This window comes from Doryrhamphus excisus, linkage group LG12 (assembly GCF_037039965.1).
Source record: "Doryrhamphus excisus strain RoL-2023G ecotype Guam linkage group LG12, RoL_Dexc_Guam_v1.1, whole genome shotgun sequence".
In the NCBI taxonomy this organism is placed as follows: Eukaryota; Metazoa; Chordata; class Actinopteri; order Syngnathiformes; family Syngnathidae; genus Doryrhamphus; species Doryrhamphus excisus.
Window position 1 is genome coordinate 13,273,530 of NC_136368.1, and position 101,846 is coordinate 13,375,375.

Here is a 101,846-nt window from a genome sequence, read left to right on the forward strand (position 1 = left end):
TCTTTTGAGTGGCGTTTTATTCCTTTTTAGAACTGTTTCAGAAAACCATATGTTTTATTTGTATTTTTGTGGGAAAGCGACTCAATAGAAAATCTCCCACTATTGCTTTATTAATTAATAACTTCAAGCCATCATTAATAAATCTTGTGTGGCTGTGTACTTTTGCTTTTCTTGGCTTTTGTACAACACTTTTGGAGCTTAAAAAGCAGCTTTTTGAGTGTTGCAGTGATCATTAATTAGTCGCGTATAGTATGATTTGGAGTTGCAAATCACGAACATGCACACTCCACACAGGAATGACTAAGTGGAGATTCGAACGCAGATTTTGACTGGTCTTCTCTTGACTGTGTGGTCAACATGCTAACCACTCGGCCTTCTTTTTGATTCATTTTTGTTATCATAAATTGATGTAGGGCAGCACGGCGGTCTAGTGGTTAGTGCACAGACCTCACAACTAGGAGGACCAGGGTTCAATTCCACCCTCGGCCATCTCTGTGTGGGGTTTGCATGTTCTCCCCGTGCATGCGTGGTTTCCTCCCACATTCCAAAAACATGCTAGGTTAATTGGCGACTCCAAATTGTCCATAGGTATGAATGTGAGTGTGAATGGTTGTTTGTCTATATGTGCCCTGTGATTGGCTGGCGACCAGTCCAGGGTGTACCCCGCCTCTCGCCCGAAGACAGGATAAGCAACCCTCGTGAGGATAAGCAGTAGAAAATGAATGAATGAATGAATAAATTGATGTTGTGTCTGTTTTGAATTAGTGTATGTGCAGTATGTCAGTGTAGACAAATATATTCCATATTTCAATCATGTTTAGGGGTCCTGTAGGCACCGCATTTCTAAAATAGGATACGTAGGTCTTGAGCAGAAAAAAAACCTGTGATGGCCGGATGTACAGTACATTTGTCCATAGATGCCTGATCTCTTTATGTACTGGTAAGATATTATTGTATTGTTTGGAAAAGCTGAAGAGGTAAATTGTAAAAAAAAAAAAAAGACATGTTCGTGTTTGTACACTGGATGAATCCAAGTTGTTTTGCAGCAAGTATGCAGAGATGCTTCTATTTTCTTGGGGCGGGGGAAGCATACATTACATATCAGTGGATCCCAGCAGGTGTAATCACGCCATTGTGACGGAATCACAGCATGGGCTGATTGTCTTCCTTATTCTAACATCCAGATCATCACCAACCCTTAGGGGCTATTGTTTGCAGATGCACCCAGGTTAAGCGCCATGATTGTTCCTCTCCTGCCGCGTTTTGAAAGTAATCCGAGTGCAATTGTGTCACCCGTTTTTAGATGATTTTGCTCACCTTACTGCAAAAAAAAAAAAAACACCACAAGTTAACTTTATGCCTGTAAAATGGCCCTTGATTGACAGGTCCAAGTGGGATTTGCTTCCTTTGTCCTCAAATGTGAACCACAGCCCATCTTGAGTCAGTTTAGCTAAGGTAGTTTGGCCCATTTCACAGAAACCTCCGTGACCCATCCATCTCCACCACAAAGCCACAGACTCCACTTGGAGCCAAAGTGACTATCTTGACGACAAGAGGCAATAAGTAGGTTTGAAAGTTCATATATTCAGGATGTGAACTGATACTATTCCCCTCAACTGTTGCTGAACTCTTGCATAAGAAGCAAATATGTCACAAGGCCTGTGAAGTAGGACAGCGGTGACAATGCAACCTCACTGTTATTCCATTTATGTACCATTTCCATGGCTTCATATTTGTTGAATCTCTGGTTTCTCCTAACGGTTAATGAATTGCCCTCCTAAAGATACGCCACTCCTAGCTTTAAATCATAGAGCTGCTACTATGTAACGTTTTGTAAAATCTTGGGGCAAACAACCAGAGTTGAGGGTTCAGGATTTCATTAGAGACACTTTTTATGACCTCCTTAGTGTAATACGTTTTCAATGACAGAACAATCCTTTTTGTATTCTTACTATAAATAGCTATAAGTATTTTCTTTTAGCAAACAAGATTGATTCTCAGAACTTTGGAGTGCATCAGGGTTCTATTATTGGCAACCTGTTTTTTTTCATTATACTACTTGTCCCCATAATATCAATCAATTTAATTGTGTTTGACATGATGAAAACTCAATTTGTGCTCAAAAACCAATTAAATTAATCGGTTAAAAATCTGATCTTTAACACCTTGTCTGATGTAAGTTTTGATATTTAATACGTATTTTGTAATTTACTAAGATACAGTGTCCTGATTGGAACTTGTTATGGGGGCTCAAACATCTCTTCTTAATATGTTTTGATGCCACTTAAATGTAATCCATTAATATTGATGGATTTTTCTGTGACTTCTTTTATTTTTGAAATGTTGTAATTATTTGCTACAACTCGCTATATTTTTTTATTTTTTATTCAACAAGCTTTTGGTGTTCCTCAGGGCTCGGTTATTGGAACTCGGTTATTGGCCTTGTTTTTGTATGTTTTGGTTTTCGAAAAAACAACATTTTTCTTCGGTTTCTGTGCAACATTGCACATGATAAAGTGTTCCAAAGTAGAAAGTAAAGTAAAAGAAGGTGAAAGTGACTGTAAATGTTCATAATTTGACATTGTTTCTCCATGTTTTTTGTTAATATTTTTGGTTGTCAGGAACAGATTCATTTAACATTTCCTCAAGACAAAATTGCTTCGGTTTTTGTACGTTTTGATTTTTGTTTGACCTTCTGGAACAAATTAAGAACAAAAACCCAGGTATCACTTATTTTGCATGAATCACCTTCCTATGATCATCAATTAGAATCAAACGCACTTAACTCTTAAGATCAAAAATTGAAATTGATGAAATTTTTGGTATCATAACCTTGCATATTATGAATTTTGTCATTTCTCTGTCATCCTGTCATCCTTCCCATCTTGACAAAAAAAAAGACACTTTTTTTTTTAAATTCACAAATTTTATTCACTTCAACACTGAATGAACTATTTCATCGGAACTGTATTTAACCCTGATTCCTGTCTTACAGAAAAGCAACAATATCTGATCTGTGTGTTGATGTGATAATTAGAAGGCAGGTCATCCGTTGGAGTTTAGCAGCCGACTTAGACGCTCATGAGAAAAAAAACTATCCATTCTCACAATATTCTCAACATGTGTGTACACCACTGCACCAGACGATGAACACAAAACAAGTTTTCACTTCTTCTCCTCCTTCTTAAATACTCCAAACGATGGCATTTGCCTGACACAACTAAACTGATGTCAGGAAAGAGGAAAACTGCCTCTGCAAACTGGCTCAAACACTTATTTTGCAAAATAAAAAATATACATACACCGATAACAATTTATCCCGCTTTTGGGGTATATACAGACATTAAAAGTGAAGGATAGGAATAGAATAGCCACAGTTTGTTTTCCTGTCATGGCTCAAAATAGTCGATTGTCATCCACTGCAGCAAAGTAAAGCACGAGTTCCATTTTTTATTTTGTTTCTTTTTTGGATGCTGCTTTTACAAAATAATAACACAAAACAGCATTTTATTTTTATTTTTTTTACCACTCAGTAACTGCTTCTTTTTTCATATTCTCCCTTCTTGTTATCAAAATAACTTCCGTTGTCGGAAAGAAAACATGGAAATACAAATTAAAAATAGCATTTATCAATCCTCACCATAATAACAATAATAACAATAATGATAATAATAATAATAACCATGGATAAAGATAGCAATAAATAGGGATGGTGAAGTTTAAGTGCGGGTAGGCGTGGTTAGACACAACACCATGGGCATCAATTGCAGAGGAAAAAAAATGGGCGGGGTTAGATTGTGAGGAAGCATGGAAGGGGTAGACTCGTAAAGTGACTGATTGCTTGGCTGCTGAGTCTTCGCACGAGTCTCTCTGTTTTTTGGGCGTTTTTGCCACACGTGGGTGGCGCCAGGGAGGAAGAGTGTCCCTCACGCTACAGTATATCCTCTTGACTTTGGTCCCCTTGCAAAAACAGTCCATCATGTGATTCATTTATTAACCTCACAATTTTGTGAGTCTCAGCAAGGGAATATGGAGCTTAAGGGGTTTAGGGTATGAGGGTTGGCAAGGGTACATCACATCTACAAAGTAGTCCTAAGTGCTAGATAGGATCGGTAGTGATTCTCCAGGGGTAGGGACGATGCGAGGTTCGTCTTCTCAGGCAAGGAACAGCATTAGCAACACAAGCGTGTGTCCTGAGGTTTTTATAAGAGGTCTCCGAGGGTCCTAAAACCAAGTCCATGAGGATCCAAAGTGACTGTGCTGCTCAGAGTTAATATGGGAACAGAATTGTCTTTGGCTAGAGCTAATCTTACCCTGGCAGCCCATTTCTCTGGATCTTCAGTGGTTCTTCGGTTGTTCTACCTTGAAAAGTTAAGAGATGTTTCACATTTACACAGAGGGCCAAAGTCGAAAGTTCGATTGTCAACATGAAATGTTTCTGGCCAGTGGTTTGTGATTCGTGTGCCTACATAAACTGTACAATGTCTGAGACTTTTTCCTAGTCCCCTCGCTGTTTCTCCGTTATTCTGTTTAGCCGTCTCTACCTCTGGTAGTCCGGTTGCTCTCTGGGACTAGATGAGGAGCTTCCTGGACCTAGGGAGCCACCTGGCCGGGCATGCCCTTTGTCCTTGCCTTCCTCCTGAACCAAGTTGTTCCCAGAGGACGCCTGGCTTGAGTTGGAGGAAGTGGGAGGTTGGCTCAGCCCTCCAGTGCTCCCACTACTACCGCTCCCCTCTGAATGGTAGATTTCCTCTGCCCCGTCCTCGCTGGACTCTGGATCCTCCGAGCCTGAGAGCAACTCCTCCTCACGATATTCGCTGACATCTACACCTCCGCTGGCAGCAGCTCCATCGCTCAGTTCCTTGAGGCGCCCGTGGTGCTTGACATGGTAGCGCTGGTTCTGGAAGAACTTGATGATAGTGTGCTTGGGTAGGTCGAGTTGTGCTGACAGGGTTTGGATGGCCTCCTGGTCTGGGTACAGGCCGACATCCTGGATGAAGCTCTGGAGGATGCCTAAGGCTTCCAGTGAAATCTAAAATGCGTAGATCGGTAGAGAATATTTATTCTAGCTGGATTCACTACTGAATTTTATGTTTCTAGATATAAAGTCGACTGTACCTTTGTGCGCAATCTTGGCTTCTTGGTGCTACCAGCAGGACCAGTACTACTAGGTGGACCACCAGCTCCTGTCATCGCAGTCTGAGAAGCCTCCTCGGTAGTGGGGACAGATAACAGCTCCTCTCGCATCGGGGACAAGCGGTGCTCCTTCATTTGGGTTGGAGGCGGTCTGTGAAGCGCCTGGCGAGACAGACAAAAAAGCTAATTAATGGGGTGCAATGACCCCTGATCAAGACTTTTGGGATTCACATTATCTTTTCTAAATGCTCTGATGTAAAATGTTCTTGTCTTTCTGGTGTACACAGTAGCCAGTGCCGCACTGTTACACCAGGGTGAGAGTGTTCACAGTCCACAGAGTGTCATGGTCTATTAACCAGCCTGACGGATTGACACTCTAACTACTATGTGTTCATGTACCTTTGACCTAATGTGAAGCTGAAGTCAACTGAACTTTACACACCTCTCCATTTTAAAAAGACACCCCATTACTTTTTAACCTTAGAGTGTATCTTCCACTGGAGATTAGATGACATCCTTACCAGTGAACCTGAGAGCGGTGTATGCTACATAAGCTACATACACACATGATTTTTTTTAGCGCAGTACTGCGTGACAAAATATGACATGTTAGTGTGTTGATTCCAAAACCCACAATAGTTTCCTTATATGCATTGTTCTGTCCACAGCAACATAACATAGAAATAGCGGTGACATTTTTAGCATGAATACAGCAAACATAATGTGGGTACAGATATGTTTTTTTTACTGGGATGTACGTATTTTCTTGCCGGAAAATGATCGCAAGTGGAGACAATGCGGAAAAAGAAGGTGAAAGTGACTGTAAATGTTCATAATTTGACATTGTTTTTTGTTAATATTTTTGGTTGTCAGGAACAGATTCATTTAACATTTCCTCAAGAAAAAATTGCTTCGTTTTTTGTACGTTTTGATTTTTGTTTGACCTTCTGGAACAAATTAAGAACAAAAACCCAGGTATCACTTATTTTGCATGAATGACCTTCCTATGATCATCAATTAGAATCAAACGCACTTAACTCTTAAGATCAAAAATTGAAATTATGGTTATGGTATCATAACCTTGCATATTATAAATTTTGTCATTCCTCTGTCATCCTGTCATCCTTCCCATCTTGACAAAAAAAAGACACTTTTTTAAAAATTCACAAATTTGATTCACTTCAACACTGAATGAACTATTTTAAAAAGACACCCCATTACTTTTTAACCTTAGAGTGTATCTTCCACTGGAGATTAGATGACATCCTCACCAGTGAACCTGAGAGCGGTTTATGCTACATAAGCTATATACACACTTATGTTTTTTTGTAGTGCAGTACTGCGTGACAAAATATGACATGTTAGCGTGTTAATTCCAAAACCCACAATGGCTTCCTTATATGCAATGTTCTGTCCACAGCAACATAACATAGAAATAGCAGTGACATTTTTAGCATGAATACAGCAAACATAATGTGGGTACAGATATGCTTTTTTTACTGGGATGTACGTACTTTCTTGACTGAAAATGATTGCAAGTGGAGACAATGCGGGTGGCATCAGGAATGTGCCTGTCAGAGTGCGCTGGGATCAAACGGTGAATTTTGCTTGTTTGTCAGGAGGTGGTGGCGTGTTGAGAGAGTGTTGTGGTGGTGTCCTGCCCCGCTTGCTTTAAGAGCAGGGAGGGGCCTTCCCCACTGGAATGTCCAGCTATAAATCTGTGGCGCATAAAAATTAAAGGAGCCACGTAAAGATAATAGTAATTCTCTCTTCAATAATAACAGGGTATTACTTAAATAATGGCTAGGGCAGGCGCCTATTTCATCGCAGAGGGGGGGGGAATGGTCAACTAAGAGGAATTTGATATGTTTTGCTTGTCCCTCCCTACCTCGTCCTTGCCCCCTTTAATGGAAAGTGACATATTTAGACATTTAGATGTAGAGAAATTCCTTTTAAAACTATTTTTTTTTTTTACTCACCCCCTCCCCCCCATTCCTCGCAGCTCAGGTCTAATGCATCATGAATGATTAGATGAAGAAGGCTTCTGTCAAGCTCAGCCAATTCAAACTCAAAGGATGCCAGGAACACCTCGCTTCCACCTCCTCCTAGTTCATTCCCACTTTTTGCACCGCGAGTTCCAGGAAAATTAGGTTCTGAAAATAAATCCTTCATACAATTTGCTCTGAGAAGATCGGCATCTTCTTAAAGAGAAATTCAGTTGAAGGCTTACCGGAATTTATTTATATTCAGAAGAATTTCCCTTATTTTGTTTATTAGATCTGTGCGAGATCACTACCAGCATAAAATGCTATCTATTTAGTTTAGTTTAGTTTAGTTTTTGTAATTTTATTCATTACTTGCTTCTCCAGTGGTCCGAGAGGACTGAAATTTCATGTATGCTGTATATCGACCATGTATAGCATAACTGACAATAAAGTTGACTTTGACTTGACTTTGACTTATGGCATTCCCTAACACACAGACCATGCCGCCTCTGTTACGGCTCTAATACAACCCTTGTAAAGGTGGAATATTTCCAGGACAACTTTGTCCTAGCTATCCTATTTTCTGTTTTGTGCAAAGCTCCTTTCAAAGTTTTTTTTTTTTTTTTGTGACAATACAGCCTTGAAATCCTTGAACAACTCATACTGAATTGACTGGTCTATAGTCGTTATGATGGCGTGATCATGTCAAGGTACACTAATTCTCATCACATCAGGTTTTTCTGCATTTGAGGCAAATTACGGCACAGAACGATAAAAGAATTATACAACATCAAATATTTATCTTCTCCTTAATGAGCACTTGTCCTTCCTTCCTTTTTGCAGTGTGAGGTGGGGGCTAGCTGCACACGTGTGACCACCACAGACGCCATTAACACAGCGATAAATAGATAATGAAGAGAAAAAACACTTTTCTGTTAGTTTTTTTGCGTGACATAACCTGTGCTCTTAATCTCAGAGTATTATTTTGTGTGTGTGTTTGTCTGGTTGGATTTCATGGGGAGTGGATGAGTCAGTGCACTTTTCTCTGTTGTTGTGAAATAATATTTTCATGAAAAAACGAGATGTTCGCGAGACAAGCTGACATTGGTGCTGTGTGCAGGTCTGCTCAGAGTTGTTTTTTTTTAGTTCAGTGTGTGGTATTTCTTCCATGTATCTGCAATTAAACGGTTACATTAATTGTGAGTAAAAGAAAAAAAAAATAGGCAGGCTGTACCCTACAGAAGACTAAAAGAGGCCACCAGGACAGTGGAGGGGAAATTTTTAGCTTAGTGAAGCAATCATTTTTGTGATGTGCTCCAATTATCGGGTTGTAATTTGGAATCTGTAACTCTGTTTACACAAGATGACATTGACATGAACTAATAGCGATGCAAAAAAGCTTCAAACCAATCATAAAGCACACTTGAAACCAGAAGGGGCCATCATGACAGGCATAGTTTGCAATACCTTTTGTCTACAACTAAAGACCAGTATGTTTCTCAGTGAGAAAGTGTTATCTTCATGTACTATGATCCTAAAAACATTCCATTTAAAGCATTTCCATTTTAAAGGTTCTTAAAACATCTGCCCAAACTGTCCAACTTTCAAAATTCAAATTCTTAACATCTAAACAACATTCTGAGGCTCTAGCGGGACTCCAAAGGAGTATAAATTGATACACTGATTAATGCATAAATTTTTGCTTCAAAACACCCACTAGAAATGTAAGCCTGAGTCGAACCGAACTGCTTGGTGAATACATCGCTTTCGAGTCCAATCATTGGCACTACAACTTGTATATTTAACTTGCTAACTAACCAAGAAATACCAACATAAACGACTCCCGTGACAAAACCACCGACAAGCATCATTTTGTGTGTGACGTCCATTTTGCATCTTTTCTACAGTAAATTTAGTAAGTACTGTGAATAGTTTTTTTTCTTCTTGTAGTGCTGGACTCTTGGGGTCCATGCTGCCTCGACACACACACAGAGCCTTGCAGCAGAAATCAATTTAGCATAAACAATAAAGAAATAATTTATAAGGGCAGGCTGTGCCAAATTAGCTGTGGGACGCACTTAACTGCAAACGCCATATGAATAAGAGCTGTGGAGCGAGCAGCGCGGCCATGTCAGTCAGGAAGAATTGTGATGCTGCTTTGGTGGAGGTTGGGGTGGGGGGGTGCACGCACACACACATATTTAACACACCTGCACAGCTAATAGACACACAGTCGGAGATGTCCCAAAGCCCCTTCACGAAGAAGAAAAAAATGTACTGCACATGCTGTCCAAACGTAAACAATCATCTCTGTGTGACTCCACTGAACTCTACATCCATTTTTAATTTCTATTGTGCCGTCTCTTGTTATAAAGTTGCCTACTATTGTCCAGAAGACAAAGTAGCGCTCACGTTACCAACTTTGAGTGTGAGACAGATGGGACACATGTGTGGTGTATATGGTTGCAGACTAGCTGAAGCAGACAAATATATATATATTTTTGTCTTTTATATTGTATATAATTATTTAGATACATTAAACATATACTACACCTCCTTTGCCATTAATAAACCAGAAGCTTTTCACCACATGCGGTAAAAGGGACAATTTTGTGCCAGTAGAGCAGGGGAATGTCGTCGTGCCACCACAGCTTCCTTCCTGTCTTTTTAATACAAAGCCCGCACGTGGTTTACTACTATGCGTGGTACTTCAAGAGGGGAGGGTCTTGTGGTTTGGGAAGACCTGTCGGGTCTGGATTGCATTAACGACACTGTGACGTTTGACCCTTTGCCGCCGTTGTTGTTGTTGTTGGCTGTTTGGAAGATGAATCAAATCTTGGTTGTGGAACCTCAGAAATCATAAAGCTGATTGACATCCAATTTGTACAGATTTCTAAACAGTTTTCCTCATAGGTAACCAATGGAAATAGAGAGAATGTGTTCCTGGGTCATATTGCAACCATCACAATACATTACATTACATTACATTACCATTCTAAATTGTAATGCAAGTGTAATCATATGAAATGTTAAAAAATATAATCGCTCAGTCTTGAGTGATAAATATAAAGTATATACGATACATGTTTTTGCCTCATGCTTCACTGATATTTTTTCTCACATCCTTGAACACACCATTGTTGGTGTGAGACACGCTAGCCTGTGATTCTGATTCGTCTGTTCTATCACTCATTATCATTCATCAGTGGTGAATACATATACATTGTAAAATTAAAAACTTGTTTCATAAGTATGTGAGGCATATTTACAGCTCAAAGAGGACCCTTTATGCTTTTTCCACTTTTCTGACCTATAAAAGTTGTTAGAATGTTATATTTTCGTGTTAAATGATGCCAGAGTTTCAGATAATTAGGTTCGCCATTTGGAAGTGAGCCCAAAAAGAAGTTTGGGATGGCTCTAAACGCTCGATTTCAGAGAGGTTGTTCTAACACCGACTCCCAGTGAGCCGGACTTTCTTACGTGGGCGTGCCTGGCTACAAGCTGTACAAGTTGTTAGCTGTACAATCCGAGTGGAACCAATCACAGCAGAGTGGACGTGCAGGTGGAATAAATTCCAAGGAAATACAGACGGAATAGGTACAGATTATGGAAGCTTTCCGTGCGGGTTATCATGTGTAGCTGCTTTTAAGTATGTGGCAAAGAAATTAAAGAAAAAGCAAAAGTTATTTACAAAGTCAAACCTTACTGAGCTGAAAAATGAATTCAAAACCTCAGGGGCGTTCCATTGTAACGGTACTACTGTATTTATTCCAGAAGCGGAGTTGAGTTTAGGACACGGGTCTTCAATTAAAACTGAGTTTCTCACAGCAGACCTTATTTTGCGTTAAACAGTCTAGCTAATATGAATATCAAATGTAATGAAATTCTGCACATCACCATACAACACAATTATTCTGGGACCTAAATTGCATTTAAAAGAAAACTGGACCAAATTTCCCTTAAATAATAAAACAATGACTATATAGACAGTGAATGCTGTGCTATAAAATCATGTATACTGGCTTCTCAGCGCCATTATTTATTCAGACTTCGGTGACTTATCTGTGTTTCGTCAGATTTCTGCTTTTGACCAACACTACAGTTTCAGAACACTGGATTCAGAATGAATGAACATGTATTGGTCTGTCTTTTCACGATCAATAGTTCTTACTTTTGAGCGCGCCATGATTTTTTATTCGCTTGGCAAGTAAACCAGCAATTTCATTGGCTCTTTTTGAGTGACGTCACTGCATTTGCTGTCACGTAACTGTAATAACATAAGTATTTAAACCCACAAACTGTCGCTGTGATCAGTCCACAAGCATGATTATATGTTATAGTTGACATTCACTTGAATTGATCACGGGTCCGTAAAGAGCCATCACTGGGTCCAGATCTGGACCGAGGTTCGCGATGAACCTCCGACTGGCTTCGGAGATCAAAGCTTTGGGATGGACTAGTTTTGATTTGGTTCTTGAGGACAAACGTTGAGTGTAAATAACGTGGCATTTCCTGTTGTGCCACCCAGGCACAGCGTTTACTCTTTTTGTACCTGTGTGTCTTGCGGTAGGTGGAGCACGGTGTGGAGCCTCTCGCTGTGATGATGTCGCGACTCCTCCTCGTACGCCATGTCCCTGTCGGTTTGCGGTAGTGCCAGGAACCGCCGGATGGTGCACAGGTTCTCCCAAAGGGTGCGGTTCTCCGGACTGGGGTTTTCCTTCCAGCGGAGAAGCTCGCACAGCCAACCCTGTGAGCAGACAGATGGACCATAGGTAAAGTGGAGTCTGAAGGAAACTACCGTAGTTTTATTAGTCTAAGCACCATATTTGGTACCTTTTAGTCATGGGAGAGCTATGTGATTTCATCTGACCAATTAGGGATAATTAATGTGCTTGAATATGGCCTATTATTAACAAACAAATGCATATTTAGGCAAATATTTAATATAGTTTGCCTAAACTAAACATTTTCAAGCATAAAAATGTCTAAGTGAACACAGAAGACAATTATTGCAACACACAGCCTTATTTATGTCTTCAACAGCTTAGTTAGACTTAGCTAACTTAGACTAACTTTGTTACTATATTGGGTAATGTGAGTGTAAAGGAGGGCTACAGGGCTCTAATGTTAAAAATAGTATTTAGAAGGTCATAAACAGGTTGTGCTGTTACTAAAATATTTGCTTTATAAATAAGGAATCCTACTTTGCATAAATTCATTATTGTTGCGTCTGGAACCAATTAACTGCGATAAATGAGGGATAACGTTAATTGAGAACCACTGGTTCAATGCCTCTACAAGTTCCAGTTTGTGTTGAAGTTGAGAGTAGGAACGCCATTGTGAGGTTAGAAATGTCAGATTTTTCTGGAACATAGCATCAGAGTTGCCAATAGGGTATTGAATGCCCCAAATTTTGAGTTCAACCACAATTTTCTGGAAAATATGCTTTTAAAAGTCAAAACATTTTTATTTCAGCAACCCCTGTAAAATGCCGCTACCTGACCTTGTATCGCTCATCAAAGATTAAGAGTCTGTCAGGCATCTTCATCGAGTGAGAGGTTTTGTACTTTTAGTTTTGTTGTACAGTGCTTAACTTCACTTTACACTTGAGTTCAGAATGATAAAATGTGACTTTAAAACCTTGCCTGTATTGGTAATCAAGGTTTTATGATGGCAACAGTTTGAGCCTAGAAGATATACCGACATTACTTATTATGTAGAGAAATTATTTTCAAATTTGAATATAGATTAGAATATTAAACAGTTTAAAATATGCACTAGTGCAGAGAAGTTAGTACTTTGTACAATCACTTTCCCTCCATCTTTGGTCTTTGCTGTTTAAGATAAGCGGAGCTCATGTGAGAGCGTCAGATTATATGCAGGGAGGATGCAATGACGGGAAACCAGCAAAGAATAAGTTTCCAATGCATGTTGTGTGAGGTAAATGTTGAGCCAGGATGGGTGGTGGTGATGATGATGCTGCTGCTTTGGGGTGGTAGAAAAGCTGGAGAAGATTCAATTATGTCTGCTAGACTGGCTCTGTTTGTGACACCAGCTGTTGTGTTCAAGCAGCCACCTCAGGCAGCGTGCGACGCTAATAGCCTGATCAGCGCTCGCTCCCTCCGTCCTTGTGGCCAGCTGCAGCAGATGGGTGCACCGAACTGTGACACCTCCCCACCCCCTCAAGCTCAGGGACCCTCACTAACTGTGCACACACACACACACAAGCATGCAATACTGTAAAGAAAATGTATATGGCCCCTTGTCACGCTTACACCCGGCTGGCCTGATACATATAAGCTGTCGACAAAATAGCATCATTCCTCACACGCATGTTATTTGGCATTCACCTCTGTCTTATCAATTTATTATTCCCAGCATGTCCCCTTTTTATGTTGCCCCCCCTCCCAAAAAAAAAACTTGCATGCATTGTCTGTTTCCTGACCTGACTTTTGTTGGCTGCCACCTTGGCAAACAGAGCCTGGGACACCTTGGCTCTCTTCATCTCCTGCTGAATTTCGTCATAGATGCCTGACGTGATGTTGACCAGCGATTCCAGCTTGATGGGGAGGTCAGGGGCGGGGCCTGATGGCTTTGGCTGCGAACATGTCATGTACACAGTACAGTGCTTGTCAGTCCCCTGAATGTGTGATATGGCTTTGTTTGTTTGTTTGTTTCTGCTTTTTCCTGATTACGGAGTCGCTAAACATCCTAAAGTTACAGTTTTGTGGTATGCATGTGAGCTGTGTGATAAAATTCAAGTGGGTCCAACTTACGAAGTTTAGTAACAGATTTGTGAGAAAAATAACACAGGCAGCACAGTACGGGTGCATGTTTTGACAAATGTCCACTCTTTTGTATGCATCAATTCAGGCCTAGAATAGTGAGTTCACATAAACTGATAAATTCTATACATTCAATGACTTAGAAGCCAGGATAACAATTGTTGAACTGTCCTTGTGTGGTTTTATTTGGATCACGTTATCACGTTTCCCCTCACTTTGTATCTTTCCTGTTCCTATATTCCCTTAGTCCGTTGTTGTCTTGACCGCTTTGCTTCAGAGTTCAACATTGGCCAAATGTGGTTACTCCATCAGGTTTGATGACATTTTTTCTGATGTCATTTGAGCTTAAGTTCTCTGAACCATATAAGTTTTGGATGATGCCTGAAATACGCTGTGATTGTCTAACATCATGCAGTTGAATTCTTGAAAAGTCAAGTATGCGGATCAAACTCAATTTGTCGCCTCTCATCCTTCTATTGCGTTGTAGCTGTTTGCAATATGTGCGTTCACCTTGGAGCGCTTGCATTGTTTTGATGTCGTCTCCCAGACGTGCACAGACTGGCTAGCTTACATTCCCGACGCCTAAACGATGCTGAGATAATCTGATGTAGCCATAATAAATAATATCCCACACGTTCACCCCGAGCCATGAATGAATGGCCATTTGCCCTAACATCAGAGGGGGTGAAAAATCTTTATCACTCACTTTGCTGTAAATGCTGTATTACGTCATTATGTTTACAGTGATTTGGCTTTGAAGTTGTTGTTCCATTATACAGGGAATTTGTTTAAAAGATGAAAAAGGCAGACATTATTCACTTAAGCGTATACAATGTGCTGATGGCGGAGAGCTCACCGAGTTGGTTATCTTATTCTTGTTCTTCCAAATGGAGGCCCAGGTATCAGGCGTTATCTGCTCTTCCAAGCTTCTCTCCCACACTTTCTATGCACACACACAAAGGAAACGCAGCATATGGAAATAAAGCATCTACAGTATGTCATACAACCCCAAATCAGCCTTATGAGGCAGGTTTTACCTGCGAGAGGCGAGGAGCGCTGGGGTTAGACGAGTTGGAGGCGGGTAGGCCCACCGAAGGGTTCATGGTGCGCTCCCGTTCTTCCTGGTAGATCCGGTCCCGCTCGCCCTCGGGCAGATTGAGGAAGTTCTGCATGGCTTTCAGGTTGACCAGCAGTGACTGCGAGGCTGTACGAGGGTCCTCCTCCTTCCGCAGGATCTCTGACAGCAGACCCTGAGCGAACAAGAGCTTTTTACCACAATGTCCAACCTCTTGGCAAAAGTAAATGTTTCATGTTGTCTCGAAGGTGAGGGATCTCTCAGGGTACAATATTGCTACATAAGCATCAATTATTGATTTGACCTATTTAATACTTTACCACCAGATTGCGTCATCAACATATATTTAAAATATCTATCGTAGACCCAATTTATATTGTCTATTATATGTATATATTGCATATTATCACATACTACAGTGTTACTTGGTCCTGTACCCTAGAAACCGCCCATGAATGATATGGGAAAAGGCCGAAATGATACTGTGTCAAAGCCCAGGGCAGTGATACTGATAAAATATAGAGTTTAACCATGTCCAGTATCAGCCCCCGTAGCTGTCCACTCAGAGCGCGCTGCTCTGGTATCGTGCCCGTGAAACAACCAGAACAGCGCACGAGCGTGAACACACAGCGTTTGTTTTGCTGCCGTCTGTGCTCTGTCAACATGTCAGCGGTTAAATAGTAAATAGTATAGTAAATATTAGCATAATAGTAAATATTAAATAATATGTGATAATAAGCTCATGATTAAATAGTATGTGATAATAAGATCATCACACCATGTGATAACCTGTAATTATATCACCCATTTTACTTCTGGCACATTCTGAAGTCCTTAAGTTAGCATCACTCTACCGTCACGATTAGCGTAAGCAAAATATTGTCAAAGATACCCGAGCATGAGCACTGATTGTAAAAAAATATTACATTATTGCTCAAACATACTTAACTAGATTAATTAGATATCGTTTAGTTTGGTCTGGACAGACACTTCCCCCCCATGTTGAAAAGAGCAGCTAACCACAGGTTAGGAACTTCCCGTTCCTTCTCCATTTTATGGCCAGCTCTACAAATAGTGGGCATTGTATTGAAAGTCTTCCTGGGATTGTCAGCGTTGAAAGTGGAGTTGCCACCTGCAGGTCTATGAGCCCTCATTACATTGCTCTAATGGGGTGTGCAGTAAATAGGTTAGCGCAGCCTTGAATACATCAGGTGTTGGCGCCCCTGCAGGAAATAGAGGCCTAATGACCCGGCAAGCTATCCCACCATGCATTCTGCTAATCCTGCTGAAAATACCTCCATGTGGGTGTCCGCAAATGAGCCCCACGTCTCTGACAGTGAGTGGAGCTCAATCAATTCAAGTAATTATCTTTCCTTGCCTGTTCTCAGTGGAATCAACAGCTTAGCTAAACATGCCTTCAGAGGCTAGATGATCAACTTTGTTCTGGTTTCGTCTCCCTCCATGTTGACCACACTGTCCTAACATACCTGTGTGCGGTTGAAGGCCACACGGGCAAACACGGCCTGAGAGACGCTGGCTCTTTTCAGCTCGTCTCGGACCTGCTGGTAGATTTCCGACGACACTTCAGCGGCTGAAGGGTTGGTCACAGGGTGGTCGCCACCGACTTTAGTCGAGCCCCGTGGTATGGGCGGATGGTTGAGGAACTGCTGGTTGAGGGCTTGCGGGTGCTGGTGGGCCAGCAGGCGGCTGACGGCTATCTGCTGGTTGATGAGGTGGGCCATCGCGATCTGCTGACGCACGAGCTGTGGGGAGAGTTGAGGTGAGAGCAGCCCACCTGGGCCCAGCAGGGGCTGGAGGGCGCCGGGTGGGTGGGGAGGTGGCGGAGCGGGCACCTGGCCCGCGTGGAGTGGGGGGCTGTGGTGGAGGGGACCATGGGGCGAGGGCTGCTGCTGGGGAGGAGGAGGCTGCTGGGGAGGCTGAGAGGGTGCCTGTGGATCTCCAGAACCCGCCTTTAGGAGGGGACTGCCACCTCCTAGGTGGCCTAGCTGAGCCAGGCCAGCCAAGTGAGGAGGAGGTCTTTGGCCCAGCATACAGAAGTCGGCCATATTGTCTCGTTCGACTGTCAATAAGACAAGTTCATCAGTTTGCTAACCAAGCACTAGACAAAATGATTAGATTGCTTACTTTTGATGTCAGTGGGATCTCGGCCAGACCACATCTTCTCCAAATAATCCACTGCACAAAGTAAACACACAAAGTGACGTTTACTAGTTTGTTGTACAAAATTTTTTTTAAAAATAGTTAACATACTCAGACATACAGAAAGGGTACGTTTCATATATAAACACTCATTTAAAAAGATTTGTAGCAATGTGGGCATAGCTTAACTCAAGGTACCACTGCCAAGCCTATGGAAAGCTACACCGTAAAACATGGAATGGTTGGGAAAAATACGACAATATGCTGTGAGACTACAAAAAACCCCAGAATCGAACATTTAAAAAAGTAGTAATCAGGTAATCTACCTCACTCCATTGCCTCTTTGATTGTATTTTTCTTTGGCTTTTTAATTTTGGTAAGGGTGGCCCAAATAGTGCAAAACAACAATAAGCTAAATGATGAGCTACAAAAACAATCATGAAAAAAGTCACTTATCAAAAGCAGTACTCAACAGCACAGGTTGCTCCACGTTTATTCAACAGTTACAGTGGAACTCTGGTTAGTGTTATCAATTTGTTCTAGAAGGTCCAACTCTAGCCGAAAAGGAGGATTAACCCAATCCTCAATTATTACACAAAACACGGGATTATACGTAGTTCTAGTATTCAAATTATCATCCAATTATAGCTTGACATTCTGAAAACTATTCAAAATGTATAGAAATAATACATATAAATGATGGGATAAATTAACATATAAGGTTACTTTTACCTTCATTGAAGGCGTGATTCTTGATGTGACAGAAAACGGAATTGATCTTGCTGCCACATTGTGTCTTTGGAAACAGTCACGTTGTCAATGAGGGCAAGACTGATCTTAAACGTTCAATATGCATGCATAACTATAAAAACGTGTTTTGTGTTAACATTTTTGGAAGTCAACTGCTGATGACATAAACGGCGACGTAATGTCCAGTTCTGGCTGCCATTTTGTTCGGTATGATGCTAATAAGGAAGGGCATTTTGTGATTTAAAAAAATATATTAAGAACACAGTTGGACTCACACAGTGATTTAATAACATACGTAAGACACGAGCCATATTGTATGCTAACTGGAGAATGCACTCAAACCGAAGCAAAGTTGTGGCGTACATTTTCAACTGTGGCAAAAGGCTAAGCAAGGTTCTACTGTACTTTATACGGTATATTCTTTTTGCACCAATGAATTATGCTACTTAAAAAGTTTAATGATGCGGAAACATAAAATCTTGGAACAAACGTAATGGTGTGGGACAGTCCCGTGATGTTACCTTTGATTTTCTTGTACTTCTTGTACCAACGACCAAACTCCTGGCATTTGGCAGTGGAGACATTGGCGTAGTAGGAGCTGTTCACAATGGACGAGATCATACTCTGAGGGACAGAGACACGGGAGAGTTAATTAATAGCCGGCATGATATGAAATGTTTACAGTTGCACATAAGAAAAGCCATGTGACACACACACACACACACACACAAAATCTGTCAGTAATCACGACTGGAAGCCACCCATGGAAACTTCCCCCAGTATAGAGCAGCGAGGGAATCTCCAACCTCTTTCTCTCACACACACATATGCTTGCAATTGATATGCTTGCTGCCATCAACACCCCCACCAGAGCTCCATTTAAGCACATAAATCTCCCACAGCAGCCATTATGATGCGGCCAGCGCGCTAAACATGCAGCTGGGGAGTTAAAACACGCCAGAGTTTGATTAAAATGTAGCAATAGTTATTAATCACAAGATGTTTTATTTTCTGCTAGCTTGTGTCGCATACACGTCGACCTAAGACAGGGTGACGTGACATGATTTTTTTTTTTTTTCCCTCCCTCACCTGCGACAGAGGACACTCTTTGGCCAAAGTGCTTTGGTTCATTTCCTTCAGGAGCTCCTTGAGAGCGTTCCTGACGGTCGCATGGTTCCACTGCTCGCAGGGCAGGTCCTCCAGCTTGGAAAAACTACAAAAAAAAGTCATTTACATTAGTAGATGGTACGTTTTAAGGTTATTTTTATTTTCAATAACACCAGTGGTGAACTTATTTTAACACTTGTATGAATATGTGGGGGGCAGCACGGTGGTCGAGTGGTTAACACGCAGACCTCACAGCTAGGAGACCAGGGTTCAATTCCACCTTCGGCCATCTCTGTGTGGAGTTTGCATGTTCTCCCCGTGCATGCGTGGGTTTTCTCCGGGTATTCCGGTTTCCTCCCACATTCCAAAAACATGCTAGGTTAATTGGCGACTCCAAATTGTCCATAGGTATGAATGTGAGTGTGAATGGTTGTTTGTCTATATGTGCCCTGTGATTGGCTGGCGACCGGTCCAGGGTGTACCCCCGCCTCTCGCCCGAAGACAGCTGGGATAGGCTCCAGCATGTGTGGGGTAGCTTTAGTCTGGAATGGAATATTTATATTATTTCCTATCTGTAATTTTTTTAAAGCTAATTTGAATGTGGTTTAACATAATAAACAAGATCCTGTGTTATTGTTAAAAACCACAAATAGGCCAGGCCTATTATTTTAACTGTCCTACTGTGCCTACTCATCTCCTAACTCAACCCCAAAACTTCCAGCTCCAACTGGGCCTCGTTTAAGGCTTAAAGAAATCACCATAGGATTGTGCACCAAAGCCCACCGCCATGGATATGCACATGAACACGTAAACAAAACCTGGCTGGTATGTGCCAAGACAGTACCAAAAAATACGCCTCTCATCTGGATTTTATCTGTGTTTATCTGTCCATCAAGACTGCGGCTCCACTCTCTTTCTCGGAGTCTGATGACAGATAAATCATTGCAGCATTGTTGTGTGCTTCAATATTACTATTATCGACATCAACAATGACATCAGCGCATTAAATGCAGTCTCTGTGGGAACATTAAAAGCATTATTATTATGTTATTCTGACCTTTGTAGCTGGATACGTAGAGTGACCATGTGGTAGACCTCCATGAGCATGTCGGCCACCGTAGCGTCCGGGGCATCCGTAAGGAAGTGGATGGGCAGAGGGTTCCATCTGCCTACCTTGATGATACCTGGGCATGGAACAACAAAGCATCAGTGTGTGTTAGTACTTTGATGTAGCTTAGAGGCAAATAGTAGCTGAGGTCTGTGTTCAGTGTTTGATTAAAAATTAGCCGGTACGTCTTTTAACCCACAATTACAATCAACTGAGTGGGTGTTTCCTAAAAGTCAACCAGTCAAAACTCTGAATTGTCAGCCCCTTTCACATAGAAATCCTATAAAATGACTACATTGTACCTTTTATGCAAAACCCAACCGCCTCAACGGTACATTTTCACACCGGTGGCATCCCATCTTACAGTCGGATAATTTGCAGATGTCAGCTCCAGCCTCTTTCATTCATTCATTCATTCATTTTCTACCGCTTTTTCCTCACGAGGGTCGCGGGGGATGCTGGAGCCTATCCCAGCTGTCTACGGGCGAGAGTTGGGGTACACCCTGGACTGGTCGCCAGCCAATCACAGGGCACATATAGACAAACAACCATTCACACTCACATTCATACCTATGGACAATTTGGAGTCACCAATTAACCTAGCATGTTTTTGGAATGTGGGAGGAAACCCACGCATGCACAGGGAGAACATGCAAACTCCACACAGAGATGGCCGAGGGTGGAATTGAGTCCTGGTCTCCTAGCTGTGCGCTAACCACTAGACCGCCGTGCCGCCAGTTCCAGCCTCTTGAGTGACAGAATTGCTTTCAAAAGTACAGAGCGGCAGAAGTCCTTGTCCGTTCACGGCACTCTCCCGCCATTGAAGAACACCTTTCACACAGGCATTGACTTGCCAGGAAAATGGAAAATGAATCTGGTGTAGAACCTGTTCATGGCTAACACTGGTTCAACTCCAGCTCTGAACTAAATCTGCACCAGCAAAGTCCACTGCAGTGGAAAAGGTTTGGAGGCGAGAGACGAGTGAAGTATGATTAATTTCTTATCACACAACAGTTTTTTCTGAATGAGAAATCTTCAAATCGTCAAATTTTGATCTCTTTGTACTTTTGCCATCTTGTAGCATATTGTCTCTTGATACTGCCTTGTCCTCCACAGTGTTTGTAGTGAATGTGTATGTTAGCAAAAAAAAATTATTGTTTGTGTAATATTAACGTATATCTAATGTAAAGCGTACATCGTCCTCATTTTAGCCTTACAATCAGTTAGTTGTGTTTTAAATGAATAAATGAGTGGCCGCTTGTGTCTCTGGCATTCTGATTTGACTTCCTGATTCAAACAGCATGTTCAACATCTGATTTCGGATTATCGAAATCGTGTACATTCAAGAGAGATGGGCTTATAAACACACAGTCACACATGCACTGGTTGGCTCGAGCTGTAAAACTTAAACAAAGGTAATCACATTATTGTCCTCTAAATGAGATCCAGACCCGTCTCTTTCCCACCCCCGTCATTTGAAATTCAGTTTTTTTTTAATGTATCTCTTCACTTGTCTAATCAAATGAGATCCAATACAAACAAAAAACTGCCTATATAAAGATAATAGTATTCAGGTTGGACTTATGAGGTAGTCATGTTACAAAATGTTTATTATTGTGTCCCATTAGACTGTGCAGGTGACCTAAAGAAGTGTCTAGTGTCATGCCCGTTTTCTTTCCCTTACTAAAAAAAAATACATATTGGCATAGTACATTTTTTAAAGAAGGAACATATTTAATTGTCACGTAATTGTGAATAATTACATCCTAACTGGAAAACCACATATTTTGCCAAAAACGCTATACTGCAAAATGTAAGCGCATATTTTGACGGGGGAAAAAAATGAATTCTGAATGATGCATCCAAATAACACATTTCTGAATAACACATCCTTTCCTCCATCTCTTCACTTATTGTTGTTTTTGTGTGTGGGTCTTGTCTAAAAGGAACCATGGCTGCACTCAGCACGCCTGATAATTGTCCCACTGTAGTCAAACGCGTGAATAAATAAGCAGACAATGCACAAACCCACCTAGGACATCTACATGCAACCGCTGACAAGCAAACACACACACACACACACTAGCACGCTCCCAGTGTGACGCCGTTAATAATTGATTTGATCGTTTTTTTGGTCAGGGGCCTGCCTCTCTGCTTGTTGTCCACATTTAAAAGTTGAAATTGTTGTTTCCACATCAACAATTCCACGTGTCATCTAGACTTAAGAATGAATGAGCACACACTGGACCACAACATGAGGTACACATGCATACATATATCTAACAATAACAATGCTCATCTAGTTTAGTATTGCTTAAGATCAGGGGTCTCAAACCCAGGGCCCGCGGGCCAAATGCGGCCCGTGAGATGCTAGTTTGAGGCCCCCACCTTGATACCAAAGTTTAATGTTGAAATGACAGCTTAAAGCTGTGTGCACACCGGACACAACATGATTTTGCCCTGCCCATACTGTTACCCTACCCTGTTACCCCGCACTGTTTTGCTTTGGATTAGCAATGAAGCTAAAGGCTAATGACGCTGGGTACAAATAAATGCAAGAAATGATTTGGAATAAAACGGAAAACACACGCACAAGATAAAGCATCTCATCAAACATGTTGTTAAAGTTACGACGCTGCTCCGAGATGGAACTGAGTACGATGCTAACTTGCTAATTGGGTAAAATGATTAAGTTTCATTAATGTTCATGTTAAAGGTTAAATAACTGTTAATACTGTACATTTGAATCTGAAAAAAAAAATTCTCTACCAACTGTATGTGGTTTCTTACGTTTTTCTTATTTGCTGTTTTATTATTATTTTACTTATGTAGTACTGATTGATTGATTTATTGTCTTTCTATTCTTAATTTGTTAATTTTTTTATCTTATTTTGTGTATAGAAAAATAAAAATTAAGATATTTGAGAACAGTGGAATGTTTTATCAGATATTTTGGTGTGGAAAACCGGAACCAAAGTACTGAAAAAGTGTAGGGTATAGCAGAAGCAAAAGCATTGAAGATTTTTCATTGATTTTTTTTCCCAGTTTTTAATAAATGCGTTTTGGGTTGTTTTTTTTTTGAAAACCTGATGCGGCCCGGCTTCACCTAGAACCTAGCTCCGGTGGCCCCCAGGTAAATTGAGTTTGAGACCCCTGCTTAAGATATAAATGTTGTTAAATGAATATTATCTTTATAAAGGCAACCTCTCCTTTTTTATTGTATCTAATAGGACAAACGTGTCCCTCTAGCTCAGTGAGCCCATGTCCATGTATATTCATGAATTTTTTAACATAGTGTATGAAGCATTGGTGAAGTGTTCTGAGGTAAAGCAAGCAGCAGCCAAAAGAACCCACAGTGGGATTCCGGAAAGTTCCTTCCAAGCCGAATGTCCAGTGTCCTTGGTGCCGCAGTGACCCGTCAGACGTGGCACTGCAACAATGCTGACCGCCATTCGCTGTTTGCCGACTTAAAGCCATAAAGTACACGTCTGCGCCCATCCGTGCTATAAAAGCCTTCAGACCCTTATAATTGAAATAAACAATATCTCCCACTTAATTGCTGGCCTGGGCTAATTAAAGAATGGCCGTGGTCCTCGGCCGGGACTTTAAATACACCACTAGGACGCAAGAATGCAGGACACAATTCAAACAGGGCAAAAATAGCCGGGGCTCTGTGTAATTTTGGTTGTGGACCGCAGAGGGAAAAATGTATAATTTAAGCCAGAAATTATTCAGTTAACATAAATGGTTGTTTTAAAAAACAAAAAGTATTCATTAGAGAGAAGTCCGGGATGGGAGGTGTGTCTATTTTGTCTGTGACGCTGCATGACTGCTCACTGTTCTCAACTCTTTTTCCACGCATCTTTGCCTAGGTTAAATAAAGTTTAGTCTTGTGTGCATGCATGTGCGTGCACACACACACACACACACACACACTAGCATTAAGCATTAATATTGACGTGTAGAGCCCACACATGTCCAACAGATGACATTCATTCATTTTCTACCGCTTTTTCCTCACGAGGGTCGCGGGGGTGCTGGAGCCTATCCCAGCTGTCTTCGGGCGAGAGGTGGGGTACACCCTGGACTGGTCGCCAGCCAATCACAGGGCACATATAGACAAACAACCATTCATACTCACATTCATCAGATGACATTATAGTAAAAGAAAATCGTATCTCAAACAGAAGTGATCAACAGCATAAAGGAACGTAATAAACATAAATTAGTCCTTATGGTATTAGTCCATATGGTGCCATTTATTGCTGGTTTGAGCAACTATTTCTGCCAACTCATTGTGTCCTTTCAATACTTGGTAGTGGAAGCCCCCTGAAGCCAGCCTGAGTATTTTTGATTTAGCTTGAATCAATGGGCTGTTGGTTGTTTGTATGGTTTAGTGCATTTCTGCAGAAATATAAATTGAAAGTAAGAAAAACAAAGCCAGTGAGCGAGTGTTCTGTATTTTTTTTTTTTTTTGCTTTTTGGTGGAGGTAATTAACAGGTAATTTAAACAGGACTGTTTTAAAAACACAGCTCCACTGAAATCAATCATTTAAAAAGGCAAAGAAACCAAAACTCCCTTTTTTACTAGATTATTGTGTAGTAAACAGCTTGAAGATTTGGGCTCAAGAGGCTTTATGGAGAACGGCCCTCTGTCTCCAGGTGGTCTGCAGGCCTGATAAGAAGCCGCTGGCCTCAAAGCCGTAAAAAAAGGAAATCACCTGCAGCAGCGTGTTTATGAGTGGCAACAATACGACAAACTCAATCACATGTAATCTCCCACATGTTACAAACAGCACATGTATGTATTCATGCATTCCCGAAAATCGAACTGGACCGGGGGGGTAGATGAGAGACACAAAGAGTCCGTTTGAAATTGCTAACAGATGGGAGATGTCTGATTGTCTTTGCCATAACTTGTGTTGGGTCTCTTGGTTTTTTGTGTCTTCAAAACCGAACGGGACAGGAGTACATCACTGTCTTTTTGCTGATGACTAACATGCGTGCAATACTGACATTTCTTCTTTGTGGTTTTTACTTCATATGTGTTCTCACATTCTTGACACACACAATACTGTCTAACTCTTTGTTGAGTCTTTAGAGTCTGTTGTATTTTTCAAACATTCTTCTGCTGACTTCCACTCTCAGTGCAGTGCCTGCTGTAAACACAATACACTTATACAGTACAGTGTGTGTGTGTACTCACTATACTGTAACAGTACAGTAGTACAGTGTCTGCTATAAACACACCGACACTACAATGTCCATTTTAAAGTAGCTGTAACTGCATCATTTCCATCCTAAACACACTGTAACCGAACAGTATCTGCACTGTAACAGTCCTTTTCAACTGTGCAGTGTTCATTGTAACAATATGGTGAGTGCACTCACAATACAGTGTCTGTCTTAGACTCACTGTATCAGATATGTCGGTGGATCTAATCGGTGGTGTTTCATTGGGACCACTTCAAATTGTCACAGCAATGTGATTCACTCACCTGTGCCATCATTTGATTTGCTGCCACTAATAAAATACTTGTTTAGGAGGCACTGGTTCATCACTTTTTGCTGTTTTCCTTCACAAGTTGTTGAAGAATTAGACCATGTTGGCAGGGACGCCATGATACATGTTTTCCTAGTCAAACCATCGCCGATTGGTTGATCGCGAACAAGAACGGGTGTGGGTAAAACGCGGACTGCGGTCTAAATAAACGATTCTGATTGGTCCATTTCAAGACTTGCAAGGATTGGTTTGCAAATTACCACCGGAATTACACAGTCCGTGTTTTACCAACACCCAACAAGAACCGCTTTTAAAAAAACTCTTCACAGTATGGCATGCCAAAGTGCACTTGCCCGATGGGAATATCACTGATTGGATTTACTTGCCCGAATTTTGTTTTAACTTGCCCTGGGCCATCGGTACATCGTTATTGTTGAGCCCTGACGGTGCGTTTATTTACTCTAATGATACAATTTGTATTGTACATTAAACTGATTCATTTTGTTATAAAGTAACCCGAGTAATCAGAATAATAAAGATGAAATTAGCATTTACGTTACACTGAAACACTGTTCAGTGGGTAACACATGCAATTGACCCACAGTACCTTAGCAATCAACGTAATGATCACTCCTGTTTTAAACACTGTAGTAGTGCACATTACATGGTCACTTTCGTAGTAGTGTGTGTACAAACTGACTACAGTTTCCGTGGAGTAAACAGATGCACATTAAGACTAACTTTATACACTGGCTCCCATCTTTCATAAGCAGAACTCAAAGATCTAAAACATAGGGCATAGCACATTTTGGAGGGACCTTTTATTGTAGCCAGCATGAGGCACATAATAGTAATCATGCTGTCTAGTCAGCATTTTTATATGCCATACCTGTGAAGTGAATGGATTAGCTCGGCAAAAGAGAAGAGAACACAGATTTGCGAGCGATGTAGGCCTTTTGTGTACACAGAAAAAGTTTTACATATTTAGCTTCAACTCATGAAAGAAGTGTTGCTTTTATAATACAGTAGTGAGTATGTTCTCCGTGTAAGACTGACCGTGGGCTTGTGCAGCTGAGCTGTGCGAGTAGCCAAGGGCCAGCAAGGCCGTCTCCACCAGCTGAGAGAACAGGATGTCCTTCCGCACCAAGACAAACTCTGCATGCTCCTCCCTTCCATCACATCCATCTACTTGGATCCCTCCGTCCGACTGCTCCACCACACAGAAAACGGGAATCATCAGACCTAGCAAGGAGACCAGATATTCTTTCAGATACTCTTCATGAACTTGGGTGATCTCATGCAGTTGACAGTTCTGATCATCATTCCCACAGCAGGGCATGTAGAAGGGTAATTTTTTGGCGGGAGGGTTGGTGGACAGTTCACTGCAGACCAATCAACGGGTCACAGTGACGGCGTATTTTGGCTGATTGCGGCAAACTAACTTTTCTGATGTCACTTCATCTATGAAGTGGACTACTGTGTTATTTGGATTTACTTATGTATATAGATTATAGATTTTATATTTAGATTTATGTATTTTATATAGATTTACTTGTATATATTTATAATGTGTCATATGTTGCCCACTCAACATCCATTGCTGCCTGGTCATCCTGGAAGTAGGGCCCACGCCCCCCTCTGCAGTCCTTCCGCAAGGTCTCTCAGTGTTTTGAGTTTTTCCTTGCACGGATGGGGGTTCGGATCAGGGGATGTCGTCAATTGTTGCCGGCTTTTAAAGCCCTATGAGTCTCTTTAATGATGAAGGGCTATATAGTAAATGAACTTGACTACACGGGGTGGCACGGTGGTCGAGTGGTTAGCGCGCAGACCTCACAGCGATGAGACCATGGTTCAATTCCACCCTCGGCCATCTCTGTGTGGAGTTAGCATGTTCTCCCCGTGTACTCCGGTTTCCTCCCACATTCCAAAAACATGCTAGGTTAATTGGCGACTCCAAATTGTCCATAGGTATGAATGTGAGTGTGAATGGTTGTTTGTCTATATGTACCCTGTGAAAAAAGATTCCTCTCATTCCATGTGGAAGTGGTAAGTTTTTGGATTCTTATTATGCCCTTCTCTGCACGACCTGAGTTCAATTCCACTCTCGGCCATCTCTGTGTGGAGTTTGCATGTTCTCCCTGTGCATGCGTGACTCCAAATTGTCCATAGTTATGAATGTGAGTGTGAATGGTTGTTTGTCTACATGTGCCCTGTGATTGGCTGGCAACCAGTCTAGGGTGTACCCCGCCTCTCGCCCGAAGACAGCTGGGATAGGCTCCAGCACCCCCCGCGACCCTCGTGAGGAAAAAGCGGTAGAAAATGAATGAATGAACTTGACTACACAATAAAATGAGAAAAGGAACTGAATTATCTGAATTGAAATGAGACTCAAGACGTTTCTTCCTGGTTTTCATGTGTGACCTTCTCACACATGTTCTAAGAAGACAAACTTCTCTCTGCTTATGTAAATGTCCAATGTCCTTAGGGTCGCCCGCTCTAACTAATTCCTTCCCTCATCATTTTTTTATACCTAAAGCCTTTTGTTTTGGAGCCACCTGTCAGCTGACACAACACGAAAGCAGCGCTTGAAGAATGATGGACTAGAGAGCATTAGGCAGCGTCCCAGCACTAATAATGCGGGGCAATGTGTTTTACGGCGGGCACATGGCACCAGACTCTTTGTAGCATTAACCTCCCCTCGCTCCATCCCGCTCATTGTTTTAATCAGTCAATTCCTATATTTCTATTTCCTCCTCATTAATCACTACAGCTCGCAGGCCTCCAGGCGCTCGACGAGTGAATTACACACCGGAGCGCTGTGCCAATTGGAGTAAGTGAATTTTTTCCCCCAGCAGGGAAATATAACTGTCAACACGGAACAGCTCTGCTGTGCTCGCTCCCTCTCGCTTTTCAGAGTTCTTGTCGTGCTCACCATGCTCTGGTTTGGATGATGCGACGCGGCCTCAAACCTCTAATCCTGCTAATATGTATGAGGGGGGTTTTAAAATAAGATATGTGTGTGTGTGTGTCCTTGTGGCAGCCGTGCGGTTTGGCTAAGACATGTCGAGTTTCCTGTCTTTAGAGGAAAAACCTGTCGTTATTATTGGCACATTCGGCACCAGGAAACCCCTTTCTCCTTACTTCCTCCTCCCATAGCACCTTCCATCACCACCTTTTCCCTCATCTGTCTTTGCCTCCTCCTTGCTTGCTTTGATAACCCCTTGCCCTACAAACCACACACACCGCAAATTTGATGTTTCTCATTCCGGCAAAAGAACCCCAGGAATGTTTTATGATAAATATTGGGGAGGAGCGTCCAAAAGTATAAATGTCGCTCTAATTTTAGTCAAAGGGAAAACCGCTCTTGGGGTTTAAACTTGGGGACAACGTATGGTAGTAGCATGAATAAATAATTCAAAAAAGCAGCTTTCTTTGCGAATACTGCGATCGATAACAATCCACAGTGGGCGGTGTAAATCATGTTTATATGCTGCAATCACCTTTATTTGTCGTGGAACCTCTCACACGCACACACACACACACACTACCACCCACCAGACCTGTAAAAATAGTACTGCCTTTGGGCACAGTTGCCAGAGGTCAAAGGTTCAAAGCGAATCATAGCCACAAACCAATACAGTTTCAATGCACTCCGTTCCGGGATGCTTGTCAACTTCCATTTTGTTGTTTTGTTTCCCATCGGAAATAATGAAAATAGAAATAATCTGTTCCAAGGTTAAACTGTCATTAAAAAACTTTTTTTTAAAAACTGTACAGGAAATGTTTAGGAGAATTTTAACGTTCTTAACTGTCATCACAAAGCTAGTCTCACATGGTAGAAAAAGACGTTAACCACCATAAACGGTACAAATCACTGAACAGTATATTTTAATTTTGAACTTTGAACTGAGCTGTGAGCTTGTGTGGAATTTTAGATGTGTATTTAGATGTGTATTTTTCCTGGGTCGTTCGACTTTAGAGCTTCAACAGTTTGGAAGGAAAAATAGCATGACCTCAGCAGTCTGACATATGCGGCATTTTTCCTTTTTTTGCGCAAATACGGTGTATGAAAGGTGTGTTTTACATGACTGTTCTCAGTGAAATACACTCAGCCTTTGGAAATATATTTAGAGTTGTAACAGAGGTGGGACAGCATCTGTGTGTCAGGAAATGCCGGCTCTGTTGTCTTGAATAGTTACTGCTGTGTGAAAGCACAAACATTGTGGCAATATTCCGCCTTTGCTGTGTTCTGTGTAAAAGGTACAGACTGATATATGCTGGACTGTCTGTCTATTTTGCGGGTTCTCTGTGCGAAAGAGGGTTAAAAAAAAACAAAACAATGAATAACAAAAAATCTTTCTCACGTCTCATCACATGACTTACCTCCCAGGGGTCTCAGCGGTGCCCCGTTGTGGCGCAGACGTGGCCCTGTGGGGCTGCCGTTGAGCTCCAGGCGCCCCTTCTTCCCCGGTGGCGGCAGGCTGCCAATGTCTGGGCTGCTGCCTCCACCTCCCCTGCGCTCAGGACTGTCCTGTGTGATGGGACTCTCCCCTCCTCGCTCCATCCTCTTCCAGACCCCCAGAGGAGCTCCAGTCAGAGAGAAAGAGTCTGAAAACAAACAGAAAGAAGCATAAACAGTAGCGTAGGTGGACATTTGATTTGATGTCGCTGTTAGGCCGACATATATATACACATAGAATCTCCTTGTACACATCTAAGACCTGCCATTGTTCTTTTTCTTTAATCTATTAACGAGTACCTACTGTACAGTAGAGACCAATCAGATCAGGTTCTATTCATGGTCCTAGGAGATATAGCCCAGCAGTGTTTAAAAAAAATATATATATATACACATTTTCACACACACACACTGTCCATACACATTTGGCAGCCTGTGCAAATTTAGCATTCTTTTTCAAATGTAATTTTTGCATTGTATTGCATATTATTTATTTTTCATCCATCCATTTTCTATGTCGCTTATCCTCAATAGGGTTGAGGGGGTATGCTGGAGCCTATCCCAGCTGACTTCAGTAGCAAGGTACACCCTGGACTGGTCACCAGCCAATCACAGTTTAATTATCCATTTTATTTCTTAATTATATCAATGAAGCACCTTGGTGACGGAGACAAGGAAAAACTCCCTCTTTGGATTTTTTGTACATTGCTATAGAAATATTAGAAGTAAAGCAGAAACTGAACGGAGCAGTCGTGTGTGTGTGTGTGTGTCTAATACAAGCTAATGCATTTTAGCCTTTGCCAGGCCAGCCGCAACTTGCTGAAGCCAAATGGACGTCTTTTATTTACACTGGTGGCGCCTGGACAATATCTGCTGGCATGTGTCACTGAGGAAGAGGAGGGGCGAGATAAGGGAGAGAGTGAGGAGATGGAGCTCGGGATAGTATTTGTCTATTAGCGGTTGCCAACAGAGATTTGAGAGGGTGACAACAGCAGCGGGTCGCTTGACTGATGATTTCCAACAATTCGTCAGAGCACAATGAGGAGTGCACGCTTGTATTAGCGTTTGATTAGGAAAAAAGATCCCACATCACACTTTGTACATTCTTTTTGTTGCACCAGCTGTCCAAACCCTGCATGGGAAACAGTTGCCTCAACCAATTCTCATTATTTTATTTATAACTATTATAATTATTTTCCTTTTGTTGTAAGTTTTGTGGGCGGCACGGCGGTCGAGTGGTTAGCGCGCAGACCTCACAGCTAGGAGACCAGGGTTCAATTCAATTTCTCGGCCATCTCTGTGTGGAGTTTGCATGTTCTCCCCGTACATGCGTGGGTTTTCTCCGGGTACTCCGGTTTCCTCCCACATTCCAAAAACATGCTAGGTTAATTGGCAACTCCAAATTGTCCATAGGTATGAATGTGAGTGTGAATGGTTGTTTGTCTATATGTGCCCTGTGATTGGCTGGCGACCAGTCCAGGGTGTACCCTGCCTCTTGCCCAAAGACTGCTTGGATAGGCTCCAGCATACCCGCTACCCAATCACAGGGCACATATAGACAAACAACCATTCACACTCACATTCATACCTATGGACAATTTGGAGTCACCAATTAACCTAGCATGTTTTTGGAATGTGGGAGGAAATCGGAGTACCCGGAGAAAACCCACACATGCACGGGGAAAACATGCAAACTCCACACAGAGATGGCCGAGGGTGGATAAAAGTTTTTTTTTTAAAGTTTTCAGTTCATTTCTCTCTGTGGATCCATTACTTACTGTTTTAATTTAGTTATTTAGTTAATCTAATACGTGTTTTTAAATAGTGTTTATAGACATTTGTAACAAAAGTGAATATTAAATACCATACTTTGCAAGTGACGTTAAAATAATATTGCCAAAATGAGAAAACAACTGCCTTTTAAAATGAATAAATTCAAATCCGAAGGGATACAGATACCATTCAAAGGGTGGATTTTGCTCAGGAGAGGACAATAAACTTATCAAATGCTGCTCAACTACCGCGAGCGCTCATACAGAACCAGATATTGAAGTCCCACTTCTGGGGAATCGGATTGAGTTCATCAAGTGACCTCATTTTTTTTTAACTTTATTCCAAAGTAAGATTGTGCTTATGTGGTCTACAACCAGTCCTGACTTGTCCCAGCATCCTGACGATGCCTATCAAGACTTAGCTACTCCTCTGCGACATCTCATCATCTAACCTGCACACAGCATCATCATCATCATCATCATCATCCACCATCATCTTCTCTAATCTGCAAACGCTTCATTTACATCTTGTTCGGAATTTCACCCAACAGATAAAGGAAGATTGGGCTTTTGCTTGGAGGGGGGAGGGGGGGGGTGCTGAATTATTAAATTGAAGGCACTTTGTAATTGTCTTACTGCGCTTGTTTATCTATCACACAAGACTGAGGGACACGCCCCTTCACTTCAATCAATGAATCCGCTCCACGGCCCACTAAAACATATACCTCATCCACAAAACATGGGAAGTCGGACATTTTGACGCCGAAAGGTGCTGCTATTGTTTTTTTGTTAATGTTCAACCACAACGTTCCAAGTTGACATGGGTGTTGTTTTTGTTGCTGTTTTTTTTTGTTAGCTAGCAGGATTAGGCAATAAACTACTTCTGTAAATAAATTAATGATGATTTGGTGGTGAGGTGAGACATGGACAAATAAAGAAACTGTAGAATTTTGGTGCATATCTGGCTAAAAAAAATAAGAAAATCACAGGATTTTCCATTTTTAACAGTGCATTTCCTTACTTTTTCAGTGAATTCAGACATCATAGACCAGGGGTCTCAAACACGGGGCCCGCGGGCCAAATGTGGCTTGCAGGACACTAGTTTGAGGCCCCCGCCTTGATATGAAAGTTTAATGTTAGTGCGGCCCGCGCAAGTTTGATATGGATGCTGTATGGTATCATGTACCCAGAAAAAATTATTACGTTTGATTAATGTTCATGTTAAAGGTTAAATAACTGTTAATAGTTATCCTCCCTATCCTTGTGGAAGTGGTAAGTTTTGGTAAGTAAAGAAAATAACTTGAAGGCTACCGTTTAGGTCGCTAGCTCTCTAGTTTGCGAGTTAGCATGTGTCTGAAGACCCTGCAGTTGCGCAATATGTTGTAAATAAAAAAAGTATAAATGTGACTATAGTCGTGTTTTGTCATGTCTACAGGGCTCTAATAATGCTTTGTTAATTTTAATCTGAAAAAAATAATTTGTCTACCCACCAACTATGTGGTTTCTTAAGTTTTTATTATTTGCCGTTTTATTATTATTATTATATTTATTTATTACTGATTGATTGATTTTCTTTATTCTTGATTTGTTTATTTATTTTTCAACTCATTTTGTGCAGAAAAATAAAAATTAAGATATTTAAGAACAGCGGAATGTTTTATCAGAGCTTTTATTGTAGAAAATCGGAACCAAAGCACTGAAAAAGTTTGTATATTTTTCTGCTTTTAATAAATGCGTTTTGTTTTTTTTGGAAAACCTGATGCGGCCCAGCCTTGCCCAGACCCTAGCTCCAGTGGCCCCCAGGTAAATTGAGTTTGAGACCCCTGTCATAGACCATTTCCATCCATTGTCAACTGGGTTAGCATGTTCCTTTTTTGACAGTGACAGATCCTCACATTCCCTTAATGAATTAGTGTGGATGCAGGAATTGTGTTGGTATTGATCCAAATTACAATTGTTTGGCCTTGGTGGAGGTCCACGCTTAACTGACTGCCTTTGCATTGAGACTTTTGAAACAAACAAAAAGGAATTTCCATGAGGAATTCCACCCTAACCACATGGTGACTGTAACTATGACAACTTAAAGGAGTGTGTTGACGCGTCATTAGGCCTCATTGTTTTGGAGAACTTGCGGTCCTCCAGCAGATGAGAAGACGTTTAGTCAGCGAGGATGTTGTTACGACACAAGCAGCCTGTGTGTCAACAATAGTGACTTAGATGTTAATTTATCTGTTACGGACACATCCAACGCTGATAAACGCTAATCTGCTTTATGTGCCATGTTGAGCAACAACCTTCGTTTGTACTTGTTTTTTTTTTTTTTACAACTTGATAAGTGAATAATGGCATATACTGCACATCGAGGAGGAAATCGAGTGACCTTTTCACGGTTGTTATTGCCCGGGGTGCATCCCAGTATCCGTCGTGACGAGGGCGTGCCATCGTTAAAGCTGTTAATAAAACAGCAATAAGAGGCGTATCAACTATGAGAAATATAATGTCTTTTTGATAAGCACCACTTCATGACATATTTCCGTTTATTGCTTCAAAGGAATAATTGCTGATGGGGGGGTTTACCCCACCTTAAAAACAGCTAATATTTGCAGTTGACACTGTTGTATTGATGGCATACACCCATGTTGCTATGCATATTTGTGGATGCTAACTTGTCTACTTCTGAACTGGTGCATACTGGTTAACTGGGTTAACATTTTTCAAAGCATATTCCACCTCATGTTTTGCCTGTGCTATTTTTTCCTGACAAATACACGTGATGGCGCTGTTAGGTGACCACCAGACGACTGATTGACTTGAAATTTCTCACACAGCTAAAATAAACAAACAAAAATAAACACTTTAACTTGAGGTTGTTTAGCCCAATCGCTAGGAAAATTGGTATACACCTTCAGGGGACTTACAGGAACGTTCATTTTCATTCATTCATTTTCTACCGCTTTTTCCTCACGAGGGTCGCGGGGGTGCTGGAGCCTATCCCAGCTGTCTTTGAGCGAGAGGCGGGGTACACCCTGGACTGGTCGCCAGCCAATCACAGGGCACATATAGACAAACAACCATTCACATTCACACTCACATTCATACCTGTGGACAATTTGGAGTTGCCAATTAACCTAGCATGTTTTTGGAATGTGGGAGGAAACCGGAGTACCCGGAGAAAACCCACGCATGCACGGGGAGAACATGCAAACTCCACACAGAGATGGCCGAGGGTGGAATTGAACCCCTTACAGGAACATGTGTGTCAAATTCAAGCAATATTGGCCACAGTCTTGACACAGGCTTTGTCATTGCCCATAAGTCAGTGACCAATTGTCTATTCATTACAAAACTTTGAAGCTATCTGTATTCCATGTATGCTAGCATGCTTCCCAAGCATTTTGACCACAACCTATATGAAGGGAACCACAAATGCCATGTGAAAAAATGAGGACACCCTGTGGTGTTACTTTAAATGACCATATACTAAGTACTAAAAAAAAACAGTGTAAACTACGATCACTTTTGTGTTGCTTATTATACCTAAAAAGTCCACCCAAAAAAACAATGCAACAAGTAAAGACGGTGATTTTCAGACAGGAATTTGCAGCTTTAATGTACACCGAAAGTTGAATGTTACACAACCAGGCATAAAAGTTGGATAAGAGGCTCAGTCTGCCTTGCCCCATCTCTCCTCTCATTTCTACATGAGCACTAATTGAAGCTTATCAATTATTAGCACAGATAGCAGCAGATAGGACGTCCCTTCTTCTTTGCCAGCTAGATGCACTTTTATACCTTGATGGTGGAGCTATTGGTTAATGCTTGTCTCTGCTGAGCTGATAAAACCAGGCAGGAAAACACAGAGAGAGAGAGAGTAAACTCACATTAATTATATATATATATATATATATATATATATATATATATATATATATATATATATATATATAAACGAGGATTCAAATGAAGGTGGAAGTCAGTAAAACTAAGTTTGAAACAGTGACATGATTTACTGTGTGTGTGCATGTGTGTTAATGTGAATGATGCTTTTGCTTTGAAACACACACACACACACACAGCAGGACACAACTCAACACTTGCATCCTATTGGATCATATGGAATGAACATATGAAGACAAGTATATCCACACACACATGCACTACTCTAACATGTGTGAGGACCACTCATGGTAACAACACACACTTTTTTACACACTGTAAAAAATGTGGCATCCTACAGGACACAACATTAGGTACACCTGTACTGTGTATGATTTAGTTTTGATTGACAACCTGACAGAGGTGCTCATTTGATAATGTGCTTATGATTGTGCATCACATGGCTAAATAAACATACAGTATGTAACAACCATAACACTGAACCTTATTATTATTATTATTATGATTAAATACGTAATGAAGTGTTATTAGCTGGTCTGTAAGAGATACAAAATTGGCCATTTAAATGAATAACATAACATGACATGAAATGAAATAAGGCAGGTAATGGATGGGGTACTTAAGTGAAAGGTCATTGTTATGTAACTTGATGTGCATCACTATAAACACACCTGCCATATTAGCTTTTACATAATTTCACTTATTTGAAACTTTTCAACAAATGTCTTACTGCAATTAAAAACAATTCACCTTTAAAGATTTGCTCACAAACAGAGAAAATTATATACAGTTTACTTTATTTTTCCCAGTGTTTGTTTTTAACTTGATTTAAGTCTGTGGTTTATTCATATTATTGAAACGAAGAAACGTAAAAGTTGTGTGTTGGATTCTTGGAAAGATAAGCATCATTTTAGAGGCCAAAGAGGAACAAGTGTGTCTGTTTTTAGCTCAAAAAATGTCACTTTTAGTTCACATTTGAAAAGGAATTCCTTAAAGTTAAATATGTGACTTTACGGGAATATGTAAATGTAAATCATTTGGGTCCCGTTTTGCGGCATTCAGTTCCATAATTAGTATTTTTCGATGATTATATGCATTAGGCCTTTCTCTTCATCGTGCTGTATTATGCATATTAATGTTTTAACTTCTTATTGGCATCGTGACGTGGAGGTGTGAAAAAGGTATGGGTAATTCTAACATTAATGTATACTTTTTCCACAAAAACGTCCCCAAAAAAAGAACACACGGACACGTAAAAGTGGGTATAAATCATGCAGAGCTGTGTGTTAAAAATGAAGACCACCTTTTAATAAAATAATAATAATAATAATAACTGCTACGTTTCAATGAATTTAGATGTCTTCGGCTTCATTAACAATGTTCGTAGTATTTTATATCTTGTGTATGAAATATAATATAAATGTAAAACGCTACAGCAGCCACTTGGCCGCAACTATTACGCATTTAGAATGTCCTCATTTAAAATAGTTTTACTTTACTACTAAATTGTGTAATATACTCAGTGACATATCTAATCAACGTTATTGGTAACGACAAATAAAAATTAGCAATAAGTTTAAAAAATATATACAGTTTTTGGCTCGCTCAATTACTTATTTCACTTTTAAATTTCCTTAGCTTTGTTTTTCTATCCTGGGTTGTTGTTTTTTTTCTGGGGGTTCGGGTCTGCGCACCGTGCAGGTGGTGGTGGTGCATGCGGGCTGCAGGGCTGCACCTGGCCGCCTTATACTCACTGTTCACGGCGTGTGTGTAGCGCTGCTGGCCGCTGAGGAGGTTCTGTCCATTGATCAGCAGTAGTGAATCCAGGGCTGGGCTGGGCTGGGCAGGGCTGGGGTCGGGGTTCGGTTCTGCTCTACCGGACGAACGGATAACACTCTCGGTCAGTACCTCGGAACCGGAAATCCACGATGGGGTCGGGTAAAAGTTGTTGGAAGTGTAGGTGAAAAGGATGCAGGTTTTTCCCGGAACCGGAAATTTGTATACTCTTCTTTTCTAAACGCTCAAAGTTGCACAAGGGACCTCTTCATGGTTGCCGCAGGAAGCAAAGTGAGGACGAGAACCGGACCGTGGAGTCGTTGGAACCGCCAGCTTTGTAATCAGAAGAGCAGCTTTCAGTCGCCGCCACTCAAGTGCGGGAGGGAGGAGAGACATGAAGAGAAGGAGGGAGGAAGAAAGGGGGCGTATCTCCTATGTCTTTTATTTTTTTATACAGATTATCCTCAATGCACAAAACCTATTTCACCAAAAATGTTACTTATCTTCCTTTTGAATAGCGTCACCCAAGTTGAAGTCCACACACAGTGGCGTTAATAAGTAGCTTCTTATTAGTCAACAAGCCCCTCCTCTATTGTTACTCATTAAGCTGACGTTTGATGGACAGCTGTCATGTGCATTGCACAGGAAGTATGTTTGCTCTTATTGTGAAAAGGCGTGTGTATACTGTAATACTGTGGTCACCAACATTTTTTAAGCACAACATCCCTGATTGTGAACCTGCATATATATAACTGTGTGTGTGTGTGTGTGTGTGCATAGAAGAAAAATGTAAATACTGATACATATTTTAAACATTGTCTTTAAATATTGTATGATGCTTTTTGTTATTACTGGTTGTTCAGCCTTTTCTCATTCTACCTTTTGCTCTATTTGTACCTTTTTTGCTGTTTTAAAAAGTATTTTGTTTTAGTGCCATAGTGACAGATGAGCCAGTAGCCACACCCCCCCCCCCCTTCCAGGACCGCAATTTGGGCAACCCTACTTTTGTGGATCTCCATTGGGGTCGGGCTTGTGACATCGGCTTTATGAGCAAACTACAACTCTATTCGGCTTGCTGGTTCGGTGTTGCAGGTGAGCAAAGAGGAGAGGGGGGAGGGGGGGGCTGATGGATGCTTACTTGTCCCACAGGCTACTTTTTTGGGGGTGGCACTCCTGTGGTGTTATATTTGTGCCTTCAGGCACATTTTGAGCCATATTCATGTGCGGAGACACATCGCTGTGATCCGCTACTCCCCCTCTCTCTCTTTCTCTCAACCTCGGCAAGCTTGTTGCGGTGTAAGGCGAGCCAGTGTACATGAGCTGGTACCTCCGGCCGGGTTTTGGGGTCTGGGCTCCTGGCTGCAACTTGCGGGTTGCGTGCCTGGAGGGGCGGTGAGACGTACGGACCGTAATCACTGGTCAACATGTGTGGCTGCTGGTCACAGGGCACTGATGTGATAATACCTTTTTTTGTTATATTCCTGGCTCGCGATCGATGTTTTGGCGACCCTTGCTGTAATGTATTGTGGGAAGTCCAATGAGGTCACTGAGTTGACAAATTATAATGCAGTTAACCATTTCCTCCTCAACTTTTAATGTGAAACATGATGATGACGCCATTGCTATACCTACAGAATACTATGCATGTTTTATAGTCATTATTGCAGTCTATCTGGTTGAGGCAGATGGCCTCTGTGGCTCATGGAGCTTTTTTTTTCCTCCCGGAAGTATTTTTTCCCACGGTTCTACACATTTTACCCATTATTTAAATTACTTTTTGCACTCTTGAGACATTGAATCACCTGGACTGTTGAGGTTGTCTCATAGATGACATTTCTCATGTCAGCAGGCTTCATCAGTTCATGATTAAAGACTAGTTTGGACAGCTAGTCGCACCAGAACAGTCCATTTGCGATGGATCCACCTTGAGGATACCATTATTTCAATGAATGAAAATATTCACAGTATTAGTATTCCTACTATTGTAAAGTCTTGATCTACATTGTTCTTCATTCTTTATTTCACTGTTCTTCAAGGTGCTGTATGTCATGGTTAGGTACTGCGTGGAGAGGGGGGGGGGGTAGCGTTCAAACCTACTATATCCCGCCCTCTTCCTGCTCAGCCATGACTGCTAATTGTCAATCACTCTGAAAATGCATGACTTGACTATAGGGACATATGCCTGTGTATATGACAGCCAGGTCCAATGACAAATCATATTTAGAATATAGACATTTTTGTACATTCTGTTATCTGAAACCACTATTGGTAATGTACACTAACCGGTGGTGGTCTTCTTATTTTTTGTGTGTAAACAAAAGTGTCATTTGGAGTCAAGTAGGGATAGCATCTTCTCCGAATAAGTCCTTATTTCTACTGTTTTGTAGTATTTATCAACATTGTTGTTAAGTTCTTTTTTTCCACTGTTCTGAAATTCTATTTATTTTTGTAGTATTTATTAACATTGTTCTTAAGTTCTTTTTGTCCACTGTTCTGAAATTGTATTTTCTACTACCTTCATCTCCATTAAGTTATAATTGTACTGTATGTACTGTTTTATGAACCTCTATAAGTCCTAATTTTATCGTTCCTAAGTTCTCTCCCCACTTTTATTCTTTTTCTCCACAGTTCTCATTTTATTCCCCATTTTATTTAATCACGAAATAATACACTTTAGAGTATCCATTATTGAGACAGACGCTTGGACATGTAACGTTATATAGGCTATGCGTGTGACACATCCTAATACACATATCTTAATTATTATTGTATTACTATTACTGCAGGCATTCGGGCGATTTATTAATAAATGTTTTTTTTGTGAAATAGTGAACGTTGGTTCTTCTATTATGCGGGAATGAGCTGCCTGGCTCGCTGCTGGATAAATGCTCTTAATTCTTGGTGTGCGTGACGCTTGAATAATTGAAACCCAACATACAGGGAATGTTTGTGCACATAACTAGTCTCCTTTCAAATTCGTGGGGAGGTGGGGGGGGCATGCAAACAAGCGTGAAGAGCTTTCTCTCGCGCGCGTGCGTTTGTCGAATAAAATATTAAAATACTGATCGGAATACTGACCCCCCCTCACACACACACGTGCACATTTTGGTGGGTGGCCTCCATACTAGGGCCTAGCGTCACGTCCACCCATGAACAAAATATTAAACAAATACATAAAATTGCATTATTGCATTATTTTTGGAAGGCTATGTTTTGAAGCAGGGCTTAAAATACACAAAAAACGAGAAAGGCGTCAAAAAAGACAACATTAATGAACAAACTATGATGTGACCCCGCCACCCCACCCACACACACACACACACACACACACACGTTAAGTACACTTGCTGCACAAATGCAAATTTAACACAAAACTATGCCATTATGACAACATTTTTAAATTTCTACTTAATATTAAGTTATCCTTATGCCAGCTTGAGCTAAGCATTAATAGTACATAATATAGTAAACAGCTCAGCAAAATATTTCTCCAACCACAATATAGTAAATATATTGTTAAATAAATGTGTGTTTTCTAAATGAAAAGTACAAGTGTACCTAACCTAAGTATTTTTCCTGTCCACGCATAACACTGACCTTTCAAAGGTGGGCCGATGCCGTTCTAATTCAATTAAAGCAACCCTACACTGACTTTGTAAAGGGGGGGAAAAACGCCTCACATCAACCTTAATGTTATTTTGGCTTATTAAAACATGCAATAAAGCAGATGGACATTTCTGGCTAAATTGAGCTTATAAGGAGAAGAATTAAAGAGCGGTTGAATGAGCTTCCTTGTTTTGAATGAATAACAGCAATTTTCACGTTGCAATATAACGACGGGGAATGCAATGGAGACTCATATATATATATATATATATATATATATATTTATCTTTTATCACAATTAATATATATTTGTATTACTTTTGATGGCTAGCAGGCGTGTGACTCTATTGCTTTTGTTTGCATTTTCTATTTTTCCTGTTCATGTTTCCACTCAGATTTAATTGAAATCGAAAGTAACAAACAGCAGACACACGACGAACAATTACAACAACAAAAAAAGTACAAATAAACGCACATTTTTTATGGCATTCTCTGTTTTTTTTCGTTTCACAGATGTATAGAAAAATATAACTCTAAAGGGACTTTTTATAAATTTACTTGAAATTGATTATATTGTTTCTATTAAATTATGGAGCGTAAATAGCAGAGTTAAATGGATGTGTCTAGTTTCCGTCAAAAATTAATTTGTCTTTTAGCTACTTTTGTCCTCCTCCCACCCCCCTTTTTAAGGTAAATTGCTTCCACGCAGCGGTCACTTATCCATCAATGCTCTTTTCCACCCATTCCTCCGAGGCTGAAAGCTCTATTGCCGTTTTTATTGTATTATTATTAGCATTTAAAACACATTTTAAGGTGGTTGTCTTGATTTTAAAATGATATATATGTGCAAGACGTGTTTAAACCCTTAATAACCATACCTTAACATAAAAAAAAAATATTAGGGTTGTCAGTCATCCTTGACTGATTCAGAATATTTAGACATTAACTAAATCATAGTTTATTGGTAAGAGCAACAATTGTTTACCATTAAAATATGTGCATCCAAATGTTTCCCTATAGTGATTCATAATTAATAAAGCTCTAAAGAATATCACAATCTTAATAATAGTGATGAAAAATGTAAATATATATATATATATATATATATATATATACATACTATAATCTCTCCTGGGTCCTCAATTGTCAAATAATAATTATAATAGTCACAGAACATGAGGGTCTCTCTCGTTATCAGGTCTTTTGCAATTTGTTTCTCTTTACAGTTCTTTGGAGGCCGGTTAGGAAGCTTTTCTTCTTCTTTCTGGTAAATGGTGTCCCCCCTACCACCACCTTCAGCCCCCCTCAATATGATCCCTTACCTGAAATGGAATAAGGCCCACACTAACGAGGAGGAGGGAGGAAGGTTGTGAGTGTCAGCACTCTGCACTTTGTCACCGGGCCACAACTATTTGACAGTTGGAATTATCTGTAAATACTTCATTTCATGTGCTGCACCCCCCTACCACCCCCCTTTAGCTCCACTCCTGCTACGATTTACACATGATAACATAAACACTCTGCCGGGGTAACCCCACCATCCCTCCCACCAAAAAAAAATTGACATTGGTGTACAGGAGGAGGCTTGATTGGTGGGGAAGGGGGGCAACAAAAAAGCGGTGGTCTGCTTAATGAGGTTTTGGAAAAGTGTGTGTTTTTGGAGGAGAAGTTGGGGGCGTTTTTGGGGATTGTCGTCAGTATGCCAGAGGTTTATAGCTGCCAACCAGCTATGTTATTAACTGAAAATGTGGAAAATAATACGCCCCCTCCAAACTTGGCCCCTAATAGTGGGCCTTAATCAAATCAAAGCCTTTCCCTTCTCGTTAGATATGTTTATATCATTAAGTCCCCCTCCCTGGAGCACAGCGGTTAGGCACAAGAAAGTCACTCACATCGTGTCAACATGTCCGTCCTAATAAGCCCAGAAAGCGGGCTCTCGTTACTCCTCAAGGTTGATGTTTGGACGGGAGGGAAAAGTGATACAAGCAAGAGTATAAGGAAGGTGAGGAGGTGTGTGTGCAGATGCTGTTCCCAGATCAGCTAGGAATGCCACATCTAGCTCCTACCTATCATAAAACGCCTCTGACAAGTCGTCCCCTGAAAATTTCCTCTCTGCACCGTCTTGGTCCAGCGTAGAGCTGCAAAGGCTTTTGGGTAAAAAAAAACAAAAACTTGCAGGACATTCAGGATAGGGGTGGGGCTAATGGAGCCCTGTCAATCATTTACTGTGGGAACACCAATGAGGAAGCGCTCGTCTAGTCTGACTCTTTAAAAGAGTCAATGATTGAAGACATATTAGCTGCACTGTTTTAAATGTGGGGAGTGTGGGTGGGAGGGGGGGCTCTGTCAGGGTGATAATGATCTGGCTAGGACGGTGCGGGGTCATGGGTCACCTTGCCGCTGTGATCTTGTGTTTGTTATTGCTATGCTGCCCTTGGACGGGTTAACATAGCGTACGGCCAGTCAGCTGGCATGTGAACTTCCTCTGAGACACACACACACACACACACACACACACACACACACACACACCTACACCTCTAAAGGGTCACTTCCACATGGGCCAATGGCCCTAAGTGGCTTCTATCTAAACTAAAAAAAAGGTCTTATCCCACTATAGCAGTGGGCCGAGCAACCTAAATGTTTGTTTTCTTAAAGTTGCTGCCCTATCTAACTTCATTCATTCATTCATTCATTTTCTACCGCTTTTTTCCTCACGAGGGTCGCAGGGGTGCTGGAGCCTATCCCAGCTGTCTTCGGGCGAGAGGCGGGGTACACCCTGGACTGGCCAGCCAATCACAGGGCACATATAGACAAACAACCATTCACACTCACATTCATACCTATGGACAATTTGGAGTCACCAATTAACCTAGCATGTTTTTGGAATGTGGGAGGAAACCGGAGTACCCGGAGAAAACCCACACATGCAGGGGGAGAACATGCAAACTCCACACAGAGATGGCCGAGGGTGGAATTGAACCCTGGTCTCTTAGCTGTGAACCACTCGACCGCCGTGCCGCCCCCCATCTAACTTTTGATAAAAAAATCAGAAAAGAACAAAAAATACATTTTAATAGTTAGCATTCCTACAGAATCAAATGGTTGCTTCCCTGTAGCCATAGCAGTTTAACCCCTGACAGTTGTGAGACAGCGTGGCTATGGCCCATTTGACCTGTGACCTCAGCTTCCTCTACCCTCGTCTGCTTTCTCAGATACAGTGGAACCTTAATTAGCGTCATTAATTTGTTCTGAAAGGTCAGACTCAAACCGAAACATACTCCAAATCATGGTAAAATAATACAAATCCAATGAATTTGCTCCAAACAGCCCAAAATATGAACACAATTATAGTTTTATATGCAGAAAACAATTAGGAATTCATATAAGTAACCTTTACCTACATTGAATGAGCAGTGAGGGAGGGAACAGAGATCCATACGAATGACACCTTCATACTTTACTGTAAGGTACAGTATTTCTTGAAATCAATAATGTTCTTATTTATCAAAATGCTGACACTTGCAACTTTATTTGGCTCCATGGTAGCTTATTTTGCAGCTGTGAAAGGGAGAAAAGAAAAGGGAGAGACTTAACTGGCTTGGCTTAACTATCTTGGTTACAGTAGTGAAGAACAACAGAGTCAACTGCTGATGACATCATACATCGGGGCGGGCGAACTTTTTGAATCATCGGCCATATTAGGTTAAAAAAAAAAGGCATCACATAAATCAACTACAACTATGTGGGTGATAAACAACAACTAAGCAGTAAACATAACATGTAATTAAAAAAAACAGTTATTTCCAAATACCCGCAAGGCATGCCGGTTAGTCCAACAGCAACAATATGAACTACGAACAATAAAATATTGGATATCAAGTATTTTCAACTCCCCGTTTACTTCTCTTATGACTTCACTTCAAAATATTTTACATTCAGGCAAAAATACAGCAAAATGTTGGTATAAAGAGTATCAGAAGCTACCCAGCATACCTTGTGGCAGGTATATATTTTTAGTTTTAGTTTTAGTTTTAGTTTTAGTTTTAGTTTTAGTTTTAGTTTTAGTTTTAGTTTTAGTTTTATTTCCCATGGGTATTGTGCATAGATATTTATTTGTATCCCCACATGGGGCAGTAGGTAGGTTTCTTTAGGTTACAGTAATTAAGACACCCAGGGGCCTGAAGTGGCCCAGAGTTTACCCGCCTTTATCATAGATGGACAACGGGGCAAGGGGACAATGACTTCCAGTTCTGGTTTTCATAGTAACATGATACTAACATGGACATTTTGTGATAAAAATGCATTATGAACCCAGTTGGACTTATGCAGTGTGTTAATAACATGACAAGAAGCACACCATATTTGTGACAAAAAGTGGAAAATACACTAACTGGGGCCCCGATACAGAACTATTGTTTGGGGAAGCTGTGTAGAATTTTGTTGAATTTGGGTCACTTGACCTTTGATCTCTCAAGACTGACATAGACATTGTATTTGTTCTAAAAATAGTAGCAGTAACATCCTGTGAATGCTATTAGCCACTAACTTCATATACCTGTGATCGTGGGACCCTCCTGACGTGAGTGATGAAACTGAGGTATGCTAATGGAGTCAGAGGATATGTTAGTGTGCGTCACACATGCGGTCCACCCTCTTCCTTCTCTCTTATGCTCAGAAGACCGCACGTAGATCCACTAATTGGGAACATACATGGAGTAAGGACCAGAGCGGGGAGCGAAGAATATCCTCTTAATTGTTATTGTCCGTCACTGGTGGCTTTAAAATCAACATGTGGCTTTTCCCCACCACTGTTTAAATAAGCACAGTGCATATACGTAGTCTTTGCTTCTCGTTTCCCCTCCTCTAGGGTGACTGGCCTCCTGCTCCAATACTTTTCTGTATATAGTGTGTATCATATATAGTGTGTGTAGTGTGTATGCTTGATATGCTCCAAATTAAAGACACTATTTGTGGGTGGCGTTGATCAGAAGTGTTTTTAAAAGGTCCTAGCCGTTCCTAAAGATACAAAAACAGTTAGTTAAGGACACACCTACTTCGCCTATTAAAAAACCTCCAACAATGTTTTACCTTTTAAAACCATGCTGCAACCATGTAGCAACAAGTACATAAGATGTTTTAATTGATTTCACATTGATTTCACATAGTAACATAGAAACAAACACTGCACCTAGCATTGATTTGTCCAAAAACACAACATCACTGGTCACAGCTCCAATATGTAGCGTTACATTTCAGTAGTGGCCTGACGTGTTGGCACGCGGCGGTGAGTGTGTGGTGAAGCTAGTCGCTAGCTGTCAAATAAATAGTTAGTCGGTGTGGTGTGGCAAGGCGTCACTACGCCAGTGAAATTGTTCTTTGGCATAGCAATGTTAAGAATAATAACAATGTCCCTGTAGAGTGGTTAATATGCAGGTGACATTATGTAAATGGAGCATTGTTGGCGGATGTTAAAAGCGGAATAGTTGCATCCCATTGTGTGTCTTCTTAGCTGTCTCATTTTAGCTGTTTTTATATCTTTAGAATGCTTACAAAAGAGAAAGACATGTATTTATGTCTCGCATAAGGATTGTGAATGACAGTAGTCATCCAAAAGTGCAGTTTTCCTTTAAAATCCCATGGAAAGTCTTCCCAGAAGAGTTGGAAGTTGTCAATATGCATGCACTCATTTTAGCTGTTTTTATATCTTTAGAATGCTTACAAAAGAGAAAGCCGTGTATTTATGTCTCACATAAGGATTGTGAATGACAGTATTCATCCAAAAGTGCAGTTTTCCTTTAAAATCCCATGGAAAGTCTTCCCAGAAGAGTTAGAAGTTGTTAATATGCTGCACGGTGTGCATGCAGATGCTGATTATGATGTAAATGATAAGTGAATGGCGGCAGGAGAGGCATTCGTGTGCTCTGCTTGGACCGCATGCACTACAATATGTGGTGTGCTAATAGAAGATTGAGCAGCAAAGGGTTCTGACATTGCCAGACCTCGCCATGTGTCGCTGATTAACTGAGCAGAGTTGCAATGATTTGACAAAGCATCACATTAGTGGCCTCTAAATATGTATATGTGTGTGTAAATTAATGATCCAGGACACATTAGTGTTGACACAGTCCAGTGTCAAACTGATATCACAACTTTGTTTTATTTCTCACGGCCCTCTCCCACTCTTATTTTAATCACTTTGACATCATTGAATATGACGGCCAGAATAACATCATATCCGTAGTGAGGGGTTGTTTTTCTTCAGCTGGAACCATGGCGCTTTAATTTATGACGCTTGGCACGATATTGATGCATTTACATTAGCAAAAGCCATTGCTACCAGGTTCTATTTGCAGTCGGCTGTGGTTCCAAGCATGACAAAACAATACTGTCAGGAAGAACGCACATGCTAATGATAGCTTTTTCTGTGTCTTAGCTCTGGATTATTCTCAGCGTTATTCTCACTTGTCTCCACTTTGCTACAGTGCTCTGGGTTCTCGCTGCCCTCAGTCTCTTCTCGGAGGCAAATTTTTCTATTGTGGATTACTTCATTCATTCATTCATTTTCTACCACTTTTTCCTCACGAGGGTCGCAGGGGTGCTGGAGCCTATCCCAGCTGTCTTTGGGCGAGAGGCGGGGTACATCCTGGACTGGTCGCCAGCCAATCACAGGGCACATATAGACAAACAACCATTCACACTCACATTCATACCTATGGACAATTTGGAGTCGCCAATTAGCCTAGCATGTTTTTGGAATGTGGGAGGAAACCGGAGTACCCGGAGAAAACCCACGCATGCACGGGGAGAACATGCAAACTCCACACAGAGAATGCCGAGGGTGGAATTGAACCCTGGTCTCCTATAGCTGTGAGGTCTGCGCACTAACCACTCGACCACCGTGCCGCCTATTGTGGATTAATTTATAAAAAAGAAAAAGCTATTGATGTACGTATGTGACACAAATTGTCAGTTAGTAGTCCTCCACAGTGAGTGTATATGTGTCAGGGAGCTTTAAGGGCAATGTGAGGAAGGGTGGTGGGTTTTTTTTTTGGGGTGGGGGGGTTAAGTAGGGGATCGGGAACAGCCAACACTTGCGTTAATCTGAGGCCAGACCTGTTTTATCTCAGTGTGAGGGGTAGCGAAGGAGGGCCAGAGGTCTTTGCAGGGACAAGGCCAGGCTCACTATTGTGTGGTTATGTGGTTGGGAGTGGAGGGGGGAGCCAGGGAGGAGGGGGGGGGGGGTTAAGATGATGCTGCCGTTGACCTGGCGAGGCGAGGGTCTCTCTGTCTGTCTGTCTGTCTCTAGATGTCTGTGGAAGGCCTGCTAACTGATTTGGCTATAATTTGAGAGGTGTCACCCCCCCTTTTTTCCTTTTTCACCCATGGGAGGCTGGGGTGGCTGCAATAGGAGCTTACACACACACACACACACATACATGAGTATAAAATGATGGATAAGCAGACTTTGGGGATTGAGAACAGGAAGTGATGATTTAAACAGAGACGCCAGCCAGAGGAGGACTTTTACTTAGTTAGTGATCCCCCTTCAGAGGACTCCAGCTTCATGTTACCATGCAGTCATTCATTTTACCACCATGCCAATGGATCAATTACTTACAGTATATACTCATACCATGCAAGACCCCCTGATTTATACGTATTCACTTTCTGCACATTTTTGCATTGTAAAGTTTACTTTCTTTTTATTTTCAGCAGCACAATACTTACGTTTTATACAAGGTAGGATCCGCAAAACTAGAAATCTGGAAATAGGCATTACTTTTAAGACCTGACTGAATTGAGCTAAATTAATTGATTTATTTATAGAGCATAGAAAACATCTAGGGAAAAAAAGTCTATGAATGAATCTTTAATTAATTGGGACTAATATAATACAGTACATACTTGTCATCCTCCACATTTTCCCTCGGGAACTTCCATATTTTGCCCTTCTTTCCTGTCCACCCCCCAGTTTAAATAGGCCCCCGCATTTTAACTTTCATTAAAATCCCTTGTGGTACTGTAGGTGACAGTGGTGGTGATATCAATGCTTGAGCCACAGCAATCTGCAAGAATAAAGGTATGGAATTTCTGAATGATTATTTATTAATAATACATGCATTTTATAGACAGGAAAAAAAACATACAGTACACAAATCACAAATCTGAACACAAATCAATCAACAAACGTAGAGAATATCTAATAACTATATACGATACACAAGCTGTAAAAAAAACAAGAAACTTATATGCATAACCATACACCTTTTAAAATAAATAACATAATATATAAAATTAGTCACTGGTGTAATCTATTTTTTTCTAGGTGGCTTTTGTGACAAACAACAATAACAAACAACAAAAGTGTATTTTTTGTGCATATTCACTCCATTATATTCCTCTATCATATTTTGTGCTCTATCACTGGTCTACACATTTTTGGACTTGATCTGCTTCTGAGATCAAAGTGGCTAAATATCATTTATTTTGATAAGATTAACTCAAATTCAATTGATAACTGTGCTGGTTAGCTAATGTTTTCAAGAAAATTTATTGTTTTACATCAAAATTGCATATGTTTATACAATAAATTTAGGCATTTTTGCTGAAAAATATTCTTATTTTGTAAAAAATGTTAAAGTTGCACTTCACTGTCAAGAAATAAACAAGAAATATTATCAGGTGATTGTATATCTTTTTAAAAACAATTTAAAGTATTACTTAAAAAAACCAAAGTTCCCTTTATTCAGTATCCAAACAACGCTTTTTGGCTTTTTTCTTATACTCATCAGCAGGGTGATCTCTGGCCACATTCCAACAGTAGTCAGCAAGCATTGATGGATTCCACTTTCCCTGATATCGTTTCTCCATAGCTGCAATGTCCTAATGGAATGGTTCCCTGTGCTCATCACTTGTTTCTCCACAGTTCATTTGAAAGAAATGTAGATGGGAATGCAAAAAGTGTATCTTTAGTGACATATTGCAGGAGGTTTGCCACCAGCTATTTATAATTATCTGCCCTGTAGCTTCCAAGAAACTCAAAAGTCAATTTCTGGTTCGTTTGTCCACTTCTAAGAGACATTTCTGCAAATAAAAAACAAAAACAAAACATTTTCTGTCAAAACTCTAGATATATTAATATGAACGTATTGGAACGTGCAGACAGGATGTCAGATAGAACTGGTTGCTTGTAGACACACCGTACGTTCTGGTAAACTACCGTTTTTGCATAAATTTCCTATTTTGACCCAATAATAATGTATCTTGGAAACCGTACCAATTTTTTTTTATTAGTGACCTAAACCAAGAAAAATGTCACTACATTTGCATTTTGCCTGTAGACTGGTGTAAAATAAAAATAATTAACTGTAATAGCTTGATATTCTGATTTAAAAGCACCAAGATAATTAATTACATATTATATTGGAACATAAATGATTAACCCAAAATATAAAGTAATTAGGTAATTTACAAAAATATGTTAACTCATTTAAATGTAACTTATACATTAACTAATGTAATTTTTAAATAGAATATTGTGTTCATAACCATACTTACATACAGATTATATGGAATACCGGTAACGTTTATTATTGTATATTATGAGCATTTGTTTTTGAATGTTTTGCGGCTTTTTATAATGCGCTGGCTGTAAAGTCTTTGTGTTTTTAAAATTGCATGGGGCGCGCAGACCTCACAGCTTGGAGACCAGGGTTCAATTCCACCCTCTGCCATCTCTGTGTGGAGTTTGCATGTTCTCCCCGTGCATGCATGGGTTTTCTCCAGGTACTCCGGTTTCCTCCCACATTCCAAAAACATGCTAGGTTAATTGGCGACTCCAAATTGTCCATAGGTATGAATGTGAGTGTGAATGGTTGTTTGTCTATATGTGCCCTGTGATTGGCTGGCGACCAGTCCAGGGTGTACCCCGCCTCTCGACCAAAAGACAGGGATAGGCTCCAGCACTCCCTGCGACCCTCATGAGGAAAAGCGATAGAAAATGAATGAATGAATAAAGTAATTAGGTAATTTACAAAAATATGTAAACTCATTTAAATGTAACATATAGATTCACTAATGTTCATAACCATACTTAACAAGATTATATGGAATACTGGTAATGCTTATTATTGTATATTATGAGCATTTGTTTTTCAATGTTTTGGGGCTTTTTATAATGCCCTGGCTCTCAAGTTTTTGTGTTTTTAAAATTGCATGGTGGGCTGCATCAAAATGCTCTCTCGTTCTGTTGATGTTACTGGGGCCGTGGGTTGCCTACACCTGCTGTACAGACAGGCGCCAGACAAGCAAACAGCTGGTACTTCCTTGGTGGAGCTTATGGGTGCTTACGTTGCTGTGTGAGCAGTTACCGCCTGGTGATAACACCTGAGCTACAGCTATGTATTAATAACACCGGGCCTGCATACAAATGACATAAAAGTTCAAAATGAATTTTAATGTTTACCAGGCTTGCTTTGTACCCAAAATACACCAGCGCTCTCTCCTTGTGTTGTTTGGCCATTGCCATGACGCCGCGTGGGTCTCCACTATCAACAATCTCCCCATTAGATCAGACACTATTAGAGTCTCTGAGCAAACAGCGTGGCCGCTTTTAAAGGCTGCCTTGTTATCTAATCTCGTCAGCAGGGATGAGCTGGACTTTGGAGTTCACAGACACGACAGAGGAGGCACTTTGTTTGTTGTGGGTATAAAACACACTCGAGGTCAGACGGTGTCGCCATTGGATGACACCCCCCACCCCGATTTCCCAGCACCTTCATTAGGAGCATTAGCTTTATGGGCGCTGATAAGAAGTTCTTTGTCTTAGGTTAGTTACGTGGTCAGGTCCAATCAGGACTTGGTGTAAGAAGATAGCATGGTACAAACCTTGATACTAAGACACTCCTCAGGTTTGATGAAGGTTGATGATGGCTGAAGAACATTGGGCTTATTAAACATCTTTCACTGGTCGTAGTATTAGTATTAGTAGTAGTATAGGATTTCTAAACCACCAGAGATCTCAAGAACATAGTAAAATTTGTCAGGTGGAATGAAAAAGGAAAGAAAGTCTGTTTGACATTCGCGTTGTTCCCACTTTTTATTGTCTCAGCAGTACATTTTAGTTTGCATTGTTGGCGGTTTTGTTTTATCTTTGGTGTGCACTTTTATTCTTATATTATTTTGTTTTGTCAACTTCTCTATTCGACTCCAAATTGTCCATAGGTATGAATGTGAGTGTGAATGGTTGTTTGTCTATATGTGCCCTGTGATTGGCTGGCGACCAGTCCAGGATGAACCCCGCCTCTCGCCCAAAGACAGCTGAGATAGGCTCCAGCAACCCTCGTGAGGATTAGCAGGATAGAAATGGATAATTATTCTTTCATTGAATAATCAAACAATGATGGTGTGAAATTGGGTGCTGATCCAAATTAGGATTACGATTTGGATCAGAGCATTAGTAAAATAATAATTTTAATTTAAGAAAATTGATCGATGGATGAATCTTCTATAATTAAGAGTTACATTGGAATATATCACAATGTATTCCCATAATGCAATTCCTGTATTCTAAATGTAGTCTTTCCCATACATAGGAAAATGATAAGGTAATGTAACAATGTGGTGATGTAATTGTGCTGATGTAACACATGAGTGTTATAGTGGTTAGACCCAAGGTCGGCAACCTTTACTATCAAAAGAGCCATTTTACTCCCGGCTGGGATAGGCTCCAGCACCCCCCACTACGCTTGTGAGGGAAAAGCGGTAGAAAATGAATGAATGAATGAATGAACTTCTTTATTCAATTACTTAGAGCTCCTGAGGACTTCCGAATAAGTATGTCCACTATTTGTAGACCGAGACCGAGAGTCAGTCCACTATGACACTTGGGGGGGCACACAATAGACCCCATACAAACCAGTACCTTGTACAATGTTTGGGACATTAAAGCGAATAGGTGCATGTTGTTGAAATGATTTGCTCCAATTGTGTGTGTGCATAGCGTCTTGCATGTAGTCATGAAATAGTTGAAAACAATTTGATTGAACCGCAGTGAAAGTTTATCCTCTGCAGAGACATAATGAATGTAGCAGATGAAAATAATGCTTCTACCATGTCAATCTGCATGAATACATTCTGATATGTGTCCTTCATCGTTTCAACGTGCTGTTTAGCATAGTGTGAACTCCAAAGCCAAAATCCCCTATAGGCTTGTCGTTTTAGCCGAACTTCACGCCCTGCCAGGATGCATGTCAGGAGAACCAATGTGGAGAGGGGCCGGGGACACCGCCCCTGTCTGCCTTTGAGCCCTGATGTGGCGGTAGGAGCAGGGAGGAAGGTGCTGCAGGTGGATGCAGGAATGTCGAGTCATAAGTTCGAATACATCTTATTTTCTTGCAACAGAGCAGACTTTATCATCTTTGGTTGAATATCTATGGTGTTTATTGAATAATCGTGCAAAATGATTAATGTATGGTTGACTACTTTGTGGCAATTATGTCTGTATTTCACATTTTCACAAGCATTTTCGAGTTCTAACAATATTTTAACTTTGGTTTTAGTATATATTTTTCTGTGGTTGCTTGCTGCAAACTGTAGTGTATTCAGACTTGGTGAAAAGGCAGATTCACCAGCCACCTTTTTGTTTTTGTTTCTTTTTTCCTTTAATGACTATCTTAGTAATAACGTTATCTGAATAAGTGAGAACAGTGCATGTATGCAAGATTGTTGCTCTGTTTTTACATGACTTGAAGCTACAACGTGCTGATACGCTAAATTATCACATACTACAGTATTAATTGGTCTTGTACCCTAGAAACCGCCCATGAATGATACGGGAAAAGGCCGAAATGATACTGTGTCAAAGCCCAGGGCAGTGATACTGATAAAATATAGAGTTTAACCATGTCCAGTATCAGCCCCCGTAGCTGTCCACTCAGAGCGCGGTGCTCTGGTATCGTGCCTGTGAAACAACCAATCAGAGAACAGCGCACGAGCGTGAACACACAGCGTTTGTTTTGCTGCCCAAACTTGATTAATGGAACTTTAATTGTCAGACATTGATAAGATAAGACTGTTGATAAAATATTATTGTTGAAATATTTTTGCAATTATTGTGTTTACACTGTTTAGATATAATACATGTAATAAACTGAACATTTTCTGGAAACAAAATGGTCTTTTGATTAAATAATACGTGATAATAAGCTCATGAGGGCGGCACGGCGGTCTAGTGGTTAGGGCGCAGACCTCACAGCTAGGAGACCAGGGTTCAATTCCACCCTCTGCCATCTCTGTATCTGCCCGTGCTCGTGCATTCTCTCCGGGTACTCCGGTTTCCTCCCACATTCCAAAAGCATGCTAGGTTAATTGGCGACTCCAAATTGTCCATAGGTATGAATGTGAGTGTGAATGGTTGTTTGTCTATATGTGCCCTGTGATTGGCTATATTGTAGCCAATCACATATAGACATATACGTGCCCTGTGATTGGCTGGCGACCAGCCCGAAGACAGCTGGGATAGGCTCCAGCAACCCCCGCGACCCTCGTGAGGAAAAGCGGTAGAAAATGAATGAATGAATGAATAAGCTCATGATTAAATAGTATGTGATAATAAGATCATCACATGGTTTGTCTGTCTATCATGCCCCCGCGTGCCAATATAGTAAGCCCCCGACCTTTGGTCTCAGGCTGATACTGACACTTGGGGGCATGATACCTGGCCTGATACCAGACAAACCATGTGATAACCTATAATTATGACTGACCAAAAAAAACAAAAAAATATTTCTCCATATAAAATGTAAACTGAAAATGTTACATGTACATGTCATCGATCACATGCCAAACAAATGGCGCAATAATAACGTAATTGTCCATGACAGCCAATGAGAAACTTGAAAAAAGTAGTGAATCATACTTGTGGAAACAACTATATTTGAGCAAATGTTCTTACTATTGTTTTGACATATTGCTATTTTAATTGGAGTCCATGTTGTAAACATGTCCACCACCACCACGACTTTTCACCCTCCCGCTGCCGCCTACAGCGCAGCCAAAGGGATCAGAGACTGTTTTTCTGTTTGTTATGTCTCCATCCTTTCAAGGTTCTTTATCAGCCTCCTTCTGCTTCTTTTGCTGATTGCTCCGGTCCGTGCTCGGGGGCCAGAGGCGGCGGTGTACACCGACCCGGCGTGGGCCCCGCCTGCCCAGCGTCACCCATAAGTGCCTCTGACAAGCGCTGTGCTCTGTTATTAACTGTGATCAGCCACCAGCAGGAGAGACTCCACCGCAGGAGACACAAAGCCTGCTTTCAACTCACCCTCTGACATCCAGCGTGCAGCCTCCTAAACCCCTTGCACCCCCCCTTTCTGACCCCCTGGGCTCATACATATTTACATCTTTTCATACAGTGCATGTACAGTGCATACTGGAAGGCGCCTCTGGACCGCATCCGAGCCCGCCAGGCTTATGTGCAGTGTAGGGATACATAAAAAAAGATACAAGTTAGTGCTGCTATGTGGGATTAGTGCGACACGTAAACAGAACGCTGTATCGTGTACGGGTGTGTGGCTTTCATCCATATAGGTGGTCCTCACTGCAGTCAGGATGTGGGAGAGCCATCAGCCACTAGAAGCAACAACACAGCACGGCTCATTAGATGACAAAATTGGGGCAGAAATAAATAAATGTTAGCGAGCAACGGGGAGGGAGGTGGGGGGAGAAAATCATAATGACAGTTGACTATGTTTAGCCCGGGAGAATCGGGATAAACAGCAGCTCGTCCCGTCGAAAAAACCCCCAAAAGCCACTTTTCCCCTCCCACACGGGCCATAATGAGAACCCCGCCATTCAATTGTTGAATAGTTGAGGCTTTGCTTCCTTTGAGGTGACTGGCTTTAATATAGCAACACCGCACAGACAGCGGGCCCATGCACGATGTCCTCCCCAGCGGCGTTCAAAGCTTCAGCGTGCTGGCGACACGGCTCACATGCATTATTCCTCACAAGCATGGCCCTTTGTTTGCTTTATGTTCACATCCCGCAAATTGTAGGCTTTGTCTATCAACGCTCCTTATTTCAGTTCATTTTTAACCCCCACCCCACACGCCCCGTCCCCCTTGTGTCCTGCTGGCTCTGCTGCATTGCCCTTGCTAGCATTGGTGTCCATTGGGTGTCCAAAGTGTGGCCCCGGGCTGCTCGTTGTTTGATTAGCAGTATTATTCATGGTTACATTACAGTATTAGGTATTATTAGTTACTGTGTGAGTGGCACGGCTGTCAAGTGGTTAGTGCACAGACCTCACAGCTAGGAGACCAGGGTTCAATTCCACCCTTGGCCATCTCTGTGTGGAGTTTGCATCTCCCCGTGCATGTGTGGGTTTTCTTCGGGTACTCCGGTTTCCTCCCACATTCCAAAAACATGCTAGGTTAATTGGCAACTCTAAAAATTGTCCATAGGTATGAATGTGAGTGTGAATGGTTGTTTGTCTATATGTGCCCTGTGATTGGCTGGCCACCAGTCCAGGGTGTACCCCGCCTCTTGTCCAAAGACAGCTGGGATAGGCTCCAGCACCCCCCGCGACCCTCGTGAGGAAAAAGCGGTAGAAAATGAATGAATGAATGAACGAGTTACTGTGTGCTTTGTCACCTGCAACTAAGATGTAGCTGTTTTGTTCAGATAGCTTAGTATACAGTATAGCGACCTACAATGGATTGGTTTTAGCATCTTTTCATTCATTCATTCATTTTCTACCGCTTTTCCTCACGAGGGTCGCGGGGGGTGCTGGAGCCTATCCCAGCTGTCTTTGGGCGAGAGGCGGGGTACACCCTGGACTGGTCGCCAGCCAATCACAGGGCACATATAGACAAACAACCATTCACACTCACATTCATACCTATGGACAATTTGGAGTCGCCAATTAACCTAGCATGTTTTTGGAATGTGGGAGGAAACCGGAGTACCCGGAGAAAACGCACGCATGCACAGGGAGAACATGCAAACTCCACACAGAGATGGCCGAGGGTGGAATTGAACCCTGGTCTAGTAGCTGTGCCCTTTTTTTCTGTTGTGGCCCTCACTGGGAAAGGTTTGGATACCTCTGCATACATACTTCTATTGCACAGAAGTTGGACTAGGTTGCTTAAAGGGGACCTATAATAATAATAATAATAATAATAATAATAATAATAATAATAATAATAATACATTTTATTTGTATAGCGCTTCAAAATACTCAGACGCTTTACAGAAGAATGGAGTTGAATAAAAACAAGTAAACAGAATAGAAGACACACCAAAATACAACATTCATTGGTTAATACACAGTTAAAACATGAGTAAAAGCGGGGCGGGGCACAGCAGTCAGATATAAAAAGTTAGACATTAAAAACAGATTTAAAGAGGTGGGTTTTTGTTGTTTTTTAAACTGGGAAGGTCAGGGCAATGGGGCAAAGAGTTCCAGAGGGTGGGGGCAGCGATGGAGAAGGCTCTGTCTCCCCAGGTTCGGAGCTTGGTCTTACAGGGGAGTGCCAGGAGGCTGGAGTCTGAGGTGTTTTGTAGGTTATGAGAATGCTCATTATGCTCATTTTCGGCACTTTGTATCGATTTGTGGACTCTTATAGAGAACTACGCACAATAACCCGCACAGATAGCTTTTTAGATGTTCCACATTCTGCGCCTCTTTCTGCAGTGTTTCCATGGACTTCCTACTTCCCACCTAAATGGTCTGTCTAATTTACTCCAGCCCTCCTCCGGGCACGCCCACTCTGTCGTGATTGGTCACACTCACGAGCATGCTGACAAAAACTTCCGGATAAGTTATTCCACATTTAGTGAGTGCAGGCAATATACGGAAGTCAGTAGAACATCCTTTCATCTGATTTAACAATGAGTGAAACAATGATGTTCCTCAAGGAAGTGTTTTAAGTCCCTTATTATTATTCATTGTCTTTGCAGCAGTGCCAGTGACATTTGACCTCACAAATGTCCGTCCGACACTAAATAAGAGTTTTTTTCCGAAAGAGTGTGATTGTGTTTTAACCGTGTTCCAGTGTGGTTTACTGGATGGTTATTCTCTGTTAAAAACCCTGCGTGTGACAGGTCAGGCACCATTAAGTGAGCGCGCGACTGTGTTACAGCGGTTCCAAACACCCATTGGCGCCGCTACAAACACACACGCGCACGCAGATTGCCCACTTAGCCTTTCGTTTTGCCTATGCCTCACTTAACCCTGCAGCTACGCTTAGCAGTCATTACACTCAGGGTCAAGTGTGATCCCACTACTTATCTGCATCAACGACTGAGACACACTCATGCGCGCATGCATTACTGTGGCTAATAGGCAATGCTGCCCTCATGCGCCCTACAATTAGTAATTACATGTGGTTAAGAAACGTTATTGATGGATGCGCTTCCCATAAAGAGGCTCATAAACACACATACCACACACTGTTGTTCCTTATGGCGGACACACCCAGTGACTCTTTCGGTTCTCATTCTCAGGAACAAGGCCGGCTCAAGCCTCCATGGGGCCCGAAGCAAAATTTTAAATTTTTGGCCCTCTCACACAGAAAAAACAATTTTTTATTTTTTAATTTAATTGCTCTCAGGGGGGCAGCGCGGCGGGCGAGTGGTTAGTGCGCAGACCTCACAGCTAGGAGACCAGGGTTCAATTCCACCCTCGGCGTTGGCACACTGGCGAAAATACGAGTCGAATCCTGGCACCCAGAGACAAAATCTACAAAAGACAAGTAATGGTAATGGAAGTCGTTATTTGTTGATACAAGAATAATTAATAAGTCATAGTTAACTTGCCTGTCTCTTGGCACAATGTTGCGTGACCTGCAGGAAGGTCTGCACGCAGTGGTCCACGGCTCTCCAGCGCACATAGTAGCCCCTAAGTATGGAATGCATATGTAATATTTTTGTAATTATTTACTAAAAACTCATGACTACAATATTATGTGGTATTTAAAATTAAATACACAGAAATAAACATTGAAAGGCAAAATATATTATATTATATATAAATAACCTGGCGGCATGGCGGATGAGTGGTTAGCGCGCAGACCTCACAGCTAGGAGACCAGGGTTAAATTCCACCCTCGGCGTTGGCACACTGGCGAAAATACGAGTCGAATCCTGGCACCCAGAGACAAAATCTACAAAAGACAAGTAATGGTAATGGAAGTCGTTATTTGTTGATACAAGAATAATTAATAAGTCATAGTTAACTTGCCTGTCTCTTGGCACAATGTTGCGTGACCTGCAGGAAGGTCTGCACGCAGTGGTCCACGGCTCTCCAGCGCACATAGTAGCCCCTAAGTATGGAATGCATATGTAATATTTTTGTAATTATTTACTAAAAACTCATGACTACAATATTATGTGGTATTTAAAATTAAATACACAGAAATAAACATTGAAAGGCAAAATATATTATATTATATATAAATAACCTGGCGGCATGGCGGATGAGTGGTTAGCGCGCAGACCTCACAGCTAGGAGACCAGGGTTAAATTCCACCCTCGGCCATCTCTGTGTGGAGTTTGCATGTTCTCCCTGTGCATGCGTGGGTTTTCTCCGGGTACTCCGGTTTCCTCCCACATTCCAAAAACATGCTAGGTTAATTGGTGACTCCAAATTGTCCATAGGTATGAATGTGAGTGTGAATGGTTGTTTGTCTATATGTGCCCTGTGATTGGCTGGCGACCAGTCCAGGGTGTACCCCGCCTCTCGCCCGAAGACAGCTGGAATAGGCTCCAGGCTTCATTTTAGCCCTTTATTGCATATACAATATATGTAGGTGTATCTCAGTTGTGCAGTACGTTAACCACTGCTAATGTTCAATTCAACCCTCAATTAGGATTTTTTAGAAGTTTTGTTTGAGTCCAGCTGTCATCGTCACCGTAAAACCTTGCTTAACTGTTCAGGAATTTTCAAATAAGAAATATTTTTAAATATTTTTTGTTCCATAGTGAAACTGTCGTAGCCATATTATTGCCATAGGGGGCATTTTCCAAACATAACATTTTTAAATGCTATGCAAGTGTAACAATAGGTTAACTGCTGTTAATATTAGCAGGTCAAAACAATACAACCCTGACATGTCTTAGTTTTTCTTGATTTGGCTTACAAGTGTAAAAAGAAGTGAGCCATTGCTGACAAAGAAGTTGTTTTTAAGTTAGATAACATCCATGGTAAATCTCAGGAGCCTTGTGTTGTCTTTACTTGTTGATGCTGCTGCTCCTTTTGGGAATACTTTTAGCAAATAAAGCCAAAGAAAAAGCGCACAGGTCATTTGATGCATGTGCAGCTAACTGATTTGACTTCAGAGGTTAGATTAGATAAACTCGAAAGTGTACTTGTGTACGTTTTTTTTCCAATTTAGCTGTTTTATTTTACATTTTATTTGTATTTATTTTATTCTTACTGGTATTTTTAGTTATGTACTAACAGTAGCACTTGAAGACACATTAGTGTGTGTCTGATGGTGCTTATGCAGTATTATTAGAACTCACAGAAACATACTACTGTCTCTGAGACACCACCATCATCATCATCACAAAACTTTTGTGTGTGAAACCTGACTATAGGAGGTTTGACGAGACAACTCCCTTCACCGCAGCCCTGCTATCTCTGTGGGAGTTCATCACACACGCACACACACAAGTAACAATAAAGGGACAGTAATTCATTGTGTTGCGGGCAGATGTGCACATCAGTCACTGGGCTATAAATTAACTGTCATAATAGTTTGTGTGGCCTGGGTGCCTGCCCCCGCCCACATATAGATCCCCCCAACAGTCATGAGATGGGTGCATGGATGATAAAGTGGGGTGATATTTAACAGAGGTGGGTCCCAGATGGCAGCCATAACAATTGTGAGGACACACTTGCTTCCAAAATGAATGCATTGATTAATATTTTCGAGTAAAAAAACGAACTATATACAAATATCTGGTATCCTCTCAAACTTATAGACAACTAATCTATTATAAACTGGATAGTGGCCGAGTCATTCATTGCAGCTACACAAACCAATTGACTTAATACAGTATGTATATATATATTAATTTTATCAGCAATATTAGGTAGTCCTTGATTATCATGTTCAATCAAATTTTTTTTCAAAACAATTTTTTTTCTTATATTTTTTGCCTGGCAAGACGCTTTGAAGACAGAGAGAAGTCCTTTAAAAAATAAAATAAAACCCCAATCTGGGACTCCAGCGTCATCTACTGGTGAATTCAGGAAATAACACAAACACAAGCTTACAATTGGTGGAACTTATTTTTCATCCCCCCAAAAACAAACAAAAAAAACGTTAATTCACATTGATGGCTGTTGCAATGTCATAACAAGGAGGCAGCGTTGATACATATAACACTAATGGGCAAACATTTATCCTTTTGAGTGTCAAGCCCAGGAGGAGGGTCAGTAAAAAGAGGCACTAAGACGTGTAAAGCCTTCCTTCAAAATAAAACATTCATGTATAATTAGGGACAAATGGGAGGATGCAGAACATTCCACCAGGGAAAATCCTTTCATTGAGCTTGCTTTTGTTTGTTGTTGTACAGCATCCTACTGTACAGTTTCTCAGTTGTTCTTCAGCATTGAGCAGAATGGGTGATGTAAACCAAAGACCATGTCAAAGAAGCGGACAGAGAGTTTCTTTAGTCCAAAAGCAGGAGGCTATTGCTCATAAAACCTGCTTACTTATTGATAGCCAGCAGTGGGAGACTCCAATTATGAGTAAATATCCCTTGACTCATTCCATTTATTCCAAACCACCACTTTTTTTTTCTCCATACAGTCTAGTTATAACCTTAAACCTTGTAACTGTGTACTTTAAAAAGGGGGGGAAATGTTGAAATGTAAAAACAAAAAAGGGATCCAAGTCATCCTGAGTTGGAAAAACCATAAATAAGACTGGAAGGACGATCCCGCCCTTTGTCCTGTTTGTGTGCGGTGTCTTGTACAAGTCCATCCAAGAAGCATGTACTGTACTAGAGATGCTAGTATCCTTGTAGTCCATTATACACCTTCTGTACAGAGCCTTGTTTCAGAAGATCATGTACACCTGCAGCAACACAAGCATTGTAAAACATAGCAAATTGAGAAAAGATGACTAAATGTATTATATTTGAATAGATTTGCGATGGAACCTCACCCTTTTTCTGCTGCTCATCCAGCTGTGTCTGAGGGAACTCCACGTCGAAGGTGATGATGAGAGAGCCGCGAATGTTGATGTTGTCGAAGTTAGGCAGGCCTTCGCCTTTCTTCCACATCCTGGCACCGGGCTTGGTCACTTTGTCTCGCATGATGTGCACCTGACAGACAAAAACCAGGCTCAAAGTAAATATACTTGTTGACGAAATGCCTCGACTTGGGACAAAAGCAGAATGGACAGTGATAAAGGATAGTTTGTAATCGTTTGTTGACATGGTTTTCCTCCATTTGTGCATATTTTTTGGGGGATTATTCTGTTTATGTGATACTGTAGTGCGAGTACAGGATTGCTTGTGGTTCAGAGCTGCAGTGTGGCGTTTGCCTGCTAGTTAGAGCCAGACTAAGATAGGGAAGAGTATTGAAGTGTGGGATGTGTCTTGCTCTAAGGTGTACAGGGCTGTTTTGGAGAGAATATGTGCAGTCACCCTGCCTCATCGTCATTCTACCAGCATTGCAATATTTTCTACAATGGAACTTGGGTCAGTGACCAGTCTAGGGTGTACCCCGCCTCTCGCCTAAATACAGCAAGCATAGGCTCCAGCATACCACGGACCTTAGTGAGGATAAGCAGCACAGAAAATGGATGGATCGAACTTCGGTCAATGTATTTTTTGTTTCTTATTAAAAAAAAATCAGCAAACATAATGCCTCGGTTCACATACATTGCCTGGTTAGCATACAATATGGAACACGTCTTGTTATCTTAATATACTGCATGAGTCTAACTTCTTTTGTAACAAAACCTCCCTGTTAGCAGCCTGTTGTTGTTGGCATGGAAACCGGAACTGAAAGTCATTGTCCTCCAAGCTCTGTTGCCAGTCTTCGTCACCAGTGGTTGACTCTGTGGTTCTTCTTAACACTTACGCTGCTAGGCTATACTTTTCTTATTGTTCACGGCTTCAAAATAACTCACAATGAAGAAGAAAGAAAGTTGCAGGTGCCAGTACTTTCATAAAGGTGAGACATTATTCTGATGCGAGTGTGTTTTCATTGTACGAGAGAAGAGTGACAGTACCTTGTGTCCGTCCAAGTGGACGATGTCCATCTCAAAGCCGACCAGCGCCTCCACCAGGGAGATGGTGACGTTTGTGTACAGGTCATCCCCTCTACGTTCAAATACTGGGTGTCTACAAAGAAACATCTCATTAGCATAACAGGACAAAATGTCACACCAGGCATAGTAGTTGTTGATAGTCAGCTCCTACTTTAGCACTTTGATGCGGAAGCGTAGATCTCCAGGTTCTCCGTCGATGTGAGGTTCCCCTATGAATGTTTATAAAACAAAACACATGAATACATTTTTATTCAAACGTAAACAAGAGACAAAACAAGGTTACCTTCTCCGATGAAAGGGTATTCCATCTCATCTCTCACGCCTTGTTCAATTTCCACCTCCAAGGTTCGCTCCTCATTCACCAGCCTGAGATGTTCAAAAACACAACACATATATATTCATTGCCATCGATCCTTCCGCCAGCTGTTAATGGCGGCCACTTTGCATAAAAAAACAGACAAGCAACCATCCACAAAACCTAAACCCCTCAATAGATACATAGATAACATAGAACAAAAATAAAAACATGTGGAAGAGATCACTTCAAATTCATAATGCATTAATAATAAAATAATGGAAATAAATGAAGACTAAGCCACAAAGTCACAATAGTTGCAGTAATCCAGCATTGGGTCATGAAGTGATTAACACAAATGCTTATAGGGCCGTGTGGGTGTGTCATGGACTCACTTCACATTGGGACACTCGTCGCACACCATCTCTTGGGTCATCTGGAAGCGGCCCGGGCCGAGCTGCGTGGTCCTCATTTCCTGTCTGCAGTTGCACTTCCTTTTGCCAGGAGCTTCTTTGGCTATGGGCTTGTTACGTACCACCTAGTCCACAACGCAAAATCACGGTTACAATTATAACAACTGTCAAAAGAAGGAGTGTTCTCCTCACCTCCACAAAGTTCCCAGAGTAGACCTCTTCCAGTGTGACTTCCAGGTCTAATATGATGTCATTCCCTCTGGGGATGTTTCGGTCCTGTTGTTGCCGGTTGCCGCCAAACATGAAACCGAAGTCGCCAAAGAAACTAGAGAGGGACAAAACATTTAATACAAGAATTGTATGGTAACACTATAATGCATTGAGACTGCGTAAGGAATCCGATACTTTGACTTTCACTTGCACTAACTAAAGACTCACCTAGAGAAGATGTCATTGTGTGAGCCGTGGTGGCCTTCCTTAAGACCATCCTCTCCATAGGCGTCATACTGTTTCCTCTTCTCTTCATCTGAAAGAACCTGCAAAATAAAATAGTGCAGTACTCAGAAGCCTGCATTGTTCAGCCAGTGTCAACTTTATCATTTGTAAATGATTTTTTTGTAATACAGCGCTTGTATCGACTCATTCGATGCAGGTGTAACTAATGTTGTGGACAGTTTGTCTCAAGAGTTGTTATCATTTAAGCAGTACGATTTACAAATTAGTTTGAAGTATGTAAATAGTAGAAGAATTTGTAGTCTTTGTGCTGTATATTAAAAAAAAGTTGTGCTCTTTGATCCACCTTGACATATGTGTGACAGCGTATGTTGTCAGCCAATCAGACGCAGCCACACGACCGAACTGACCAATGACGATGAGCCTAGTGTTTCCAACAGCAACCAAAGAGCAACCCATACAAAAGACTTGTGCCTCGAGCGCTTCCGGCACACATTTCACAACAAAACTCGACACTTTGTTTAACTAATCACCTCTGAAGCTCAGTAGAGGGATAACAGTTGTCTCTTACCTCGTAGGCTGCGCCCAAGTCGGCAAACTTATCCTGAGCTTTGGGGTCGTCTTGGTTCCTATCGGGGTGTAACTGGAGAGCTAGCTTCCTGTAGGCTTTCTTTATGTCCCTGATAGATGCACTCTTGGTAACACCCAATATCTTGTAAAAATCGCGCCTGTAGGAAAGAAAATAGCCTTTAAAATGATGACAAACGTGTATAATCTCACAACAACATGCTGGCTTGTTTGTTTGAAATGAATCGCTAACTATTTAGCTACCCGCTTTTACTCAGTGTAATAACACGGCCAAGATTATACGGAAGACATACACAACAGTATTTAATGGGTATTTCATATTCCTGTGCACTGCACTGCTTGAACCAATCACAGTGGAACATGTGTACCAGCTGGCGATGCTGCTTCGCCGCTGCCTGAGCGACCATTCCAGCCCAAAGCCTTGCTACTTACCCGGCGAACACCGCCGTAATAGCCCAGAGTATCAAACAGCACACAGTGCACAGGTTCATCCCTTTGGCAGCCATATATATATGTGTGTATAAATCCGCGCAAAAATTATAAATGTAACAAAAAAAGCGTGAAAAGAGCCGGCTTCTTTTGAAGGTTGGATCTAGTAGCTGCCAGAAGCCCTTTTCCGCCTTGTCAAGGAAGTCCCTCCTACCGACAGCCCACATTTAAAGCGACAGTGCACGTTAATGTTGAAAAATTCTTATGAATGTATCGTATGTAGTATGAAAAGAGTTGAAACTTTATGTTTGATTATTTTAGACATAATGGTGATTTTTACTGACTTTGTCTTTCTAAAATCCGGTTAACACCTGGGAAAAACTGATCGTGAACGTTTGCTTTTTATGAGGTTACATTGTATCACAGTATGTACAATTGTAGAAGCATCCGGTTTGACTCGTTCTTTTTCGACTTAACGTAATTTTGGGCAAAGAATTCTGCCTGGAGGGATCTCTACTTTATTTTAAACAAAATACGTGTCCTTATAGAAGTATTTGTTTCTGGTATCAATCCAGACTATATATTTAATTAATACCTCCATGGTCATTATTATATTCTATTGTGTTTGAATTGCCCTTGAATTGGATCAATTTATATTGCGCAAGTGTACCACAAAGTGGCCTGTGACTGGCTATTGCTAGCTACTCGAACGCCACAGTCGGCGGGGCGGAGCCTGTAGGTAGGCTGTGGACAAACGAGGCAGTATTGCGAAGGAGGGCGCCAAATAGGAAGTCCATTAGAAATGATTTCAATATCAAGCCTCCAAACGAAATTGGCGGTACTTTTACTTTTAAAGTGTAAATGACTCGAACCCGTTGACGAATCGCTGTCACGCCGAAATGGAACTACAACACCAACACGTTTGGCCCTCGACGAAGGCGGAAAGTAAGTGAGCTGGCGTGTGGCGTTTGTCAGCCTTGTTAGCTTGGCCGGGAGTCATGGCAGAGCCTGCGGTCTAGTTTGGTCAACAAAAAGTCATTCGTTAGGAGACAAATTCGAGACGATATAACCATTTTTTGACAACACAAGATGTATTCGTTCTAGCCGGGTTATGGTAAGTCAACGCTAACCCGGTGGCCGTTTCACGTGAAGGGTCAGGTTGCCTTGTCAACACGCACCAGTATTTGACGTCAATACACGTCGACGTGTCTTTATTGTTGTTATTATTATTACAGCCCCCCCCCCCATTGGATTTTGTCAATTAGACCCAAAACACATGTATCTTACCAATATACTTTACTGCATAGTCTTGGGTGGGTAAGCATTTATCAGTAGTCAGTGTGCAGTCAGGGCCAGCAAGGCCTTTTCTGCTGGCTGAAACACTGACCAACATTTACAACTTAAATTCTAATATTTGTTTTGAAATTGTATTCATTTATTCCCATGTTCTCCTCGTGCATGGGTTTTCTCCGCTTTCTTCCCACATTCCAAGACTCTAAATTATCCAAACTGTAGGTATGAAGAGTGTATCCTGCCTCTTGTTCAAACTCAGCTGGGATAGGCTCCAGCATACATCCACACCCTAATGAGGACAATCGGCATAGAAAATGGATGGATGGTTACTGCCCCTCACAGTGTCTGTCAAGAAAAGTTCTGCCTGGTCAAGGCCCAGGTACCAAATGCATCAGCCACCACTGTGATACATAAAGTGCACCTCTGCTGCGAGAACTGTCTCAAAAAATGCTTTGTTTTGTTTGATGCTATAGAATGGTATTGATTTAGCAAAATGTTAATCCTGCGGTTGCAGTAGTGTCGAAGTGTACATCTGAGATCACAATGGTAAACATTATATTCAACTGCTTGAATCCAATTTTTCTTCAGACATGGATCCAGACAGAGTGACCATATGGCCACGTATGGAGCCCTTCCTCCTGGGTGCCCTTCAGGTAATGTTCAAAAGGCTTGGCCATCTCCTGGAATATAGTTTTAAAGCGTGGTGTGGTGTCTGGTTATAGGTGGCACCCACCTCCAAACTCAGCCTGCACTACCTCCGCAAGATGGCCACCTATGTGCGGAGCCGCGACGGATGCTTCCCCTCCCTGGGCTGGCCCATGTGGAGGCACATCGCATGCGGAAAGCTGCAGCTTCCAGAAGACCTGGCATGGCTCTACTTTGAGACCTTTGACCTTTTCACCAGCAGCTCACCTCAAGAGCGGTTGGAGAGAGTCGACTGTCTTTCACAGTGTTCTAATAAAAGTGAACTGGAACAGCAGAGGAATAAGGTATACAAATGGTTTTTGATCATATTATTTTCAAAGGAATATCTGCTGATTTCACATTTGAATCTTTGCTCTCCAGATGTCTGTGGACACGCTGCAGTTCCTTCTCTTCCTTCACATTCAGCAGCTGAACCATGTGTCTTTGCGTAGCTCTCTGATTGGTGAAGAGTGGCCCAGCCATCGAACACGCTCCTTGTCTTCATCAGACAGAGAGGCCAAGACTAGCTCCCAGAACAAGGTAATTCTCCTCTCCGAACAATAAGCATAATATTAAATTCACGCATTAAGTACACCTATCACAGTCGACCGGCATCCAATACAAGAGCTGTAACAGGAATTCTACGGAACCTTCATAGATCACAGCCTGTTATCTTTGTTGTCAAGACTGATGCGTTATCATTACAAAATTAAGGAAAGTGATTTTTAAAATACTATCACAATTGAAAGAACCTCCAGCACATACCTCCACCGAGGTCAAATTAGCATCCATTGACTTTTGTCAGTGAAGTCATTCATTCCGCCTCTCCACAAAGTATCATGGAAGTTAGTAGTACATTCTTAGAGGTACATTAAGTATCTGTATCTACACCACTAATGTATCTACACCACTAACTACAACACAACTATGTAACGATCGCGCCCTCCTATAGAGGTAAAGAGGCTACAACGCAAACAAGGAGGTCGCGGGGGGAGCTGTAAGAAAAAAAGGAAACACTGTCGAAAATGCTTGGTTTCCACCACCACGGCAGTTTAATTACTCCAAAACAAACCCTGCATATCATCCCCTCCCAACCTAACTAACTAACTAAACCTCCAACCCGCCAACAAAGACAACCATGAAACACCAAATTAATCCCGAACGTTTACCCCCCACCCCGAAAGTGTCCCAAAGTTCCCTGAAGAGTCAGTGCTTGTCCTCAAGACAGAGGTGAAAGCTGCAGTTCCACTCACGGACATGCATCCACCTGTCAGTCCAATCCCTGGGTCCGGAACCTTGCCCAAAGTCCAACAGCTCAAGCCGAGAGGGAAAAGGAAATCCCATCAGGTGCCGCTTGACAGAGTTGGTCCTTGTGGCTCGAACGCCGGCTCTCAGCATCCCCTCAGTGTGTGACGTTACAAATTTTCTCTTTCTCCAACCACCCCGGTGCGCTGGATGAGCTTCCTTAAATACACGCCCTCTACAGGCGTGTCTTCTCACCGCAGTAGCTCTTTGCAGATGATGAGGATGCATGATTAGAATAACACACGTATATATAGCATGTATGTAACTCCTGTACCTGTTCCCCTGTACATAGATTATGACAGCAGTTTTCTTACAGCTGAGTCTAATATAGTGACGCACTTGTGGACCCCACTACCTCTGCTGATGGACTTCTGTGGCCGTTACAACTATTGCTTATGATGTCACTCTTAGAACTGGGACGACCAGGCCCACTTGTCATTCGTGCAGAACCACCTCGCTGAGCTTCTGGAGCTGCTGGTGGAGCCCGACCAGCTGTCAGAGTCTGGCCTGGCCCTGCGTGACTGTCAGGTACATGCACCACCATCCGCATTGTATTAGCTTATAGCACTTAAGCACTGACTGACCTGTGCCATTTGGTTTCTTAGATATCCCTAGAGGCCTTGCGCAGTTTGGGCCTGCTCCTGGAGGGCTTACCCCACCCAGGCATGCCTGTCCAGCCTGTCCACAGGCTGCTAAGCAAAGGTCCGCTCCAGGTGCAAGCGGGCTACAGTGTACTGAACAACTCATTCCCTTTGCACCAGCTGCTCTCCTGTCTCCAGCAGAACCTCACTCTCAATCCTTTTGGTATAAAGGCCTGTCTGCGCTCTGGGAAGAAACTAGCCTGGGCCCAACAAGGTATGCTAAATCTTTCACAGTACTCCGATCTCTTCTTTGGGTGAACTTTGTCTTCCATTCTTCCATTTGTGTCTAGTCGAGGGCACCATGAAGCGAGCCAAGATAGCCCGAAACACTCACATGGCTCCAGCTGGCAGTAAGATGGTGCTCATGTCTCAGGTCTACAAGCAGACCCTCGCCAAGACCTCTGACAAGCTGACAGGGGCTAACATTAAAATCCATCGATGCTCTGATGCCTTCATCTACCTCCTCTCTCCTCTCAGGTAAGGTCAAAGATCAGACTGCATGCTTGAAGGACTTGACAATTTGCAGATATAAACCAAATATGTTATATGTAATCAGGTTTGGATCAACAATCAAACAATCTGGATCTGATCAAAATCCTATGTACATACATATAGGTTCACACAATTATTGCTGTCAAATTTCATTGATAAATCGTGGCGTTTCCTGGCGGCTTTTGACTTCATACAATAAGTAAGCACAACAAATTTTTTTTGTTGGTTGTGTATTCTCCAGGTCAGTCAGTGTGGACAAATGCAGGGACTGCACGGTGGTTCTGGGCCCCGTGGAGACCAGCGTCCATGTGCACTGCTGCCAGAATGTGCGTGTGGTGTGCGTGGCGGGGAGGATCGCTATTGGTGCATCATCACGCTGCACGGTCCATGCCCTGACGCCCACCCGCCCTCTTCTACTGCCTGGGAATGCCGACATCACCCTGGGCCCCTACCACACCTTCTACCCCACCTTAGAGGACCACATGGGTATCGTGGGGCTGGCGGTGGTCCCCAACTTGTGGGACCAGCCGCTGCTGCTGGGGACCGATGGCCTTGTCAAAGATCTGGCCGCTAACCCCGATCAGGCCTGCTACCGCCTCCTGCCCCCTGAGGAGTTCCATATGCTGGTGGTGCCTTTCCAGATGAAGGGAGACACATTTGAGGTGCCAGGGGAGTTGCCACCACGCTACCAGGCAGCGCTCTATGAGAAGAAGAAGAGAATACAAAGATGGCAGAAGACTGTAATGGAGGCCCGGCTCAACAAGTGGGTGATGTATATGAAAATTTGAATCAGGGGGTGCTTGATAGCTTAAGGGGTAGTTTGTATATTTTTACATGAAGTTGTACATCCCCATCAGCACTGTCATCCATCAATGGTCATCCTAAAGGTGCCCAAGAGTAAAAATAAGAACAAGATGATGATGGAATTAAGGTAATAGGGTCCCATAGTTGGGGAGTACACTATACTGCATTCAATTATTTTTACTCCTATGTTATAAAGGCACAAATGTGTGATTCTTGATTAAACTGTGCTAGTACCAGGTGTAGCGCATGGGTTTAACCAAATTGAACATTTAATTTATGCTGAATTTGGCAGCCTAACTCACCACTGCTCTCTCAGCCAATAGGAAAAAGTCATACCCTAGACATGACCACAAGGATTATGATACATGTTTATTTCTAAACACTAAAGCACTATTCTGGATCAACTACTGCAACTACCGTGGTGTTTGGATGTAGCTTGGATGCCAACACTCAATAAAAATGTGCGCTCATGCCGTGTGTGCGGTGCCATTAGCTTGAGGGACTCTGCACTCAACATGACCCTGACCACAACATCAATAAGTGAAAATGAAATTCCTGGAGTCACCTTTTTATCCACCTCTGCACCAAAAATGTTATTACCAGATTACCTACTGCTTTAACACATGCATGTTCTGTCTGTAGGGAGCAGAAGTGCAAGTTCCAGGAGCTGGTGGAGGCCAAGTTCCATGAGTGGCTCCTGGAGACGGGCCAAAGGCAAGAACTGGACAGCCTTATACCACCCCCTCTCCAGTTCTACGGCGGTGCCCCCCGGGGAGACGAGCTGCCAGTTAATGTTGCAGCGTATATTACAAGTAAAGGGGCGGTGGGGCAATCGCCGATGGCTTGTTGAACTCAAAAGGGGCCAGTAGCACTTCACGACACCTTACACCTCACTTCTATTTATTTAAATGAAGAGTAACGAGTCATTGACATGTTATAGGGAACTATTATTATGGTAATCAGGTTGAACTTATTGTAAAGTACGGGTCCATTAGGGTGAAGACTCTATGCTGTCTTCTGTATGAAAATAGACTGAAGTACAGTAGGGTGAGCATTTAACTACTAGAACTATGATTTCTAGCACTGGGTAGGGCATCTGACATCAATGTTAATCCGCTTCTTGGCAGAAGTCACCACTGATCTGTTTATTTTGTTTGACTCCACGATGAGAAGGAAAGTTTAACATTTTGTACCAAACCGAAAAAAAGTATATTTTTCCTGTAAAAGTGAATGTTTATTGTAATTATCCATACATCCCAGCCGCATACCGAAAACTGATTGATTTGCACTTCATATACATACTCCGAATGTAGTTTGTGAAGGCCATTTTGGCTTCCTGTTAGCACACGTCTGTTTGTCATGGTACATCACAGTGACTTCAAACAATGGATTATGAGGTTATATATGTATTGGAGAAATGCCTGTAGAAATGAATGTAGCACAGCTGTCTCCCGTGCAGCTTTTAGCTCGATTATTCATTCATTCAGCTCGATTATATTTGCTAATAAAACAAAGATGATAATATTCACTAAAAATGCCCATTTTCTTAATCCCATTAAAAAATGTTAAGTTTTTTTTAAAAAAGTATATGGATATATAGTAATACACTGACTGGATATTTTATTTACATAATGAAGTTTTTGATACTAGACTGTCGTTATTTTAATGACCTATCGAGTATACACACCTCCCAAAACCGTGTATTGTTACCTCGTGTGTTAGATGTACCGCATGAAATGTCCTGTAAGTTTGTTCAAGTGACACTGGAAGTGTATCCGTACCTTTTTAAAAGGAAAAAAAGATGGCGCCTAGAGCAGTGTCAAAGCAGTAGCATAAATAAGTCCTGACTTGGCAGGACCTCCCTCGCCAGGTGGGGGTTATGCCGGTGGAGCTGGCATGTGCGATACGAGGGGGGGAGAGGGCTGGGTTCGCTGGACGCAGCCAACATAGACGTGGGGTCATTGGACGCTTATCATGGCCCGGCCATTATGCCGTAATCCTTCCTCGCTTTTCTGGAAAAACTGAATAGCACTAGAATCACTGACTCAATTTTTGGATCTCATTTTCATGACAAAGCGATTGTTCCCCTGTTTGCCTTCCAAATGTGGCGAGGCAGGGCTATAAAAGGGACCACCCAGGTTCCCAGCGCAACATCGAGACCTCAGGGGCAAAGAAGCAACACCATCACCTTTGCATCAACACCAAGGCTGCGCCGCACATTGTCTTCAAGATGGGCAGGGTGAGTGGATACACCTTAAGGCATTTAGGTCTGGTTTCTTGACTGGGTCTTTTGGTTGTAACCTTTTTCAGTACACGTGTAATTCTTCACTTTACAAACCAGTTTGCAGAGTCCCTTATGAACAGCCAATAGGAAATATGTAAGCCCAGATGCAATGGGTAGCGTAGTGGTTCACAAATCTGGCTGCTGCCAGTTGAGGTGATTGTAGTAATCCTGGTGATTCAGGGTTTAGACTCTATTACGGTCATTCTTGATTGCACAGGTCAGTGTAACTAATCACATAGCTGACTTTTGAGAAGCTAGCATGGGAATGATTTCCAGTCGATTTCTCGATCTGTTTTAATTGCCCAAAGTCTGCTGGAATAGGCTCCAGCATCTATAGCAAGGGTGCCATAGACAATATGGATAGGTTGAGACGGTTCCAAAGGTTCAGGACAGTTCTCTGGTTCTACCATATCTTACTTATTGTGTGGAAATATGGGGTAATAACTATAAAAGCAATCTTCACCCGCTAAATGTACTGCAAAAAAGGGTACTAAGCATAATGCATAATGCCACCTACAGAGAACATACTAACTCCTTATTTCTGAAATCACAAATACTTAAACTTGCTGATATAGTTAATCTTCAAACAGCTAAAATAATGCATAAGGCTAAAAATAACCAATTACCTAAAAATGTCATCCAATACTTCTCTACAAGAGAAGAGAAATATGATCTCAGGGAAGAACTACATTTGAAACACTTATATGCTAGGACTACGTTAAAAATCCATAGCATTTCAGTATGTGGAATCAAACTATGGAATGGATTGAGTAAGACCTTCAAACAATGCACAATGATGAGCCAATTCAAGAAACAATACAAGCAGTTCATGTTTGCTAAATACAAGGATGAAGAGTCTTGAACCAGTCATGATGTGCTATACATGTATGTGATAAAAAAAACCTTAAAATATATTAGGAAAGCAGGAAGTGAACAAATGTAACTGATTGTTTACTGATTGTAAAAGTACCAGGTGGATGGGTAGGATTTAATAAGCTTTGCTTCTTCCTACTCCTTTTGGACATGTGGAACTGTGAACTGATAATGTGATGCATTCAATTGTAATCTGATGCATGTTCAAATGAAATAAAACCATTCCCATTACCAAAGGGCCCAGAATTCCTGGTGGTGGCACTGCTCATTTACAGTAAAAGTGCCACAAAAAATAGATGGCTTTGACAGACCATTTTTCTGCATACCACGATAAAACTTTTTGACAACCTTCAACAATTTGTCCTGATATCTTACCATTATATATTCTGTCCTGCAGATCGTCTTCTACGAGGACAAGAACTTCCAGGGCCGCCGCTACGAGTGCGACAGCGACTGCTCAGACTTTCACACCTACCTGAGCCGCTGCAACTCCATCCGAGTGGAGAGCGGCGCCTGGGTGGTGTACGAGAGGCCCAACTATATGGGCTACCAGTACGTCCTCACCCGGGGTGAGTACCCTGAGTACCAGCGCTGGATGGGCCTCAACGATCGCCTCAGCTCCTGCAAGATGATCCACTTTGTGAGTTGCTTTATTTTCTTCCTACGTTAAAGACCACCCACATGAGAGCTTTGGTGATGGCACCATTTATATGGTGCTGACAACTGACACTAGGGTCAGTCTCTTGGGTCCATCCAGCTGACCCACTGCTTGCAGGCACGTTCAATCAAAACAATCAATCTACTTTCATGTGTTCTTTGAAACAAATAAACCCAGCATCCAACATTAATTGATTTGGTAGCGAGTCACAAAGCTAACAAACTGGAAGACAGACATAGTCAATGTTTACACTCAATACTTATCAGCAATATTTTTAGAGATCAGACTTCCCGTCTTATAGACCACAGGTCCCCGACCACTAGGCCACAGCCTTGTACGGGTTGGTGGGCGGCGCCAAAGTCGGAAAACAAAACTATTCTGTGATTTGGGGACCACTTGATTATCGACGAAACAATAGCATTGATGATTAGTTCAAACTGTTACTGGTAATGTTTGTTGCCATTCAATTGGTCCTGTCCTTCACGGTCTTTGCAGATGAGATTTCTTGAACTTTCCTGTTTGTTTGGAGAATAGTTTTGAGTGATTCTTTCATGTATTTACCATATGTGAAGGCTTCCCCCTCTACAATCGCTCGTGCAGCCACATTAGCAGCTGTAGTTGTTTGCTCTGCTCAACCTTCTGTAGTACATTAGAGGCCAAATCACTCTTACTGCCATCTGCAGTTTTTATTTTCAGAAAAAGCCGAGTGCTTGTTTTAAAAACATTTTTTTGTAAATTTTGTGAATAAATAACACGGATAAGCCAGCGTCATTGGCAGTGAAGGCATACAAATATTTCCATTCAGAATTAAGTCATTTGTTTCATTTTGGGGATGTATTTATTGTTATGGGTGGTTTATGGTGGGGGGCAGCACACTCAAGACTGCTTTTTTGTGTCTCACTGCACACACTGGCACTCCTCCCCCTTTCCTTGCTCATCCAATCAGCAGCCCGAACGCAGTCTAGATGCATTCACGGAAATTCGGTGAGTTGGATATTTCAAACTTTTTGAAAATGCACATTTCCTTCACTTCAGACAAATGCCAAGCTTGCTGCAAGGCGACTGAAGAGCCGCAGGCTTCCGCCCCCTGGTAAAGAGGAGTTTTAAAAGTCAGCAGGACACTCCTGTCAAATAGCGGCTTGTTGGTACACGACGGTACACTTCTGCCCTAGTTTTTAAAACCAAATCAATCATGTCAAATAGATCTTTACCTGCCATTTTGCCAGTTGTATTTAAAACCATAGTGCGTTCCAACTGAATACATGATCTTTGATTGTGGCTCCAGTTTTTCAGCATCTTTGACTAGCCTTTGGGCAGTATGACATCAAACCAAAAGAGCACTTCAGTCTCAGAATGTTGTATTTTTGCAGTGTCTTTTATAACGGTAGGCTTTCAATGTCTTATCCTTTCCAGACTAGCGGGACGCTCTACAAGATGCAGCTGTATGAGAAGGCTGACTTTGGGGGCAAAGCCTTTGAAGCCACGGAGGACTGTCCTTCGCTCCTGGAGAAGTTCCGCTGGAGGGAGGTGAACTCGTGCAAGGTCTTCGACGGCTGGTGGGTCTTCTACGAGCACCCCAACTACCGTGGGCGCCAGTACTTCCTGGAGAAGGGCGAGTACCGCAAGCCAGGTGACTGGGGGGCAGCCAGCGCCGCAGTCCAGTCCTTCAGGCGCTTCACAGAATGAGAACCAAAACCAGGCTATGATCTAGGACAGGGCAAAAAAACATGTCTTTGGGACTGGGAACTGAGGTCAACAAAATAAAATATCCTGTCCAGAAAGCAAATCAAGATGTTTTGCGACTGAAGTTTGTTTAAAAACTGAGGGAGCAGATGCTTTTGCAACATACAAATGTGACTTCTGTGAACACATCTGCAAGTTAACAGCAGTAACTAACAGATTATATAATATAAGTCACTTTGAAATAGCTACACACTACCTTAAAGCAGGCTGAAGGTCCACAGTGACCAGTTGAGGGTTAAAATGTGTCCCAAAGGAAAAACAGTTTCCTCCTCCACCAATGAGCAGCAGTTCAACATTCTTTTGGTCTGTCAGCTCCGAGCAGAAGGAGTGCAACATCAGGGGCCAGGGCACTGAGCTCTAAGGACAGCAGAGAACACTTCTAGGTTCCCTTAAAGCCATGACTGTTTTTTAAACCACGTTGAACTGACCGTATTGAGACGGAAGTCCACACTGCAGCGTGTGTCGAGGTTAATCATGGACACTCCTGGCACGTCGTCAGGATACAGCCAAACTCCTCCCACCACAATCAGGTGCTTGCCGATCACGTGCGCAGAATGTGAATACCTAAAAGTACATTTCAAATAAGAATCACAGCAAAAAGGCACATATACAGTAGCTAAAAAAAACCTAACATTAATAATATTAAAAGGAACATTTCCTATATATTAATATCTTTATAATTGCCATACTTTTGTTTTAGCTTCTACAATGAAATATTCTTGTAAAGAAAAAACTAGGAGACTGCTGGCAGGATTAAGTACTGCAGTCCATTTTAAATGACAGAATTTGAAACAATTTCCATTGTAGAGTGCAACCTCCGTTAGCGGCTGCATTAGTCATCGTTTTTTTGGTTATCAAACATTTTTGCCTCAAATTTCGAGGCAAAGGCATTCTTGGCTGAGAGAGGCTGTAGCGTCTTTTTAGACTTAAAATGTGATTTCGTGTGATGAACCCACCTGGGACAAGGAGGGGGCTGTATGTCTATCATCTCCCAGCAAAAGCCTCTCTCATTGGGTTTCAGCACTACTGTGTCCCCCAGAGGCTGTCCTCTTCTTCCCAGTCCCCCGAAGATCAGCACCCCTCCCTGGTAGGGACACGCAGAATGGGAATGGCGATCATCCGGTGCTGTGCCCTCTACTGGCAACTGAAACAAACACATATTGAATATTATTGTAAAAATTGTAAATTTGGAACAGCCTGCTAGAGGCAGCAATACTCCAGAGTACTCAGAACATTCATTCCTTCATTTTCTACCGCTTATCCTCATGAGGGTCGCGGCGGTGCTGGAGCCCATCCCAGCCGCCTTCGGCTGAGAGGCGGGGCACACCCCGGACCGGTCGCCAGCCAATCACAGGGCACATACAGACATACAGCACACTCACATTCATACCTATGGACAATTTGGAGTGGCCAATTAACCTAGCATGTTTTTGGAATGTGGGAGGAAACCGGAGTACTCTGAGAAAACCCACGCATGCACGGGGAGAACATGCCAACTCCAGAGATGTGGAATTGAACCCTCGTCTCCTAGCTGTGAGGTATGCGCGCTAACCACTCGACTACCGCGCCACCCTCAAGACTACAAAAAATAAAAAGAAGCCATCTGTTAGCTTACATGCTAACTATTACGGTGGCCAGTTCCTGCCCGCAATTTTGTGTTAAGCCTTGTATGACACATTTAATAAACTCAAATAAACATAAACATATTCGCCACAATCCCACCAGTTCAGCCTCCAATTAGAATTTAGTTTTGCTCCGTAAATGAAGGTGACCAAACATCCCGTCCTGGGCGGAATTTGGGAACTGTGCTGTATGTGACATAATGCTTGAGAGGCTGCTGTGTGGGCAGTTTTCTGAATTAGTGTTGACCATGGAGTTAATTCTCCGACACTTGTCTTGTAACACTGGGGGCGCCATGCACGACGGCCGTTGAAATTCCCAAGTTCATGCGACTATATGGGTTATATTCCCAATTGGCTGTTTCCTGTACTGTATATAAATATAATATGACCGTTGACACACCATAGTATAATCTTTAAAAGTCTTCCAGGAAATCGTGCAGACATCATGTATCAGACTCACCTCCATCCAATGCTGCTGATCAACATCCAGAAAGTAGCCACCACCCAAAACAGCTTCACACTCATTTTTCCCACCAAAGACAAAGAGCAATTTTTTTCCTGTAGAAAAAAATACCCAATTAGGCTTTTAGCAAGATATAATTTTAATATGAAAGTGAATAATTTGTATACCATTATGAGAGAGCAGAGTAGCAGTATGTCTCCACCGTAGTGGCGGATGATCCCCTGTGCAGACCATCTGCTCCTCATGAAGTGATCCACCATGATGGGTGACGTTGACAAGGCCTCCGATCGGGCTGAGAGGAGAGGATCGGCCGCCGTATATGACAGCACCTCCCCCGGGAGTGGAGGTAACAGTATGGTACAAGCGAACACCCAAATGTGACGAAGGTTTTACAGTGACACTTTCAGTCCAGCTTTCAGGGCCTTTGAGCAAGAGTCGACTTGGAGCGCCTCTGCCACTTCGGCATGAGCCGCCAGTGAGGAGGATGTGTCCGTCATCGAGACAGGTGGACGCCGAGCCGAGACCCTCCACACAGGCTGTCAGCGTCTTCACTGGGAGGTAAATTGGGCTCCAAGATGGGCTTTTTAGGAGCACTGAGGGTACATTTTACAGTGTGAGTGGCAAATGCATTGTGGATAATGTATTTTTACACATGTATAAATAAGTACCTGGAGGATGGATGAGCAAGGACTGTGCTGTGAGAGAACCTCGAGATGCTGTGAGGATGAAGTAGTGAGAACATTTCTGGTGCCACTCCTGACCAAATGATATAAAAAGCAAAAAATCATCAATGCTACATCTAAAAATTAGAAGTTCCAATTAATGCCTCTATTTAATTCAACACAGTCTCCTCGTTATCAACAGCTGTGGCTGGAGGCATTTTCTTTAATATAATTTCCATAGTGGCAATAGCTGTATTTCTGGTATAATGAATGGTCAGCATCAACCATGGCATGCGTTTTAACATGTTGGTATGGCTATTCAGCTCTTCTCATGTGTTACACTTGTCCTTCTGTTTTTTTATTTTTGTTTGTTTGTTTGTTTGTTTTTTTACAATGACCGCATCAGGACACAGTGGTGTGAAAAGGTGTTTGCCCTTTTCCTTTTTTTTTAATTTATTTGTATTTTTATTTGATTTATTTTTCATGTTTGTCACACTTAAATGTTTCACATGATCAAAAATAATAAATATTAGCCAATGACAATGAAAGTGACCAAAAATGCAGTTTTTAATGAAACATTTTATTATTAAAGGAAGGAAAAAAAATCTAAATCTACTTGGACCTGTGTGAAAAAGGGATTTATTGCCCCCCCCTCGTTAAAAAATAACTGAGATTGTGATCTATGAGTCTGGGAAATGTCATAAAACATTTTCTAAAGCTTTGAGCCAACCAAAATTACCCCAAAAGCACAGTGACAACTCATCTAAGTGGTCACAAAAGACCCCACAACAACATCCAAAGAACTGCAGGCCTCAATTGCTTCAGTTCAGGTCATTGTTTATGACGCCACCATTAGACAGACACTGGACAAAAATAGCCTGCATGGCAGAGTTCTAAGACCAAAACCACTGCTGAACAACATCATTAAGGTTTTTCTCAATTTAAAATTTTAAAAACATCTTGATGATCCCCAAGACCTTTGGGAAAATCGAAAATGAACGTCATACCAACAGTAAAATATAGTGGTGGTAGTGTAATGGTCTAGGTCCGTTTTACTGCTTCAGGATCTGGACGACTCACTGTGATAAATGGAACCATGAATTCTGCCGTCTACCAAAACCTCCTGAAGGAGAATATCCGGCCATCTGTTTGTGACCTCAAACTGAAACGAACTTGGGTTCTGCAGCAGTTTTCAGTGCTAAAATGACATTTAAGGCCGCATTGTTCACTGCTGCTACTTTTATTTCATGATTTAAACTGACCTCATACTCGTCAAAAGGCTCCAGTCTCTCCACTCGGAGTCTCTCATCATCTGGGATCAACCTGATGAAGAAGTCATTCATGTCCACGCACACACACTGCTCCCATCCCTGAAAAAAAAAAACATCCATTGAAACACGCACATTTGCAAGTTCACGGCTCTGCAACTTCAAGGATTTGTGGTCAAACAGTTACTCTTTTTACTATTTTTTCTGAAATTAAAATGAAATATGTGATAATAAAAGTAAAATGTACAGCATACACCTGTATTTACCACTGTTAACCTAGATAAGTTAAAAACACACAGAGGTGCCCTAACTTTTTCACACTACTGTATATTATATATAGTATACTTTTAGTATAGTTTATATATACAGTATGAGTCATGCTCCGGGGCGGCACGGCGATCGAGTGGTTGGCGCGCAGACCTCACAGCTAGGAGACCAGGGTTCAATTCCACCCTCGGCCATCTCTGTGTGGAGTTTGCATGTTCTCCCCGTGCATGCGTGGGTTTTCTCCGGGTACTCCGGTTTCCTCCCACATTCCAAAAACATGCTAGGTTAATTGGTGACTCCAAATTGTCCATAGGTATGAATGTGAGTGTGAATGGTTGTTTGTCTATATGTGCCCTGTGATTGGCTGGCGACCAGTCCAGGGTGTACCCCGCCTCTCGCCCAAAGACAGCTGGGATAGGCTCCAGCACCCCGTGAGGAAAAGCGGTAAAAAATGAATGAATGAATGAGTCATGCTGCATCACACTGACCTTGTCCAGGAACCTTTGCCTTTGTGCATCAGTGTCCGGGTATTCTCTAAGCGCATGCAGAGTGGAATTAAGTTTGACGAAATGTTCCTGCATGATGCGACCAAACGGATCTTGAGGATGGATCTGCTCGTACATCACAAAGAGGGAGTGGGGCAGTAGTCTCGCTGCCCAAGCGATGATATCATCAGACCTGGACAGACGCCATGCATGTAGAAGTGAATATGAACATTACTGTACATGTCAATACAACTGCACCTCATAAAATAGAAACACATCAGAAGTTTCAAAAACTCACTGCTGTGTTTCCATGTAGGTGAGGACCACTTCGGAAAGAATGAGCGTGGGGGTAGCCTGATCCAGTCCCACCATCGTCAAAGCATCTTCAACAAGGGAGGCATGTCGCACATCCACCCCTAACAGGAAGTACTGACTACTAGACATATACACAGGCCCTACACAGACACACACACTCACATATAATGTACATACAGCATAATATATGCAATGTGAACTAACCTGTAGGACAATGTTCATACTGCGGGTCTAACATTGCTGCCAGAGCCTCGTTGGACCTGATCAGAGCTGCCTTACGCCGGGTGACGTCAGGGAAATCCACCTCGAACACAACGGTCCTTTCAAGCGCTGTGGCGTTGGCACACTGGCGAAAATACAACGAGTCGAATCCGGCGCCCAGAGACAAAATCTACAAAAAACAAGTAATGGTAATGGAAGTCGTTATTTGTCGATATAAGAATAATTAATAAGTCATAGGTAACTTGCCTGTCTCTTGGCACAATGTTGCGTGACCTGCAGGAAGGTCTGCACACAGTGGTCCACGGCTCTCCAGCGCACATAGTAGCCCCTAAGTATGGAATGCATATGTAATATTTTTGGAATTATTTACTAAAAACTCATGACTACAATATTATGTGGTATTTAAAATTAAATACACAGAAATAAACATTGAAAGGCAAAATATATATAAATATCTTGGCGGCACGGCGGTCGAGTGGTTAGCGCGCAGACCTCACAGCTAGGAGACTAGGTTCGATTCCACCCTCGGCCATCTCTGTGTGGAGTTTGCATGTTCTCCCTGTGCATGTGTGGGTTTTCTCCGGGTACTCCGGTTTCCTCCCACATTCCAAAAACATGCTAGGTTAATTGGCGACTCCAAATTGTCCATAGGTATGAATGTGAGTGTGAATGGTTGTTTGTCTATATGTGCCCTGTGATTGGCTGGCGACCAGTCCAGGGTGTACCCTGCCTCTTGCCCAAAGACAGCTGGGATAGGCTCCAGCACCCCCTTGTGAGGAAAAGCGGTAGAAAATGAATGAATGAATGAATGAATGTATTTCCATCCATCCATTTTCTGTGCTGCTTAGCTGTGACGGTATGCTGGAGCTTATCTCAGTTGTCTTTGTGCAAGAGGCGGGGTACACAGTCAGTTTCCAAAGGATTTATTATTAATGTATTTAAATCTATGTCTACCGCCCCCCATACAAATCATATGCAGTACTTAAAAAAACAACATACATTTTACTGCTAAAAAATAAGTTACTTTTCCCATGCATGTTGTACATAGTATTCCAAGCATGTCATCACTTCACCTTATTACACCAATGCTGTCCACTCATGTCAAATAAATGCCATGTGAATGTGTTGTGTTCCACAACAAGGAGACCTTTGTGCTGACCTGTTAATGAGTGGAGCTCTTCTCGCCACTTTGCACACAAAATGCTGAAGGAAGGGATCGTGGAAGTAGCCTTGAGCTGCAGCAGATACTTTACTCAGCACACTGCTGTCATTAGTGCCCTGCACCTGTGGACAACAACATTGGCGACAATCACACCTGAATTCATTTAGTCTCTCCAATTGACGATATAAACTTACCGCCGTGTCCGCACCCCTTTGCTTCTTCCTGTTAGTCATGACTTGGGTACGCTCACATATTAGTTTAAATAAAAAGGTTACGTACACATAGTGTTTCACAATTCTATTTTACCAAGTTGTGTCGTCCATGTGGAACCATCGTTTACCCGTTTGCCATTGAAACTGCCCCACAGCGCCCCCAAGCGGCCTGGAGAATGCCACAGTGGTTTCACAGCAATAAAGTCACATTCAACTGCACACTGCTTGCCCTTTGCTTATTTGTTTCTCTTCCTTGGTCTAATTCAGTTGAGATTGTTGTGTAATATACATTATAATGATATCAATTGTTAATTTGTTTACCTCAAGACCGTAACATAGGTAACATAGGGTCAACCTACCGAGCCTGACAATGCGGCAGCCAGTGCGCATGCGTGTGTATGCCAACAGGAAGCGTTTTGCTGTCAACCAGCTGATGAAGCGACATTATTGTCAGGGGAAGCTGACGTTCTTTAGGGTAAGAGTTTCTTTTGGCATTTAAACTGTTTCTGTCATTTGTCAGTAATTGTCAATTTGTTGTTAGTGACGCGTCTAAAAATGTGAGCTTGGGTTTAGCGTTCAGCTTTAGCTGTCGTTCAACCTGTGGTCATAACGGTGTCATGCTAGCGGCACACAAACACACAATAAGATGGCTACCGGAATAAACACAGAAGCTAATACAATGGTGGACTTCGACATCACAAAAGTTCCTGTTTTATGGTACAATGCTGCAGTGATAGAGTGGGGAGGAGGAGACAGCTTGTTCCGAATGGAACCCATCAATTGGGTCCCATACAAATCAGTTGCATTGCAAAGGTACCATGCTTGATGCTGAAGTCAGTGTGTTTTGCTGCAGTACCCACCTCACCAAGACCAGACAGGGTATCACCAGGCAGCCTTGAGGACACAGCTGGAGGCAGAGCCAAGTGACCAGCAGCATCCCAGAGTCACTGTGTCCATCAGTGGGACAGCACCCTTGCACGGGTTGCTATGAGCTCCAGAGGAAGTGGTGCTGGCCGCTCCAACGGCACGCCACCACAGACCAAGATCTGTCAGTTTAAACTGGTGCTGTTGGGCGACATGGCCGTGGGCAAATCCAGCCTGGTGCTGCGCTTTGTCAAGGGACAGTTTGACGAATTTCAGGAGACGACCATCGGAGGTGAGGAGGATTGAAGGAGGGAAGTGAACCAGGGGAATTTGCTAACATGTCATTTGTTTGCCCAGCTGCTTTCCTGGCCCAGTCGGTATGCTTAGACGACACCACGGTCAAGTTCGAGATCTGGGACACTGCGGGACAGGAACGCTACCACAGCCTGGCACCCATGTACTACAGAGGGGCTCAAGCTGCAATCGTGGTCTTTGACATCACCAAGCCGGTAGGCAATAAAATTATGAAATACTCCATTGACAAAAGAACCTCTCAAGCCAATTTCAAAACGATTTTTGAAGTAATGGAAATATGAATAATCCATTCCGGGGTCTAACACTGGCATTTGTAATATTCATAACAATTGTACAAGTGTAAAAATCCATTGTACTCAGGAGACCTTTGAGAGGGCCAAGGCCTGGGTGAAAGAGCTGCAGAGGCAGGCCAGTCCCAACATTGTCATCGCTTTGGCAGGAAACAAGGCTGATCTGTCAGAGAAGAGACTAGTGGAGTATGAGGTCAGTAGCCCCCGTTAAGATTAATATTAAGATTAAGATATGCCTTTATTCGTCCCTCAGTGGGGAAATTTGCATTGCACAGCAGCAAGAGTACAGAAACAGTTAAGCAGTACAAAAATACACAATATAGAAAAATAAACAATATAAACAACCCAAGTATTAACAAAATCAACAGTTTTTCCCAGAGTTATATACAATACAGTATGTAGATAATATGAAACGAGATGAGATATATGACCAGTCTATACACTGAGATCTTGTTAGAGAGTTAATATGAGACATTATTGAAATACTTCACATAGAACTTAGTATATTGCATTTAGAGCCCTTAATATTGCACATGGAGGTTGATCAGATATTGCACAGTGAATGGGGTCTGGAGTAACTATACTGAGTATAAGAACAAAGTATTGCACAAATGTACATAGTGGTGTAGAAGTCTATTGGGAGCAGCGCTGGTTGTATAGCCTGACATCTGCAGAAAGGTCAGTAGCCCCTGTTAAGAAAACCAAGTATGGCTCCTTTGTTTTTCTCTTTCTTTTTACAATGTTTGACATTTATGATTCTTGTCATTGTGTCTTTGCGCGTCGAAGGAAGCGCAGACATACGCCGACGACACTGGCCTGCTCTTTATGGAAACCTCGGCCAAGACCGCCATGAACGTCAACGAGCTCTTCCTGGCTATTGGTGAGTTTTTCCACAATCTTGATGAAATTCATGAAAATGTCCCAACTTTGCCCAAAGTGTCAATATTTAAGACCGCCTTAATGCTCTTGGGCTTGAAGTTCACAAGACTCTAGCTTGTCTCTTGAATCCTTTCATGCCTCCATGACAACGCTATGGAGGTAGTAGACCTTAATGACCTTGTGCTCCTCCGCCTTCCATTTGAAAATGCCCCACAGATGCTCAATAGGTTTTACATCTGCAGCCATGCTTGGCTAGTCCATCACCTTTACCCTAGTAGTGGCCATCTTGGAGGTGTGGTTACATTCATATTGGAATGCTGCCCTGCGGCTCATCATGCTGTGCTTCACTATGTCCCGACACATGTTGGCATTCATGTTCCCCTCAATGAACCGTGCGTCCATGACACTTCCACCACCATGCTTGATGCTTCCAAAGACTGAACCAAATAAGTTGATCTTGGTCTCATCACATCACAGGATATGGGTACAGTAGTCCATGCCCTTAGTCTGAATATTTAGCAAACTGTTAGTAGGCTTTTCTGTATATATAAACACACACATATAGTATATAATAATTCATTTTATTAATAGGCCCCTTTCTGGGCACTGAAGGATATCGTACAAACAAGAAATAGAAAAAGTCATTTGATATCGCAAATGTGAGCTAAAATAAGTAGTTGATCTAAAAAGTGAATGCAATGTTTGGAATAAGTGTGCTTTGAGTCTAGTGAGGGTAAACAAGTCAAGTCCTCTGCCCCCCATGGTAGACAGGTGAGAAGAGGGGGTAGTGAGATACAGGGGAGGAATTATCATGTAGTTTTTTATCACTGTTAAGTTGTAAAAAAAAAAATGGATGAGATTCAGTGCTTGGGTTCAGCAAGGCAGTCAGAGAGGGAGGGAGGAAGGTGGCAGAGTGGTATTGGGTTTTAGTGTAGATGTAGACCTGGATGTCATCCATGGAGAAGTGAAAATGACTGCTAAGCGGTAGTGTCGATGACAAGCAGGGACACCAAGATACAACCTTGGGGCACACTTAAGAAAATGGGGGGACAGATGGGATTTGGATCATCTGAGTTGAACTGCCGGGGAGACATGATGGGAACCAGTGGAGGGGCGGAGGCTGATGCCAATATTCTGCAGTCTGTTAAGGAGGACACTGTGGGAAAGGCAACAGACAGCCCTAGGGGAATTGGGATAGTGAGAAGTAGGGATGCTCCGATCAATCGGCCACTGATCAGTATCAGACGATTGGCATATGCAGATAAATGGCTTTCAATGCTGATCCGATCACAAAAGCTGATCCCCTGTGGCCAATAATATTGCAGCTGGCAGCGATCCATACATGTTGTCTTGCCCTAAATAACGTCTTATCACACACATGCCATGAAAACTATCTTGCAGGGAGAGGAGGGTTGGGGTAGCACATTAAAAAGGTTAGTCCAACAGGGGATTTTTGTCAGGGCCGGTTCTAGACACGGGGTTTGCCAAGTGCTCTCTTACTCACCCAGACGTCCATCTGGCGCTCCACCAATGTACTCTCACATCCAAAGTTTCCTTATAGAAGGCATCTCATCCTTTAACTTTCACCAGTGATAAAGTCAAATATTCATTTTCTACCGCTTATCCTTAAGGGTTGTGAGGGTGCTGGAGCCTATCCCAGCTGTCTTAGGGCGAGAGGCGGGGTACACCCTGGACTGGTCGCCACATATAGACAAACAACCATTCACACTCACATTCATACCTATGGACAGTTTGGAGTCACCAATTAACGTAGCATGTTTTTGGAATGTGGGAGGAAACCGGAGTACCCGGAGAAAACCCACGCATGCACGGAGAGAACATGCAAACTCCACACAGAGATGGATGGTGAAATTGGGTGAAATTTGGGTGTGAGGGTGAAATTGAACCCTGGTCTCCTAGCTGTGAGGTCTGCACGCTCACCACTCGTCCGCCGTGCCGCCCTAAGTCAAATATGTTTTGGTCTAAAGAAGACTGGAATTAGCTGCCAGGGAGTCATTTTCAAAAGTACTGTTTCGGTACTATTGAAGGACCGGAATTGCATATACCGTATCATTGTACTGTAACTATTGTATTAAAATAGACAAATGGAAATAAAATACAAAAAGATGTATTTCTGTGTTTTATAGTAGGCAACACAAGTTGTAAGTTTTTTGTTTTTTTTTAATCCATGCGTTTTATAATGGATGGAAAAAAGTTATCACTTATATGTGATATTTTTGGTGATATTATATGTGATATTTTTGGTATTTTTGCATGCAGGTTAAATTACTATTGAAACAAGGCACCTCCTTGATTTGCATAATCCTTGAACTCTTGCTCTAATATTTTCCAGCCAAAAAGATGCCAAAAACAGACACCCAGAACCCAACACATGCGGCACGACATCGGGGAGTCAATCTCCAGGACCCGGACGCCCACTCTACCAGAGCCTGCTGCGGTGGGAACTAGACCACCTTCCCCTTACCTTCCCCCCCCCTTTCCCTCCCATGTGACCTCCATTACCATCCACAACCACGGCAGTCATCCTAAAGCATCCTATCTCCCTCAGCCAGCTTCTATTCTTCATCAGTGAATCAAGCAGTTGTCAAGGAGGAGAAAGAGGACGTTAAGCTGTTAACTGAGGAATAATACAGCGAAGGACACTAATTGTGAATATTCAGCCTTGCATCATTTCAGCTCGAGCCCTATCTGATTGCCTAAAAATACTACAAAGCAACCAAGGAAGAAATATGAGGAAATGTGTAAAATAAAAAGTTAAATGTGTTACAGCCTGGCTGGCCTTCTTGATCCTACTTTGTTTGCTCAAGATGATACAGTACAACACTTTGCACCTGCGTACTCCCTACATAACTTAAGTGTGAGACATTTTCTTTACACTACACTATGACAAATGTAATATATTGCAACCTAATTTGATGAAAATTTTAAATGGAATGTCCCATGTTCAATTTAAATTGTTAACTTGCCGTGAATTCACAGGCTGTCCCTCAAAACACTCAACAAATGTAGTCACACACTCAGAAAACATTTGTAAAGGTTTGCCTTTTAAAGATGTTAATGTATTTTAAATAAAGTGAAAATTAAAAAAAAAATGAAAGTGGAGATTTGTTTTTTTCAGAATGAGCAAATAACCCCCCCCAAAAATAAAAATCCTGTCTTTTAAAATTGAACATTTTTAAACATAAATGTAAAATGTTTAATACGCCTGTGCTCATCAAAACAATATGAAATACAACAAGGAATTAAGAGATTGTATAAAGCTAAATCATTATTTTTTCCCCCTTTTGGCAAAAAAAAAAATTTAAAAATACAACCAATGATCATCCCTGCTGTCTTGAAAAATCACATTTACCAAAAAACTACAAGGAACTCAAATCCTGTTTCTAAAAATAGTATATAAAATATATTTTAAAAGAGGAAAAATAATTTGTCCTCTATGTTAAAAATGCAGAAGAAATGCATAAATAGAAAAATAAAGGAAGATATCTAATCATCATTACACTCGTCTTCCACTGTGGCGTAGATGATTTGATTCCTGCGTTTGATGCGTGGCATCGTGGTGACACTTCCATTACCCCCAGCCTCGACGCTGGTCCGTTTGGGGGCGCGTGTACCTGCAGGATCTGCCTCCTCGCCCTCTTTGTCCAACTCTAGCCCAGAGTTGGACTGGGTGGTTGTAGGTGTGGAGTGGCAGGGGGGTGATAGGTCCATGAGGGGAGACATAGGAATGGGGGAAGCCTCCAATTTGGGCGGGGGCAGAACCATGCGGGGCGTGTGGGTAACATCCCCGCCGGGGGGTTTTGGATCAGAGTCGCTATCAAGCTCTTCCTCCCATTCGTCCTCTATGGTGATCTCATCTGGATTAAACGAGCTTGACAGGCCTGAGGTGTCCGTCGGGTACTCGCTGGGCTCATCATCATCTTCCAGAGAATCATCTTCCTCCTCTCCACCCTGAGTCCCCTTTGTGTCGTCGCTTTGCCCCACCTGGGTGTAGATGTCCGTGAGACCTAAGGTGGAGCACAGCACTGTGGTCTGGGGGTTGGTGTTGTAGCTGGGGGCGGAGTGGTGCTGTGGGTTTCCGGGGTCATAAGCGGACACGGTATGACTAAAGTTGTCTGGGATGGCGAGCTCGCCGCTGAGCTCCTCCATCACCTTCATCATTGCTTCTTCTGAAATGCTAAAGTCCCACCTGATGGACACCAAGGCGGGTGGTTAAAACTTTATCAGTACTCGTCAACATTGGATACACCTGCGCAATCTACAGCTCTTCTATAGGATCAAATCCCAGTCGTGGCCCAAGTTTGTGACCAAAGATAAAATTCTACGCATTTCCAGCGTTTCCTTGGTGTTACCAAGTTTAGACATTTTTGCAGAAGATGGCGCAGGTCTACCTAGTGACAAGGCATTGAAACGCACTTAGAATCAAGCTATGTGTGTGTACCGTTCATGCAGGCCGTTGTTCTCAGGGGGGTTCCAGGGATGATGAGTGGTCCTCTGCAGATGGTTGGTGGCTTTCAGAATAGCGAGCCACTCTGGGTCATATTCCAGACCCTCGGATGAAGTGTCCCTCTCTGGTATGTCCACAATCTACAAGGGAAGTGTGATTGCTTAGAGCTACCGCTTTTACATCCTCAATGTCCTTCAGCACGTGAACTTACCTGCAGGAACTGCCGATAGGGCAGACATTTATCCAGCGACAGGAATTTAGTGACGCGCGGCGTGGCGTTGGCTTTAGGCTAACGGTAATTTAGGACAGACAGCTCATGAAATCAAATCAAGTATTAAGAATAATAAAAGATTTAGATTAACCACCAGTCTCACCAGATGTTGCTTGAGGGCAGCAAATTTGACGTGAAGATGTGCCGAGAACCAGTAGCTGGGCTGGAGGTGGTCCAGAAGCTCGGCAGCTGCTGGACTGCCCAAAGAGTTGGACTCCACTTCTTGACGCAGAAACTTTTTCTTCCGTAGTAACTCCTCAGTGTGGCCGTGGTGGTAGATCCCACGGGGCCAGTCATGGCTCATGAAAATATCGACTGGCATGCGGATCTGGTGTGGATTTGGAGGAATTTTGTCAACTTTAATGCTGAATCAAACTTGCATTAAAGCCATGTGGAACAACATTGCATGTCAAGAAAAGCTGATTGTGATGTGTATTAAAATTAAAATAGTCATAGTCATAGTGTATAGTCATAATAGTCAATTCCACCTCAATTCCATCTCTGTGTGGAGTTTGCATGTTGCGTTTTCTCCGGGTACTCCGGTTTCCTCCCACATTCCAAAAACATGCTAGGTTAATTGGTGACTCCAAATTGTCCATAGGTATGAATGTGAGTGTGAATGGTTGTTTGTCTATATGTGCCCTGTGATTGGCTGGCCACCAGTCCAGGGTGTACCCCGCCTCTCGCCCCAAGACAGCTGGGATAGACTTCAGCATGCCCGCGACCCTCGTGAGGAAAAAGCAGTAGAAAATGAATGAATGAATGAATGAATAGTGTGGGTGTAGTTCAGGGCTGTGCATATTGTAACATATAGTGATATCTTTCCACGTACAATTCATGTGATTGTACATGTATACAGTAAGAACAAAAGGTATTATTCTACTACCTGCTTTAACTTGAACACCTCAATATTTCGGACGTGATAGACACTTCTCAGGGTTTCAGGGTTGTATGGAGGGAATTCATGGTGACCTTCAAGGACAAACACACCAATCAGTTCTTGTCTATGTATCCATTTGCTCAGTAAAGAAAAACTCACCTCTTCTGTAGTCATGTGATTTGAAGATGCCGGACATGCCTCCGATTCGGATCCCTTTGTAGCGGACAACGCCGGCATAACCTACAAACATCATGTCGCTCATCAAGAACGTGATGATAGATGTGATGAGAGAAGATGTATCCTCATAAGGTCCCTACCCAAATAATAAATATTGGGGGCCACCCAGCCACCGTAAGGCAGCTCCTGTAGGTGATTGGAGGCCTCGTGGTTACCTCCGATGAAGACGGTTAGAATTGGAGCCTTCTTCTCTCCAGAATAGTACCTCGAAAAAAAAAATACAGTCTTACTTTGGTGTTCTTTTTTTAAAGATGGAGGAATGTGTAAGAAGCACTCACTTATAAAAAGTCTGCATGGTTCTGTACTTGGCAGGCACCGCCATGCACTTGAGGTCGCCTTCATTCCTCACGGCCTGAAAGTCCCCACAGCAAAGCAGCAGATCGACCTTGAGGGCTTCCTTCTTCTCCAGGTAGGCGATGGTCTCGTAGATCTTGTCTAGCTCGCCATGGCAACAACCCTCCACTGCAATCTTCATACTGTTACTCTCTTGTCGCTCCCTTGGTAAATACTTTTTCTGGAATCTCTGCAGGCAGGGATGCGTTCATAAGATCTCTTTACAGTGTAACACATTTATTAGAACAGCAAATGTGAAGATAAATCTGTATAAATTATTACAAAATGAGGTGTGAATGAAGATGTTTTTGATTGTTATCATAATTTGGAAGTGCTATGATTTTTAGGTAATTCCGTGACTTCACTACATTCCCGTATTCCCCGAACAGTTGCGTGGCTACATAAAGAGTCCAACATCTCGTTTAATTTACTTTGGTTTGGCAGAGTGACGCATTAAAAAGAATGGAGAACAGCTCCACATAGTATGAATGCACGTCTTTTACACCCACGTTGCTGGAATGATTATTCTTTTATAAACCACAATCAACACAAAAGGGGCCAATTAAAAACTACTTACATAGACGAACGAAGGAACGTAGTCAACACCGATTCGCGTTTACACAGCATAAAATCCCCAATTCGTGATGCAAAACATGCCTGCAAACATTGTCAACGAAATTTCCCACCCTGCACACACAACCCAGTGCGCCTGCGCAATAGGTCAACAACAAGGCGCTGACTTTTTTGATCACCGGGCGTAGATTCGACGCTTATCAAGAGAAGCCGACTGTGAACATAATTATATTTTTTATGTACATAAAGAAGATATTAATATGTACTCTATATATTGTTTCATGTGCCTTTGATCATTTAGTCAGTTATTTTATATGTGACGAATCTACTTCCAAGTGTCCACCATACGTCACGCTAACCTTTACACGACTGACAAATCCACTGCCTGTCAGGCAGCACGCTAAGTTAGCGGTGTTACTTTGAAGCCTCGCAATTACATTTATGCCCGCAGCGATATAGTGCACACGTTTTAAAACAAATTAAAATCACAACCTAATAGTCGCTTTATTCAACAGCATTTTTCTTTTTAAAAAAGCCGCTTAAAGCTATTCGGGGGGCGGAGTGTCTGCAAAGTGTTGCGCCGATTGGGGCGCTCCATCGGGGGACGAGAGATGGCGTGCTTGTTGGAGGCCCCACTCCGCATCAGTGTGCTGTCTGTGAGTGTCACTCTTACGTATTCAATTAGTAGTTTGTAGTTACACTGTTCCCCAATTATTGTTGTGCCTCATTAAGACCAACTAGTTGACACAAGTCTAGAGTCGTCAAAATAGACAAGCTTCTTGTGTCCCTATGTTAGCATACAAGCTAAGTCTTAGCGGTCCGCCTCCTATGAGTGCTCACCACAAGTGAGTACTCGTTTCAGGCATACTGCTTGCACGGGCAGGCGGGGATGTTCGGACAACTGTGATGGCCGTGTCCACTCGCCCCCTCGTCGTGTTTGGCGAGTCGAACCGAACGGACGACGGAGCTGTCAGTGTCACCCGGAATAGGTTAGCGGCTAACCTCTGCGAGTTTTCACAACTGTTCATTATAAGACAAATCTTGACGGTTGGTTACACATTTGTTTAAATACGGCATTTATGCCTCCAGTCATCCACTGTTTGCTCCCCAACGTTGAAGTCAACTTCAAATATGACGTGACCCGAAATGTAGTTAAATTAGCCGGTTAGCCGGCTTACTTAGTTACCGGGTAGCGACCATAAACGACCGAACCAAACATCCCAATTACTGCGTTATTTATTCAGACATTATAATGGTGACAATGATTGACAGATCTGACTTATTGTGGGCACACATTTGGTGCCGTGACCGGGGCACACCATGTGGACGGTTCTAGCTCTCACTGACAATAACAAAACTTTGATAGTGGGTGTCACATGCAGCTGCAGGGTGCAAATCTACTAACTGGCATTTCTATTAACCCTCCGGAGTCAAGGGTAGGAATTAGCGGTGTATATACTTTTGTGTTTACCTTTTATATTTCACTATTTACAGAACTGTTTACTTTATCCTGCCTCTTCTGATTTCCTCTTTCAGTCATGAACATAAAAAATGTGTAATTCCCAAACGTGGCCAAGTTTATCCAACAAACCAATAGTCTCATTAAATAAAAAAAACAGTATAAAACATGTGAATGAATTGTCAAGGGGTTTCAGAATTTCATTGCCCGGCTTTACTTTAGCTTTCAGTGCAGATGTATTTTTACTTTAAGCATTTTACTTACTATTATGCTGTACCTGCATACACGACGGATACGGGATCGTGGGAGAGTTCAAGGGGCTCTTATTGTTGCATGCATAGAACGAGAATGTTAACACTTGGACTTATTATTAAACACAGATTTGGATGTTAAAAGTAATATAAAACTGAGAAAATCAATAGTGTGTTAGTTTGGTGATTGATGTACTTCTTTTTTTTCCTGTATTGTAGGAAGTTACTGCCACAAGTCGCCATTATGTGGACCGCCTGTTCGACCCCGACCCACAGAAAGTCCTGCAGGGAGTCATGTAAGTTTGTCATGTCAACCAATGAGGCATTTTATAGTCAACAAGCACACACAAGCTGTTATTCTCTGTGTTGATATGCTAGTCTATTTCATAACACTTTTTACTGAATCCATTTTGGTTCTTTTTATTTTTATCTTCGGAAGAGCTCTGGTTACAGCTTCCAGTCAGCAGTACTTTTCCACAAGCCTTGCTGGCATTTGATAGCATTTGGCACACTTGCAGAACACAGGAAATGTTGCGTACATGTTAATGCAATGAAAAAAAACTACGATGAAACAGTAGTTTTATAAATCGGTGCTTATCGGCTGATACAGTACCTTTTAAAACTAGACACACATTTAACCAAAGATACTTTTAAACATTATTGCACTAATTGAGTCATGTTGTGTTTGTCTCCGTAGTGACATGAAGAATGCTGTAATTGGCAACAATAAGCAGAAAGCCAATCTGATCGTCCTGGGAGCTGTGCCGAGGTAAGCGCCGCCCTCGGTTCATATTTCACTTTCTGACCAGGAAATAAAAATTGAAAGACAAAAGGCAACTTTGATGTATGAACCATAAACTAGTGTATCAGGTGACACATTTTTTATGTCTTTTGATTAACATTAATATAAACGTTTGATTCCCTTTCATTTTTACACAATAAAAGCAATAACATGTCATGTTTTCCAGGACGTGGGTGCATTTTTAATGTGTATATAAAATTAAATTAAAAAAATCTATTTCAGGGTCATCATCATACAGGCAATGTTTAAAGTGACATTTTACTATTATTAACTGTATAAGTGTAAAAATAGGTTAACCAGTGTAAAACATAAAAAATAAGTCAACCTTTATTTTGATGCTGCTGCTTTGAGCACGCCTACTTCACACCACTTCTTGTCTATATTCTTCCATTCTCACCCTCATCCTTTAATAAAAGAAAAGGCACAGAACGACAAAAAGTGAAACCGAGTCAAGCCTTTGATTCTGCATGACATGTTGTAGGTTAGTGTAATCCTTTGTGGAAAATGACTAATGACTCACCATAAGAGTTTTGTGTGTTGTACAGGTTACTGTACCTTCTCCAGCAGAGCTCCTCCAGCCTGGAGCTGAGGACAGAGTGCGCGGTGGTGCTGGGCAGTCTTGCAATGGGCACAGAGAATAACATAAAGTCCCTGGTGGACTGCCACATCATCCCTGCCCTTCTTCAAGGTTGGCATACTTATGGACTACATACTTGGACTAATTCACTCCATTTTAGAAAGCAGATAGAAGTAGGGGAGCATTATGAATGATTAGTTCTTTTGTCGCTTCCAGGTTTGCTGTGTCCTGACCTCATTTTCATTGAGGCTTGTCTTCGATGTCTCAGAACAGTCTTCATCAGTCCAGTCACTCCTGTGCAGCTGCTCTACACTGTAGGGTCACTTTTAGCTACTTACTTGACCTTTGCTACTGTACCACAAAAGCCCCCAATTTTTTTTTCCCCTTCCTCAGGACCCCACTGTGATCCCCCATTTAATGTCTCTACTGAGCAGTTCACACAGGACGCAAGAGTACACCACACAGATCTTCTCCCACTGTTGTAAGGTATTTGGTTGGCATTGGCTCACGCGCAGTGTACAGTCTTGGTAGGAATCAAACTCCATGCAATTGCTGATTGAAATGTTTGCCCTCCAGACACCGGAGCACCAGACGGTTCTGTTCAACCACGGCGCCATTCAGAACATTGCCCCATTGCTAATATCACCCTCTTATAAGGTAAGCTAATACATAATGCAACAGAATAAAGTACTTTTTTTTTTACAGTTACTATAATCTACAAATTGTACAATACGAAAAAGTACTGACATTGTTTTTGTTTGCATTTTGTCTTAATGCACAAAATAATCAAACTTGTTCATATAATGGACACAGAGAAACCAGCAACTTATGCTCTTTTTCTCATTTCTCCTCAGTTCTTGCACCATGGGGCGTTTAGGCCCACCCATAAGTGTGGTGTTTGGTACTGATTGATTGGTATGCGTTCCCCACTTTGGAAACCTAGGAATTAAAGCATGTCTAACTTACATGTTAGATTCATTCATTTTCTACCGCTTTTACCTTACGAGGGTCGCGGGGGGTGCTGGAGCCTATCCCAGCTGTCTTCGGGCGAGAGGCGGGGTACACCCTGAACTGGTCACCAGCCAATCACAGGGCACATATAGACAAACAACCATTCACACTCACATTCATACCTTTGGACAATTTGGAGTCGGCAATTAACCTAGCATGTTTTTGGAATGTGGGAGGAAACCGGAGTACCCGGAGAAAACCCACGCATGCACGGGGAGAACATGCAAACTCCACACAGAGATGGCCGAGGGTGGAATTGAACCCTGGTCTCCTACCTGTGAGGTCTGCGTGCTAACCACTTGACCGCATGTTAGATTGTATTACAGAAAATTAGAACATATGCACATTAATATATAATGCAAAAAATGAAAACCTACCCCTTACCATTTTCAGTGTGCTGGCCACTGTAAAGCATTGACCTTTTTTACCTTTAAGGTGCGGATGCAAGCATTAAAATGTTTCTCAGTGTTGGCGTATGAGAACACTCAGGTCTCCATGACGCTTGTGAATGGTGAGCGCTTGGTCTTTCGTTAAGAGCTATCTTCATTTAATTGCAGTGTTGAAGCTGAGACGGTTTTGTGTGTTTGCAGTGCTGGTGGAAGGCGAGCTACTCTCTCAGGTATTTGTTCGAATGATGCAAAGGGATCAGCCCATTGAAATGCAGTTAACAGCAGCCAAGTGGTGAGTAAAGTGGTGTGGAGGCCATCATGTTGTTTAGTTGAATTCTGGATGTCCATCTCTTTGACGTGCCCTCCTTCTGCACCAGTCTCACGTACATGTGTCGAGCTGGTGCCATCAGGACGGACGACAGCTGCATTGTGCTAAAGGTGATGCTTTTATACCACGTTTACCACTCGCCATGAAGTTTAGATGTTTGTGTGACCTCCTCATATTGTCCTCGACACAGACCTTGCCATGCCTGGTGCGCATGTGCAGCAAGGAGCACCTGCTAGAGGAACGTGTGGAGGGAGCAGAGACGCTGGCCTTCCTCATGGAGCCTGACGTGGAGCTGCAGAGGATCGCCAGCACCACCGACCACCTGGTGGCCATGTTGGCTGACTACTTCAAATACCCCAGTTCAGTGTCGGCCATCGCTGATATCAAAAGGGTGAGTTGATGCAATAGGAGTTCTTTTGTCATTCAGGTTGAGTCCACATTTATTATTAGTGACATGTTTTTCTCGTCCGACCGATCAAGTTGGACCATGACCTGAAGCACGCTCACGAGCTGAGACAAGCCGCTTTCAAACTTTATGCCTCGCTGGGTTCCAATGACGAGGACATCCGGAAGAAGGTACATTGTCCTGCGTGGTTCCATAATAATAATAATAAATCCATGGTGCCATTGACTCTTACTTTGATCAAGATCACAGAGACTGAGAACATGATGGACAGGATAGTCAGTGGCCTGTCAGAGTCCAGCATTAAAGTTCGCTTGGCCGCTGTCAGGTAACACCACGTCCTTGTCCGAAGGTGACGCTGGTAGTATTTAACCTTTAAATGTGTCCTGTTCTAGATGTCTACATAGTCTCTCACGGTCTGTGCAGCAGCTGAGGACCAGCTTCCACGACCACGCCGTATGGAAGCCTCTCATGAAGGTAAGAGGAACGAAACGTTTGTGCTCTATTGTTAAAGATTGCTCCTCCGTGGTAACTTATTGGTTTGGATGCAGCTCTTGCAGAACGCCCCTGATGAAGTTCTGGTCATGGCATCATCCACACTATGCAACCTGCTGCTGGAGTTCTCACCGAGCAAAGAGGTAGATGTGATCAAATACACAGATACCTCTTCCATGACGTAGAATAATGGCAGTAAGTAGAGTACTGACCTCTGCCTTGGCCTCACCAAAGTGTACAAGCTTGTGAAGTTAGCAGGATTACACAAAAACCTACATTGCTAGTTTGCAAATATGAGGGTTGGTGACCCACCAGATCCAGCAGCTGGAAGTGTGCTGAGAAAATCTTACTGTTGACAAGTTGGCCCTCAATTTATAATGCACAAATTCTACTGGACTGGAGGGCAACCAGTTCGTAAGTTGTAATATGTATTCACAGTGTGTTTGTGTGTGCGTGCAGCCCATCCTAGAATCAGGAGTGATAGAACTACTATGCAGTCTGACTCAAAGCGAGAGTCCTGCACTACGGGTCAACGGGATCTGGGCCCTCATGGTGAGCAGTGTCTCTCCTGGACAAGCTTTCAGACCACTAAAGAATCTAAAGTGTGCATGTACACATAGAATATGGCGTTCCAGGCTGACCAGAAGGTAAAGGTGGAGATCGTTCAATGTTTGGGCACGGAGCAGCTTTTTCGTTTACTGTCTGACCCTGACGCCAACGTGCTGATGAAGACGCTGGGTTTGCTCAGGAATGTTCTGTCCACGCGCCCTGTAAGAATACACAGATATACACATTTGTAAATAAAAAAAAAATAAGTAAAAGCCTGCATGAAAACTTGAACATGTTTCTTGTGTTTGTCAGCACATTGATCAGATCATGAGCTCCCACGGCAAGCAGATCATGCAGGCAGTCACGCTCATCCTGGAGGCGGACCACAGCGTGGAGGTCAAAGAGCAGGTGAGCGGCCTGGCTATAGCTATGTCATTATTATTATTATTATTATTATTATTGCTGAATGTCTGCCAAACATCATCATTCAGACGCTGTGCATTCTGGCCAACATCGCTGATGGCAACACGGCCAAGGAGCTCATCATGACCAACGATGACATGTTGCAGAAAATCAAATACTACATGGTACATGCATGCTTGTATACACTAGACCAGGGGTCAGCAACCCACGGCTCCAGAGCCGCATGTGGCTCTTTAACCTCTTTGTTGTGGCTCCCTTCACAATGCTGAAGTATTTTTTTTAACACCCAAATGGGGAAAATACGCATCTTTGAAAAAAATCTGACCAAAATTCCCTCCAAATCTGGCAGTTAATTAAAATTTTGGGAGACTCGCAATTTGCTCTGAATGTGAGCACGTCACTGCTTTTTTTAAATTTATGTTTTGTGGCTCCAGTCTATTTTTCTTTAGTGAGCCAGGGGATAAAATGGCTCTTTTGATAGTAAAGGTTGCCGACCCCTGCACTAGACCCTCGCTATAGAGAAAAAATGTAACAATGGGCACACCCATAAAATACTTTTTAAATTGCAAAATGTGTAGCACTCACCGCTAGTGAATGATAATGAAAGCTGATCGACTGTGGATAGAATAGATCTACAGTCTTGCCTTTAGCCTGGTTGTCAGACCACTGCCACACAGGGCACCGCCATCCTAAACCTACATCATCATTAAGTACATGTATGCTTTATTATTATTAACCCGTACATTTTATGCTTTATCACATTTTATTACCACCTTAACCCTTTAAAGGGCAAGTAACCATATATGGTAACTTAAAAAACAGGGTTTCCCCATGTCTCAGCAAGGCAACAGAGTCATGTGACTTTCTCATGCCAATCAGCCAAGATCAGACAATGTCACAGGAAGTGACATCATGGGCTGTGATCAATCAGGAGTCAAACTTCCTTCTTCATTCAGAAGTCGGAAATTGCAATTTTCTGACGCTTGGGGCAAGCATAAAACATAAACTAACCATGATAAGTTGATCACAGTCACTCTAACTACAGTACCCCTGTTGATGTCGCCTTGTTCAGTTGGACCTGTCCTGTCCTTTTCCATACCCTAAATGGGCAAGGAACCGTATATGGTAACTCCTTTGATCTTGATTTGCACCCAAAACCTGAAACTTTTTTAAAAAGTAAAAAGAGAAAAAATGTCTTCTTATAGCCCCCAATAACACTGAAGGATTGAATTTTTTAATAATTTTTTAATAAAGTGAGGGCCCTATAAAGGGTTAAGTTGAATGAGATGTTTTTTCTGAACAAAATTGCCTATTTTTGGAAAGAAAAACATGAATGAGCTTTTGATAAGAAATCTGTGAATCCAGAGTATACATAATCATTTTCTTGCCGCTTTTTGACCTCCCTCAGGGTCACTCCAGTGTGAAGCTGCAGTTGGCTGCCACCTTCTGCATCTCCAACCTCATCTGGAACGAGGAGGACGGTATAAGCACACAAAACACATGTTAGAGTGGGCGATGGGCAGTTTATCAATTGGTAGGGTTGTCACGAGACACTTTTAAGAAAAGTAAAATGAAAAAATATGACTATAGAACTTGATATCATTTATACATTACACTATGTGTGTGTAGGCTACTGGCCTGGAGACTCACTCCGTTCATGCCATTGTTATACGGAATAAACGTGCCGAGGTGGTGAAACAAATGCACAGAGGAATATACACGCATGCACATGGCAGTACATTGAGGCTGGCAAAATTCTGGAGTTTATTTTTAATTAGTGTGTGATTAATTATCGGCCCAGGTTTAGTGCCCCAAAATATTTTTCTGAATGAGAAATGACCTTTTAATCTAACGAGATCTTGTGACACCCCTACCAACAGCAATCAAATGAATGGTCAATTGTACCCGTGAGCCATTAAGGAATTGTGGTTCTCCCTGTTAGGTTCTCAGGAGCGTCAGGACAAGTTACGGGAGTTGGGCTTTGTGGATATATTGCACAAACTGTCACAGGCGTCAGACACCAACCTCAGCGACAGGTGAGTCCCAGTAACGCACAGCAGGACATAATAGGAGCACTTGCCCCATGTCCCTCCCATTTTCAGGGCCAAGACTGCAATGCAGCAGTACCTGGCGTGACCACAGGGAGGCGCTGACAACCATCACTCACTGGAGGACGCCTGTGCTGTTTTTGTTTGGGTTTTTTTTTGGGTTGCACAAAGACACCTTTTTTTTTGTTTTTGTTCTTTAAAGACATAGATCTCCCTTGCATTCATGAAAGGTTTTGGACACATTCACTGTCTTGAAGTGACATTCACAGCGAAGTGAAGTTTGGGGCTTTTGTGATGTGACATTGTTGAGGAAAGAGGAGACGTTTCCTCTTGTTATTTTTACATTTTTGTGATTCAGGATGGGACGTTTTTTGCTCCGCAAGGACACCTTTAGAAGATAAACACAGAGACTGCTTATTTTGAAATGTGGTTTTCATTCTTGTGGATACATACCTCGTAAATATATAAATATATATATATATATATATGAGTCTATAAATATCTATTTTTGGAATGTTATTATCTCCCAACGCCTCCCCACCCCCTAAGTAGCGTTATTCACACCTCTCAGCACACTCCTGTTTAGAAGTAAATGATTGTCTTCGGTGTGCCAAATAAAGTGGCACATAAGAATATTGGCATGCGTGTTAAAACTTAAGATCATGAAGCGATTGCGAGTAGCTCCCCCTTGTGGACACTAAAGTGCAACACATTGAAAGCCTCGTGTCACTCATTCCTCAATCATGTTTTAAGTTTTCCCCCCCCCCCAGAGTATTTGTTCCCTGACATTTCAGACCTCACTGAAACTCTGATAGGATGAATGTTATCACTGAAAATATATGCAGTCCCCAACCACTTGCTACTGTGTTCTACTCATTATTTAACTATTAAAAGTTGAGCCTGTAGACTCTAAATTGGCTCCAGAAGTACTTGCACAGTGATGGTGAATGCTTTTGACTTT

General features: G+C 42.1%; 8 protein-coding genes across 14 annotated transcripts; 4 read left to right on the top strand and 4 right to left on the bottom strand.

Moving 5' to 3' along the window:
* Window positions 1-2,904: 2,904 nt before the first annotated feature.
* Window positions 2,905-37,873, bottom strand: satb2 (SATB homeobox 2). Of its 2 annotated transcripts, none has more exons than XM_058083067.2 (14): window positions 37,492-37,873; window positions 29,993-30,217; window positions 26,666-26,851; window positions 20,056-20,182; window positions 18,981-19,104; window positions 18,413-18,515; window positions 17,127-17,177; window positions 16,469-17,061; window positions 14,944-15,156; window positions 14,763-14,849; window positions 13,567-13,719; window positions 11,674-11,868; window positions 5,119-5,298; window positions 2,905-5,032 (listed from the first exon to the last, which is right to left on the bottom strand). In XM_058083067.2, exons 2-14 carry the CDS (start codon window positions 30,171-30,173, stop codon window positions 4,541-4,543), a joined length of 2,685 nt encoding a protein of 894 aa, XP_057939050.2. In that variant the 5' UTR covers window positions 30,174-30,217; window positions 37,492-37,873; the 3' UTR covers window positions 2,905-4,540. The 2 variants fall into 2 exon arrangements, with proteins under 2 accessions (XP_057939050.2, XP_057939048.2); XM_058083065.2 differs by having other exon boundaries at window positions 5,119-5,319.
* Window positions 11,676-72,745, top strand: tbccd1 (TBCC domain containing 1). Of its 2 annotated transcripts, none has more exons than XM_058083072.2 (9): window positions 11,676-11,893; window positions 67,467-67,531; window positions 67,601-67,867; window positions 67,944-68,102; window positions 69,279-69,395; window positions 69,473-69,722; window positions 69,799-69,985; window positions 70,242-70,763; window positions 71,447-72,745. In XM_058083072.2, exons 2-9 carry the CDS (start codon window positions 67,469-67,471, stop codon window positions 71,652-71,654), a joined length of 1,773 nt encoding a protein of 590 aa, XP_057939055.2. In that variant the 5' UTR covers window positions 11,676-11,893; window positions 67,467-67,468; the 3' UTR covers window positions 71,655-72,745. The 2 variants fall into 2 exon arrangements, with proteins under 2 accessions (XP_057939055.2, XP_057939052.2); XM_058083069.2 differs by lacking the exon at window positions 11,676-11,893 and adding an exon at window positions 66,280-66,530.
* Window positions 61,396-65,803, bottom strand: dnajb11 (DnaJ heat shock protein family (Hsp40) member B11). Its single transcript, XM_058083077.2, has 10 exons — window positions 65,589-65,803; window positions 65,140-65,296; window positions 64,554-64,651; window positions 64,308-64,440; window positions 64,098-64,240; window positions 63,691-63,773; window positions 63,559-63,616; window positions 63,369-63,480; window positions 62,295-62,454; window positions 61,396-62,204 (listed from the first exon to the last, which is right to left on the bottom strand). The coding sequence occupies exons 1-10, from the start codon at window positions 65,660-65,662 to the stop codon at window positions 62,140-62,142; spliced, it is 1,083 nt and encodes a 360-aa protein (XP_057939060.2). The 5' UTR covers window positions 65,663-65,803; the 3' UTR covers window positions 61,396-62,139.
* Window positions 72,746-72,885: 140 nt separating the features above from the next.
* Window positions 72,886-76,405, top strand: crygs2 (crystallin, gamma S2). The gene is made up of 3 exons (XM_058083079.2): window positions 72,886-73,043; window positions 74,359-74,601; window positions 76,033-76,405. The coding sequence occupies exons 1-3, from the start codon at window positions 73,035-73,037 to the stop codon at window positions 76,303-76,305; spliced, it is 525 nt and encodes a 174-aa protein (XP_057939062.1). The 5' UTR covers window positions 72,886-73,034; the 3' UTR covers window positions 76,306-76,405.
* A 149-nt stretch (window positions 76,406-76,554) lies between these two features.
* Window positions 76,555-83,167, bottom strand: lcmt2 (leucine carboxyl methyltransferase 2). Its single transcript, XM_058083068.2, has 13 exons — window positions 83,023-83,167; window positions 82,826-82,950; window positions 81,913-81,994; window positions 81,649-81,835; window positions 81,428-81,584; window positions 81,133-81,322; window positions 80,372-80,479; window positions 79,116-79,203; window positions 78,615-79,040; window positions 78,445-78,542; window positions 77,319-77,506; window positions 76,791-76,926; window positions 76,555-76,719 (listed from the first exon to the last, which is right to left on the bottom strand). The coding sequence occupies exons 1-13, from the start codon at window positions 83,059-83,061 to the stop codon at window positions 76,555-76,557; spliced, it is 1,989 nt and encodes a 662-aa protein (XP_057939051.2). The 5' UTR covers window positions 83,062-83,167.
* A 206-nt stretch (window positions 83,168-83,373) lies between these two features.
* rab5b (RAB5B, member RAS oncogene family) lies at window positions 83,374-88,172 on the top strand. The gene is made up of 6 exons (XM_058083078.2): window positions 83,374-83,515; window positions 83,894-84,196; window positions 84,262-84,413; window positions 84,580-84,702; window positions 85,296-85,389; window positions 87,742-88,172. The coding sequence occupies exons 2-6, from the start codon at window positions 84,028-84,030 to the stop codon at window positions 87,855-87,857; spliced, it is 654 nt and encodes a 217-aa protein (XP_057939061.1). The 5' UTR covers window positions 83,374-83,515; window positions 83,894-84,027; the 3' UTR covers window positions 87,858-88,172.
* On the bottom strand, window positions 87,885-92,301 carry dbr1 (debranching RNA lariats 1). The gene is made up of 9 exons (XM_058083076.2): window positions 92,155-92,301; window positions 91,523-91,767; window positions 91,325-91,449; window positions 91,167-91,247; window positions 91,014-91,099; window positions 90,231-90,455; window positions 90,068-90,145; window positions 89,851-89,996; window positions 87,885-89,598 (listed from the first exon to the last, which is right to left on the bottom strand). Exons 2-9 carry the CDS (start codon window positions 91,717-91,719, stop codon window positions 88,896-88,898), a joined length of 1,641 nt encoding a protein of 546 aa, XP_057939059.2. The 5' UTR covers window positions 91,720-91,767; window positions 92,155-92,301; the 3' UTR covers window positions 87,885-88,895.
* A 214-nt stretch (window positions 92,302-92,515) lies between these two features.
* Window positions 92,516-101,370, top strand: armc8 (armadillo repeat containing 8). 5 transcript variants are annotated; one of them, XM_058082814.2, is made up of 22 exons: window positions 92,516-92,806; window positions 94,080-94,156; window positions 94,558-94,629; window positions 95,208-95,350; window positions 95,456-95,553; window positions 95,633-95,725; window positions 95,816-95,896; window positions 96,686-96,761; window positions 96,841-96,931; window positions 97,017-97,077; window positions 97,158-97,358; window positions 97,448-97,543; window positions 97,616-97,698; window positions 97,766-97,847; window positions 97,922-98,008; window positions 98,325-98,417; window positions 98,486-98,635; window positions 98,727-98,822; window positions 98,906-99,001; window positions 100,246-100,318; window positions 100,780-100,873; window positions 100,940-101,370. In XM_058082814.2, the coding sequence occupies exons 1-22, from the start codon at window positions 92,762-92,764 to the stop codon at window positions 100,971-100,973; spliced, it is 2,022 nt and encodes a 673-aa protein (XP_057938797.2). In that variant the 5' UTR covers window positions 92,516-92,761; the 3' UTR covers window positions 100,974-101,370. The 5 variants fall into 5 exon arrangements, with proteins under 5 accessions (XP_057938797.2, XP_078651341.1, XP_078651342.1 ...); XM_078795215.1 differs by lacking the exon at window positions 92,516-92,806 and adding an exon at window positions 93,066-93,139; XM_078795216.1 differs by lacking the exon at window positions 92,516-92,806 and adding an exon at window positions 93,153-93,197.
* The last annotated feature ends 476 nt before the right edge of the window (window positions 101,371-101,846 follow it).

Coding starts and splice junctions, on each gene's coding strand:
- satb2 (XM_058083065.2), bottom strand. CDS start 30,173: ATGGAGCGAGGAGGGGAGAGTCCCATCACACAGGACAGTCCTGAGCGC. Junction 19,105..20,055: donor CTACGTATCCAGCTACAAAG/GTCAGAATAACA, acceptor TTTTTTTTGTAG/TTTTTCCAAGCTGGAGGACC. Junction 17,178..18,412: donor GAAGTACAAGAAAATCAAAG/GTAACATCACGG, acceptor TACTTTGTGCAG/TGGATTATTTGGAGAAGATG.
- dnajb11 (XM_058083077.2), bottom strand. CDS start 65,662: ATGGCTGCCAAAGGGATGAACCTGTGCACTGTGTGCTGTTTGATACTC. Junction 64,441..64,553: donor CACAATGACATCTTCTCTAG/GTGAGTCTTTAG, acceptor GTCCCTCTCTAG/TTTCTTTGGCGACTTCGGTT. Junction 63,617..63,690: donor ATACCCTTTCATCGGAGAAG/GTAACCTTGTTT, acceptor AAACATTCATAG/GGGAACCTCACATCGACGGA.
- tbccd1 (XM_058083069.2), top strand. CDS start 66,485: ATGGAACTACAACACCAACACGTTTGGCCCTCGACGAAGGCGGAAA. Junction 66,531..67,466: donor GCCCTCGACGAAGGCGGAAA/GTAAGTGAGCTG, acceptor ATTTTTCTTCAG/ACATGGATCCAGACAGAGTG. Junction 69,723..69,798: donor ACTAGCCTGGGCCCAACAAG/GTATGCTAAATC, acceptor ATTTGTGTCTAG/TCGAGGGCACCATGAAGCGA.
- crygs2 (XM_058083079.2), top strand. Junction 74,602..76,032: donor CCTGCAAGATGATCCACTTT/GTGAGTTGCTTT, acceptor TATCCTTTCCAG/ACTAGCGGGACGCTCTACAA.
- lcmt2 (XM_058083068.2), bottom strand. CDS start 83,061: ATGACTAACAGGAAGAAGCAAAGGGGTGCGGACACGGCG. Junction 81,995..82,825: donor AGAGCTCCACTCATTAACAG/GTCAGCACAAAG, acceptor TTCCATACTTAG/GGGCTACTATGTGCGCTGGA. Junction 81,323..81,427: donor ACCTACATGGAAACACAGCA/GTGAGTTTTTGA, acceptor GCGTCTGTCCAG/GTCTGATGATATCATCGCTT.
- rab5b (XM_058083078.2), top strand. CDS start 84,028: ATGAGCTCCAGAGGAAGTGGTGCTGGCCGCTCCAACGGCACGCCACCA. Junction 84,197..84,261: donor TCAGGAGACGACCATCGGAG/GTGAGGAGGATT, acceptor TTGTTTGCCCAG/CTGCTTTCCTGGCCCAGTCG. Junction 84,703..85,295: donor AGAGACTAGTGGAGTATGAG/GTCAGTAGCCCC, acceptor TGCGCGTCGAAG/GAAGCGCAGACATACGCCGA.
- dbr1 (XM_058083076.2), bottom strand. CDS start 91,719: ATGAAGATTGCAGTGGAGGGTTGTTGCCATGGCGAGCTAGACAAGATC. Junction 91,100..91,166: donor ATCACATGACTACAGAAGAG/GTGAGTTTTTCT, acceptor TTGTCCTTGAAG/GTCACCATGAATTCCCTCCA. Junction 90,456..91,013: donor AGGTGTTCAAGTTAAAGCAG/GTAGTAGAATAA, acceptor AATCCACACCAG/ATCCGCATGCCAGTCGATAT.
- armc8 (XM_058082811.2), top strand. CDS start 93,527: ATGCAGCTGCAGGGTGCAAATCTACTAACTGGCATTTCTATTAACCCT. Junction 94,157..94,557: donor AAAGTCCTGCAGGGAGTCAT/GTAAGTTTGTCA, acceptor TTGTCTCCGTAG/TGACATGAAGAATGCTGTAA. Junction 95,726..95,815: donor TCTTCTCCCACTGTTGTAAG/GTATTTGGTTGG, acceptor TTTGCCCTCCAG/ACACCGGAGCACCAGACGGT.